This window comes from Monodelphis domestica, chromosome 1 (genome assembly GCF_027887165.1).
Source record: "Monodelphis domestica isolate mMonDom1 chromosome 1, mMonDom1.pri, whole genome shotgun sequence".
Taxonomy (NCBI): domain Eukaryota; kingdom Metazoa; phylum Chordata; class Mammalia; order Didelphimorphia; family Didelphidae; genus Monodelphis; species Monodelphis domestica.
In genome coordinates, this window is record NC_077227.1 from 269,575,532 (window position 1) to 269,711,949 (window position 136,418).

At 35.5% G+C, this 136,418-nt stretch overlaps 1 protein-coding gene across 2 annotated transcripts; it reads right to left on the reverse strand.

Annotated features, from left to right (window-relative positions):
* Positions 1–49,050: 49,050 nt before the first annotated feature.
* On the reverse strand, positions 49,051–107,072 carry C1H14orf39 (chromosome 1 C14orf39 homolog). Of its 2 annotated transcripts, none has more exons than XM_007472971.3 (18): positions 106,863–107,072; positions 104,820–104,873; positions 104,668–104,724; positions 102,210–102,336; positions 100,713–100,802; positions 94,857–95,044; positions 94,733–94,775; positions 87,649–87,769; positions 86,973–87,061; positions 83,510–83,646; positions 81,814–81,896; positions 81,309–81,385; positions 81,171–81,229; positions 80,164–80,225; positions 78,941–79,119; positions 77,130–77,265; positions 75,160–75,217; positions 49,051–50,528 (listed from the first exon to the last, which is right to left on the reverse strand). In XM_007472971.3, exons 2-18 carry the CDS (start codon positions 104,863–104,865, stop codon positions 50,329–50,331), a joined length of 1,752 nt encoding a protein of 583 aa, XP_007473033.3. In that variant the 5' UTR covers positions 104,866–104,873; positions 106,863–107,072; the 3' UTR covers positions 49,051–50,328. The 2 variants fall into 2 exon arrangements, with proteins under 2 accessions (XP_007473033.3, XP_007473034.2); XM_007472972.2 differs by having other exon boundaries at positions 49,052–50,528; positions 86,973–87,064.
* Between the last annotated feature and the right edge of the window lie 29,346 nt (positions 107,073–136,418).

A 136,418-nucleotide genomic window follows, 5' to 3' on the forward strand; every position in this document is an offset into this window, starting at 1 on the left:
TGTAATCATTGGCAATATCTAAATGCAATTCACACCAATCCAATTCAATTCACCAGCTACCCAGCATCAATTAATTATAAGGCTTTGTGCTTGGCTACTAAGTAGTAGGCACCTTGCCCAAGTACTGGTCAAAGAACACAAAGACTGATTTTGAATAGGCAGCTAGGTAGCATAGTGAATAGAATGCCATGCCTAGTCAGGAAGACCTGAGTTCAAGTTCAGCCTTAGACTCTTTACTAGCTTTGTGATACTGGGCAAATTATTTTGTCTCAGTTTTCTCATCTGTTAAGAAGAGGATAATAACAGAACTTACCTTATAGGTTGTTCTGAGACTCAAATGAGATCGTATTTATCAAGCACAGTGCTTGACAAATAGTAGGTTCTATATAAATAGCAATTCCGTCCCTCTCAAGGAGCTTACAACTAAATGAGGAGAAGGGGAAAGGTGTGAAAACCAATGGCAATGTTACAAGCAACAATGCAATCAAACATACACATTTATTAAACACTGGCTTCTTATAGATTAAAAAGATAAAATAAAACAGTCCCTGCCCTCAAGGAATATACATTTTTACCAGTGGAAAAAGACATGTACATATAACAGGTGTTAAACCTCTATGGAGCGTACACAAAGGTGGAACTTCAGGAGTCATCCTGTATACTCTGCGCCGGGGTCCTCTAGGCAATTTTTCAAGAAACATGCAGATCAGAGGTGGAAGAGCTTGGCCCTTTGGTATGAGGAAGCAAAACCTGGAATGGTTCCTTTGTCCTCCCTCCCTTCCCCACAAATGTAGGAGGGAGTTAAGGTGCTGAATCCATTGAAAAAGCTTCCTTTCTTCCTCCAGTTCTCCAGGTGGCTCCAGATAACTCCATTGCCTCTGCCACCCTTTCAGCATGGCCACTGCTCCCATGTGAGAGAGAGCTTGAGTGTGAGGTCAGCTAGGAGAGCTTAAGCCTGGACCCCTAGTTTTGTGTTTCTTTTCCTGATCCTACGTGCCTGAACAATGATCCTGAGTTGATTGTGTACAGCCTTAGTGGTAGTCTTTGGATGTTGGAGAAATTGGCAGATTCTGGGCAGTGAGTCAGTGATGGCTTCATTACAGGAGGGGTCCTCTCTACATCATTTGCAGATCTTTTGGGAAAGACCATCGCCATTAGCAACTGGAACTAGAAGGCTTAGCAATACAGAACCAAGGTTTAATAGAACGCCTATTTGGCAGTCTCACAAGTTGCATTGTGAAATGATGCTTTGAGTTTCTGCTTCCTAGGAGGATGTATTAGGTACTACTGCTTGTGTAAGTTTTTCTGTCAGTGGGTGGCTGTGGTTCTTTTGTGTGTTAAATATTTCTTTTGTGTAAAAGAAATAAATAGTTGCCCCATATCTGGTCTAAATTATACACTGAATGCTTTTCTTCTTTCTCCCCTATTTTGGGAAGATGGCAGACTTGAACCAAATCCTAAGCTTTAAGTAATTTTCCGTGGGGCTCTGAGGTGGTGACAGAAAGAACCAAAGTGTGAGAAAAGGGCCTAACCCTACTTTTAGATGAGCAGGTTCACTGGGGACTGAATCCAGTCTTGAGCCCAGAACTAATAGGCAAGGGAGAGGATACAGTACCCCAGCCCTCCAGCTAGATTCCTTATCAATGAAAATAGTAATGAAACATTAGTGAAAAACCCGAAGTGGTTGAAATATTTGAATTTGCCCTGCTTATTTCCATTGGCTTATAACCAACGATCATATTGTTATATATAAGTATATATAAAATAATATATTATAAAAATATGTATAAAATATATTATTAAAATTTCTATAAAAACAACATTTTATATGGTATATAATAAAATACACATAAAATTATAACTTTGAGTAGTGTGAATTCAATGCACATGATCACTTCAGAAGATTCATCATTTATACTAATAGGGACCCAGTTATATTGTTACATAGATATTGTGTCTTTTGGTCCCCCAGAGAATGTTCAATAATTGTTTGTCCAATGGCAACATCTACTGCTCCCTTCTGATTCACTAAAATAACTTATTCCCACATCATAAAGGATGGCAGTATTTACAGTGAGTTTAATACCTCATTATCAGGGCCAATTTCTGTGATTAGGTCTTGGGCTTTCACAAACCAATTCTTCTCCATAAAGAAGATAATAGATCATTTGAAGGAGTTGGTAGGGAAAATGCTAATACTTGGGGGTAGGGAGGAGTCAGAAAAGGTCTCTTTGGAGGTAGCATTTGGGCTGAATTTTGAAGTAAATTATAGACTGCAAACTATTTTAAGACATAGGAATGACAGGCTTGGAAATAGCCCATACAGAAGGCCAGATATGGCAGATGAGCTACAGAATACCATGTGCACAGAAAATCAAGCACAATTTGGCTGAACCATAGTTTATGAAGGTGATTAATACCTAATGGATCCAGGAAGGTATGTTGGACTCAGGTTGTGAAAGGACTTAAATTGCAGAAAAGTTTGGAATTGATCCTAAAGATAAAAGGGAGCCACTTGATTGCATTGAGCAGGAAAATGATATCATTGAGTCTATCCTGAAAGAATATCAGCTTGACAACCATGAAAAATATAAAGGAGAAGTGTGAATTAAATATGTATGGCCATTTCAAGAGATTCACCTAGTTGTATTGTTATACAAGTATCATATCTTGTCACCCAGAGAATTTCCAGTGATTATTTGTTTAATGGCAATGTCTTTTGCTCCCGTCTGTTTCACTAAAGGGATTTCTCCCCAATCATAAAGAATGCATAAAAGAGGATAAAATATAATGGGTGTGATCTACACAAAGAAATCTGAGAGAGAGAATATCACTTCAGAGAGTTCTAATAAAGCTTAATGGAAGGGCAGTAGGCAGTTCAGTGGATAGAGAGCTAAGCCTGGAGGTGGGAGGTCCTGGGTTCAAATTTGACCTTAGATTCATCCTGGCTGTATGACCCTGAACAAGTCACTTCCCCACCCTCCCATTGCCTAGCCTTTACTGCTCTTCTGCCTTGGAGCCAATACTAAGTATTAATTCTAAGACAGAAGGTAAGGTTTTGTTGTTTTTTTTTTTAAGTTTAATGGAGGCACAAATGTTGGTCCTTGAAGGGAAGAATTTCAATAGGCAGAGACAATGGAATGAGATCTGCTTCTAGCATTGGCAAAAGCATAAGGAAGGTATAGAGATGGGCCAGAAATGAGAACATGTGAAGCATGACTAGCATGAAATAAGGCTGGAAAAGCAGGACAGTCCCTGGTTGTTGTGGACCTTAACTATTATGATCTAAGAGGTCTAGGCAATAGGGAGTGGGGAGTCACCAAAGGTTTTGGAGGGCAGGAGTGATGTGATCAAAGTGATCTTTTAAGAAGATTACTTACATGGTGTTATGAAGGATGGATTGATGACAGCCTGAATTAGTGTTACTGAAGTGAGAGGAAAAGATGACTGATGTGAGAGATATTGTAGAGGGAGACTAGTCAGAACCAGAATGGAGGGGATGAGGGAGAAGGAAGAGGCAAGGATGATGATGGTCATAAACTGAACCATCCATTACAACATCCTATTCAACTTTTGAAAAAGATTGAAGAATGATACCAACCATTTGGCTGTTTTTTTTTCCTTATTCAGTTTTTTTTCTAAATAAAGAGAATGGCTAGACTATCTTAATACCATTTAGTCCAGAACGATGATTATCTTTGTGTGATAAAATCTGCACAATTTAAAAATCTATATTCATTCAGACCTAGACATGATATATATATAGTAGATATTTTTACTATATAAATACATATATATGTGTATGTATATATGTATATTTCAAAATTTAAAATTAGCAATGCTTCTGGGTGACCTGAAGACTTCACTGGTACCAGAAAGCTGAGGCTTTTACCCTATGGTAAAGTTCAGAAACCTGCCTTACCTCCAAATTTTCCATGCTTCCCAAAATACTATTTAATCCCCGGGCATTGCAAATTGAGCTGAAACAAAAATCAATCACCATACATATGGTAAGCTGTCAGTTTGGGTTCCAAGAACACAGCTTTTGGTGCTGTCTTTTACTTACCATATTTCCCTGTGCCCACATGCTATCTAAAGCCCCTAAATTGTTCATGCTCTCTGAAGTTAACAGGAACTCCACATTATCCAAACATATGTTTCACCCCTGAACACCTCCTGCTGCTAAGTGACATCTTAATTGTTTTTGGCACATTCTTCCACTGGATGGGGCTCGTTTCTCCCTTGTTTCTATGCTCTCTTCTTCTATCGTCTCTAATATCGTAAATAGAAGGCATCTGCTGTTTCGTACGGTGCACTATAAGAAGATAGAAGTACTTGGCAGAGAAGCAAATCACAGGATCATTGGGAAAGCCAGGAATAATCTGGCTTTAGCCATGCAGCCAAGGTTTCTTTCCCATCTAGTGCCTTTATGGGGGATGGAAGAAGGAAATATAAATCCATGTAGGGAAGTTACTTGACCAGCCTTTCAAGAAGATTCATTATATAGTTTATTGTCCCAGAAGCAATAAGGAACTATGGCATGATAGAATGTAAGATTTCTTTAGAAAAGACTGATTTTCGGTTTTGTCTTTGTATCTCCAGTGCATTTAACAGTGCCTAAATCAGAGCAAACACTTAGTAAATGCTTGTTGATCACATATGATCACAGTATTTTTCTGTTAGAGACTCCTGGGATATCCAATATTTATCCTTAAAGAAAGAGAAGGAAAAAAAAGGAAGAAGGAAAGAAGGAAGGGAGAAGGCAGAGAAGTAAGGCAGCTAAATATAAGGGAGAAACTTCCTATTAGCACTGGCCAAACTGGAATAGGTTGACTCCATGGTGGTGATTTCTCCATTGCAAGAGGTCTTTAATCAAGGCTGGATGACTATTTACTTGTTGAATATTCATGATGTGGGGAGAATCAACAGCCTATAATCTCTATTCAGAATCCTAAATTCACTAACCCTATGAACTTCAAGTCAGTCCTCCAAAGCAATAGAAAAATATACCTGAATATCGGAAGGGAAAAACCCTATTTCATTTTCAATTTAAATTAAGAATTTGTAGTGCTGGCCTATCATAAAGAAATCTGAGTTATTAAGCCTAGAGAAGAGAAGGCTGATAGGTGATTAAATAACATTCTTAAAATACATGAAACATATAATGAGAACTATTCAGATCCAATCCAATTTTTTCCTTTGTTTTTACATTACTTTTTATTTCTGAATCTCTCATTTGTTTTAAACAGTGAGTCATCCCTTGCTCTTGCTAGATAAAGAATATCTTATTCTTTTTTTTTTAATAAAGAAAATGACTAACCTGCCTTTGCATCATTTAGTTTGGGACCATGATTCTGTGATGTATAGTCTGCCGAATCGTCAAATCTTCCTTTTAACTAAATCTTTCAGTGATTTAATCAGTATTTTTCTGGAATCTACAGTGAACAAAAGCTGACTCATTTGTGACAGATTCTGATGAACCAGAGAACTTTGGAAGACTTTTAACACAGACAAAGCTGATGGTTTTTTATCCAAGTAGGAGCAGAACAAGAACAAAGCAAGCCATGAAGTTCCATGAAAGCAATTTTGTCTTTTGCTGTATTGACTGTCCTCTTGTAAGTGCTATCACCGCTTTTGCCACTTTTAGCTGGCCTTTGTCATGTCATAGATGCCAGTCCCTAAATACTTCATATGATAAAGCTAAGTGAACTGCCCTACTGTTGATTTTCCAACAAAGTCATTCTTTTACTGAATGCACAAATGATGAATGTTCTGAACATCTGATTAAATACATTGTGTGCAGTGTACTTTTAAGTTGAATATCAACATGTAGTTAATATTTGGAGGCCAGTCTCTGAGGACAGAGGAAAGTCTTCAGTGTCTAGCTATGTGGGTTTCTGGGAGATGTAGCTTCAAATATACAATGTTGCTTCCTCTTATATTGAATAAATTTAATAAACTGTGGTACAGAACCTGAGGGAAATCAGTTTATAAGCAGTGATGTGTATAACTGTTAACAAAATAGGTAAGACTGGCAACCTCAGTAAAGTCAGTGACCCCCAGTGAGAAGAAGAGAACCTCTTTATTGATGCACAACAAAAAGGGGTCTTGGTAGCTGTGGAGAAAAGGTGATTAGATACAGAATTGGGGAAGAAACAGAATGAATGGCTATGCTAAGAAAGATGGGCTGGCATTCAGGTGAGGCTAATCATATCCATTTCTCTAACTATTAAGGAATATTAATTGTTTTATGGGACCCATCTGTATCTTGTAATCTTTGCCAGGAGATTAAAACTACCAGACTTGCTGTCTCTTTGGAGGAGTTAAAAACTTCCCTAATTGCACAGAGAAGTAAGGATAGATGACATATCTTTTGGGGATGGTAAGAAGTTAATTAAAACATCAACATTTTAAGAGTTAGTGAATGTAAATGGATGGGAATTGGTGAAGTTAATTCAGGTGATCACTATGTATACTATGGGGGCAAGAATCCTTTAGAAGAAATTGAGTAGCCCTCATAGTCAATAAAAGATCAGAAAAACAATATTGGGCTATAATTACAAAAATGACAGAATGATGTGTTCAAATCCAAGGCAAATGATTCAGCATCACAGTAATACATGTCTATGTTCCAACCACTTCTGTCAAGAGGCTAAAATTGATCAGTTCTATGAAAACCTACAATATCTTTTACGAATAGCACCAATAACATCATTGGGGACTGGAATTTTAAAGCAGGAAATCAAAATATAATAGGAATAACAGGCAACTTTGACCTTTGAGTACAAAATGAAGTAGGGAAGAGACTTTTGTTAGGACAACTTACCTTTCATAGAAAACATTCTTTTTTCAACAAACCAAAAGGTAACTTTCTACACGGACATCCATACTGAAACCAGATTGATTACAGGTATCTCTTCCACATTGAGACTTTCCCCATCATGGCTTCTTATGTATTGTCGATCAGCATTAAGAAATTAAATGGAAACTTAGGGGGAATTTTGTGGAAGTGGCAGATAACAAGTGAAGGTCAGAAGATGAAACAGAAGAAATTTAATAACATAGAAATGCATATAATGTATGTATAGAAATGCATGATATCAACATATTTTATTTTTTTAACTTATAAATATAAACTCTTTTTAAGTAAGTAAAAAAGATAGTTTGGAAAATGCAAAAGCTAGCAGATAACACACAAATGTAGAAATGCAGAGATATTATTAAAACTTCAGTAACTCATGAATGAATAAAATATATGAATATTACTTATACAATATGCATTTTGCAATTTAATAACATAAATAAACAGCTACATAATGTTTTCCTTAAAATTAAATTTGTAGTAAAGGAACTATGGTTCTATGCACACTACAAGGTACTATAAATACCCAATAAAAGAAAAAGAAAAAATTCAGATTTCTTCTCTGCTACAAAGGGAGGACCAAAAATTTTACACAGGCTTTCCAGACTATGGGGGTACTGTGCTCCTAGACACTGCAATGTGGAAGAAATACTGTATATACTTTATAGCCAGAGAAGAAGAAATTCTATACAGTCAGTTAAAACAAGACCTAGAGTTGATTGTGGCTGAGATCATGAGCAAAATTGCAAAATTCAGACATATAGAAAAATCAGACCATAGAAGTGTGAACTAAAATAACATCCCTTATGAATATGAATTGGAAGTAATGAATAGATTTCAGGTATTAGATCAGTAGATAGAGTGCTTAAAGAACTACAGAGAGGTTCACAATATTGTACCAGAGGCAACAACAAAATACATCCCAAAGGGGAAAAAAAGCAAGAAAGCAAAATGACTGCCTGATGAGACTTTACAAATAGCTGAGGGAAGAAGGAATGGGAAAAGGAAAGGAGAAAGGGAAATATAACCAACTGAATAAAAAAAGAAAATCATAGAGTGGGAAAGACAAAAAATTTCTTCAAGAAAATTAGAGATATCAAAGAGATATTTCATGAGAAATGGGCATAAACAAGACAAAAATGGTAGGGACTTAACTGAAAAGGAAGAACTTAAGAAGTGGAAAGAATACACAGAACTCTACAAGAAAGATCTTAATATCATGATGTGTCAGACATCTTCTAGAGCCACACATCCTGGAGAAAGAAGTCATATGGACCTTAAGAAACATTGCTAACAATAAGACTAATGGAATTGATGGAATTCCAGTTGAGCTATTTAAAACACTAAAATGATGTTGTTAAAGTAGTGCACTCAATATGATGGCAAATTTGAAAAACTCAACAGTGGACACTGGGTTGGAAAAGATCAGTTTTTGTCCCAGTCCTAAAAGTGGCCAAAGAATTTCAAATTATGAACAACTGCACTCATTTCACAAACCAACAAGATTATGCTTAAGATTTTGCAAGCTAGGTTTCAGTAATATGTGAACTGAGAATTACTAGAAGACCAGTTGGTTTTGAAGAGGCAGAGGAATTAGAGACCAAATTACCAACATTTGTTGGATTATGGAGAAAGCAAGGGACTTTGGGAGGAGAAAGAATTTCCTTCTGTTTCATCAACTATTCTAAAGCCTTTGAATGTGTGGAACAAAATAAAATGTAGCAACTCCTCAAAGAGATGGGAGCACCAGATCACCTTACTTGTCTCTTGATGGGTAAGCATGTCATGAAGCAACAGTTAGAACCAAACATGGAACAACCGATTGGTTTAAGAGAGGGAAAACAGTATGACAAAGCTGTATGTCATCATCTTATTTATTTAACTTATATGCAAAGTATGACATGTGAAATGCCAGATTGAATGAATCAAAAGTCAGAATTAAGATTGCCAAGAGAAATGTGAATGATCTCAGATATGCAGATACTACCACTCTGAGGGCAAAAAGCAAAGAATAATTAAGCATCTTGATAAGGGTGTAAAGAGGAGAGTGTAAAAGTTGCCTTGAAGCTTAACATCAAAAAAAATTAAAATCTTGGCAACTGGTCCCATTACTTCCTGGCATGGAAGAATTGTCAAATTTTATATTTGGGGCTCAAAGATCACTGGAGATAGTGATTGCAGCAGAGATATAATCTTTCTGACAAAGGTCCATATTCAAAGCTACAGTTTTTCCAGTAACAATATACGGTTGTAAAAGTTGGACTCTAAGGAAAGCTGAACATGAAAGAATCAATGCCTTCAAAAAAGAGATATTTGAGAGTTCCTTAGATGGCAAGATAAAATGAGTGAATATTTAAAGAAATTAATTCAGACTATTCATTGGAAGGTCAAATACCTAATCTGAAAAGTAAATACTTTAATTTAAATAATTAATACATAATAATAATTTAAATATAATTAAATAATAAATAATCATTTATTTTAAATAAATAATGAGAAGAGAGAATTCTTTGGAAAAGACCCCAATGATGGGAAAAATTGGAGGCAAAAGGAAAAGGAGACAGTAAAGCTGAGATGGATAATTAGTGTCATGGAAACAATGAACATAATTTAGACTAGTGAACATAATGAATAAATGAACATAATTTAGATTAAGCAGGGCTTGGTGCATTTTAATCCATGGAGTCAGGAAGAGTCAGATAGGACCAAACAACAAATTGTCAATGGTCATTAGTAGGAACTAAGGGATGTTTATACATTTTTAAAAATAATTTGTTATTGTTATATATTGTTATATGCCCCTATTCCTCATCAAGATGGCCCAAAAGGAAAAAAAAAACTCCTACTTTATAAAATACATGAAATCAAAGGATAATAAAGCATGATATTGAACCTTTCAAGCTTTTGCCTCACTGTACCCTCAACTTATTTTTCAACTTCACATCTTTCAAATGAATGAATATTCTCTGAGAGAGAAGATTTATTATTCATTCCCACCCAAATATCAGTCTCAGAATGGTAAAATACACCCTGCATGACTTGTTGAATATTTTGCCAAAGAATTAAGGGTCAGGTTCTATCTTGCTCCTTTCCCAAGGGTGGTCATTTGCCATCCCCCCATCTCCATTTCAAGGAATCTCCTCTCAGCACCCTATTAATTTTTTTTTTTTTGCCAACACACTAGCAGGTTTCACTTAGTTTAGTACCTGGCACCTGGTAGGTATTTAATAAATGCTTATTGACTGCTGCCTCTAACACGTTCAGATACACCTGAGAGAGAAAGAGAGGGATAATTTCCAACTTGCCCTTTCAGTATGGCACATAGGCGTACATGATGTTATACACCAGTGCCTTGAGATTTTAGCTATTCTAATGTGAAAGTTTTATGATAGTCTCATCACTTTTCAATTCCAAGTACTTCCATTCAAACCCCTGTTTCCAAGTATCCCAAGTGCACTGCCTGAGGAGAAATCATGGGCAAACAAAGAAAGCCATCTTAGATAAGGAGAATCTTTACTCTAATGGATAGTATACAAGCTGGCCTTAAAATAAAAAGATTTGGTCTCCAAAATCTGCTTTATTAAATCTTTAATACTTCAATAGATCTGTCACTTTTCAATGTGGGAACTCCCTCTAGGGATGCTGTTGACACTTGATTTATACCTGTTCATCCTTTGTAATTATTGTCCAATGTGACTCTTTTAAATGCACTACTGAGGGTCTAACTGATATGCTAGGGGTCTTACTCTAGAGTTCTAGTATAGCACCTGGATTATCCTTTGGTTATCCTTCAGTCTTTCTACTTGACAATCTCATCTCCACTTCCAATTATATATTCCTTTGTCCACATTTTTTACATACCTGCTCCTCTGTAGGGACAGTTGGGTGATGCAGTGGAAGAGCACTGGACCTCAAATTCAATACCATAAGCATCTAAATCCAAACCATAAGCATCTGAAACTCATCATATCCAAATTCAACAATCGTTTTCCTTTCTTCTTAAATTTGTCCAACATCCAACTTTTCTGTTTCATTAATGAATATTACTGTATTCCTCATCTCCTAGGGTCATGATCTCAAAGTCCTAGACTCTTCTCTCTCACTCACCTTCCATATTCAATCAGTTCCCAGGGTCTGATTGAGTCTAGCTCTATAACATCACTTACAACTGTCTGCTTTTCTCTACTCATTTGATTGGTTAGGTTACCCTAACACCAATGTGGGTGGACCATTGTAATAGTCTCCTAAGTGCTCTCTCAGCTTCCAGGTTCTCTTTTCTCTAATCCACATTCCACATACCTACCAAGAGAATTATTGGAATTGAGTGAACCAAAGTGACTCCATCATATAAAATTGATTCCACTTTAGTTTTCTTTCCCTTTCACCTGCTCACTAATTGTGGGAATTGAGTGATAATTTTTCACACCTAGGAAAGTCCACTTACTCATTCATCCCTTTCCCAACTCAGAAAGTCTTTAATCTTTTCTGCAATTAGAAATCAAATGGCGTGATCTTGTATCCTGGTTCATATCCTATTAATTATTTGCTTTTAATGCATGAAACTCTGTCTCCTCCTGTATCCCCCAGGGCCAAGTTGAGGATGCTTGGTCCTGATTTTTTTTTTTATGGAACTGACATGCATTGTTTAATACATCAATATGCTTGAAAGCTCAAACCTTTATTTCCTCGTCTCTGACTTTCAAAATTATCAAGGATCAACTCAAGTGTCATCTCTTCCCTGATACCTTCTGTATTAGAAGGAATATATAGCAGCATCACATGCCATCATGTCAGATCAGTTTATTTTTTCATTTTCAATACTTAATTATATCAACTCAGACTTAGGATATTGATATCACTTTCTGGTCACTTAAGTAAAACAAACAAACAAAAAATATGAGAGTTCCAGCACATCTCATATGCCAAGCAAGAAGGTCAAAATAGGCAACTTTGGAAGGCAAGGAGCTGGGTTCAACTGAATCAACAAACATGTCCTCATTAGATATTCTTCTCTTATAATAACTAAGTAAATCTCCTTTTGTTGACTGTTGAATGACCTTTAAGTATATAATTTCATTCCAACATCAATTAAAAACTATTAGGGGATAAGCCTGCCAGACATAGCCCACAACAAACTTTCCCAGAATCTATCAGTTACTAATGTTCTCCCTCAGCAAAAATTACCCATAAATTTTCAGGGCAGGGACCATTTTGTTTTCATCTTTGCAATATCAAGTGCCTAATAAATGTTGTTGAATTGAATTGAATGGTAAGTTCTTCAAACAAGGAGGACAATGATTGTATAGGAACTTTAGTATATAGTATATAAAATGTAGGATAAATACTAGAAAATATTAAACGCTATTTTCCCATAATTGAGATCTTCAAAATAAAAGATGAAACATAAATTGAAGTAATTCCAGAAATCTCTGTGTTCTCTCTCTCCTATTGGCTCTACTGCTTCTTCCATTTGGGGAACATATACAAACAGCACTGGTAAGGCAATTCTAATTAAACTGGGCAGAAACAATGGATGAATGAAATACAGATCCAGAAAATGGAGCTTAATGTTTAAATGGCCGAGAAACACTACTGAATGATAGGATAATCTTGCATAAAAATCAGTAGGTCACTTAACCTTTTCACTAAATGGCACCAACATCTGATCACTCTCATGTTGAAATCTTGGTGTTTTCATTAACTTTTGAAACTCTTTTGTCTTCCATATCTAATCAGTTACTTCTTGGGTGCTCTGCCTCTACAGTTCTTGCATCTGTTTCCCTTTCTTTCTTCTATTATTGTTGTCAGTATTAAAAGGTCTTCATTATTTCCTAGACTGTAACCTCCAAATAAGTCTTCCTTTCTCTTTTTCATTCCATCTCCAATCCACTATTCATAGTCAAAATTCTTCAATGTTCCCCAGTTGCCTATAAAGTTTGAATTTCTTTGTCTGTCTTTCAAGGTCTTTTATAATCAGACACTACCCTACCTTTTAGAATAAGAATTATTCTCCCTTTGTACTCTTTCCTCCAAGAGACTGGATTCTTCACTGATCCTCACATATGACTCCTGCTTTCCAGCCTTTTTTTCTTGGTCCATAATGCCCACCATCCCTATCTGATGAATTCATCATATTTTAAGATCCAACTCAAAAGCCAACTCTATTCTACCCTCTCCATCTCCCGAAAGTTGAAAATGACTTTTCTTCCCATTGAAGGAGGATAGCACACTGTCCATCTCTGATGGACATGTCATCCATTATTTGATTGCTGTTTTAAAATTATTTGTTTTTACATAGATTTAGTCTGTCCCTTCCACTGTTCCACTTCCCAACTAAACAAAGACAAAAAATAATACAACCTCATAGTAAATATGCATGGTCCAGCAAAACAAATTTCTACATGAGTAATGATCCAAAATATGATGATGATGATAATAATAATTTATAAAGTGACTACTTTGTGCCAGAGAAAAGCACTTAAATATTATCTTATTTTGTCCTCACAGAGATCCTGGGAGGTAGAATACATTATTATCCTCATTTTACAGTTAAGGAAATGGAGGCAGATAGAGGTTAAATGACTTGCCCAAGATCATACAACTTGTAGATATCTGAGGCTCTCTCTGCATTTTAAGTTCATCACCTCTCTGGGAGGAGATGAATGACATGCTTCATCTCCAGTCTTCTGACTAGACTCATGGCTTGTCATTGCACTAATTAGAGGGATAAAGTCTTTATAATATTCTCATTGTACAAATTTTTCTCCTAGTCCTGCTCACTTTGCTCTGCCTCAGTCTTTTTTTGTGTGTGATTTTTAAAAAAATTTAAATTAATTTATTCAGTCAATTTAGAACATTATTCCTTGGTTACAAGAATCATATTATTTCCCTCCCCCCTCCACTCTTCCTGTAGCCAATGCACAATTTCACTGGGTATTACATGTGTCCTTGATCAAAACCCATTTCCATGTTGTTAGTGTTTGCCTTAGGATGTTCATTTAGAGTCTACATCCCCAGCCACATCCCCTCCACCCACGTATTCAAGCGGTTGTTTTTCTTTGGTGTTTCTACTCCTACAGTTTTTCCTCTGAATGTGGATAGTGCTCTTTCTCATAGATCCCTCCGAGTTCACTGCATTGCCATTAATGGAGAAGTCCATTACATTCAATTGTACCTCAATGTATCGGTCTCTGAATATAATGTTCTCCTGGTTCTGTTCCTCTCACTCTGCATCAATTCCTGGAGGTCATTACAGTTCCCATGGAATTCCTTCACTTTATTGTTCCTTTGAGCACAATAGTATTCCATCACCAACATATACCACAATTTGTTCAGCCTTTCCCCATTGAAGGGAACCCCCTCATTTTCCAATTTTTTGCCACCACAAAGAGCGCAGCTATGAATATTCTTGTACAAGTCTTTTCCCTTATTATCTCTTGGGGTACAAACCCAGCAGTGCTATGGCTGGATCAAAGGGCAGACAGTCCTTTAGTGCCCCTTGGGTATAGTTCCAAAATGTCCGCCAGGATGGTTGGATTAATTCACAACTACACCAGCAATGCATTAATGTCTCGACTTTGCCACAATCTCCCCAGTATTCATTGCTTTCCTTTGCTGACATGTTAGCCAATCTGCTAGGTGTGAGGTGATACCTCAGAGTTGTTTTGATTTGCATCTCTCTGATTATAAGAGATTTAGAGCACTTTTTCATGTGCTTAATAGTTTTGATTTCTTTGACTGAAAATTGCCTATTCATGTGCCTTGCCCATTTATCAATTGGAGAATGGCTTGATGTTTTGTATAATTGATTTAGCTCTTTATAAATTTGAGTAATTTGACCTTTGTCAGAGCTTTTGTAATGAAGATTGTTTCCCAATTTGTTACTTCCCTTCTAATTTGGTTGCATTGGTTTTGTTTGTACAAAACCTTTTTAATTTGATGTAATCAAAATTATTGATTTTACATTTTGTAATTTTTCTAGCTCTTGCTTGGTTTTAAAGTCTTTCCTTTCCCAAAGATATGACATGTATGCTATTCTGTGTTCACCTAATTTACTTATAGTTTTCTTCTTTATATTCAAGTCATATTTATTCTTTACATTCAAGCCATTTTGAGTTTATCTCAGTTTTAGGTGTGAGATGTTGATCCAAACCTAATCTCTTCCATACTGTCTTCCAATTTTCCCAGCAGTTTTTATCAAATAGTGGGTTTTGGTCCCCAAAACTGGAATCTTTGGGCTTATCATAGACTGTCTTGCTGAGGTCATTTACCCCTAGTCTATTCCACTGATCTTCCTTTCTATCTCTTAGCCAGTACCAAATTGTTTTGATGACCACAGCTTTGTAGTATAGTTTGAGATCTGGGACTGCAAAGCCTCCTTCCTTCCCATTGTTTTTTCATGATTTCCCTGGATATCCTTGATCTTTTGTTCTTCCAAATGAACTTTGTTATGGTTTTTTTCTAATTCCATAAAGAAGTTTTTTTGGTAGTTCAATGGGTATGGCACTAAAGAAGCAAATTAATTTGGGTAGGATTGTCATTTTTGTTGTGTTAGCTCATCCTACCCATGAGCAATCAATGTTTTTCCAATTATTTAGATCTAGTTTTAATTGTGTGAAGAGTGTTTTGTAGTTGTGTTTATATAGTTCCTGTGTTTGTCTGGGCAGATAGATTCCCAAGTATTTTATATTGTCTAGTGTGATTTTAAATGGAATTTCTCTTTCTAATTCTTGCTGCTGAATTGGGTTGGAGATATATAGAAATGCTGATGACTGATGCGTGTTTATTTTGTATCCTGCAACTTGCAAAAGTTGTTAATTATTTCCACTAGCTTTTTGGTTGATTCTCTAGGACTTGAAGTCTACTTAAGTAGATATTGCCAATTTTAATACCTTCAATTTCTTTTTCTTCTCTAATGGCTACTGCTAGTGTTTCTAGTACAATATTAAATAATAGAGTTGTTAATGGGCATCCTTGTTTCACTCCTGATCTTATTGGGAAGGCTTCTAGTTTATCCCCATTGCAGATGATGTTTGCTGATGGGTTTTAGATATATACTGTTTATTATTTTTAGGAAAGGCCCTTCTATTCCTATACTTTCTAGTGTTTTCAATAGGAATGGGTGTTGTATTTTATCAAAAGCTTTTTCTGCATCTATTGAGATACTCATGTGATTTTTGTTGGTTTGCTTGTTAATGTGGTCAATTATGTGGATGGTTTTCCTTATATTGAACCATCCTTGCATTCCTGGTATGAATCCTACCTGGTCATAGTGAATAACCTTTGTGATGACTTTCTGGAGTCTTTTTGCTAGTATCCTATTTAAGATTTTTGCATCTATATTCATTAAGGAGATTGGTCTATAGTTTTCTTTCTCTGTTTTTGACCTGCCTGGCTTTGGAATCAGTATCATATTTGTGTCATAAAAGGAATTTGGTAGAACTCCTTCTTTCCTTATCCTGTCAAATAGTTTGTATAATATTGGGAGTAGTTATTCTCCAGATGACTTATCTTAGTTTTTAAGTTCTTTTACCAGTTGTCTTTAGCCTCTCTTAATTGTGTTTTGAATTGTATTTTGAGTTCTTCCAGAGCCTGTATCTAATTCACTGGGGTTTCTGTTTGGTTTTGTTTGTTTGTTTGTTTGTTTGTTGCTTGGTGTCCCCTCATCCTTCTCTGTTCCATTTGCTCTTTGTTCATTGCCTGTATAGAAGATGTTGATTGTAATTTCTTTTTTCTTTTTCTGTTGTTTGCTCATATTTACCCCTTCTTTACTCTGTGCAGTTGCCTGAGCTCTTACTCCTCTCATTTTTTTGTGGTTTGGGGCTTTTCTTTCAGCCTTCACCCTTGGAGCTTTGTCAGCAAGTCTCTCAGTGCAATCTGTGGGGGAGGGGTGTTGGAGCTTGAGCTTCCCTGCCCTCTGAAGCCTTTGATGGTATTAAGTCCAGTTGGGTTGAGCTGGATGTGCCCTGAGGCCAAAACCTTGGGAAGGGGGGCAATATGGAGTGTCTCTACTGCTGCAACTAGGCTGCCCACTCTGTGCTCTGTGCTTCTTCTCTGCTTCCACATCAACTGTGTTTGACACTCTGAGTCTGGCACAGCTTTGCCCGCAAAATACTCCCTCCATACCAGCACCCTTGCCTGCCCAGAGGTTTTAGGTGCCGCTGGAAGCTTATTGCTCTAGGTGGGGGAGGGGTCCTGGGGCCTTCCTTCTTTCCCTTTAAACCAGAGTGTTCTTGAATTCCGGCTTTTGGGGGTGTACCTTTCAAGTTGAGTCCAGCAGGAGGGTTCCTTGGCTCTCTTTTGTTGTTAGGTTTGATTTTCAGGAGCATTTAGTTTGTATTCGGTAAGGAAGGGTTTTCAGAGGTCTGAACTTTCGCTGTCTCTATGCCACCATCTTGACCCTGCCTCCTCTGCCTCAGTCTTTATAGGTCTTCTCATTTTCCTAGGACAATAATAATCCATTACATTCATTTACCACAATTTGGTTAGCCATTTCCCAACAGAAAGATATTCTCTTAGTGTCAGGTTTTGGCTACTATAAAAAAATCTGTATCATCTTTGTTTTATGTATGCCATAACACATGATGTTAAAAATTCTGTTGGGCAAAGATGCTATTTCATCTAAACTTTGTATCTCACCCATCACCTAGCACAGCAGACTTGATAATAAGTATTTTGCACACAATAGGCACTTAATAAATGTTTGTTGACTTGAGTGAGATTGAATTTGAACAAAAATTTTAAATCAGACTATGAGATTCAAAAGTAGTCAAGCAAAGGCCTTGAAACTAGCAGTTGTTGCTACAAACTGAAAGGTAGGGGTTTTCAGCTTTGTTTCATTCTTTTCAAATGTAGCTTATTGTAATATGGACATGACTGGGTTTCTTGAAGTCTGCAAATAAGCTTTGGCAGGTTCTACCATGTTGGAAAGGCTCCAAGGTCATTCCAGGCAAGAGACTGAGTATTTTGAGGACCTAAGTTAAGAGCTATTTTTCATCAGTAAGTTGACTACTTAATTATGATTTCTGTGGCCTTGGCAACCCATCAAACATTTATGTTCTGTGATATTTATTGCTGGAGAATGAACCTACGTTGATTGGATCACAGATTCATGGGAAAACAAAGGTGTAGGAAAACTAGTAATGATCATGCCTCTGTCCATATCTTGTTTTATTAATTTCATTAATCACAAGAAATAATGAGTTATAAAGAGAGCAAAGGACAAACGCCAACCTTCAAGAATGTCATTAATTTAATCTTTTATAAGTCCCTCTGACTTCTATAATTTGTATTAAAGCAATTGCTGCACTACACTTGAATTGAGAGAATTCTATTCAATCTCCTTTAGAATCTAAAATATCTCTTCTATTTCAAATGAATATCAGCAGCTCTATGTGGGTTGTGATCACCATGGATATCTTCCTAGAAAGTGACTTAGCACATTAAACTGTTTCCTATGGCAACATCAGATGCTATATTGTAGGAAAATAAGAGGAAATGGATATAAGATTCACATGGCATTTGCTTGCCAACTTGTCAACTATTAATCTTCAGAGAGAAAAAAATCTTATTTCTCTTCATCAAAGTAATTATTGATTGGCTTAGCCATATGGAAAAGTCTCTTATCTTGGTGGATTAGTACTTAAATCCAACTCTCTTCCATTTGAGACTTAAGAGTAAATTCAAAATTGGGTGATAGAAGACAATCATTTTTGACTGGGACAATTCATCTGTTTTTAGAATTCTTCAAAGTAAAATAAAAACCAAACAAATGATTAATGAAGTTTGGAAAAATTTGCTAATGTTCTTTCCCCTTAGGGAAAAAGGGAGAAATTAATCAATAATTGCTCCACAGTGAATATAGTTGAAATTAATATTTCTCATTCAACCATTTCTATTCTGTTGTTAGAGTCTGTGAGTATATACTGTAAAAAGTAAACAAATCAAAAACATTATATAAAGTTCCCCAAACATTATCTCCAAATTAGTTGCTTCTTCTTCATCAATATGCATGAGTAAAGAATCTGTAAAGCAAGTCACTCACACTCAAACCCAGGAGAACATAGAATGGTAGAGACTCAACCTGAATAAACAATGCCATAAAGAAAGATTTTATTGTTTTGCTTAAGTAGTGGATATTTTATGACTTATTCTCCTAGAGCCAGGCAGCCACATCTCTACCTGGTGCTGGAGGAACCTTGAGAGCTTTAGGGGGAAGGAGGGGAAGTACTTCTCTTCACTACTAACATTGACTCAAGCTCTCTCAAACCATCTTTCCTCCCAATGTTAGCCACCAGTGATTAGCTATATTTAATATTAATTCACTTTTACACAATTATTTTTATTTACTTCAAAGATAGAAAGAGCAAATGTAGAGACATTTCCATCCAACGCCTAAGGAAAAACTCTCCCTATTTCACTTTGGTTTCTGGGAATTGTGAGTTCACTGTTCTACCATTCAATCCTGCATAATGTTTTACACATTGTTCAATGTTCTATACTACATTAGTCCCTCAAAGTTCATGTCCAAAGAAGACATTTCTTCAGAATAAGTCTCCAACTGAGCTACTGAAAGCCTGGGTCCCATGGGTCACTCCTGAAAGTCACTCTGCTCCTCAGAGCATCAATCTGCTAAATCTAAATTCTTGGATGTCGGTACAGTGAGACACTCAGAAGTTAATTCTCCATGATCTTTTGAAACTCACAAGGTGGAGCCTCCAAATCTTCTGCTTAAAATGAAAAAGAATAAATATGGAAGATAAGGACCGTTTCACAGGCTCACATGTCAGCCTCAAGATGCCTCATCTTCTTGGCAAAGGAGCCAACTGGAGGGCAGAGCAGCTGAAGAAAATGAGAATTCCCGAGGCTGTTTCCTTCACAACTTCAGTTCTGGCTATGAAATCAGTTGAAAATTCTTCTCCTAATCAAGAGGTTAGCAGATCAGAACTAGTTACACAATGTCTATATTTTTCAAGATCTGTACAAATCAATCCCGTTACATATCATCACAACTCTTCCTGAAGCAGGCTCTTTGGTCTCTTCCATGTAAGGAATTTGTATTAGCTGAGCACATTGATTCATTCTAGGCACCACTAGTCTCTTTTATATTTTACTATATTTTTCACAGGGGAGAACTTTTACTCTTTGGGGAGGGGGGAGAACAATTTTCAGGAAGAGGGCAGTGATAGATAAAAAAGAAAAGAAAGAAAGAACCATAAAAATAAACAGAAGAAAGAAGGAATGGAATACAGATACATAAGACAATTAACTACTCAGTTAAATTTAAGGTATACTTAAAAGAAAAGCCATATGTATTAGAGATTTATAGTTTCATAGGCAAAAGAAACTTTAAATATGATAATGTTGTGCAAAAGATAGACTTTCCTTCAAATAGAATAAGAATGTTAATACTAAGTCTTTAAAATGAATATCCCTAAAATTACTTAGAGTAACTCAATCCTATCACTGGGAGCAGATGTGGATTGTGCTACTAATCAAGGCAAATCATTAAGCATTAATTATACTTTGTAATAGAATAATTGCTTGGTTAACCTAAACTGTAATAAGAATTCTACCCCTTCTCTGATCAGGATCAGCTTACTGAAATTATTTCGCAACTTGTATTTATAGCCATTAAATGTATTAAGTGCTTAAAAGAACTCTATTTTCTTTTGCAAGAATAAAAAATCACTAATTATAAAAGAGAGAAACATCATGCTCATGACACTTCACAACTTCAACATATTTGTTGATAATTCAGCAAAGATGGTTGAAAAAATAAATAGCTGGAAAATAATCAGCATCACTATTTCATAGGTAAGGCCATATTATCTTTTTTAGCTATTTAAAGTTGGTATGTTTACAGTGCTGCAGTTTGCTAAATGTATTACATTCATTAGATTAAAAATTCAATTTTTATCCATTTTATCACTCAGTGACTGAAGCTGATAGTTTAATGACCTTTTAAGAGCTAATAACAGAGCTAAAAATAGGATCACATCTTACTTTTTTCCTTCTCTTCAATGTCATACTTTTCAGACATAGATTATATGCCAATGACTCCTTAAACTCTTATATTCTGTCCTCTCTCCTCAACAATCTTTGATGTCATTAGGTTTAGATCTTGTAGTAGTACTACTACGTCAAAAGATATGCACAGTGTAAGAATTTTTCCATGGCACAAGTCCAAATTGCTTTCTATTGGACCAGCTCACAATTTCACTAACAATGCCCAAATATACATTTGTTATTTTTTCTTTGTTGTCAAATTTGTCGGTCTGACAAAGGTGCACTGGAATCTTGGTATTTTAATTTGTATTCTAAATATTATTCATTTAGGTCATTTTATATGACTATTAATAGCTTGGATTTCTTGAAATATTATATTGAGGTGCTTTTGGTCATGGTTTTCAAGTAGTCCAATGATTCTCTAATTATTTTTTCATAATATGGTTTCCAGATAATTTCTTTTTGTTGTATCTTTTATTTTCTTTTATTTTTCAGTCTTTTGATTTTGTTCTTAACATGTCTATGCTGTCTGGTAGAATCATTTAATTCTATTTGGTTCATTTTCATTTTCAGGGAATCTGTTGCTTGGGTAATATTTTGCACCTCATTTCTCAAAATGTTCATTCTCTTTCCTTTATTTCTTCATTGCTGTTATTGTTTTTTCCCCATGGCTCTAGTTTGTTTTTTTTAATCATATTAAATACTTTTTAAACATTTTATGCATCTCTTCCAAGAATTTTAATTGAACTTGCTCAGAATCTGTTTTTCTTTAAACCCCAATATATCAGGATGGGACATAGCATCAGACCCCATTTTAAGTAGAGACAATTTGTATTTTGTATACATTTTAACCCTCACATCTTCAATCCTAAGTTTCCTCCACACCCTTTGACATATAAAATTAGAAAAATGTTTCTCATAATCCTTTCAAATCAGCAATGGCCTCAAATTATGGCTCTGCTACTAATTATGTAGATTGACGGAACAGTTTAGATATTTAGGACAAAGTCATTCTTATAGAATTCTGCTGATGAAACATATTGGGAAAGAAAATGGAAAGCATAATAGATATGGAATCAGAGAATCTGGGTTCAAATCCCACCTCTGGTACTTACTCCCTGTGTGATCATAGTTAAATCCCTTAACCTCTTTTGTCCATTCTTTCCTCGAAAATTGAACTAAGTGATTTCTAAGATCTTTTAAATCTCTCTCTACGTCTATGGCTTTGTGATCCTATTAACTGGCCAGTTGATTAATTTTTAAAGGGTTTATCATTCTATCATAACATACATACTATAATTGAAGATTTTGAGAAGTAAAAAATGCATCTGCCAAAAAAAAAAAGGAGCTCAGAACTTTGTGAAACATCAGTCACCTGAGATGAGAAGACAGTTCTATGGAACTTTGGGGAAAAGCAGTTAAGCAGCTTGAGCTGGCTGAAAGGGATTCCTTCTCTGGCTTTTGGACCAGAAGGTGAAAGAGAGACTATCTTTCTCTCTGGCTATTGCCTTATCCATAAGACTGTGTGCTGAGAAGACTTTTTTTTTAGGTTTTAGCCCAAAAGAAACCTGTCAGCATTGCTGTCAATATCTCCCCTTAGGAAGATAACTTTGTTTCCTGAAATTTGAATATATCTTGAAATCTTCAAACAACAGGATAACTTAGAAAATTTAGGGAGACCCATTTTCCTCTCACCCCTCCCCTCTCCTTACCTCCTCTGCCCAAAAGAATAAAAGATCTCTTAGTTAAAGGATTTGATTGTGGGATTTTGTTATTAGGGGAAATCTTCAAGCTTACCATCTCTGAGAAGAACATTTCTAAGACAGTTGAAGTAGTGTAAGGGGTGGGGCTCAAGTCCAGTCTTTTCCCTGGCTTGCTTCCTGGTATTATTGCTCTAACATTTCCCCATTACCATAATTCCCCTAGTATCAATATCTACTACAATACATACACACATTCAATTAATTTTTTAACACATTCAGTCCATGATTAGCAGCAACAATTAAAGCTGGCACATTCTAACAATATCATGAAGAAGCAAAGAATTTTTAGGGTACTTAGTTAAGTGCTCAGAAACTTTTCCTTTTTTATATAAAATATCAAGATCTTGATGCATATATCTTTTACATCATCCCTCTCTGTGGTCACTGAAGCTCACCCATTCTTTGTCTGACATTTCTATCGCTTCCTTTATTGGTGTAACATCAGGCAGGATTGGTCTTCTTACTTTGATGTTATAACATTTGGACATCTTTAAGATTCTTGACCTTCTTTTGACACTATTTCTATGTTTTTAGTCTAGGAAAGGGGTCTTTTTTTGGTTTTCTTATGTAGGTTTACACCTTTTTTTCAATCTTCACTATTTATCTCTCATTTTTTCTAAACTTAACAAATACAGGAAAAGAATGTTTCTTTATAAAAAATAAAACAGAAAAAAATATATGTGAAAATTAGAGTCTATTATATACAGGTTACTTGTTAAAAGTATATAAGACATTGAGGGGCAACTAAGTGGCTCAGTGGACTTCCTAACTGTGTGACCCTAGGTAAGTCACTTAACCCCCATTACCCAGTCTTTACCACTCTTCTGCCTTGGAATCAATATATAGCACTGTTTCTAAGAGGGAAGGGAAGGTTGTTTTTTTAAGTATGTAACATTATGAAAATTTACTTTTTAAAGCTGTTCTACTTGTTCATATTTCCTTTTGTTCTCTTCTATGCGTTTTTAAAAAAATGTTTCAATGACCCTCTTTTCTTTTTTTGGAAGAGCAACACTATTGCTGACTTTCATTTTATTGAGATTTATTAAATACACATATTTAGCATCCAGTTTCATTTCTTAGCTTACAATGATATGGTAAAAGCAGTGACCATCAACTGTCACCTTTCATATGTTGATGGCCAAAAAAAGTAACTATGTTTGAAGCCCTGGAAAAAAATTGCTAAGCCATCAGCACTCCCTTGTCAAAATGATCTGTGTAATTGACAATATAAGTAACAAAAGACACAAAGCAGAAATAGAAAACATTACTTTCCATTGTGCCAATATTTGTAAATGGTTCAATCAGTATGCTTAGTCTTTAACAATTTTGGATCAGGCACTGCCACACTTAACATAGCTTGAGAGCATAAGAAAAAAATTATATTCATATATATATATATATATATATATATATCCATGCATCAAATGGGTTCTTATATTCCTTCCCTCCTTGCAAATGAAATAGGTTTAATCTTGAAGAGTTCTTTCAGAATTTGCCCTTATCCAGAAAACTCTCTGGCAGCATTTGAATTTTGTTAATTACTAACTCTCCTTTAAAAACTACAAAACCCATGCAACATTAAATTCATGTTACTGCGATCTAAAGATGTATGGTTTAAGGCATCCTCAAAGTTCTCAAAATCCTTCATCCATTTCTATCTTTCTCTTAGAGATAGTACATTTTCAGTGTAATCACTCACTAATACACATTAAGCAATCATAAAGTCTAAAGCATACAAAGTCTAGAAAGAAGGATTCCTATCCAAGCCAGGTAGCAAGGCAATGCTTCTATTTCAGTTTTTGCTTACAACTTCAAGTTTTAAAGTTTTCCTTTTTATTTATGAACCTAACCCATTCACGTGAACCTACAAGAGCATTTCCCCATACAAAAAGAAAAGTGAAAGATGTTCGCATATAAACAAAATATACACAATTATTTTTTTTAAGACTCTTACTTTCTGTTCTAGTAACAGTTCTAGGACAGGAAGGTAAGGGCTAGGCAAAGTGGAGTTAAGTAACTTGCCCAAGGTCACACACAGAAAGTGTCTGAGGCCATATTTGAACCTTGGTCTTCCCAAACTCCAGGCCTGGTGCTCTATCCACTCTGCAATTTAGCTGCCCCCAATACAATTATTTTCAATCTAAGATATTGTTAAGAAAAATATATACAAAACTTTTTTGAACATTTCAAATTTAACATAGTAGTTTCAGTGTTATCTTGCTTGTCTTTACCCCACATTCTGAATTTTTTCTTTTCTATTTATTTTTTGATTCATTAATATTTACTATCCTCTTTTCCTCTCCTTACTTCCTCCCCTTCTTTCCTTTCTTCCTTTCTTTCTCTCTCTTTCTTCCTTCCTTCCTTCCTTTTTCTTTCTTTCTTTCTTTCTTTCTTCTTTCACTCTCTCTTTCTTTCTTCCCTACTATTATTTCCTCATTGCCTCCCAATCTTGCTCCCCACCCCCAACTAAAGCCCACCTTTATAACAAATAAGCATAGTAATGAAAAATAAGTATATTTCTGAAGAGGTATCTCATTTTGCATCTCTACTCTATCACCTCTCTGAATAGAGTGGAAAATGTATTTCATTTTAAGTCCCTTAGAGTTATGTTTTCTAGTTCTATAAAGCAAACACTTAGAAGTTTGATTGATATGGAACTAAATCTGTAAATTAATTTTCATAGTATTGGCATTTTTATTATCTGTCATTGCTGAACCATGAGCAATTACTCTCCAATTATTTAGGTTTGACTTTATTTCTGCAAATATAGCTACAAATATATTTTGTAGTTGAATTCATGTAATTCCTGATCTATGCGTGCCTTGCCATGTGAAGTCCCAGACGTTTAATACATTCTATAATAGTTTAGAAAAGGTTTTCTTCATCTACTTGTTCTAGCTAGGTATTGTATATAATATATAGGCTTTTGTTAATTTGTTTTATATCCTACTACTTTACTGAAGTTTTTTTTTCAATTAATTTTTTATTGATTCTCTAGGACTCTCTAAGTAAACCATTGTCATTTGCAAAATATGATGATTTTATTTCTCTTTATCTATGGTTATTTCATTCTTATTTCTAAAACTATACCTAGTAACAGTAGTTGACAATCCTTGCTTTACCACTAATTTTATTGGAAAGTCCTCTTTATTTTATATTCATGGCCTTATATAGATACCAGTTTCCATATCAAGGAAAAGTCCATTTATTTACATATCCCTAGTTTTATTTGCCAATTCAACTAGGGGAAGGATGTCTTCAGTTTCGTTTTTCTCTCCTTCAGAATCTATATTTTTGTTTGGGCAGGGTTTGTTTTGGTGTGATAATTGCTTTTCTCATTTTTAGTTGCATGTATAATTTATTGATTTATTCTTTTTCCTTTCGTTGGTTAAAGTATTTAGATATAAATTTCTCCCTAAATCTTTTGATGGCTACATTACAAAATATTTTGCATGTTTATCTCATTTATATAATTATCTTTAGTAAAATTATCTGTTATTTCTATTATTTTTTCTGTGCCTAACCAATTCTTTAGGATTAAGTTATTTAACCTCCATTTTAATTTGAATCCATTCTTTTATAAAATTCTGAAATTATCAAATGCCAAATAAAACGAATGTTTTTCCATAAAAATTAGAACAGAAAAAGAGCATTGTACATCAAACTATAAATATCAATTATATAGAGCTTTCTTTTCTCTTTAAGTAAATAGTGAATTCAACATTCTGTCATGCTTATTTCTATTTCTTCCTTGGCTTTCTTCTATTTCCTTCTATGTATTTAAAGGTGCTTTAATAGACATTTTGAAGGGATGGATCCACAAGAGCAGAGAAAGTATCCAAATCCTTCTTTTCTCTTCCAAATTATCCTCCAAACAACTTAAAAAAAACACCTTACTTTCTACCTTAGTAACAACTCTAAGGCAGAAGAGCAAGGACTCGGGAAATAAAGTTAAATGACTTCTCTAGGATCACATAGCTAGAAAGTATTTGTGGTACCATTTGAACCCAGGTCCTCTTCACTCCAGGCCTGGTTCTGTATCCATCATGCCACCTAGCTGCTCCCCTCAAAATAACTTTCATATAATGCTTGAAAACAAATTCTACAGTGGCAGAACCAACAAATAGATGGGGTGAAAGACAAATTAGAAGGCTGGCATGAAAGGTTTGTTGCATCAGTTCTTAGCCCACTGATGCTAAGGAGGTTGGACAACTGATCAGTAGGAGGTTATAGGCCTCCCTTTCCTGGATCTGGGTGCCAGACTGTTGCATTTCCCATATGCATATCCAGGTAGCAGTCTTGTATCATAGTCTTCGCTCAAGGTCCCAGGGTGAGGATGAGCACTAGCAAACCAGTGCTTGTGCCTCAGGGGTCCATAGTGCCAGGATGGAAAAGAGTAGTTGTGGCCCCTCACTGAGCAAAGCACAAAGCAGAAGAGTATTAAATATACCTCTCCTTAGATCATACCACTTTGGAAAAACCAAAAGCTAGCTCTGACAGCTGCTGCACAAGGAATCTGATGCTTTATCACAAAAAAAAACAGAGATTTAACAATTATTTTAAAGTTAAAAGGTTAAAAAAAGATGAGGAAAATGAGCAAACAACCAAAAAAGAAACTCAGCATAGAAAGTTAGTTTGTCAAGATGGAAAATCAAAACTCAAATTCAGAAGACAACAAAGTCAAAACTGCTGCCTCAAAGAAAAATGTGAACTGGACTCAAGCCCACAAAGAATTCATTGGGAAGCTCAAAAATGATTTAAAAAATCAAATAAAAAAGGTAGAATTAAAATTAAAAAAGAGACGAGTGGTGTAGGGAAATCATGAAAAAACAGTTGATACTTTGGTAAAGGGCACCAAAAATAACAAAGAAAATACCTTAAAAAACAGAATAGTCCAATTGGTATAAGAGGCATAAAAAATCCATTGAAGAAAATGTCTTCAAAAGAAGAATTGGCCACATGGAAAAAAAAGATACAAAAACCCACTGAAGAAAATTTCTTAAAAAGTAGAGTTGGACAAATGTAAAAAGAGGTACAGAAGCTCACTCAAGAAAATCATATCTTTTATTAATGCATTGCTGATAGATTTGTGAATTGATCCAACCATTCTGGAGGGCAATTTGGAACTAGTGCCAAAGGGCGCTAAAAGACTTCCTACCCTTTGATCCAGCCATAGCACTGCTGGGTTTGTACCCCAAAGAGATAATAAAGGAAAAGACTTGTACAAGAATATTCACAGCTGTGCCTTTTGTGGTGGCAAAAAAATGGAAAATGAGGGGAGGCCCTTAAGCTGGGGAATGGCTGAACAAATTGTGGTATATGTTGGTGATGGAATACTATTGTACTCAAAGCAATAATAAACTGGAGGAATTTCATGTGAACTTGAATGACCTCCAGGAATTGCTGCAGAGTGAGAAGAGAAGAACCAGGAGAACATTGTACACAGAGACTGATACAATGTGGTACAACCAAATGTAATGGACTTATCCATTAGTGGCAATGCAGTCATCCTGAACAACTCTGAGGGATCTACGAGAAAGAACACTATCCACATTCAGAAGAAAAACTGTGGGAGTAGAAACACAGAAGAAAAACAACTGCTTGAATACATGGGTCAAGGGGAAATGGCTGGGAATATAGACTCTAATGAACACCCTAGTGCAAACATCAACAACATGGAAAAAGGTTCTGATCAAGGACACATATAAAACCAAGTGGAATTGCATGTCGGTTACAGGAAGGGGGAAGGGGAAGGAGGGAAAGAAGATGATTCTTGTAACCAAGGAATAATGTTCTAAATTGACTAAATAAAATTTTAAAAATAAGTAAGTAAAATAAAGATGGTTAAAAAAAAGAAAATCATGTCTTTGGATAGGCAATTTTCAGATAAAGAAATCAAAACTGTCAATAAGCACAAGAAAAAGTATTCTAAATCTCTTATAATTAGAGAAATGCAAGTCAAAACAACTCTGAGGTACCACTTCACACCTAGCAGATTGGCTAAAATTACAGCAAAGCAAAGAAATAAATGTTGGAGGGGATGTGGCAAAATAGGGACATTAATGCATTGTTGGTGGAGTTGTGAATTGATCCAACCATTCTGGAGGGCAATTTGGAACTATGCCCAAAGAGCACTAAAAGACTGTCTGCCCTTTGATCCAGCCATACCACTGTTGCGTTCATACCTCAAAGAGATAATAAGGAAAAAGATTTGTACAAAAATATTAATAGCTGCACTTTGTGGTGGCAAAAAATTGGAAAATGAGGGGATGCCCTTCAATTGGGGAATGGCTAAACAAATTGTGGTATCTGTGGGTGATGGAATACTATTGTGCTAAAATGAATAATAAAGTGGAGGAATTCCATGTGAACTAGAATGACTTCCAGGAACTGATGCAGAGTGAAAGGAGCAGAACCAGGAGAACATTGTACACAGAGACTGATACACTGTGGCCCTATCATGTGTAAGGACTTCTCTACTAGGAGCAATGCAATGATCCATGACATTTCTGAGGGATTTGTGAGAAAGAACGTTATCCACATCCAGAGAAAGAACTGTGGGAGTAGAAATACAGAAGAAAAACAACTGCTTGATCACATGGGTTGATGGCGATTTGACTGGGGATGTAGACTCTAAATGATCACCCTAATGCAAATATCAATAATATGGAAATAGGTCTTGATCAGTGACACATGTAAAACCCAGTAGAATTGCTTGTTGGCTACAGGAGTGGGGAGGGTAAGAACATGAATCATGTAACCATGAGAAAATTTTTTTAATCAATAAAATTAAAAAAGAAAAAAATCATGTCTTAAAAATTAGATTTGAGCAAATGAAAGCTAATGACTCCATGAAATATTAAGAAGCCATCAATCAAAGTCAGAAGAATTTAAAAAATAGAATAGAATGTGAAATATCACATTGAAAAAAAAACCCACAAGAATAACCCAAGATTTGGCAGCTTCTACATTAAAGAATCAGAGCACCTGGAATGTGATATTCCAGAGAGCAAAGGAACTAGGATTACAACAAAGCACCACCTACCCAGGAAAACTGAATATAATCCTTTGTGGGGGAAATGAGTGCTCAATGACATAGAAGACTTTCAAGAATTCCTGAAGGAAAAACCCAGAGCCGAATAGACAATCTAACTCTCAAATATAAGACTCAAGAGAAGCATAAAAACATAAACAAGAAAGAGAAATCATAAAATTTAACTGTTTGGAAAGCTGATAATTTGAATGACTTAGTTGTTCTCTGCAATACAAGGATTCAAGATAATCCCAAAGAACTCATAATGAAAAATACCTTCTACCTCCAGAGAAAAACATGATGGAGCCTGAATCCAGACCAAAACATACTATATTTTACTTCAGTTTTGTTGCCTTCCATAAAAGGACTAATATAGAAAAGTATTTTACATGATTGCACATGTAAAATATATACCACATTGTTTTCTGTCTTATTATGGACTTTTGGGGAAGGACAGAGGCTGATAATTCAAGACAAAAATTAAAAAAAAAAACAAATGTTGTCTTCCGGGTTAACATGGCTGCAATCTAGACGCGTATCGCTTCCTCTCCCTGGCACCGAACAAAATAGACTACCTCAAAAGAGCATAAAAATCACCTTTGGAAGAACAGAGGGACTCTCCAGTACCCCACAGAAACGAAGGTATGTGGGGCTTGAACATTTCCACACTATAAGGAGGAGGAAAAGCTTGCACAAAAACATGAACTGAGCCGCCCTTCCCCCCCTCCACCTCCCCCACCAAACCAGAGTAAGGTATCAGAGCGCTCACTGAAACAGTGAGTGAGTGAGGAACGTCTCTGTCTGGGGGGGGGGGGGCACACTAGGGTCCTTGGATCTAAAGACTGCAAGGAAATTACCTCTCAGGGCAGTTTCACAGGAGAATCCTGTGCTGAGCAAAGGGGCGGCCGTGCTGAACACAGGGGCAGTTGTGCTGAGCAAAGGGGCGGCCGTGCTGAACACAGGAGAGGTTGCACTGAGCTAAGGGGCAGCCTCACTGAACACAGGAGAGGTTGTGCTGAGCAAAGGGAAAGCCGCGCTGAGCAAAGGGGCTGCTGCGATGAGAAAAGGGGTGGCCATGCTGAACACAGGAGAGGTTGCGCTGAGCAAAGGGGCAGCATCGCTGAACAGAGGAGAGGTTGCATGAGCAAAGGGGCAGCTGTGCTGAACACAGGGGCAGTTGCTCTGAGAACAGGGGCCTGCGCTCTAAGAAAACTCGGAGGCTGGGAAGAACTAGTCTGAGGCAATCTAAATTCACAGAAAACCCACCCATATCACCCAGACCCCAGACCAAAAAGGAAAGGGGAACAAAACCACCAAAGGGATGACTCACATGGCCCAAAATCAAGCCTCCAGGAAGAAAGGGAAAAAGGTGACTATTAAAAACTGTTATAGTGGGAATACCCAAGGAAAAGAAGAGAAAGAGGATGAAACCCAAACAAAATCAAAGCATGCCTCCTAAAATGGAAATTATCTACAAGCTCTGGAAGAACTCAAATTGGAGCTTACCCAAAAGATGGAAACCTTCTGGAAAGAAAAATGGGAGAAAGAGATCAGCAGGCTGATAGACAGGACTTCACAATTGGAGAAAGAGCTGGAAGTACCTAATAGAAGGGCAGACAAAGCTGAAAAGCAAAACCAGTCCCTAATGACCAGAATTAAGCAACTGGAAGACAGTGAGCATGCAAAACAGCAAGAATTAATAAAGCGAAGCCAAAAAAATATAGAATTAGAAGAAAACATAAAATATCTCACTGAAAAGGTCACAGACCTGGAAAACAGAGGAAGAAGAGACAATGGGAGAATTATTGGTCTGCCCAAAAAACCAGAGATAAACAAAAACCTCGATGGTATACTACAGGAGATTATAGAAGAAAATTGCACACATGTTCTGGAGCAAGGGGGCAAAATAGAAATAGAAAGGGTTCATAGAACACCATCTATACTAAATCCCCAAAAGAAAACTCCCAGGAATGTAATTGCCAAATTCAAGAGCTTCCAAGAAAAGGAGAAAATCCTACAAGAAGACAAGAAGAGGAGCTTCAGATATAGGGGGGCTCCCATAAGGATCACACATGACTTAGTGGCTAACACACTAAGAGACTGCAAAGCATGGAACATGATATTTAGAAAGGCAAGAGAGCTGGGTCTCCAACCAAGAATCAACTACCCAGCAAAACTGACTATATACTTCCAGGGGAAAGTATGGGCATTCAACAAAATAGATTTCCAAGCATTTGCTAAGAAAAGACCAGAACTCTGTGGAAAGTTCGATATCCAAGCACAGAAAGCAAGAGAAACATGAAAAGGTAAATATGAAAGAAAGGGAAAAGGAGATAAATCTTATCTTTTTCTTTAAGTCAAACTCTCTTCTATAAGGACTACATTTACATCAAATTATATATATATATATGTATATATATACATATATATATATTAATATGTGGGGGAAATGTACTGTGTAACTCTCAAAAATTGTATTCACCATAAGAGTAGTTAGAAGAATCATGCATAGGGAAAGATTAGGGCATCAAGAAGATTTGGTGAAAGGGGGGGCAAAGAAAGGAAAAGGGAGGGGGGAAGCATCGACAATACTAAGATTTACTTCAAGAAATAGGGGGGGACTAAATAGAATAATCTTTCCCTTACAAAGATACACATGGGAAGGGAAGGGGAAGATCTCACATATGAGAAGGAGAGGAAGAGAGCATGACGTGGTATTACTTAAACCTTACTCTCAGTGAAATCAACTCTGAGAGGGAAGAACACCTAGATCCAGTGGGATCCTGAATTCTATCTTATCCAACAGGGTAAGAAAGAAAGGAAAATTAAGGAGGGGGAGGGGAAGGGAGCATAAAAAGGGAGGGGCTAGAAAGGGAAGCATACCAAGGGGGGGACTAGGGGGACTGACCTAAAGTAAATCACTGGTTCAAAAGGATATAACTAAAAAAGAAAGGTCAGAACAAGGGGAAGATATCAAAATGCCAGGGAATCCACAAGTGACAATCATAACTTTTAACGTGAATGGGATGAACTCACCCATAAAACATAGACAAATAGCAGATTGGATTAGAACCCCAAACCCATATGTTGTCTTCAAGAAACACATCTGAGGTGGGTTGATACTCACAAGGTTAGAATTAAAGGTTGAAGTAAGACCTTTTGGGCCACAACTGATAGAAAGAAGGTAGGAGTTGCAATCATGATATCTGACAAAGCCAAAGCACAAATAGACCTGATCAAAAGGGATAGGGAAGGTAAATATATTCTGTTAAAAGGGAGGTAGACAATGAGGAAATATCACTAATCAACATGTATGCACCAAATGGTATAACATCCAAATTTCTAATGGAGAAACTAGGAGAATTGAAGGAGGAAATAGACAGTAAAACCATATTAGTGGGAGACTTGAAACAACCACTATCAAATTTAGATAAATCAAACCAAAAAATAAATAAGAAAGAGGTAAAAGAGGTGAATGAAATCTTGGAAAAATTAGAGTTAATAGACATATGGAGAAAAATAAATAGGGACAAAAAGGAATACACCTTCTTCTCAGCACCACATGGCGCATTCACAAAAATAGATCATACACTAGGTCACAGGAACATGGCACTTAAATGCAGAAAAGCAGAAATAATAAATGCAACCTTTTCAGATCATAAAGCAATAAAAATATTGATCAGAAGGGTACATGGAGAGCCAAATCAAAAATGAATTGGAAATTATATAATATGATACTCCAAAATTGGTTAGTTAGAGAAGAAATCATAGAAACAATTAATAAGTTCATTGAGGAAAATGACAATGGTGAGACAACCTTTCAAACCTTATGGGATGCAGCCAAAGCAGTACTTAGAGGAAAATTCATATCCCTGAGTGCATATATTAACAAATTAGGGAGGACAGAGATCAAGGAATTGGAAATGCAAATCAAAAAACTTGAGAACGAACAAATTAAAAACCCCCAGAAGAAAACCAAACTAGAGATCCTAAAAATTCAGGGAGAAATTAATAAAATCAAAAGTGATAGAATGATTGCAGTAATAAACAAGACTAGAAGCTGGTACTTTGAAAAAACAGACAAAATAGACAAAGTACTGGTCAATCTAATTAAAAAAGGAAAGAACAGCAAATTAACAGCATCAAGGATGAAAAGGGGGACCTCACCTCCAAAGAAGATGAAATTAAGGCAATCATTAAAAACTACTTTGCCCAACTATATGGCAATAAATATACCAACCTAGGTGATATGGATGAATATTTACAAAAATATAAATTGCCTAGACTAACAGAAGAAGAAATAGATTTCTTAAATAATCCTGTATCAGAAAAAGAAATCCAACAGGCCATCAAAGAACTTCCTAAGGAAAAATCCCCAGGGCCTGATGGACTCACCAGTGAATTCTATCAAACATTCAAAGAACAGCTAACCCCAATACTATACAAACTATTTGACATAATAAGCAAAGAGGGAGTTCTACCAAATCCTTTTATGACACAAACATGGTACTGATCCCAAAAGCCAGGCAGGCCAAAAACAGAGAAAGAAAATTATAGACCAATCTCCCTAATGAATATAGATGCAAAAATCTTAAATAGGATACTAGCAAAAAGACTCCAGCAAATGATCAGAAGAGTCATTCACCATGATCAAGTAGGATTTATACCAGGGATGCAGGGCAGGTTCAATATTAGGAAAACCATCCACATGATTGACCACATCAACAAGCAAACCAACAAAAATCACATGATTATTTCAATAGACACAGAAAAAGCCTTTGATAAAACACAACACCCATTCCTATTAAAAATACTGGAAAGCATAGGAATAGAAGGGTCGTTCCTAAAAATAATAAACAGTATATATCTAAAACCATCAACTAATATCATCTGCAATGGGGATAAACTAAATCCATTCCCATTAAGATCAGGAGTGAAACAAGGATGCCCATTATCGCCTTTATTATTTGACATTGTATTAGGAACACTAGCAGTAGCAATTAGAGAAGAAAAAGAAATTGAAGGCATTAAAATAGGCAAGGAGGAGACCAAGTTATCACTCTTTGCGGATGACATGATGGTCTACTTAAAGAATCCTAGAGATTCAACCAAAAAGCTAATTGAAATAATCAACAACTTTAGCAAAGTTGCAGGATACAAAATAAACCCACATAAGTCATCAGCATTTCTATATATTTCCAACACAGCTCAGCAGCAAGAACTAGAAAGAGAAATCCCATTCAAAATCCCCTTGGACAAAATAAAATACTTAGGAATCTATCTCCTGAAACAAACACAGGAACTATATGAACACAACTACAAAACACTCTCCATACAACTAAAACTAGACTTGAATAATTGGAAAAACATTAACTGCTTATGGGTAGAACAAGCCAATATAATAAAAATGACCATCCTACCCAAACTCATCTATCTATTTAGTGCCATATCCATTGAACTTCCAAAAAAAAATTACTGAATTAGAAAAAACCATAACAAAGTTTATTTGGAAGAACAAAGGATCAAGGATATCCAGGGAAACAATGAAAAAAAAATACAAAGGAAGGGGGCCTTGCAATCCCAGATCTCAGACTATATTATAAAGCAGTCATCAAAACAATTTGGTACTGGCTAAGAGACAGAAAGGGGGATCAGTGGAATAGACTCGGGGTAAGTGACCTCAGCAGGACAGTATATGACAAACCCAGAGAACCCAGCTTTTGAGATAAAAATACACTATTTCATAAAAACTTCTGGGAAAATTGGAGGACAGTGTGGGAGAGATTAGGATTAGATCAACACCTCACACCCTACACCAAGATAAATTCAAAATGGGTGAATGACTTGAACATAAAGATGGAAACTATAAGAAAATTAGGTGAACACAGAATAGTATACATGTCAGACCTTTGGGAAGGGAAAGACTTTAAAACCAAGCAAGACTTAGAGTCACAAAATACAAAGTAAATAATTTGGAATACATCAAATTAAAAAGGTTTTGTACAAACAAAACCAATGTAACTAAAATCAGAAGGAAAGCAACAAATTGGGAAGCAATCTTCATAAAAACCTCTGACATGGTTTAATTACTCAAATTTACAAAGAGCTAAATCAATTGTACAAAAAATCAAGCCATTCTCCAATTGATAAATGGGCAAGGGACATGAACAGGCAGTTCTCAGCCAAAGAAATCAAAACTATTAATAAGCACATGAAAAAATGCTCTACATCTCTTATAATCAGAGAGATGCAAATCAAAACAACTCTGAGGTATCACCTCACACCTAGCAGATTGGCTAACATGACAGCTATGGAAAGTAATGAATGCTGGAGGGGATGCAGCAAAGTAGGGATACTAATTCATTGCTGGTAGAGTTGTGAATTGATCCAACCATTCTGGAGGGCAATTTGGAACTATGCCCAAAGGGTGATAAAAGGTCTGCCCTTTGATCCAGCCATAGCACTGCTGGATTTGTACCCCAAAGAGATAATAAGGAAAAAGACTTGTACAAGAATATTCATAGCTGCACTCTTTGTGGTGGCCAAAAATTGGAAAATGAGGGGATGCCCTTCAATTGGGGAATGGCTGAACAAATTGTGGTATATGTTGGTCATGGAATACTATTGTGCTAAAAAGAATAATAAAGTGGAGGAATTCCATGGAGTCTGGAACAACCTCCAGGAAGTGATGCAGAGTGAAAGGAGCAGAACCAGGAAAACACTGTACACAGAGACTGTGGTACAATATTGTGGAACAATAGAAGGTAATGGACTTCTCCATTAGTGTCAATGCAATGTCCCTGAACAATCTGCAGGGATGTAAAAAACACTATCCACAAGCAGAGGATAAACTGTGAGAGTAAAAACACCGAAGAAAAGCAACTGCTTGACTACAGGGGTGGAGGGGATATGACTGAGGAGAGGCTCTAAATGAACACTCTAATGCAAACACCAACAACACGGAAATGGGTTCGAGTCAAGAACACATGTGATACCCAGTGGAATCATGCATCAGCTATGGGAGAGATGGGGGGGGGAGGAAAAGAAAATGATTTTTGTTTCCAATGAATAATGTTTGGAAATGACCAAATGAAATAATGTTTATTTAAAAAACCCAAATGTTAAAAATTGTTTTTATAATCAATTGAGAAAAAATAAAATAATTTAAAATAAAAATGCTTTAATGATCTTCTTTCTTTCCTTACTATTTTTCTTTGGATAATCCCAATGATATCTCTCCTCACCAACTCCTCTCCAAAAAATATTTTTAAAAAAAGGAGAAAATATTTATAACAAATATATTTACTAAAGCAAAGCATTCTCACCATTGTGTCATTCTGCCTTTTGAGTCCATTACTTCTGTCATGAGATAGAGAACATGCTTCATCATTGGTCTTCTGGAATTATAGTTGGTTATTACATTAAATGCAATGCTTTACTCTTTCAAAGTTTCTTTTTTCTTTATAATGTTTTAATTATATAAATTGTTCTTTTTGTTTTCCTTACTTCACCATGTATCAGTTCTTAAGTCTTACCAACTTTATCTGAAATCATTCCCTTATTCACTTTTTAAGGCACTTTATTACATTACATTCATATACTATAATTTGTTAATCGTTTCCCAATTGAATGATACTTTTTTAGATTCTAGTTCTTTGCTATAAGAAAAAGAGCTGCTATAAATGGTTTTATATCCATGGATTCCATTCCTCTCTCTTTGATCTTAATGAAATGAATCTTTATGAAATCTTAAATGAATATTAATAAAACTAGTTCCAAATTGTCTTAGAGTTATTATTTTTGTTGTCCATTTGTTTCAGTCATGTTTATGACAGCATTTGGGGTTTTCATGGCAAAGATATTGGAGCAGTTTGCCATGTCTCTCTCCAGTTCATCTTACAGATGAGGAAATTGAGGCAAATAGGGTTAAATGAGTTGCCCAGGATCAGACAGCTAGTGTCTGAGACCAGATTTGAACTTAGGAAGATGATTGTTTCTGATTTCGTACTCACACTATTCTATATCTATTGTACCATCTAGCTGCCCTTCTCTTCTCGTTAGCCAAAACCTTATTTTGATCACTGTGAGCTGTCTCCCAGTTTGAATTTATAAATTTCTACCTGTAGCAAAGAGGCAAAAAAGTGATGGATCAAATTGTATTATTATTATTACTGAAGTGACAAAAAATCTTATTTTGATAGACCTAAAAAGAAGAATTTTTAAAATTATGTTTGGATTATTGTAATGCTTCCTGCTTACTTACAAAGTTATTAGTTTTCTTTGAAAGATAGACCTTCATAGAATTGTAAATGTTCTTGTCAATAGAGAAGCAGATTTTTTTCCTGACTTCTGCAAAAGTTTTTGTTTAATAATATCCAGGTTGGGCTGACTGTTCACAACCACTACCTCCCAATGACACTAACTATATATCTCCTTTAAGTTAATTATTTTCCTTCAATTGCAATTTAAAAAATTAACTAGTATTTCTTTTCTTTTCCTCCCATGGCTCTTCCTCTCAACAGAAAAAGACAATCCCCACTTTTTAAAAAGCAGAGGTATTTATTTTTATATATAACAATATAATATAACATAATGATAATATAACATGTATTATTAATTATAAAATATGTAACAAATTATAATGCTCTTATCAGAGAGAACTCAATTCTTACAATAGCTATGTTCAAAAACTTTTTGTTTTATTCTTATTTTTTTTGTTTCCCCTTCCTCCCACCCCTCCTTCTTCAAGAAGGTAGGCAATATAATATAGGTTGTACATATATTATCATATAATACATATTACCTTGTTCATCATGTTGTAAAACAAGAGACACATTGCTTATCCTAGAGAAAAATTCCTGCAGAAAATAAAATGAAGAATGATATGTTTCAATCTTCATTCAGACTCTGTCTTTTCCTTCTATGGTGATAGATATCCTTTTTCATCTTGAGCCTCTTGGAGTCATCCTGGATTCTTTCCTTGTTGAAAATGGCTAAGTTATTTGAAGTTGATCATCCTACATTATTGTGACTATGTACAATGTTTTCCTGGTTCTGCTGCTTCACTTTGCATCACTTCATGCAAGTCCTTCCAGGTTTTTTTGTGATCATCTTGTCATTTCTTATGGCACACTAGTTTTCATTAAAATCATATACCACAACTTATTCAGCTATTCTCCAACTGATAGACATCCCTTTGGATTCCAGTTTGTTTGTTTTTTGCTACCACAAAGAAAGCTGCTATAAATATTTTAGAATAAATAGTTTCTTATCCTTTTTTCTTGGTCACCTTAGAAAATAAACCTAATAATTAATGGGTCAAAAGGTATACCCAGTTTTGTAACTCTTTGAATATAATTCTATATTGCTCTCTAAAATGGTTGGACCACCTCTTTTTCAGCAAAAATGGATAATCAAGCAGAATAGATCTCCACATTAGCCATGCCCCAAAATGTATACATCACTCTGTATCTTAAGGCCCTCCCTTTTCTGTCAGTAGATGGGTAGCATTCTTTGCTACCTTCCTTTGAAATCATGGTTGGTCACGGCATGGATCAGAATTCCCAAATCTTTTCAGTTTTTTGTCTTTACAATATTGTATAGATCACATTACATAACTTGTTCTAGTTCTATTCATTTGACTTTGCATCAATTCACACAAATTTTCCCACATTTAAAAAAAAATGTGACTCCTGTTGCATATCTGAAATATGTTATATAGTTTTGTAGTTTATCAAAGTAATTCGAAGTTATTGGCTCAAATAATATTTCATACCTGTATAATAGACCATTATACATAAGAATAAATATTATATTTTATTATTATTTATACAGAAAATTTGGATTCCAAATAGGAAAAAATACATCTTCATCATAATATCTGCCATGTAGTTTTTTTTTCTCTAAAAACATCTCTTTGTTACCCATTTGTCAAAAATTTGAGTTAAAGCCAATCACCATATTTTTTCATATAAGTGGAAAATTGTACATTCATGTTTTACTTAAATCAAATTTGACTCTCATGGACCTGAGCCACAAATGCTTTCTGAGGAAGGGGGAAAATATACAGAAAATTTCCTTTAAAAATTGTAAATAGAAACTTTTCACAAATTATCTTTCCAAAAGGTAAGATTATTTAGAGTGCTCAAAAGAGCATCATTCCTTACATCAAATAGAGCAAGTTCTTGGATAGAAAGAACATTGTGCCAAGAGGCAATTTCTCAGCAAGATGTTAACATCTGAACACAAAGTGATGTGTCTACAAGTAGAACTGCTGAGCTGAAAACAACCTGGGTGTGAGTCAGAGAATATTAGGACAGGCCCTGTCCACCAGAAATACAGACTTGATTGCATGTGACTTCTGTCATGTCTGGAGAAATCAAGAGCTAAACATAAAAGCAAGGCAACAGAAATGTTTCCAAATGAGCCATGCAACCTCTGAGGCAGGTCATCTGGCAGCCAGTCAGATTCAAAGGGAAAGCATCAACATGCCTCATTTTGAGTCTTCAGTCATAGGACTTCTTCATTAATCTTTCAGAAAGGAAAAAAGGGAAACTTCATTTTCCAAGTTGTGATCACATCCTCCGATATGGATCCGTCTCTCCTCTTTGGCTAACTGGTGTCTGTGAGCACTGGCTCAGGCTCATTAGCATCTTTAGGATCCTAATGACCCACTCAGTAGCAGTAAATGAAAAACTAATCCTTATTTCATACCATTGACCCAAAAGGATTTACTAACTCATGCTACCCTGCAATCAGGCTTGTAAGAGGGAGATTACTGCCAGTTAATACAGTAAATCTTCACATTCCAATCTGCTACAGTAAGGAGTATTTAAAGCTTATTTCCTTATTATGTCTAAGTGTCTTAATGCTCACTGTAGAGAAGTTTTGATAGGGTTCGTAGCTTTTTGAGTTAGGTAATACAGAAGATTTAGGCTGGTCATCAGCAGGAAGACAAGTTCAAATCCTTCTTCAGACACTTAATAGGTGTGTGACCCTGAGTGAGTTACTTAACCTGTTTGCCTCAGTTTCCTCATCTGTAAAATTAGAATGATAATAATAGTATTTACCTGCCAAGGTTGTTGTGAAAATCAAATGAGACAATAATTGTAAAGTACTTAGAACTGTGCCTCTGAACCAGGTGAACATTATACATAATAACTGAAATATTAATGATCAAATGCAATAGACTTTACTACTAATAGCAATACAATGATCCAGGACAATTCTGAGGGACTTAAGAAAAAGAATGCTATCCACCATTAGCCTGTTGGAGTCAGAATGCAGATGGAAGCATATGATTTATTACTTGTTTATCTGGGTTTATATTGGGGGGTTTTGGTTTCATAAGATTATTTACTTATAAAAATTAATAATATTGGAATAGGTTGTGAGTGATAATACATGTATAACCCAGATTGAATTGCTTGTCAACTCTGGAAGTAGGGAGGGACACAACATGAATCACATAAATTTGGAAAACTTATGTGGAAATTTGTTATTAAAATAAAATAAATAAAAAACTAAAAATAAGTAAATAAATGCAATCTATTATTATTCTTTTTCAAATCCCATATTACAAGGTTGCTGTGAGGATTCAGTGAGATAATAATTGTCAAATACTTATAACAGTGACTCATACATTTTAAATGCAATATAAATGTAAACTATTATTATTATTATTTTTAAATTCTATATTATAAGGTTGTTGTGAGGATCAAATGAGATAATTATAAAACACTTTCCAAAGTACCTAGCACATAGCAAGCAGTATATAAATATTATTAGTCATTATTATTATCTGTAAAATGAAAATAATAATAGAGCCTACCTCACAACTTGTTGAAAGGCTCAAAATGAATAACGTTTCCAAAGTGCTTGCAAACCTCAGAGAACTATAAATAATGCTAGCTATTAAAATTATTTTGCCCTTTAAATTACTTGTGTCGAATAATAATAATAATAATAGTAGTAGTAAGGACTTATATAATGCTTTATAAGCTTTGCTAAATGCTTTACAAATATGATTTCATTTTATACTAATGACAACCCTGAGAAGTAGGTACTATTATTATTTCCATTTTGCAGTTGAGGAAACCAAGGCAGGCAAAAGTTAAATGACTTGCCCAAAGTCACACAGCTAATGTGTCTGAGGCTGGATTTAAGCTCAAGTCTTCCAGTTCTCAGGGCCATTGCTAAATCCACTGTGCCATCTACCTGCTTTCAGTCAAGTTATATTTACCGGAAAAATGAAACTTAGACATATCAGATGAACAGTGGGTCGCTTTTCTAACCACATTAAGCATTCAACTGAAAGAAATGTTCTTGTTTTTTTTCATTCCTAGAGGATGATTTGACTCAATCAATTCTAAAGACATTAATATCCTTACTCAAGGACTCATGAAAGGGTGCCTCATTATCTTTTCTGGAACCGAGGTCATCTTTTCCTCTTTTCTGAAAGTTGCCTTTCCTTAGACTTGCTAACCCCTCTTTTAGGTGCTTATGTAAACAGATGTTTGATTCATTTATTTCTCTAAATTAAATGTTCATTTTCTGAAATAGAATGTTACTCCTTTGGGAGTCTTTCTTTGGGAAGATAAAAGTCCAAAAAGCCTTAGCTAACTCCCAGATGTCTGCCAACCCAAGAGGCTTTCATTTGAGAGAAATCATCTTGTGGAATACAAAGAACTCAGACCCTCCACCTTAAGGGGAAACTAATATTTGTGCATAGAGATAAAGTAGGAAGAATATTAGTCTGGGAGTCAGGAGACTTGGCTTTGATTCTAGACCCAGAAATTTACTATAATTATTAGTAACAATAATGATATTATTCTATCACTCTCTAGAGTTATGAAATTTTGAAGCCTTAAACTGCTCTTATCTGTAATATATGCACTCTTACAAGGAAGTCTCACATATGAAGTAAAATTAACACTCATTCACTAATTCATTAGTTAATTAATCAAATGGAGGTGGCTAGGTGACAAAAGTGCCAGATCTGAGTTAAAATCACGCCTGTGCCTGTGTGAGGCTGTTTGCCTCAGTTGCCTCCTCTATAAAATAAGGATAAAAACAGCACCTTCCAGAGTCTTATGAAGATGAAATGAGATTATTGTAAAACGTTTGGCACACAATGTATGCTGCATAAATGTTAACTATTACCATTCTTAATATTACTAAGCATCTACATTGTGCCTGGCACTGTAGAATACAAAGGCAAAAAATAGTTCTTGCCATCAAAGAGCTCACAGTTTAATTTGGGGGTATTGTAGGGGCGGGAGAAAACATTTAAGAACTATGTTCAAACAAGATCCCTACAAAATTGGGAATCATCTCAGAGATTGGTACTTAAGTGATATAGGCCAAATGTGTGGGTCACTCTGTGTGGGGACCCCCAACTCTCCTGTGGGAAGACTAGAGCTAGAAATCCCCCCAACACTTGTCAGGGCAGGAAGTAGCTCTCCTACCTCAGGCTAATGTGGTAGAAAGTCTTCAGCTTCAATGGCTCTGGGAAGACTCTGCCTCATCCACCAACTACTGTACATCATTACCAAGCCTAGTTGTCCAAGCTGTCTCAGTACCAATTCCCTACCAGCCTGAGCTTTTCTTTGGCTCCATTTTCTCCATAGCTCTCTGTAACCATATTTATGGGTCTTTGGGATAATCCAGATTCACATACTCTTTTTCTCTTTGCACATAGTTATCACTTAATGAATACTAGTTGATTTGACTTCTCCCTTCCATCTCACATTCTGCTGAAGAGGAAACTGTCTTCTATTTTTTAAGAGATAGCATTTAGAAAGGGGGAGCTGAGTGCAAATTGAAGCATTCTTTCTTCACTTTATTTTCTTTTGCTTTTTCCCAAGGTTAATGTGAAAATATTTTGTCTGCCTTCTCAATGGGGGGGGGGTTGGAGAAAGGGAGAGAATTTGGAACTCAAATTTTTAAAAAATGAATGTTAAAATAAAAGCATATTTTTTTTTAAAAGAGAGAACAAAGTATAACCCAGATCAAATTGCCTGTCAGCACCAGGATAGGGAAGGGAGGGAGGGAAGGAGGGAGATGAATTCAATCATATAACCTAGGAAAACTTATGTGGAAATTTGTCATAACATGTAATAATAAATAATTACCAATTGGTAATAAATACATTTTTTAAAAAGAGAACTAAAGATAAGCACTCCCCATGGGTAATGACTTAGGGTGAAGTAGGCAGAGTCTATGTAAGTAGAGCACAGAACTAAGCTATAGACTTGCATAAGTCCTGGGAGAACTCTTAGCTGATGACCAGCAATAGTAAATTGCAGCCAAAAAGCCTGAGGGAAAGCTGAAAGTAACACCCTGACTCAGTAGCTCCAGTGCCCCCAAATTCACAGCTCTCACTCAACACAGAGCTTATCCTTTACAAGCATGTGTTTGCCTCAAAGGCTTCTCCATGTTTAGTCAAGGAGATAATTATGGTTTGGTTTTATATGCTCTCCTGTTGATGGGAATCTAAATGGGATCCTTCTTGATTCCATTTCCACTCCTCATCTCACACTGAAAAGCAATGCTATCCATCTCTTTTTTTTATTCTAGAATGAAACACCCCAAAATGAGAATTTCCACAACATAAAAGTTCTGCTATAAATGAAATCATGAATCTATTTCAGGCCACTTGCTTTTCTTAAAGTATAAGATAATTTCCACAAGTTACTATACTTATATCTGAACTTTCTCTACGGTGCATTACAAAACATTTTTTCATAGGTTCTTATTTTGGACATCATTATTGCTAACTCCAACTTTTCCCTCCAACTTGTCAACCCAACCTCAGGGTGGCCAATTAAAGACAACTTTGTAATAAATCCAAGTCCCAGCCTTGGATTACTCCTACTGTTTGTTGCCTTTACTTCTATCCAAGAGCTTCTAAACAAAGCTGGTGAAAATCACAATTATAATGCTGACTATGTCTATGATAAATTTGTTAAATAATCTCATCTGGGTCTTCATTGCAGCAAGGCAGTCTTGTTATAACTCCCTAATTGATTCACTGTCTCATTCATCTTTTTGGCTTTTCCAAACCCATCCATCCAGAGTCAAATCTCTTATAGCTGCCCTCCCCTGTACTGATCAGTTGAGAACACTGTCTCATATTTCACTGAAAAAAATGAGGTCATTTGCCTAGAGCTGCCTCTTCTTCTCTTATCTCATCTCACATCACCCCAAAGCTTTTCCTTATTATGTCTGGTGACATATGGTGAGATATCACCCTTGTCTCACATAATGGATGGACCTTTTTGCCAAGACAAGCCCCTCTACATCACCACTTTATCACTAATCTTAAATCCTCTACTCATAAAAAACCCTCAAATATCCATCTTTCACCTGTATCTCCACAACCTAGCATCCTCTACATCCTTGTTTCTTTCAGCTCAGTTCTGACTTTTGAACCCATCATTCAACTGAAATTACTAATGGTCTCTAGATTGTCAAATCTAAGAGCCTTTTCTCAATCCTCATCTTTCTTGACCTCTCTTTGGCCTTTAACACTACTGAAAACACTCTTCTCCTTACTCTCTCTTCTCTAGATTTTATATTACAGTTCTCTTCTAGTTTTCCTCTCCTGGTTTACCTATTCGTCCAGGTCACAAACAGAAACTTTGAGTGCTCCAAAGAAAGGAAGAAAGAGAAAATTTACATATATATGTGTGTGTGTGTGTGTGTGTGTGTGTGTGTGTGACACAAATGCTAGATACTATAGAGAGTAGCTGCAATGAAGAAATAAAAATATCAGGTAAGAAACACATAACAAGACAACAGAAAACAGCTGAGAAAGAAGACAGTGGTGAAAGCCAGGGCTTCAAATATCTATACACAAATGATCAAAATTTAGTCAATGAACAAACATGCAATGTAAGAAGGCAAAAATGACCTAATTGTTGAATGTTTATGATGTGAAACTGAATGAAATATCAAGCAAGCAAACAACTAAACAAACAATTTCTTACTGCAATGTCAAGAACCATGCTAGTCACTGTCTATAGAAAGGCAAAAGTAAAACAATTCTCACTCTCCAAGCACTTACATTCTAGCAGAGAAAACAAGATGTACATATATGAGGATATACAAAGTGCATACAAAACAGATACAGGGTAACCTTGAAAGGAAAGATACCAGCTTCTGAGGGACCTAATGGTTCTAGATGGGCATAACTTGGTTTAAGAAAAGATTATAAGTAAAAGGGAGAGGAGTGGTATGCTATTATGTAATAATTAGGTATATTCAGAGGAAATCTAGGAACCAGAACAAGTTTCCTCATTCACGAGTTCCATATCCTAGTGAAATTACAGGTCTAGTCCTCATCCCTATAAAAGAAGATGGAAACAAAGACACAAAACAGAGAATGAATACAAGAGCAAGGAACAATTCTGTAAAAATAGTGTCAGGAAGGCTAACTTTAATAATGAATGGTGATGAGGAAAGCCAAGGTTGTTCTTTGGTTGTTGTTGGGGTTTTTTTTTTTTAAGTTAAAGTGGGAGAAGGAAGAAGATTAAAGAACAGGACCACAGCTTGGGGTAATGGTAACTGACAAAAGAAAGAAAAGCATAGGTGCTCAATTCTCATTTTGCTTCTATTTTCACTGCCAAGAAGAATGACTTTTGCACTAGAAATGATGGAATGAAAATGGCTAAAAGGGAATTGTTATCCAAGACAAGTAAGGAGACAGTTAGAAAGCACCTTCTTGCCCTTGACAAGTTATCAGCTTCTCCTGTACAATAATCAAAATAGGAAACTCTTTGTTAACTCCCATTACAAGCCTCTGAGTTATTTATGGTCTGATGCAGGCAGAGGATACCTTAGGTTGTACTCTATACAAACCTCCATTATTACACGAGAATGTCCAGGTCCCTGGCTACTTATCCAGCCATTTTATTTTAGTTGTTCTCCTGTGTTTTCTTAATGTTTCCTTCATGGAGGCTGTTTTAATTTGTCTTACTTTTAAAGATAATTCATTATATTTAATATCTTGAATTTACATTAAGAAACAATAGCTAATACTTATCTTACTTTGTGCCAGGCACTATGCGAAGTACTTCACAATTATTAACTCATTTGATATTCACAAGCCTGGAAGGCAGTTGCTATTATTATCCCCATTTTACATATGGGAAAACCAAGGCAAGCAGAGGTTAAATGACTTGTTCAGAGCCACACAAATGTAAGTTCTTGGAGTTGAATTTGAAATCTGATCTTCTTGAATACCAGCCTAGTGCTTTATCAATAGTACCACCTAGCTGTCTCTGGTTCCTATTGCTCCTTTTTGGTTTATTTATTAGGTACTATTTATTTTTCTGAAAACTAAATCAAGGATAAGATTCAATTTTTTCAGATGTAGATAGGTGTTATTGTAATAACAAAAAATATTCAGTTCAGGAATGAAGGAAATTATTTCAGAGGAACCTGGGAAGGCTTGTATGAACTGATGCAGAGTGAAGTGAATAGCATCAGGATAACACTTTATACAATGAAAACAATATAGTAAAGGCAAATAACTTTGAAAGAATCAGGGAACTCTTATCAGTGTAATGACCAATCAAAATTCTAGTTTCCTTTTAAGATTTCTTGAAATATAATGCATTTTTTTGGCATGATGCTCAGATAGTCCAATGAGACTTAATTTTTTCTTCTTCACTTTTTACAGATCAGTTGCTTTTAGTATGAGATCATCATCATCATCATCATCTTCCTTTTTTTCTTCTTTCTTCTTCATATTTTTCATTACTTCATGGAGTCATTGACTTCTATTTGGGTTCATTTTAATTTTCAGATAATTTTTGTCTGGGAAAGATTTTATACCTCTTGTTAATTCCTGTTTTAATTCTTCCTTAGTTCTCATTATTTTCCAGTTTTTTTTCCTTTATGCACTCTCATTTTATTCCTAAAAATATTATTTAATTCTTTTTAAAACTATTTCTTCATCTCTTCTAAGAATTCTGGCTGAGTTTGTGCTCTAGCTGTGTTTTTCTTCTGAGACTTTTGTTTGTAGATGTTTTGGAGGTCTTTTTCTTCTGTGTTTTTGTCTTGAGAAATCAAGAATATCAAGGGAAATAATAAAAAAATGTGAAGGATGGGGGCCTAGCAGTACCAGTTCTTAAACTATGCTATAAAGCAGTGGTCATCAAAACAATATGGTACTGGCTAAGAGACAGAAGGGTGGATCAATGGAATAGACTTGGGGTAAATGACCTCGGCAAGCTGGTGTTCAATAAACCCAAAAATCCCAGCTTTGGGGATAAAAATCCACTATTTGACAAAAACTGCTGGGAAAATTGGAAAATAGTAGGGGAGAAAATAGGTTTAGATCAACATCTTACATCCTAAACCAAGATAAATTCAAAATGGGTAATTGAATTAAATATAAAGAGAGAAATCATAAATAAATAAGGTTAACATAGATTAGAATACCTGTTAGATCTGTGGGAAAGCGAAGAATTTAAGACCAAACAAGAAATAGAGAACATTGCAAAATGCAAAATGAACAACTTTGATTATTATGTCAATTTTAAAAGGTTTTGTACAAACAAAACCAATGCAGCCAAAATTAGAAGGAAAGCAATAAACTGGGAGAACATTTTTATAACAAAACTCTCTGACAAAAGTTTAGTTTCCCAAATATATAAGGAACTAAGTCAGATTTACAAAAAATCAAGCCATTCTGCAATTGACACATGTTCTAGGGACATGAACAGGCAGTTTTCACATGAAGAAATCAAAACTAACAATAAGCACTTGAAAAAATATTCTAAATCCTTCCTGATTAGAGGAATGCAAATTGAAACAATTCTAAGGTACTACCTCATACCTAGCAGCATACCTAGCATACCTACCTCCAATCTGACAGCAAAGGAAACCAACAATTGTTAGAGGGGACATGGCAAAAATTGGGACACTAATACACTGCTGGTAGAGTTGTGAATTGGTTCAACCATTCTGGAGGGCAATTTGGAGATTATGGACAAAGGCAAAGAATGCCTGCCCTTTGATCCAGCCATACCACTGCTGGGTTTGTACCCAAAAGAGATAATAAGGAAAAGACTTGTACAAAAATATTTATAGTCACACTCTGTGTGGTAGCAAAAAATTGGAAAATGATGGGGTGTCCATCAATTGGGGAATGGCTGAACAAATTGAAGTATCCAATGGTTATGCAATATTATTGTGCTGAAAGGAATAATGAACTAGAGGAATTCCATGTGAACTGGAAAGACCTCCAGGAATTGATGCAGAGCAAAAGGAGCAGAACCAGGAGAACATTGTACACAGAGACTGACACATGGTGGCACAATCAAATGTAATGGACTTCTCTACTAGCAGCAATGCAATGACCCAGGACAATCCAGAGGAACTTATGAGAAAGAATGCTATCCATATCCAGAAAAAGAACTGTGGGAGTAGAAATGCAGAAGAAAAACATATGATCGATCTTATGTTTGATGGGGATATGATTCTGGTTTTGATGTTAAAAGATCGCTCTATTGCAAATATGAATAACATGGAAATAGGTTTTGAACAATGATACATGTATAACCAAGTGAAATTGCTTGTCAGCTTCAGGAATGAGGAGGGAAGAGGAGTGTAAAAAATCATGAATCATGTAATCATGCAAAAATATTCTAAATAAGAACCCAACCATAAAAAATGTAAGTTAACTGGCTGAATTTCTCACTTTTCAAAATTCATATTGCTGGTATTTGTTAATAGCATCCCATTTTCCTAAAGGCTATTCATCACTAACTAAGTCATCCATAAGTTCTCATATGATTTAGTTAATGATTTCTGAAAGAATTACACACAAACCAAAGGTGTAAATGATATATTACATTTATTAAGAAAATTGATAGTCCCAAGTATTACAATTTAAATCACACATAACAAATATTTGTAAATTTCATGTACGGCATAAAGAATATTCAGCCTTTGGTAAAGTAACAAAGGTAATCTAATTTTTGCAAGATGTCCATATAGAATATAGTAAATATAAGATATTGACAATATCACTACAAGCCCGGTAATACAATTCCCTGAATTTGTACCAATTATGTTGTTTCATTTAATTCTATCTTATATAAAAATAATATTGAAATAATTATTCTCCCTTCTTCCATTTTCTACTCAAAAAATTACATAAGCTTTTTTCTCTGTACTTTAATCACTTCTTGGTAACAAGTCAGATGATTGGAGACATATTCGTTTTTGGATAACATTAAGGTACCACTTGACAGCACTTAGAAGCAGATATGCCCCCAGTTCACTCATGCTTAAGTGCCTGACAACACTGAATAACACCATGCAAGGATGCACTAAGAAGTACAAGGTGGCCTTGAAAGAATTATGCTGCTTCTAAAGCACCTAATATGGTTACACAGTGCGATGAGTCCAATCAAGCTCAATATTTATCACTGATATCTGTTGAAGTGAGTATAATTCTAGCCTTAATAAGCATCATGGAATCACCTTTAATATAAATAAAAACTCCCCAAATTTAAGTCACTATAATCTCATAAAACATCAGTAATGCATAATATCAACTGAAAGGCAAGAAAATAGACAATATTTATATTTTCCAGTAACAATGTAAAATAAAATCATACTACAAATTTTTTGGTAACAAAGTTATGTATTCAAAAAAAAGTGAACTGTTTTGTATTTTGTGAAGATGGAAAACCTTTTGAAGAGGAAGAATGTGATGAATGTTGATCTTGTTCAAATGAAAATGAAAAAGTAAAATCATCTTTTCCATCTTCAAATGGTTGAGTTGAAGCTTCTGATGAAAATGGGAATGGAAAAGTATCTTCTCCTTCCAATTTTCCAAATAAGCCTCCTGAGAAAAATAAATATGAAATGTATAATAGCCATAGAAAATATATAAAATGTGATATATCATATGCAATTAACTAGCATTCCAATTAAATAATTATAAAAATTTAAAGGTAATAATTTAGAGTAAACTTTAAAGATTATTTGATTCTTATTTCCTTAAATTGTTTTAAAGGAAAACAAATTTTTAAAAATAACTATCATTATGGGAAACTATTAATAAAACATGAAAATACATTTGACCATAAATTGCTAATAATTCCTTCTATTTAATAGAAATGAAGTTATCTATCCACCAAGTACAAAAAGGTGCTCATCTTTAATGTGCTTTCTGAGTTTCTCTCCCCCTCAAACTTCCCCTCTCCCCTAGAGCACACTAACCAACACATAAGCTTGTAAGAGCTTTCCCTTCTATTGCAAGATTTTGCCAGCATACTCATACCTTCTCCTCATTCCATTCTAATAAGCAATAGACATCAATTCTGCCCTACCATAGGAGGAAGTAGGGGAAAATAGGAGGGAAAGAATCAGGCTTCCCATTACCTGGGATGACACTAAGATATGAAACCCCAAGGTAAATGAGAAGCTGCTTTGGAACACATACCTGTTCTCCCTGTAAAAAAAGTAAAAAAGTTATCTGTAAAAAAATGGCAGATGCTGATTCAGATCATCCAAAGAATGAAAAGACAAATGGAACTCTGAGGTATGAAAGCACCATATATAGTTATACTGGTCCTGAAGGAAAGGGGATTGGAATCCACCTGAGCTACTTGGGGCAGGGACTATAGATGGTAAAAATTAAATTCTTCAACATAGAAGGAGTTTAAGGCAGCAGTGTGGTGCATTCTAGGTGGGAAGTATATCCACCATTAAAGGGGGAGGAGTCATAAAGTGAGTGACAGAAAACAAAGAAAAAAGGGCTAAAAACAACAAAGATTTCAAGAGGAAGAAAATTCAGTTAAAAACCTAGAATATAAGCAAAGAATTCAACAGAAATAAAACAAAAATTAAAAAGGAAAGATGAATACTAAAATACTTAAGAGATTTTAACTTTCTCTAAATAAATATTATGATACAAAAGGAATTGAACTAATACCTTATGAAACACAGAAACTCATACTCCAAGAGAGCATGGAACACAATCAAGATTTTCCAGAATTACTCAAAAAGGAAATTTAAAACTTAAAAGAAATTAGAAGGGAACAAACAGAAGAAATAATTAGCAGAATAGAAATCTATGAATCATCATGGCAAGTCTCTCTAAAGATGCAAAAGAGAGAGAACAAGAGAGTTGGAATACAACTATACTTAAGTGAAAAGCAATCTTGTAAAAAAAACACATAACACTAACAGCAATAAACTTAAAGAACACATGATTTCAATACAATCAAAATGTTTAAAATAACATTTGATTTCTAAACAGAAAAAAGCCATATTTTAGACAAACTATGTAGAGGCAACTTAAGAATGGATCATAGATCTCCCAAAGAAAAATTTTAAATCAGAATAATACAATTCAGAAAACAATATGAGCAAACTTCCTAGAAATCCTAAATAAATGAAACAAATTACCAAATGAAAGACACATATCACCTCCAGGGAAACAAAAACCAAAACCCTATGTATGCTTCAATCTTCAAGGCATTCATCTGTTAAATTTAACAATTCCAATGTCCCCCTCCAAATATTCTGCAAGTGATCAAGAGACAGACTCTCAACTTCAGATGAATGGAAATTCAAATAACACAATACTATTCTTTAACCACCTTAAACCATAGAAAAGAATGGAATTACATATTCTAAAAGTTTAATTATAAAAAGAGAGACTAAATTTAAAAAAATTTTAAGCACCTAAAGATAAGAACTCAAGAAAATGGAAAAATAAAAGTTAATTGGCAAGATAGGGTTAATTTTTTAAAAAATCAATAAAATAAATTGATAAGTAAAACAAGCTGGTGAAACACCAAGAGCTAATGAGAGCTAGGAAAATAAACTGGGTATCTGTGTCAAGAAACTCAGAGTTGAAAAAGGGATTAATGAGGTACTTAGGAGTGTGTGTGTGTGTGTGTGTGTGTGTGTGTGTGTGTGTGTGTGTGTGTAATTTAAGTATAGACTGGTCTCCCTGCTAGAACAAAAGATAAAGGAATTTTAGGGATACCACTCCACACTCCATGTTTACAAGTTCAATAAGGTGTTCCATTTTTTTAAAAAGGAAGTGGGCTTCAGTGAATGAAAATAATCTGAATTGGACAAAGGAAAATTTGTTACATAGTAGGAAAGGAATGAAAAGGACAAATGAAAAGGAGCCAAAAAAACAAATTTGAGGCTCTGCCAGAATATAGATGTGTTAGATACTCTGTAGAGGATAAAGCTGCTTCTAAGGAATGATAAAGTACAGACTCAGAAACTGTCAAATGAGAGAAGAAAAGGAGTGATATTGGTTATTAACTCAGAAGTACTATGCAATTATTTGTTGACCTAATAATAAAAATAGAGAAGTAGCTTATCTGTCTTCCTGGGGCATGTACTCAAGACATAATAGATTGTCCTAAAATTTGTCCAAAAATTATTACTACTCAATTTTTTTTATTTACATGGGCACAAACTACAATGCAGAAAAAAACTAAAAAGTATTGATGAAGATTTCAAAGTTTAGGAAAAGAAACTGAAGGATATAGTGACAGGTTGTGTTTTCTTCCCTAAAGCAAGAGATATAGAAAAGGAAAAAAAAACAATCAAGAAATAAACTGCTGGCTAATAGTGATCCTTGAGAATGGAATTTAGATTCATAGACCATGACACAAAATATAAACATGACAGCACCAAATCATGGATGAAGTACTAATAATATTCATTTGAGAATTTTGCTGGTGTCTTTGTAAATCTATCTCACCTCATAAATATGTTAGCTTGTGTGACCCTAGGCAAGTGAAAAGTGAAACTTAAGTTTCAGAGAAGGTGCTATATTGTCCAAAGGAGTATTCTCATTCAGGTATTCCTTATCTCAATGAAATTGTCAGTAAATCTAATTTTTAAAATCTTTAAAATAAAAAAGATGAAAAGAAAACTACATATAATAATAATATGATAAATAATAATAAAAGGAATAAGAAATAGGAAATAATAAAAGGCAGAATAGTAACTGAGAAACCCACAAAAACCAAAGGAGAAAAATACAATGAATGAATCATTAATTCCTATGGCTTCAAAGATCTACACATGAATGCCTAAAGTTTGGACAACAAGCAAGAACTAGAGATCTTAATACAAGAAAAAAAATTTTACCTAATTGGTTATAACTGAAACTTGAGGCTATGAAACCTATGATTGCAATATGGTTCTTGAGAGGGAATTTTTATTTAAATGAATCTGGATAGGCAAGAGAGGTGGGGTAGGTAGAATTATATATTAATTATATATTAAGAAGGTTATATTGATATGAGAAAATCCAGGAACAAGAGTGGGTTAGCATGGTAGAAAGTATTTGGGAGAAGAACAATGGAGGGAAAACAAGAAATTTTGTTATCATTGCATACTACAGACCATTTGGACAGAAAGAGGTAACAAATGAGGAGTTTTTAGGTAAGAGATCACAAGTCTATAATCAAAAAGACTTGATATATTGTAATCATAATGGACTTCAATTATCAAAATAACAAAAACAGCTGAAGTTCTCTGTCAAGAGTAGGAAATGTGTATAGCTTTTTGACTTAAAATTAAGATTTCACCTTTCAAGAGATGAAGGAACAGAAGATAGTGGCATAGAAACAGCAAAAGTTCAGACCTCTGAATACCCTTCCTTACCAATTACAAACTAAATGCTCCTAGGGGACTGAAAATCAAACCTAACAACAAGACAGAGCCAAGGAACCCTCCTTCTGGACTCAATTCAAAAGCTATGGCCCCCAAAAGCTGGAATTCGAGAACACTCAGGTTTAAGGGGAAGGCAGGAGGAAGGTGCCAGGACTGCTCCACCCCACCTAGAGTGCTAAGCCTCCAGCAGCAACCACTGGGTGGGCAAAGGCGCTGGTCTGGAGGGTGTACCTTGTGGGCAGGGCTGTACCAGGCTCAGAGCATCGAACACAGGCGGTGGGGAAGGAGCTGGAGAGGGAGAGTAGAGTGGGCAGCCTGGTCATAGCAGTGGAGACCCTCCATATTGCTCCAGTCTTCCAGGAGGTTTTGGCCTCAGAGCACATCCATCCCAACCCAGCTGAACTTAATCCCATCAAAAGTCTTCAGAGGTCAGGGAAGCCCAAGCTCCAACACCCCTCCCTCACAGACTGCTGGACTTTAATCTAAACAAAAGCCTCCAGAGGACAGAGAAGCTCAAACTCCAACACCCCTTTCCCACAGACTGCACTGAGAGATCTCCTGGCAAGCTCCATGAGGGGTGTAGCAGACCGCTTCCTGGATATGGGCAAGGGGAAAACAGTATGTGCAGATTGCTCAGTCTTGGGCATGCTCAGTAGTGCTCATGGCTAGGAAGGCCTCTGACCCTTGACCCCAGCTTCTCCCAGGTTAGGCGGGAAAACAGGTTTCTTTGTTCTCACCTGGTTAAGAGAAACCACACCTATGCCTTGTCATTAACCAATGAGAATCATCCCTATGTACTGTGTATATTTGCATATCAAAAACTATATCTAGCCCAGCAGGCTCCGCCTTCCTTCTCTCTGCTCTCTGCCCTCTGCCCTCTGCGCTCCTTCTCTTTCAGGCTACCTGATGGCTGTCCTTGCAGGAGCTTGGCCTCTGGCCCAGCTCCATCTTTAATCTTTCTCTATTCACCTCTCTGACCTGCGTGGAATGGATCTCAGGACTGGAATAGCCTACTGAATTGGTCCTTTGATCAGAGCTTAGCTGTGGCTCATTGATAATTAATAAAGACTCATTCTGAACACCTCATATCTCTACTAGGACTCCGTCACTTCCCTCGTGGTATCAAAACTTCTATCCTGTCTCTATCTTCCTACCTTGTGGCTTCTCTCACCTCTGAGAGAGCTACAAATGGCGCCCAACTTTCTCGTGGCATTCCACTCTTTTATTTCACACAGCGAATGGGAGAACGCGTTCGAGGACACGAGGCTAATAGTAGGCGGGTGCCGGAAGTCCAGGAAGGTTGCCGATCCTCTGGCCAAGGACGGTAAGTCCTCCTCTGCTTGAGGTGGGTCTCCCCTCTGAACCCTGCTCGACTCTTAATGTCGTAGCTTGATGGGGGAGAAATGGAAGTCTCAAGAGCTTAATTGCCTGAGACGGAATCAGGATGAGGGAAGCACACGATCGGTCAGAGAGGGATTCTTAAACTATCTCTGTCAGGGAGGTGCAGTTTCCCTCCCCCACCTGGGTCTGCTAGTCGGAGGCCTCCTCTCTCGGACCTGGATCTCCGGAGGTTAAGAAACACCTGAGGAGTGGTCTGAGGGGGAGGGGAAGAAAAAGGACATTTGACCCAGGGAAACCCTCACTAGGGGCGATTGAGAACTTGAGAACTCTCAGTCTGAAACAAACAGTTGCTAGAGCCTAGTGAATTTCAAAAGGAGCAACTGGGAAAAGAAAAAGCAGGAGTTAAAATTTCATCAGGAAAGCAAAGTCAAATTTACCTGCTATTCATACGCAAAAGCGGAAAAGCCTAGTGAAGACTCAAGGCAGAAACTGCTGCAGAATGCTAAGGAGTTCTTTCTTAAGCACTTCTTATTTCAAAAGTTCTGCAAGCTAATCTTTACAAGAAACTCCCTGTGCCTTTTCAGGAGAGGTCGGACTCAGATGCATTTGAAAGGCCTATCAGGAAGTGGTTGCTTTCAGGGCATTTAAAGGATCTTGCAATTACTTGGAAAAAGGGATAAGAAACAAAAAATTTTTTCTAATAAAACCGTAGGTCTCAGCACAATTAAGGAATCAAGGTAATAATCCTGAATTAGGTTAAATTCGGAACAGCCTAAGTTGTAAAAAGATATTGCCATTCTGTAACCAAAGGCAGAAGATTTTTTTTTTAAAGGGGCGAGCCTCCAAACTCATTTAGCATGTGAAAAAGCTCCTAGGAACTCTTTTGTTTGAGGTCCAGCCAGGTAAAGGCAGGCTTTACCTGGGCGATTGCAAATACAGTAAAGTAAGATTTGGGAATTTGAATTTTAGTTTAGGTTGGATAGGCAAAATTATAAAGGAATGTCTGCTTATATTTTTTGATAAAGGAAGTTAAAAAAGGAGAATTAAAAAATCTTTCTCTGACTTTTGTTATATGCCACAGAATATCAGGACTAGAAATGTTTTATCTGTAGAGAAATTTTGGTATGAATCACAAGGTAATTAAAGTGCAAACGGAAAATTTTTAAGGTTTGAGTTTAAATCTGAAGCAGCTTGAAATGTTTTCTCTCTACCAGCCACATGGCTTGAGCCACGTGGAAGATAGCATCAGAGCAACTGAGGTTGCAAGTTGTATCACTAAGGCTGTAATTGGCTAGAAGAAGAAATTTAATACTAAGATATAATAAGCATGAATTGGAATATGATTTAAAGGAATTTATAAGGCTTTCTAACTTTAACTATGGAGGAATTATTAACACTTTTCTAAGCAGGACATAAAGCAACAGGATGAATCTTGAGCAGAGCTTATTCAAACAGCCTGTATGCAGTTCAGAAACTTTTTACTGGGCATATTAACATACCTGTATCCAGAAAGCAAATAATTTATAATTAGAATAGCTTTTACTATGGAAAATTAAGACACATGCTCAGCAGAGTAAAAGCATGGTTAGAAGGATTCAATCTGTTTACCAGTGGTTAATTATTAAGGTTATCAAGGAATTGGTTACTCAGTACAGTGATTTATTAAGGATTTGAAAGAGGCAATACTATCATGTATTAAACTTGCAGATATTGAAGCTGATCATGATATTGAAAAGAGACCTATGATAATAAGGCAAATTCAAAGGTTACTGGCATAATTTGAATTACTTCTGCAGTGAAGATTTGCAGAATTAGCAGATGGAAGTAATGATTTTGTTCACAGTATTAAGATCTTTTCAGTTATGAAGCTAAGGGCAGTAGTGCGGAAACGACTTCTGTGCAATTGTTTGATAATTCTGTGCACATTTTTCCAGCATAGGACAATGCTATAATTTTAATAACTGCACAAGGTGAAATTTTTCAAAAAGCAAAAATTGTGTGCAGGCAGACAAAGGCTTAAGATCCCAGCACACATGGGTCAATTCATAAGTGATTTATAGAATGATATTTGTATGTTTATGGATTTGAAAAAGCATATATTTAAGCATCTATACATGCTGCTTTGCAAAATCTATTGTACATCTATATCCTGAACAAGCAGGTGATATGGCTTATCAATGCAAACTGTTGTGGATTAATTTCACCTCTGATAGATATCCACTGCATATTTTGGAGCAAAGGTATATTTCAGTATGCTCCTGGCACAAAGGGTGAACTGTGAAAAATGATGGGAGATACTTACTCTCCTGGTTTATGGGTTCAAGCTCAAATGAAGAAGTGAGCAAAGTGATTGCAGATTTTATAAATAACTGTGCACAACTGTCTATTCCAAACAGCTTGGAATGGCAGGGCTTTTAACAGCAATGCAAAGGCTAAATTACATAGCTCATGGCTCACATGCAAGCTATGGTAAATAGAGCTCAGAAGAATTCATGAGCCCCAAGGTTCAAAAACTGAAGGTATATATGTTCTGTCACTTTCTAACTTTCTAAGACCCAATGAGGCTTTCATTTGGGGTCGAGGTTTTCTGTTCTATTTTCTCAGATACATGGAGTCCATGGAAGATGATTAAGACCATCTGATGACAAGAAAATCTGCCCGGAAGAAGGACAGAAGGCAGAGGTGTCTGGCACAGGACACCAGAAAAGCAGCACATGGACTGTAAAGACTGCCCTATAGGCAGGTTTAACACACTATACACACACACACATGTAATTGTATGAGAAACAATGTACATGCAGAAGAGTATCATTGAGTCACTAACAGATATTCTGTTCTAGGAATATATGGGTATTTGGTAAAAGATCTAACTTTATTACATGCCTGACAATTTTGAATGGTATTGGTACAATGTGTAACTTGAAATGATATTATTGGAATTGTTCCATGTTAGCCAAATTTGATCAAATATCAAAAGGGTATAATTGGGAATATTATGACAGTATAAGGAATGCTGTCCACTTGCAGCACAAAAGGGTAATACTATCCAAAATGTACTGATGATTATTGTCTTAAAGGGTACATTATATTTGCAAACAATATGTTTTTGCTAGAATCAGACTTATTTAGAAGTCAATTTTGTTAAGCTATGACTGTTCCACTTTCATAAGGAAAGAGGTGGATATGGTATCACTAATCATCTATCTCTTCTACACCCCAGAAAGAATATAAGTTAAAGCTTTGTAACAATCAATATTGAATTTAATGATAAAGATCACATTGTGTGAGATACCTGAATTGGGTTAAATATCATCAAGATATTAAGACTGTAAGGGACCCAAGGGGATGATAATGTTGGGTCGAGGTTTTGTTTATATGTTCACAGATAATGAAAACATCTGGTCTCCCACGTCATGCTTCATGCCAGCTGATACAGACCAGGAAGAGAAGCAGACGGAAGGTGATGGCATCAGCTACCTACATGCCAGCCACAATCCAGACTCGCTGGAAGGACACTTCTTTGGTGACTAATATCACTCTAGAACAATGACATTACACTATTAGAGACATTGGCTATTAGGCCACTGAAGGACACTTGTCATGCTGACATCCATTGAGATGGGGTACCCAGAGCAACATCAAGTATGCTAATTCAGAAGGACTAAATCACACTTGTGTCTGTACAAGACACCAGATACATCCCACATTCCAAAGACTTTGCGATGGGATTGAGATGAAATAGCTACAAATTGTCTAGCTACTAAAGTATACCTTGTATTTTATATATGATACTGTCAAAAGAAATGTGTATTGTATGCATTGTAAAGCTACCACTTGTATTGTAAGAAATGCTGTTATCAACAAGGGTATAGACCTTGGTATGACTCTCCAAAGAGCAGGAGATAGAAAACTTTCATTCATAGCATAGATCTGATACCTCTGACATCAAAAATGAGGTGCTAAGCAGAAAATGCTGCACAGACAGGTCTAATGGACAGGTGACACTGATGTTACTCTCAAGAAAGAATGAGAGATCAAGGAAAAGACACTAGGAAATCTTTAATCAGGAACTTGAGTTATTGTAAGAGATCATTGACATCCAGGCAAAGATTATGTTCCTGACATTACATTAAGGGCTGACTACCATAGCAGTAGTTAAGTGTTAATACCATTGTTAACCATTACTCCTGATACCCTGTCTTTGTGGGTAATATTTTGATAGGAAAAATGTCTTGCTCTCCTCCAACAGTCCCAGAATTCAGACGGCCGCTGGATTCGGGATCTATTGGCTTCCCTTTCATATACTGGAAGACGTTCTGGTATATGGAAGTAAGACCTCATGAAAAACTGAGGGCTCTAGGTTTGACAATTTCTGTGGACGCGCAGTCATTGTCTCTCCTAGGTGGAAAAAATTATTATTGCACAAAAACATGGAGCAAAGGCAAAGTATAATCTAAGTTTTACTGTTTTGGAGTATGGATTAAACACATGACACAATAGGCACAGATAAGCGTGTAGAAAAAGCACATTGAATATTATTCACTGACAATTAGGAATGAAAAAGCTATGTCAAATGCTGTAGGTACAAGAAACTGTAGAAATTGTTTCTACATGGGAAACAACTTAAGCTTCTATTTACCCAAACATTGGTTTGGTGGAATGAATTTTGCTAATATTGGTAATGGTATAGGCTTGGTTACCATATTGATGGGTTTATTTATACAAGCAGAGATTTAAAATAAGGAAGACATTAGGACTATGCAGTCAGAACTTGAAATATTACTTCATTATCACCATCATGGTTATTTAAGTTACAATTGAGAATGTAAAATGGATGGGAATATTGGTATTTGTTAAAAATTGCACTGTGATTGATGTATTGATGTTTTTGCACAGCCTGTAATGGTGCAAAATTATGTTCATATACAAGGCGAATTTTGATCTATTTAGATCAGGAATTAGAAATCATTGGGAAAATAAGTTCTGATATTTCACATTGGCTCAGTTTCAAAGATACCACATAGACTGTGAGCCAAGAGCCAAGAGAATCTTGTATTAATTTTGGGATCAGGTTCCCAGGATCAATTTTCTGAGATCATTTGACATGTGATAACATGATCCTCCAGAATTGTTAAGAGAGGATGTTTTTCTTTGAAGGGATCTCTCCCAACACACAAACAACAAGAAAAGGGAGAGGAATCTTATAGAGATCAGTATTTATATTTTTAGAGGAAACTTTTAAGGTCACTCTTGATTGATCAACCTTGATTTTTTTCTTTTACACTATTAAGGCCAGAATTTTTAAGTACAAGGAAAGTACTGTTAATGCTCTGATCCAGAATTATGAAGGTGCAAAGATTTCTAGAATTACAGTCACCTAACAGTCGGTGAACATGAGAACATGACAGCAATTGTTAATTTTCAGATGACCATACTGGAGAGTGATGTCTGATTGCATGTAAGGGGAATCATAATGAATCTTTCATTATGGACCAGACAGCCTCAGCCACGGTTACATTTTCCATGTGAAATGGATGTTTGAGGTTGGGAAATGCAGAGACATGGCGTACTGACACCCTCAGTCGCTGGATGTTCTGGCATCGAGCTACCAACCAGTTTCTTAATGTGGCAGGCATCTGGCAGTGAGCACGGAAAGATCCCCAAGATGCAGTATCAGGACGAGAGAAAGGAAGGACTTATCCTTCATCTCCAGGGATAGTATTTTGCTAACTGTTGAAAAGGCTGACAACTTCTGATAGTCCAGACTGTGAAAGGTGGCATGTTTGGTTATTGCACCTGTCATGTGAACCATGGAGTTCTACCTCATTAGACCAGGATCAGTAGCGTGGAAATTATTTTCTTAACATTTTTATATCTACTAAGACTGTTGCATTGATCTTGAAATGCAGACAGGCAGATAGAAAGATCAGTTTGGGAATTTTTAAGATTGATCACTGAATCAGTTTATGCTGATGTTCATTCTTGATTGGGATATCTAAGTCATACAATCAGGACAGGTTTTTCATCTCTGTATCAGAATATGATTATGCACCAGAGTGTTTGTATTTGTTAATGCTGTAATGTTGCTACATTTTGATATTACACTATTCATTTGTGTGTAAAACAAAAAGGGGGAGATGTAGCAGACCGCTTCCTGGATATGGGCAAGGGGAAAACAGTATGTGCAGATTGCTCAGTCTTGGGCATGCTCAGTAGTGCTCATGGCTAGGAAGGCCTCTGACCCTTGACCCCAGCTTCTCCCAGGTTAGGCGGGAAAACAGGTTTCTTTGTTCTCACCTGGTTAAGAGAAACCACACCTATGCCTTGTCATTAACCAATGAGAATCATCCCTATGTACTGTGTATATTTGCATATCAAAAACTATATCTAGCCCAGCAGGCTCCGCCTTCCTTCTCTCTGCTCTCTGCCCTCTGCCCTCTGCGCTCCTTCTCTTTCAGGCTACCTGATGGCTGTCCTTGCAGGAGCTTGGCCTCTGGCCAAGCTCCATCTTTAATCTTTCTCTATTCACCTCTCTGACCTGCGTGGAATGGATCTCAGGACTGGAATAGCCTACTGAATTGGTCCTTTGATCAGAGCTTAGCTGTGGCTCATTGATAATTAATAAAGACTCATTCTGAACACCTCATATCTCTACTAGGACTCCGTCACTTCCCTCGTGGTATCAAAACTTCTATCCTGTCTCTATCTTCCTACCTTGTGGCTTCTCTCACCTCTGAGAGAGCTACAAGGGGAGACTGTCAGAAAACCCCAAAATGAAAAAAACGAGAGGAGAAAGAGCACAGACAAATACAGGGAGTAAAGAAGGGGTAAAAGAAAAAGTAAAAAGAAATTAAAATCGACAGCTTCTACACAGGCAACAAAGAGCAAAAAGAAGAGAGGAGGAGGGATCATCAAACAATAAATCAGAAATCCCAGTGAATTGGATACAGGCTTTGGAAGAACTCAAAATTCAATTCAAAACACAATTAAGAGAGGCTGAAGACAATTGGGAAAAGAACTTAAAAACTAAGATAAGTCATCTGGAAACAGAAAATAGTGTCTTGAAAGCCAAAATCAACCAGCTTGAAAATGAGGCAAAGGAGATGAGAGATGAGGTAAAGAGAATGAAAGATGACCTCCAAAGAAAATCAGACCAGAAGGAGAAGAATGACCAAAAAGCCAGTGATGAAATCCAGTCTTTAAGAACCAGAATACAACAACTGGAATTAAGTGACCTCACAAGGCAGCAGGACACTATAAAACAAAACAAAAAGAATTTAAAATTTTAGGAAAATATGAAGCATCTCATTCACAAAACAGAAGATTTAGAAAATCATTTGAGGAGAGACAATTTAAGAATCATTTGTCTACCAGAAGACCATGACAAAAGAAAAAGCCTGGACATAATACTAGAGGAAATTATCCAAGAAAACTGCCCCAATATTCTAGAACAAGAGGGAAAAGTGGAGATTGAAAGAATTCACGGATCACCTCCTGTATTTAATCCCCAACTGACAACACCCAGGAATGTTATAGCCAAATTCAAGAACTATCAGACCAAAAAAAAATTTTACAAGCTGCCAAGAAGAAGTCATTCAGATACATTGGAATCACAGTGAGGATAAAACAGGATCTGGCTGCATCTATATTGAAGGACCAAAAGGCATGGAATATGATATTCCAGAAAGCAAGGGAACTAGGTCTACAACCAAGAATCAACTACCCAGCAAAACTGACTATATTCTTACAGGGGAAAGTATGGTCATTCAACAAAATAGAAGAATTCCAAGAATTTGTAAAGAAAAGACCAGACCTGAACAGAAAATTTGATGCCCAAGCACAGAACTCAAGAGAATCATCAAAATGTAATTTTAAAAGAGGGAAAAAAGAAAAGCAAAACAAAACAAAAAAAGAACTTTTTAAAGAGACTCAATAAGTTAAAATGATATGTATCCCTATCAGAAAAGAGGTCATTGGTAACTCTTAAAAATTGTTATTATCACCTGGGCAGCTAAAAGAATTACACTTAGAGGGAACAGTGGCAAACTGTATAGGAAGAAATGACAAGACATAAATAGGTATACAGATATATGTATGCATAAATACATATACATGTATATGTATACATACATATACATATACAACTAGAGCTAAAAAAAGAGGTTAATACTAAAAGAAATGGGAAAAGAAACAAAAGGGGGTAAATTTATATGTCACAAAGAAGCTCATGGTGGGAGTGGAGGGGAACATCAATACAATGGAAGGGTAAAGAGGTTGGAGATAGGAAATACTCAACTCTTACGTGCATTGAAATTGACCCAAAGAGGGAAGAACAATCCAATCCATTGGGGCAGAGAACAGATTTGCACCCCATAGGGGTGTAGAAGGGTAACAAACAGACTGGTGGGGAGGGAAGCAGTATAAGGGAGGGAGAGGGTGGGGAGGTAGTTTTAAAAAGACTGCAAAGAAAATAAGGGGGGAATAGAAAGGGTGGGGGGTAGAAAGGGAAGTAAAATAAGGGTGGGAACTAGGGGGATTGATTATAAACAAACATTGGTATAGAAGGAAATAGTGAAAGAAGAAAAGGCAGGACTAGGAGTAGAAATCAAAATGCTGGGAAATACACAGCTGGTAATCATAACTCTGAATGTGAATGGAATGAACTCACCCATAAAACACAAGTAAATAGCAGAGTAGATTAGAATCCGAAACCCTACCATATGCTGTCTACAAGAAACACAAATGAGGAAGGTAGATACACATAGGGTGAAAGTAAGAGGATGGATGCCCAAATCTATTGGGCATGAACTGATAAAAAAGAAGGCAGGAGTCACAATCATGATAGCTGACAAAGCCAAAATAAAAATAAATCTAGTTTAAAAAGACAGGGAAGGTAATTACATCCTGATAAAAGGCAGTATAGACAATGAGGAAATATCAGTACTCAACATGTATGCAACAAATGGCATAGCATCCAAATTTCTAAAGGAGAAACTAGTGGAGCTCAAGGATGAAACAGATAAAAAAAACTATACTAGTGGGAGACCTGAACCTTCCTCTATCCAAACTAGATGAATCAAACCAAAATATAAATAAGAAAGAGATAAGAGAAGTGAATGAAATCTTGGAAAAATTAGAGTTAGTAGGTAAGTGGAGAAAAATAAATAAGGACAAAAAGGAATACATCTTTCCAGCAGCACATGGTACATTCACAAAAATTGACCATGTATTAGGGCAAAAAAACATCGCAAACAAGTGCAAAAGAGCAGAAATAATCAATGCAACCTTCTCAAATCACAATGCAATGAAAATAATAATTAGTAAGGGTGCATGGAGATGTAAATCAAAAATTAATTGGAAATTAAACAATACAATTCTCCAAAACTGGTTAAAGAACAGATCATAGAAACAATTAATAATTTCATTGAAGAAAATGACAATGATGAGACATCCTTTCAAAACCTATGGGATGCAGCCAAAGCAGTAATCAGGGGGAAATTTATATCCTTGAGTTCATATATTAACAAATTAGGGAGGGCAGATCTGGGTCAATGAATAGGGCATGCAAATTAAAAAACTAGAAAGTGAACAAATTAAAAATCCTCAGATGGGGGACAGCTGGGTAGCTGAGTGGATTGAGAGCCAGGCCTAGAGACAGGAGGCCCTAGGCTCAATTTTGGCCTCAGACACATCCCAGCTGTGTGACCCTGGGCAAGTCACTTGACCCCCATTGCCTAGCCCACTCTTCTGCCTTGGAACCAATACATAGTATTGACTCCAAGACAGAAGGTAAGGGTTAAACATTTTTTAAAAAATCCTCAGATGAAGACTAAATTAGAGATCCTAAAAATCAAAGGAGAAATTAATAAAATTAAAAGTCAAAGAACTATTGATTTAATAAATAAAACTAGAAGCTGATATTTTGAAAAAACAAATAAAATAGACAAAGTGCTGGTCAGTCTAATTTAAAAAAGAAAAGAATAAAACCAAATTGACAGTATCCAAGATGAAAAGGGAGACCTCACCTCTAATGAAGAGGAAATTAAGGCAATCATTAAAAAATATTATGCCTAATTACATGGCAACAAATATGGCAATCTAGGTGATATGGATGAATACTTACAAAAAATATAAATTGCCTAGACTAACAGAGGAAGAAATTGATTTCCTAAACAATCCCATATCAGAAAAAAAAATTGAACAAGCCATCAAAGAACTCCCTAAGAAAAAAATCCCCAGGTCCAGAGGGATTCACAAATGAATTCTATCAAACATTCAAAGAACAACTAATCCCAATATTATACAAACTATTTGACAGAATAAGCAAAGAAGGAGTTCTACCAAATTCCTTTTATGACACAAATATGGTACTGATTCCAAAACCAGGCAGGTCAAAAACGGAGAAAGAAAACTATAGACCAATCTCCTTAATGACTATAGATACAAAAATCTTAAATAGGATACTAGCAAAAAGACTCCAGCAAGTGATCAGGAGGGGTATTCACTATGACCAGGTAGGAGGATTCATACCAGGAATGGAAGGATGGTTCAATATTAGGAAAACCATCCACATAATTGACCATATTAACAAGCAAACTGACAAAAATCACATGATTATCTTAATAGATGCAGAAAAAGCCTTTGATAAAATACAACACTCATTCCTATTGAAAACACTAGAAAGTATAGGAATAGAAGGGCCTTTCCTAAAAAGAATAAACAGTATTTATCTAAAACTATCAGAAAACATCATCTGCAATGGGGATAAACTAGAAGCCTTCCCAATAAGATCAGGAGTGAAACAAGGATGCCCATTATCACCTCTATTATTTAACATTGAACTAGAAACACTAGCAGTAGCACTTAGAGAAGAAAAAGAAATTGAAGGTATTAAAATTGGCAATGAGGAGACCAAGCTATCTTTGCAGATGATATGATGGTCTATTTAAAGAATCCTAGAGAATCAACCAAAAAGCCAGTCAAAATAATCAACAACTTTAGCAAAGTTGCAGAATACAAAATAAACCCACATAAGTCATCAACATTTCTATATATCTCCAACCAGTTTCAGCAGCAACAATTAGAAAGAGAAATTCCATTTAAAATCACCCTAGACAATATAAAATACTTAGGAATCTATCTGCCGAGACAAACACAGGAACTATATGAACACAACTACAAAACACTCTTCACACAATTAAAACTAGGTCTAAACAATTGGAAAAACATTGATTGCTCATGGGTAGACGAGCTAACATAATAAAAATTACAATCCTGCCCAAATTAATTTACTGATTTAATGCCATACCCATTGAACTACCAAAAAACTTTTTTACTGAATTAGAAAAAAAAAACATAACAAAGTTCATTTGGAAGAACAAAAGATCAAGGATATCCATGGAAATCATGAAAAAGAAATATGCAAAGTAAGGAGGACTTGCAGTATCAGATCTCAAACTATACTACGAAGCTGTGGTCATCAAAACAATTTGGTACTGGCTAAGAGACAGAAAGAAGGAGCAGTGGAATAGACTAGGGGTAAATGACCTCAGCAAGACAGTCTATGATAAGCCCAAAGATCCCAGTTTTGGGGACTAAAACCCACTATTTGATAAAAACTGCTGGGAAAATTGGAAGACAGTCTGGGACAAATTAGGTTTGGATCAACATCTCACACCCTACACCAAGATAAACTCAGAATGGGTGAATGACCTGAATATAAAGAAGGAAAGTATAAGCAAATTAGGTGAACACAGAATAGTATACTTGTCAGATCTTTGGAAAAGGAGAGACTTTAAAACCAAGCAAGAGCTAGAAAAAATCACAAAATGTAAAATCAATAATTTTGATTACATCAAATTAAAAAGTTTTTGTACAAACAAAACGAATGCATCCAAAATTAGAAAGGAAGCAACAAAGTGGGAAACAATCTTCCTTACAAAAACCTCTAACAAAGGTCTAATTTACTCAAATTTATAAAGAGATCAACTAATTATACAAATAATCAAGTCATTCTCCAATTGATAAATGGGCAAGGGACATGAATAGGCAATTTTCAGTTAAAGAAATGAAAACTATTAATAAGCACATGAAAAAGTGCTCTAAATCTCTTATAATCAGAGAGATGCAAATCAAAACAACTCTGAGGTATCACCTCACACCTAGCAGAATGGCTAACAGGTCATTAAAGGAAAGTAGGGGATGTGGCAAAGTTGGGACATTAATGCATTGCTGGTGTAGTTGTGAATTGATCCAACCATTCTGGAGGGCAATTTGGAACTATGCCCAAAGAGCTAAAAGACTGTTTGCCTTTTGATCCAGCCATAGCACTGCTGGGTTTGTACCCCAAAGAGATAATAAGGAAAAAGGCATACAAAAATATTCATAGCTGCGTTTTTTGTTGTGGCAAAAAAATTGGAAAATGAGGGATGCCCTTCAATTGGGGAATGGCTGAACAAATTGTGGTATATGTTGGTGATGGAATACTATTGTGCTCAAAGGAATAATAAAGTGAAGGAATTCCATGGGAACTGGAACAACCTCCAGGAATTGATGCAGAGTGAGAGGAGCAGAACCAGGAAAACATTGTACACAGAGACTGATTGATACACTGTAGTACAACTGAATGTAATGGACTTCTCCATTAGTGGCAATGCAGCGATCCTGAACAAGTTGGAGGAATCTATGAGAAAAACCAGTATCCACATGCAGAGGAAACACTGTGGGAGTAAAAACACCGAAGAAAAACAACTGCTTGATTACATGGGTTGAAGGGATATGGTTGGGGATGTAGACTCTAGATGAACATCCTAGTGCAAACATCAACAACATGGAAATAGGTTCTCATCAAGGACCCAAGTTAATACCCAATGAAATTGGGTGTCGGCTGTGGGAAAAGTGGGTAGAGGGGAGGGAGTGAAATAATGTGATTATTGTAACCAAGGAATAATGTTCTAAAATGACTAAATAAACTAATTCAAATGGAAAGAAAAGAGAGATGAAGGAACAGGGAATAGCTTAGAAGACTGTTAGCCAGGCCTGGAGACGGAGGTCCTGGTTTCAAATCTGATTTCAAGATATTTCCTAGCTGTATGACCCTAGGCAGTCACTTAAATCTCATTATCCAGCCCTTACCACTCTTCTGTGTTGGAACCAATAAACAATATTAGTCCAAGAGAGAAGAAAAAGGTTGGGGTGAGGAAGATGAAAGAAACAACAAAGGGAAACTCTATTATGGATTCCACAAACATGAAGAACAGGTTTCAGGGAGAGAAATAATGGGAACTTTGAGAGAATTGCTAATTCTCTCCTAGAGTTTGTAATAGAAAGAGAGAAGTCTGGTATGGTCTGATGTGCATCCTCGATTTTAAGAGCACAAATTTGAGCTGAGAGGTTGAGAAGACAGTTTTCTTGGATTCCACGTACTACAATTCTAGAGGTGCGGTTAGGCCAGGAATCATTGCAAATTCTTAATAATTATATTCCGAAGACACACAGAAATAAAAACATGGGCATTATCTGAAAAAAACTGATGTGGATTTTCCAAGCCCTTCACCAGTCGATTTAGATTTTAAATCTATATAGAAGAAAGGTATATAGACAGATAACAGAGGAAATACAAAATTGTGGCATGGTCCCACAAAAGAAATGTCAAGAATGCTAAAGTTCAGAATGAGTAGATATAGGTAAAAAATGCTAATTATAAAAAAAGTGGTTTTTGTTTTGTTTCACATTGGCTATATTGTGACAAAGAAGTGGATTAAACAGGAATAGAGTCACTGGAGTTCGTGAAGCAATGATTACTGACAATGGAGAGTAGGCTACTCGATTCTTATTTTGCTTATTTTTCTGCTAACAATGACTTGTAGACTAGAATTTACAGAATTTTAAAATGTGCTAACAGAGAATTAATATATAAGTTAAGTGATGAGGCAGGAATTGAGTAGCTATTTGCTTTTGATAAATTCAAGACACCTGGCATAGATGAACAATATTATCAAGTATGAAAAAATGGCAGCTGTGACTGCTGATCCCTAATATTTGAATGTTTAATTGCTAAGAAATTACAGAAACAATTTTAAGAGATGGTTAGTGAACATCTGGAAAAGTAAATGGCAATGTCAGACCTAGAATGGCTTCATCAAGAATAGGTCATGCCAAAATAACTTTATTTTCTTTTTTGCAGGGCAACTAAACTGGTATATTTAGGGAATGCTATTTACCTAGATTTTAGCAAAGCAATCAATTAAATACTTTAAAATGGACAGATGATAGTAAAACTAGGTGAACAAGCTACTCAAGGATTGGCCACTAATTAATTGTTCAACATCAACTTGGTATTCAGGTGACACAGTGGATAGAGTGTGTGGCCTTAAGTCAGGAAGATGCATCTTCCTGAGTTGAAATCTAGCTTCTCTTGCTAGCTGTGTAACATTGGGCAAGTCACTTAACACTGTTTGCCTTGATTTCTTCATCTGTAAAATGAATTGAAGGAGTAAACGGCAAACTACTCTAGCATCTTTACCAAGAAAATCCCACTGAGTCATGAAGAGTCAGACATGACTGAAATGACTGAATAACAACATCCAATTGGTAGGAAGCCTCCAACAAAAGTGTCTAAGGCATCTATTTTTGGACCCGTGCTGTTTAATATTTTTAGAAAAGAATTGGATAAAAGCATAAGCAATATACTTATCAAATTTATGAATGACATGAAATTGAGAGGAATAATCAAGATACTGAATAATAAAGGCAAGATTCTGAAAAGTGGTCATCTCTTATTTAACTCATGTATACTATAAAGAAATCTGGCTCCAGAGTCAGAAGCTCTGGGTTCAAATCCTTCCTCTTCTGCCTGTGTGATATTGGACAAGTCACTTAACCTCTCTGAGTCTCAATTTCATCAACTTAAAAATGAGGGCATTGAGCATTGATTATGTGGTTCCTTCAGCTTGATTTCTATGATTCGATTTGATTCTATTCTTGTCCCCCTGTCCTAACACATCAAAATCTCAAACTACCGTCATGATTTTGAACTCTGAAATTTTCTTCTCTGATCATAACTTCCCGTCCTTCCTTGATCTTTGACATGGCCTCCAAGACCTTCATATTTTTCCAGTCCATATTCAATGACCTGACTTTACTCCTCTCCCTTCAGTCTTGAGCCAAGAGTTGACCAATTTAACTATATCACATTCTCTACCCTTTATTCCCTTTCTTCTTGTCTCCTCCATTCACACCTTATCAGCACCCTAGATTTACTCACAGCATCTGCCTTTTCTATTTTCACTTATGCACCTCAGAATGCCAATGGAGAAAGTCATACAACCATGACAACTAGGTTCACAACAGACCTATGTAATCTAATCTCAGCTTGGCCTTCACAGATGCTTAGAAATAATTTTATTCTTCCCTGACTGTTTTTATTTAATTTCCCCCCAATAACATGTAAAAACAGTTTACAACATTTTTCAAAGAATATTTTTTGAATTCTCTCCTCTCTCCTCAACCCCCACCACCCCTTGAGATGGAAAGCAAACTCATATAGATTTTACATATACAAGCTTTTAAACTTTTTCCTTATTAATCCTTTTGTGGAAGGAAACAACTAGAAAAAAATTTAAGTGAAAAAAGTTTGCTTTGGTCTAGATTCAGATTTAGTTCTTTTTCTTTTAAAAGCACATGGCATTTTTAGATTATTAGATCAATGTATTGCTGAGAACAGTCATTATTCACAGTTGTTCACTGTAAAGTATTCCTGTATGATATTCTGCTTATTTCATTCTGCTTCAGTTCATATAAGTCTTTCCAGGTTCTTCTGAGCTCCTCCTGCTTGTCAATTCTTATGGCATAATAGAATTCCATTTTATCATATACTTACTCAGCCATTCACCAATTGATGGGTATCCCCTCCTTTTCCACATCTTTCCCCCCTAAAAAGAGCTGCTTTAAATGTTTTTGGGCAAATAGGTCCTTCCCTTTTAAAAAAAATCTCTTTGGGATACAACCTAGCAACAGTATTATTGCTGGGTCAAATGGTAAGTATTGTTTATAGCCCTTTGGACATAGGTCCAATTTGCTCTCCTGAGTGACTAAATCAATTAACTCCCCCATCAATGCATTCAAGTCCCAGATTTCCTATTTCCCCTTCAAGTTTTGTCATTTTCCTTTTCTTTCATAATAGCTAATCTGATAGGCATGGTGTGGTACCTTAGAGTTCTTTTAATTTGTATTTTCTAATTAATAGTGATTTAGAGTATTTTCTGCATGACTCTAGAGAGCTTTCATTACTTCATCTACCTGTTCATATCCTTTGGCCATTTATTAATTGGGGATATAGAATAATAATACAATCAATTTGGATTCTTATATATTCAACTCATTTCTCTATGTATTTGAGAAATTAGGCCTTTATTAGATACTTATGAAAAAATTTTGCACCATAATGATTACTGTGTATTACTTTCCATCCTATTTACCCAGATTTAGTTTCTGACCCCCCACCTCCCCCAATTTGCCCTCCTTTCTATTAGCCCCTTCTCTTAGCCCCTTTCTTTCCGACTTTCATCACTCATCATAAGTAGCAAAAGTAGCTCTTCCAAACCTTTTCATCTCTCCTCATGGCTTCCCTTCCCTCCACCATCTCAGCTAAGAACCCTACCTTGTAGTTTACTAAAAAAAAAAAATCAAGGACATTCACTGAGAGTTCCCTCTTCTCCATTTCATTTCACTCAGATGCCTATTTCCTCCTCACCCTTTCTCCTTGTTGAAGCAATCCCCTATACATGTACAAATGATCCCTTTTCAACTTGTCTACTCCAGCAGATTGCTCCCATTATCATACCAACTCATTCACTTATCTTCGACCTCTCCCTGTCTACTAGCTGCTTTCCTACTATCTACAAATATGTCCACATCTCCCCATCCTCAAAAAATCATCATTTGTTCCTTCTATCCTACTTAACTGTCATTCCATATCTCTCCTGCCTTTTGTGGCTAATCTTCTTTAGAAGACTTGCTAAAGTAGGTACCTCTACTCTTCTTTATTCTCTACAGTTTGGCTTCTTTTTCATTCACCAAAACTTCTCACGTCAAATTTAGTAACAATTTTATAATTGCCAAATTTAATGGTCTTTTCTCAGCCTTCAGCCTTCATGACCAGGTTCTGACACTGTTAATCACACATTTCTCCTTGATACTCTCTTTTCTCTAGGTTTTTGGTATAATACTTTCTCCTGGTTCTTCTAACTACCTCAATTTCTGCTAACAATGAGTGTTCCACATGGAGTAAGGGGAAGGGAATAAACATTTATATACTGCCAGGCACTGTGTTAAATGTTTTAAAAATAGTATCTCATTTGCTCTTCACAGCAACTCTGTGAGGTAGGTGCCATTATCATCCCCATTTTGCAGTTGAGAAAACTGAGATAAACAGAAGTTGACTTGTCCAAGGTCCCATAGCTAGTAAATATCACCCTGAGTATTCTGTTTTCCCTTTATACTATTTCACTTGGTGATTTCATTAATTCCCATGGATTCAATTACTATCTCTCTGCTGATGTTTCTCAAATTTATGTATCCAGCCTCAATTTCTCAGCTGACCTCCAGTTTCCCATCTTGAGCCACCTATTACACATTTTGAAGTAGGTGTTCTGTAGAAACCTTACAATCATGTTCAGAACTGTACTCATTATTACTCCTCCCCCCTTGAATCTTTCCTTGTTACTAAACTTCCTAAACTTTCCTGTTACTGTTGAGGGCACCATCATTCTTCTAGTCACCCAGACTTGCAACTGAAGTGTAATCTTTGACTCCTCACTCCCTCTCATTCCCTATATTCAATCTGTTGCCAAGGTCTATTGATTTTACCTTTATGATATCTCTTACATACATCTCCCTTCCCTCCTATGACACTGCTGCTGTGGTGTGGACCCTCACCACTCACATCTGGACTATAATAGCCTGATGATTGATTGGTCTACCTGCCACAAATTTTTCCCATTCCAGTCTAATTTCCACTCAACTGTCAAAGTGATCTTCCTAAAATGAAAGTCTGACCATGTTGCTCCTCTACTTCATAAGTTGCAGCAGCTCCCAATTACTTCCAAGATCAAATATAAAATCCTCCATTCAAAATTCTTCATATCCTGCTCTATTTTCTTCTGTCAAGTCTCCTTACACTTTACACCAAACCTTCCATACTCTGATACAATGTCTTTGATCTCCTTGCTGTTCCTTGAAAAAGATACTTCATAGCTTACTCCAAGTATTTTCACTGGTTGCCCTGCACACCTGGAATGTTCCCCCTGTTTATCTCCAACAAAATCTATATATGTCCAGCCCCAATACTCTTCTTGAACTCTAATCCTATATCGATAGCTTCTTAGTGCTACCTACACCTGGTTTTCCTATGAGCATTCAAACTCAACATATATAATACAGTATTCATTATCTTCTCCTGTAAGCTAACTTCTCCAAACTTTCAGTAAGGTCACCACCATCCTTCAAATTCCAGGTTTAAAACTTTAGTTGAGCTTAACTCTTCTTTCTCTTTAAACACTCACATCTAATCAGTAGACAAATCTTATTAGTCCTGCCTTAATATTTCTTGTATCAGTCTCCATCTCTCCAAACACAGACTCTAATTTCAGCACCTCTTTCCTAGATTTTTGAAGTAACTTTTGAAGTAACTTTGTTTTCTTTTATCCAATGAGACAACATGTAAAGCAGTTTGCAAAATTTAAAGGGTTATCATATTGAAGAAGATGTGATTCCATTGTTAGCAATATGAGTAAGCACATTGTAAGTGCTTAGACAACTTCCTAAGCTTACTCCTTACTGCCTTAGAAAGTTGTCAGAAGTGCTGACAGGGTCAGTGACTTGCACAAGGTCACAGAGCCAGTATGTGTCAGGGATGGAACTTTTCTGAACCCAGATCTTCTCAACTCTGAAACTACCTCTCCACTATGCTAGGTAGTTTTTTTTTAATGTAAAAATGTCAGCTATGATTATTTGCTATTATTATTGTTATCATTCTCTCTGCTTCTAATCTCTCACCTATCTTTCTAAGACCCAGGCCTGCCTATGTCACTCCCTTGCTTAAAAGCCTTAAGAAGCACCCTAATGACTCTAGGATGAAGTACAAATTGCTCAGCCTACCATTCAATGCCTTTTATCACCTGGCTCTTGCCTACCTTTTCTACCTTATTTCTTCCTACTCCCCTACATAGACTATGTTCTAGCCAAACTAGCTTTTCAAGAATTCAAAACTACAACTTCTGCCTCTGGAGTATTGCCTTCCTTCTTTCTCTTCTCCTCAATTTGCCTTGTATTATATTCATTTACATGTTGTATCCCTATCAGTTATCCCTTCAAGAGAAAGAACTATTTTACTTTTGTTTCTGTATTTCTAGGGATTAGCTAATGAATTTTAATAGATAACAAACTTGAGTCAAGGCTGTTATATTTAATAAAATACTTACCAATATCTTTTTGTGAGGAGACAGGATTTAAATTTTCTGAAGAATAATTTTCATCAAACTGAAAAATAATTTCCATTAAATTTAACAGTGAGAGCAACATAAAATAATTATAAAACACATATTTGAAACTAAATACAAGTATAAGGCAGTCCTTTGTGGTTTTTCACATTGGTCTTAATCCTTATAAGGATTAGGTAAGGAGTAAAAAAAAACACAATAATTAATTGGCCTTAAAACTACCTCAGAGGTAACATGATACATACTCATTTTTATGTTGATCCTATTAAAAATGGTAAGTATTCTATAATAAGTTTAGCAATAACAAGTGCTAGTGAAGTAATGACAACAATTATATTCACTTATACTATTCTGAAGGAATGCTTTTAGATGTAGCACTTGAGATAGAATGATACCCAATAAAATTATAATCTAGAAGCAATTTATAATGCTTTTGCCCTATATGTAATTCCATAAAGTTGAATTTATATATACATATATGTACATATATAATTTCAAAATTGATAATTTAAGTGATTGATAAATACTTGCAAAATTAAAAAAAAACATAAACTGTGAAGCAAGATGGAAAAAAGTCACAAAATTTTTAAATGATAATGCCACTACTCAAAATGTTTTTGGATCTATCTCTTTAGAATTGTCTCCAGACTTTTTATTTGTTTGACTATTCTGTATGATAACAAAATTTTAAGAGTATATTTGCTTTTCTGAACATCTAAAATTAATTAAGAGCTAAATACTCTGAATAATAAAATAAGTGATCAATCTACGTAAAATACTTTGCTAAACTATTCTCTGAGAGATAAGGAGGCAAAAGATATATACAGGCAGTGTTTGAAAGAAAAATGCAAACTATCAATAACTATATGGAAGAATTTTCTAAATCACTAATAATAATAGAAAGGTATACTAAATTTCAACTCCCACAATATAGACTGAAAACTAAAACAAAGGATAAATTTTGGAGGAATTGTGGAAGGATAAGTGGAACTATAAATTGGTCCATACTATGTATTCTAGAAAAGCAATTTAGAATTAGACTAGAAAACTACAAAGACTAGAAAAGTCACTAGCATATATATATATATATATATATATAATTCCAAAGAGGTCAGAAAAAAAGTGAAAGGTCTTACATATCCATAAATATTTGTAGTAGCACTTTAAAAAAATCTTTTCCCACGGTTACATGATTCTTGCTGTCTCCCTGCCCTCCTCATTCACCCCCTCCCAGAGTTGATAAGCAATTTTGCTAGGTTATACATATATTATCAATCAATTCCCATTTCCATATTATTCATTTTTATAAAAGAATAATCTTTTAAAACCCAAATTCCAAATCATATATCCATATAAACAAGTGATAAATCATGTTTTCTTCTGAATTTCTATTCCCATTCTTTCTCTAAATGTGGACAGCATTCTTTTTCATAAGATCCTCAGTGTTGTCCTGGATCATTTCATTGCTTTTAGTAGCAAAGTCAATCACATTTGATTGTCCCACAATGTTTCAGTTATGTATATAACGTTCTCCTGGTTGTGCTTATTTCACTCTGCATCAGTTCATGTAGGTCTTTCCAGTTCTTATAGAAATCAAGCAGCTCATTATTCCTTACAGTACAATAGTATTCCAACACCATCATATACCACAATTTGTTCAGCCATTCCCCAATTGAGGGCCATTCCCTACCTCATTTTCCATTTTTTTTTGCCACCACAAAAAGTGCAGCTATAAATATTTTTGGACAAACAGAACCTTTCCCATTTTTTTTATCTCTTTGGGATGCAAACCTAGTAGTGGTATTGCTTGATCAAAGGACATGCATTCTTTTAAAGCCCTTTAGGGCTTTAAGTAGCAGCACTTTTTGTGTTAAAGACCTGGAAACAAAAAGGTATCTATCAATTAAGACAACATAGAATTTAAAAAACAAAATATTGGTTTCTGATCTTACCTGATCTGGTAAGTTTTCATTTCCAAAATCAGAAGACTCAAATAAATTAAATCCAGGTGATACAGAAGAGCCCATGAGAAAAGAAAATGCAGGTGGTGTCTTTTGTGATTTGCCTTCAAGTCCTATATTTCTGAGCCTATTATATAAACAGATAAGTTACTGTAATAGTCTTATAAACAAATTTTAAAGTAAGATTTATCTCAAACATGTCTGGACATACTCATCTTTTATTTAATTGTGAATAAACCATTAGGAAAACTTTCTGATTAATCAATCAGAAAGCATTTATTGAGCACTTATGTGCCTAGCACTATTCTAAGTACCTGGGAAACACAGAACACAGTCTTAGTTTCAGTCAATTTACTACAAGAATAAAACCAATTAAAAATTAGAAAACAATAGTAGAATGTAAGAGTTAAGAGAAGGGAAAAATCAGGGAGAGTATGAGCAAGTAGGTCTTGATCTGGGCCTTCAAGGATGAATAACATTTAAATAAATAGGAAAGATATTAGGAAGAACATATCATGCTGTGGGAGCAACATAAGCAAATACATGGTAAACAAAGAACAACATGGTATAAAGGGAAAATATTGAGGGGATTAAACATAGAATCAGTGAATCTGAGAATTAGAGAGGGAATATAGTAGTTGTCCTCTAGTCTATTCCGAACATGAAGGAATCTCCACTATCACATATCCCCCAAGTGTATGGGTATTCAGAGCAAATAATGTGTTATGGAGTGATGAAAAATAAAGCTCTTTACTTTGGGTGGGATCTATCACTGAGGTCCTTAAAAATCAGTCAAAAAAGTTTGGTTCAAATGACATATAGATTCTTAAGAGAGAATATAACAAAAATTATGTTTTAGAATGATTAGAGTCATAGTTTCCTCCACTAAAGTTCTACTCTGATGCCTTATGACAATCATCTTGGGTTTTCAAAAGCTTATGCCAACTTAAGAGAAAATTATGATAGATCCCACCAAATTGGAAAGGCTTCATGAAAAAGGATATATGACATGTATAGTCATGACAAAGAGGGATCTCTCATCCAGATTAGCCTAGCGAAATTCAGAGAAATTCATTACTAGGTATTTTCAGTGGGGTGTTTGATAGATTGCAACTGTAGTTTCATGTTCTATAACATGAACAAAGCAGCTGGGTGTGGGACTTGTCAGTGGGCTAAACAATAATGCATGTGATGGTATCTTTTGTTTATTCTGTATGAAATCACTAATCTATAATAGCATAGAGGCTATAATTAGTCTCCTTTGATATAAGGAAGGCTCAGATGAGGTAATTCTGTCTACTAATGCAATCATCACTTTGGCTGCAAATTATAGTCAAAAAATGTATCCCAAGGCACTGAGAGGTTCAGTGACTTGCCCGGGGTCCCACAACCAGTCTATGTCTGAGGCAGAATTTGAATCCAAAACTTCATGGCTTCAAAATCAGCTCTCCTTTCACAGTTGTTTCCTCAGGATAATTAAATCTAATAGTGAGGAAATGTAATGCTAAACATGTTAAATCAGTAGCTAGAAGAACACAACTTCTTAATTCTAATATTGTCTTTCTCTTTGATCTTGATTCAGTAACTTGTTTGCATTTGTTAATGCAAACAAGTATAAAGTATACTTTTATACTTTATACTAAGTATAAAAGAGAAAACAATTCACCTCTGTTGAGTTCTTTGGAATTTTTATATAAATATCTATAAGCCCTAAGGTGTATTGTTTTTATATTAATTATACTTATAAACTAAAGCATATATTTAATACAAATAATGAAACATAATGGGAAACAAAATCCTACAGTTCAGATGAAGGACTTTTAGAAAACTCTAATTTCTCCCCATGTTCAGGTGTTTTCAAAAAATCAGGAGTTCTTAAAAACTGAGGCATTTCAGGAGTGCTTGTTAATTTTTCAGGGCTTCCTTCAGTTTTGTCATGATTATCCTCCACTGATTTTCCCAGGTATTCTGTGTGGCCACCCTGTCAATTCACAATGCATAGAAAACTATCAGATAAATTTTATAGCATAAATGAAATTACATGAAAATATTTTGAGTCCTTATGAATAAATAAGTTATAGTAATTCACAATGAAGACAAAGGAACCCCCAAACCAATTCAACTAGCAAACATTTGATCTCATCAACACCATATGGTAGACAGAGGTAAGACTACTAATGTAAATGTAAATGTAAATGTAAACTCATTAGTGAGGCTGAGACAAGCAGAACAGTGAACAAACCCCCCAAACTATTCCATATAGATCTAGAAATTGCACTAAGCTAATCTGGATGGACAAAGTCACAGTGAATCATTTTTCCAGTCTAGGTCATAGATGTCTAGGGAGATAGAGAGGTCTATGGATATTGGGGATAGGAACTGGCCAGGAGCCCCATGGAACACTGCAGAGCATAGGGAGAAACCCCAAGGCAAGAGGAGGTCTAAGCCCTCTACTGGGACATCATGATAGAAGACAGGTGGCAGCTTTGTTATCCACTGCCTAGTTCCAGGTTGAAGATTTTAGAGCAGACCGAATGATGAGAGGACTTACATTCATAGGTGGCATTCCTGGGTAGAGAGGCCCTGAACTATGTATGAAGAAATAGATAAAACTTCAGAGAAATAACTCCAGGGCAGCAATCCCAGACCCAAGGGGATTTGCAGTACTTACATTGCTATCACTCTGAACCAGCAGATGCACTCTAGCACCCAGGGAGAGGGGACTTCAATGGGACCAGCTGCCACCTGACAGCTTTTTCCATATAATTCTGCTCTTAAGAACAAAAGCTCCTGAAGTTCATAGCAACCTAGGCAGCTACCTCAGTAGTTTGAGAATAATTTCCAGATCATATATGGATGATCAACACTATAATTATTCCACATATATAATCAGGAGCTGATGATTTAAACTAAATATTCAAAATTGAATTATGCTATTTTTTCTCAAACTTAATTTGATAGTTTATATGTTTAAAGTTTTTTAATAGATTTGAAGAAATCTGAATGAAATAATTAAGTTACTTACTTGTAGGGTATCTGTGGAATCTTTTAATTTTTTTTCTGTTTCCTTTATGCCACCCTCAGAATCTGTGTTTGTTAAACAAGAACATACAACTATTGTTTGCATAATATAGCAACTTCTTAAAAAGAAGAGTTTGTCAGGAAATGAAAGTTAAAGGTTCTACTCTCTAAGATTTATAGAATTCTTTTTTCTTTCCAATCTAAGTTACTTGTATGCCTTGCAAGATGTAAGACATTCTGCCATCTTTCTAGTCTGTGTAAGAATTAAAACTCATGCAACTGCCATCCTTTAACTGCTCCAGAGGCTTCTACTCTTTGCTTCCAACCTATTTCTACCTAGTCTCATTCTGCCACTGAATGAAGATTACATAAGGGTAGAACAAAATGTATATAAGAGAAAGATTTTTGTCCTCTCTGTATGCAGCATAAGTGACACCATTTCACTGCTGTATGACAAATTAATCTTCTGCACACTGTTGGAAGGAGAGATAAACTAATAATAGTGTGGCAAATTATTTAACTGAATTTAATAACAATAATAAAACACTTATTAAATCATCAGTATAAATCTTGCTATCTGGATTTTTCTAATGTTTTTACAATACAAAGAATGTGGCATTTTTAATGACACCAATATCAAGACCTATTTAACCTTCAAATAAGACGATGTTAGGCAATTGAAAAAACTGACGCTATTATCTTTTATATTATTGAACTAATTTTAATAACTATGGAAGCTCAATCAAATAGAGGGACCAAAAGCTAAATATATCTGCCTATGCTCAAAAATCAAAGAGAAATTCAGCTATGATAGAAAAAGAAATCAATGAGCAATGAGCAAGGAAGAATGTCATACAAATAGAAAAAATTGTCATATAAGCAAATAGCATTTCTTTGACGTTTCCTGTCAAATGTACCACAACATATTTATTTACTTTTAAAAGTCAATATTAGTTGTAGAGAATAATTTGTCCTCATTAATACATAGGAAAAAATATGAACAGCAGATACCTGTACTTCCTTTGTCAAACATTAGCTTATAGTCTGATTGCTTCTGAAGAGTCAATAGTCTAAAATGTACAAATAAAAGTTTCTGTTAACTTATTGTTGATTTAAATAATCAAAGCATTTCTGATTTTAGAAAATTACCTTAATTGTAGCAAGTTTTGAGTACTTTTAAGAGATGAAACTTGAGAATATTTATTCATCATGGATTCATCAAATTCCTGCACAAAATGAATACAACATCTGAAGTGTCTATATGATTATTATTTAAAAATCTGAGGTTTTTTTAAAGGGGAGGTCGTGCTTTTCATATGGCATTGCCACTGGAATACCCTACATTTAGGCAAGGTCATCACAATTTAATTAGATGCTAAATACAAAATGCTGTGTAAGGTGCCAAATTTCATCATCTTTGTTCTAAAGGACATTACATACAATCTTACTCAAGGAGACAAGGCATTGTTATTTACAATAGCTCACATGTACCTAGAGCTAGTGATACATATTCTAATTGTCATGCCTAGTTTAGACTACAAAACAAACACACAAAAATGTACACTATTTTGGCATTTACACTCTCATTGTTTTTTAGGCAATGCTTAATTCTTACTCTCTTTATATATATATAAAAAAAAAAAAGATGAGATACCGGTGTTGGTGTTGCCTTTCTCTCTGGTCTGAAGTCAATCTTGGCAAGTGTTGAATAGCTCAATGAACTTTCTTCTTTTTTATCTAAGTAATACATAATTAAATTTAGATTATTTTCAAAAAAGATTTTCCTATACCATGTCTTATAACCCTGTGAATTAATAATTTAAGAAAAAAGAGGCTTGCATATGGCAGTGAATTAAAAGTGAAGATGTTATATAACCCTAAGTAATTATTCAACCTTTTACTCTCTAAATTTAACTAGGCATAGGGTCCAGACCTATTTTTTCATTTCATTGTAATTTCATTGCTATAGGGAATTCTCAGATGAGGAAATGCCCTCTACCAATGCAAGTCAGCATCTTCTCTACAACTCAGAGTCTTAGGATAGGGTCTTAACTTGAGGTCAGTGAATTTGTAGCAGTTTAAAAAATATTTTTATAAATATATGTCAGTATAAATGGTTTTCTTTGTAATCCTTTGTATTTTATTTTACACATCTAAAAACTTTATTTTGAGAAAAATTCCATATCCCACACTGGAGTGCCAAAAGGTCTGTGAAACATAAAAGGTTAAGAAGCCCTGTCTTAGAGAGGTTAAGGGACCTATCTAGAGTCACAAAACCTGTATGAGGCAGAAGCAAGTCATAATCTGAGGACTTTCTTTTCAAGTCAGTTTACTATACATGATGCCATGCTATCTCTATAACACTTATCTTTATTTATGAATGATAATTAACATGATTACAGTTCCTGATGAAATACAAATAGGCTGGCAAAAATTCAATTTTCAAGGTAAGCAATGTAAGAGATTGTGAGGAAAATCAATATCCCTATTCACAGATGCCAGTGATGCTATGGATGAATTGATCTTCAGACACATTAAAAGGAGCCAGCCTAAGAAGTATTAAGGACCAAGTCCTTAGCAGTCTGGACACTGCACTTCTGCTTTCCAATTTAATTCAATTCAATAACCACTTAATATGAGCCTATTATACTCAAGGCATTGTGATGTATACTGAAAATACAAAGACAAAAATATAGTTCCTGCCCCTGAAAAGCTTACATTCTGATATAATTTACATAGAAGTTTATAATTTGTTCACAGGACTCCAAAAGAAAAAAAAAATACTTCTAGTAGATAAAATGATTTCCCCTTTCCTGGCACTTATACAAGCAGAGCACAATTCCTGGTATGTGACTGTACTAGTCTCTCTCAAAAAAAAACATACAGGCAGGGGCAGCTGGGTAGCTCAGTGGATTGAGAGTCAGGCCTAGAGACAGGAGGTCCCATATTCAAAGCTGGCCTCAGACGCTTCCCAGCTGTGTGACTCTGGGCAAGTCACTTGACCCCCATTGCCTAGCCCTTACCACTCTTCTGCCTTGGAACCAATACATAGTATTGATTCCAAGATGGAATGTAAGGGTTTAAAAAAAATACAGGCACTTAAAACAAGAGGCTCATTTGCTTTTTACCTTCCCAACCTAGAGGACAAAAATGGGCTCAATATACTATTTAAAAGATATCTCACACTGAAATCTATCAAAAGGGTTCCTTATTTATTTCTTTATATTAAATATTCTGACTTTTAAATTATATAATGCTTTATTCTGTGAGAAGCAGTATGGTATGGTGGACAGAGAGTCAGTCTTTGATAAAAGAAAGGAAGAAACATAATTGAATTAGTCAAACTTTACCTGTTCCTCTTGGTTCTGGGAAATGTCTTTCATTCCCTACAGGTTTAACTAATTTCTGAGAATTATAAGGAAGAAATAGTTTACTATTTTGAAGATCCTCATTTAATTCACAAATACGTCCATGTTCTTCAAAAATTCTAAAAGAAAAAATTCAGTTAAAATGTTAAAAATTACTCAGTATAAAAGGATTTAGAATAGAATCTTAGAGAAAAAGCACTGGCTATGGCATCAGAGAACCTGGGTTCAAATCACAGATTTCCTCCACTGTGGGCCTCAATTTTCTCATCTGTAAAATAAGGTAGCTAGATGAAAAAATATTTTTCCAGTTCTACATCCTATGACTATGACCATATGGTCTGATCCTTTCGTTTTACATATACAGATAAATGAAGTAGAAGAACAATTAAGTAGCTTGCCCACAGTCACACAGTCAATGGAAAAACTAGGACTACATTCCAAGACTTCTTACTGGCTTCTGTGCCATTTCCATAACATTATAATTTCCTTATTTCTTTGTAATTCAATTCAATAGACATTTATTAAGCACCTACTCTATGTCAGACACTGTGCCAAGCACTGTGGATAAAAAAAGAAACAGTTACTACCCTCAAGGAACTTACAATCTAATGTGGGAGACAATATGCAAACAAATACATACACAGCAAGCTATATACAGAATAAATAGGAAATAATTAACAGAGGGAAAGCACTGGAACAGAGGGATTCAGAAAGGCTTCCTGTAGAAGGTGAGATTTTAATTGAGATTTAAAGAAAGCCAGGAAGTAATTAATCAGAGAAAATAGGGAACAGCACAATAGGCTTTCAAATGAATTTATTTTTAAAGCCTACAATTTATACACACACACACACACACACACACACACACACACACACACACACACACACACACAAAACAAAAAACCCTGTGTGCCAGAGTTTCAAGGAAGTTAAAAGTTAAAAGGAAAGAATTTTAGAAATAGCACAATGAAGGAAATTACTATTAAACTACTAGGGATGAAGATAGCAAATGGACTTATAATTTCATTAGTACTACCAGATGGGGAAAATCCCTCTATTAATATAGATTGGTATTTTTCTCTCCAACTTGGTCTTAGAGAGTTGGGGGTGGGCAAAAAGAAGAAAAGTGATTTGCCCAGGGTAACATAGCCACTTTGTGTCAAAGATTAAGAGTTACACATACTAGTCCACTAGTCTTCCTGATATTGAAGCCAGTTTTCTATTAGGCCATGCCTTGCCTATTAAAATTATTATTGAACAATAGAAATTTTTAAGGATCAAGATGAAATGATCACCTTCATTTTTTTTAAACTGAGAAACAAGATATCTGTCAATCAAAAAATCTGTGAATAAAAATAACATTGCCAGAGCAAGTCTACTAATTATAAAGCATTTATGCATGCCTGAAAAGTCATTTGTAAATTGATATTCTCTATATTATTAGCTATTTCCAACATTAAAATTCTTTATGAAATTGAAGAGGGAAAGTGATGAGTCCTGGTGTAAGGAAGTAGCAAAGATTTGAACTTGTAAAAGCAGTACTGAAACAGCAAGGAAGGTCATGAGAGAGGAACCCAAGGATGTGGAAGGAGGGGATGCATTAGAGGAGAATTTGGAGGTTCTCCAGAAACTTGAGCAGTAATATTTGTGCTGTCTCTGGCAAAACTATTTCTTTTTTTAGTTTCCTGGAACCCCTCTACCTCCAGCATCTCTTCTGTCTTCCATTCAATTCCAGAAAAACAAAAACATATCATAGCTATCACTTTTTGTTACTCTTTCACTCAACTGGCTACTGTCAAGAGAGGAAAAACCAGTTGTTTTGTTGAAGTGTCAAAGAAAAGTAGATACACTACTTTCTTTCACCAGGGTTCTTCTTGCAGGACCCTTACTTTCAGTAAGTATTTGATAAATTTATATTTGATAAAATGTATGTATGAATGTATACAGAATTGGAATTGAAAGCTTTTGACATAAAAAAACATCAGGGGAGTAATAGTGGGGAAGAACTCATTATGGCAGATGAGATAGAGGTAGATAAACTTATCACTATGTCTCTGCTGCTATACTATTTCTGTGTCTCCACACAATCCTTACTTCCCCCTAATCTCTTAACCTATGAAACACTGGTCAATTTAATTTGTAACATGCATAAGTTAGTTTCTTAATTATGAAAATTGCTTTTCAATCAAATGAAATATAATCTTTGTGGTATAAAATACAAGAACCCATAGAAAAATAGACCCAATGACTATAACAATGTAAATGAAAAGATAAAAGTCAAATTCTGAGTAATTTAAAAATTTAAGCAAATCCCTGAGAACAGAAAAAGAAACATACACACCTTCCCTCCATCAGAGAAGTGAGGTACTACCATTAAAAAGCTATGAAACTCTAAGTGAGTATATTTGTATATAAAAAGGAATAAGGTAGAACAATTGATAAAGACAATGAATCTCCCCCCCCCTCCATAAATCTCTTTTGCCACCCATTCATTTATAAGGAAGATTAGGAAAGACATACAGTTTAAAAACTGGAACCCTAAGTCACAAAATTGTTTGGTGACTACTGGGTATATGGCCATTTCCTGATTTATGGTCCAAATTGTAGAGCTACACATTTTAAAAAATGTATTGGTTACCATAAGTTAGGGAGAAATCTCTCATGAAGGGGACCTGGTCCTATACCAAGAAATCAAAAGTAATAACTATGAGAGCATCTGTTTGTTGGAATAACTCTTTGTTCTATAAGAACTCTTGCTCTTTGTTACACAGGAAAACTGTCTCCTTTTGAACTTTCTGGGTGTCCACCCCGCTGACTGATGTTAGATATATTTTTGAGAAATTGTTTATAAGATGTATTTACTTAGCTATTTCAGTATATGCTTTTCCTTTGACTTAAGTACGTCCTTTCAGGAGACCTGCAGAATACTTTGAGCCAGGAATAAGTGTCCTCTAAGGACATCTCTGTGAAGTAACTGATACAGAAAAGTCACAGACACACCGAGAAAAAGCAACTGCCTGAATACAGAGGTTGAGGGGACATGACAGAGGAGAGACTCTAAATGAACACTCTAATGCAAATACTATCAACAAAGCAATGGGTTCAAATCAAGAAAACATCTAATGCCCAGTGGACTTACGCGTCGGCTATGGGGGGTGGGGGGGGGGAGGAAAAGAAAATGATCTATGTCTTTAACGAATAATGCTTGGAAATGATCAAATAAAATATATTTAAAAAAAAAAGAAAAGTCACAGATGAGGAAAATCCTTCCATCACTGAAGATAAGCACCTTCACTGCAAGAGCAGTATGTGACACGGGGAACTTAAACTCCCTTTAAGTTCATTTTATGTCTCCCTACAAGGCTGCACTGACTTTACAAAAGAGCATTATATAATTTAACAGTCAGAATATTTTGTTCACATAAAATAAAATTAAACATTTTACCTCTCTTTAAATTCTTTTGTTTTTTCTATTTTGTCACTTTTATCTTCTAGGACTTTTGAAAGGTTCTTAGTTTCAGAAATTCTGGCAGCCTGCTGAAAATTAAAAAACACTACAGAATCAAAATAATTATTTCTGGGAAGATGCTGAATCTATATCAAATTTGTGGTAATTTACAATAATGGTTAAAATCCTGCACATAATGACATTACTATTCTATGTTCTTCCTTCCAATCTATAGAAGTTGCCAAAACTGAATTTAAATTAGGAAGCTGAAAAAGTTTCCTAATTTTGCTCTTTACAATTCCACTGGCAAATTCAGCTTTTGAAAAACTTCTGAACTAGCTTTCCTATTAACAGGAGGTTAGAGGCAAAAGGTTATTGGTTTCTCCCATTTGTTTAAAAGAAAATGGCAGGCAAGTGGTAAACACCTATAAATTTTGTTATTGTGGAAGCTGAGACTAAAGGAGTTCTTGAACCAGGGGTTAAAAAATGATATTGCTTCTGATTTCAATAAAGTGATTTATTCTAAACTCTAATCTCTATTAAACCCTTTATAAAGCATTTCTCCATTTTAGCTTACTTTAAAATGGAACCCTTAAAAATAGAGATTATACTTTATATACCAATTTACTTAAATATATTAGTAGATATTAATCATATACATTAAAACATGTACCTGATTTAAATAATTAATTTTTCTTTCTATTTCATCTGCTTCTTTCTTCAGTGTAGATGATTTGCAAATCAAAGTTGAAGCATATTTAAGAATATCTTCAGTTTTAGATCTCAAATGAACACTTTTATGTTAAGAAATCATTACTATGGCAGTACATTTAACTCTATAATTTATATAACATATCTTATTTTGCATAAGATTATTTGTGAAAATCTAACATTTTACAGCTATAAAACATTTACAGCTATAAAGCCATTAATTTAATCCTTTACTATATTATACTCTTAAATTGGGAAAAAATCTTTATAACAAAAACCTCTGACAAAGGTCTAATTTCTCAAATTTATAAAGAGCTAAATCAATTGTACAAAAAAGCAAGCCATTCCCCAACTGATAAATGGGCAAGGGACATGAATAGGCAGTTTTCAGATAAAGAAATCAAAACTATCAATAAGCACATGAAAAGGTGTTCTAAATCTCTCATAATTAGAGAAATGCAAATCAAAACAACTTTGAGGTACTACCTCACACCTAGCAGATTGGCTAACATGACAGCAAAGGAAAGTAATAAATGTTGGAGGGGGATGTGGCAAAACTGGGACATTAATACATTGCTGCTGTATTTGTGAATTGATTCAACCATTCTGGAAGGCAATCTGGAATTATGCCCAAAGGGCTTTAAAAGACTGCCTGTCCTTTGATACAGCCATACCACTGCTGGGTTTGTACCCTAAAAGGATAATAGGGAAATAAGGGTACAAAAATATTCATAGCCACACTCTTTGTGGTGGCAAAAAACTGGAAAATGAGGGGGTATCCATCAATTGGGGAATGGCTAAACAAATTGTGGTATCTGATGGTGATGAAATACTATTGTGCTGAAAGGGATAATAAAGTTGAGGAATTCCATGAGGACTGGAATAACTTCCAGGAATTGATGCAAAGCAAAAGGAGGAGAACCAAGAGAACACTGTACACAGAGACTGATACACTGTGGCACAACTGAACGTAATTGACTTCTCTACTGGCATCAATGGCAAACCCAGGACAATTCTGAGGGACTTTTGAGAAATAATACTATCCACATGCAAAGAAAAAACTGTGGGAGTAGAAACACAGAAGAAAAAAAAACACATGATTGATCACGTGGTTCAATGGGGATGTTGACTTCAAATGATCACTCTATTTCAAATATTAATAATATGGAAATAGGTTCTGAACATACATATAAAACCCAGTAGAATTTTTTGTTGGCTTGGGGGTGGGGGGGAGAGATGAGGGAGGGAAAGAACATGAATCATGTAGCCATGGAAAAATATTCTAAATTAAGTAAATTTTTAAAAAAAGAATAATGCCAATATTAAAAAATATACCATACTCTTATAAATAATTTTATTCTCATATATAGAGTTTCAGCTCATAACTGTATTATTAATTTCACTCATTTAAGAAACTGAATTTAGCTGATGGCCATGTAGAATGTCTACTAATAGCTAAGTAATTCTCTACTTGAAAATAGGCTTAAGTCCAGTTCAAGCAAAAAATCAGAAAAGAGCATATAAAAAGAATTTAATCTTATGAAAGATCCTGTAATGTGTACTATTGTGTCATATAGAGGAGGAGAATGGTAAATTATAAAGTTAGACTAGGAGTAAAATATTTACAGATGAACAAAAGAAATACAAAAATAAATAGCTTGAATTTATTCCTACCTTATAAATCAAGTATATAATCAATTTGATACATCCTATTTACATATCTAGTTGACAGAAGTACTCAGAACAGAAAAGAAACAACTTGTTACCAATATGTGAGTCATTTCTGAATTGTTTTTGTAACTAATATAAAAAATATTACAAAATTAGAAGAACAAAAGCTATGAGAAGCAGTTAAAAATAACTTCAATCTGACCTATTTGAACAAGATACTGAAGCTTTAAATTAGGGAAATAGATAAAAGGACCAACATTAATGCAGACTAACACTATCTCCCAAAGAAGCTTAATTACTATGAAGTAGTTCCTACAGTGAGCACAAAACAGCCAAAAAGTTGTTTGTTCAACCAGAAAAATGCATAATCACTTTGCTAAATAGCTGAGGGAAATACATTTGTATTAGAATACAAATTTATTTTTAATATCTCATGCATGGTAGTGAAGGATTATAAATGGTATTATTTCATAAACTCAGCAATTGAAGCAACAGAAGGAAGAATGACTTTGCAGCAGAATGGCCTAAACCTTGGCTTTGGACACTATGCTGCAATTCTGAGGGTGATTAGTGATCAATTCTCAAGATATCTGAAAGATAAAATTATATTGAATGACTGGAAAACTCATAAATATTATTATTATCAGAAAAAAAGCTATCAAGATATCTATGACAGCTAGTCCACAAACACAACTTATCATCTCATAAAATCTTTGTGAGAATAAATATTAAGAGCATCATTGACAAAAAAAAAACCATCAGAAGGAAACAGCCAGTCTTTTTCATATTAGAAGACTACATTTTACAGTCATTCAACTAATTGAAAAGTACAGAAGATCTCACTAATGGATAAGATGCAATTTTTCATAGAGAAAAATGCCACCTTAAAGGCTCTCCTACATCAAGTTATCTCCCATGCATATGTTAAGATCAAATAAGATACCTTGATTTTTGTAACATCAGAGATCATTTTATTTGATGATTCTCTGATTATTACTATCAAGACATAAAACATGAAGAAGAATGATCAAAGGTGTTCACCATTGTCAAAGAGGTTGCACAGTGTCCTAATCAAGAAGAATTTCTATAGATGGTAAAGTCCTAGAGATGTTCTTATTTGTGTCTGATTTTGTACTAATTGCATTAAATCCTGGAATCCAACAGAACCTTCTAAAAGAGATCTAAAACTATTCAAAAGAGTTCAATGTAACAAAGTAAAACAGAGTGGATAAAGAATGCCTATGATTTGCAGTTGCATAGACAGCCCATTGAGTTGATCCTTTGGCACATATATCTTGGACCACTATCAATGGATAATAAACTGGGTTCTTAATTGAAAAGAGGAAGATAGGAAGCTGTAATGCATTTGGAAAATTGGGTAATGTTTTCAATGGTCCTATGATTTTCCCTGAAACAAAGACTAATCTGTAAATGCAGTGTTTTTTAGGGGATGCTGTGAATCCTGCATCTTTGAAAAACAACTAATTATGTGACCAAAAGTATTATAAAAGACATCATCAAAGAGTTTTTAGGTGGTAACATAGTAAGAGATGAAGCCCTACATCATAAAGCATAGGGGAAGAATCCTAAGTATAATTTGTGAGAAGACACATAAAAGATTTGAACAAGATGAGGTGAGAACATATTTTGATCTGCTTTAAGGAGAGTATCCAAGTCAACGAGACCATAAATATGTTTAAGTTTGTTATTATTTACAACCATATTACTTTGGAAGAATTTTGCTTTTCTAAGAGGATTTCTGTAGCATATACTAAATGCATCCACAGGAAACAAATCATGGCCTGCATGAATGTCTATATATTCAAGCTAATTTAACTTTTGCTCCTACCTTAGAAGCCATGATTCAAACCATCTAGGTGGTTTTCTTCTCCTTAGTCACTTTTTTTCTGGTCTTCTGTCTCCTTTTTACTATTGTACCTAAACCTTCTTCTTCATCCTGCCCTTCCTCAACCCTTCACCTACCCAATCCTAATCCAATCTAATCTTATCTGCCACTCTCATTCCATTCCCTAATGCTTGCTTTTATTATTTCACCTTTCTTCCCATACTGTTATATTCCTACATCCATAATATATCTTTGCTCCCCACTTCTCACTACAAGAAGCCTCTATCATCTTCCCCGATGAAGTAAAAGAATGAATAGATAGCAGAGATTATAAAGCAAGTAGACAGTGGGGAACTAAGCCAACAAGGGTAGAAGACAGAGTAGGGCAACTCTAGAGGTCAGCAGGTGAAAAGGAAAAGCAACAGAAGAGCTGGGGAAAACTGGCAAGATTTGGAAGAGGTGGGTAACAAGCGAAAGTACAAAAGACTGGACAATGGAGTGGGTAATAATGGAGTATTTTAAGGAAAGCAGAAAGAGATTCAAAGGAATATGTCCTTCTAGTGGGAGGAGATCAAGCAAATGTTTATTAATTTAGGAAGGGAATAAAAGTTCACTGTCAGGGATGACCACACTCTTGCTAATCAGGCAAATGTTAGGCCAATCAGGAAGCACATAATAAAGTGAGAGTGAGAGACAGTTTCTACTACTCTAGAAAGCAATTATCAATCAATATAGCTGAAAGTTTTCCCTCAATATGACTTAACATATAAGAAACAGAGTCATTGGAAACATTCTAGAATATATAATTCTTTCTTGAGTTGGCTTCTCCTGATTATACTATACATTCACACATATATTTATCTATGTATCTATAACTTATAGGAATGGGATTATAGAAAGCTAAATTTTGGTAGGATTAAGTTTAAGAATATTGGATCCTGTCTCCAGAGTTACTAGCAGGAGCTCAGTCCAAGAATTCTGGAAAGGATCTTGGAATGTATAAGGAGCTGGAGGAAGGTAGTTGAGTAAGCAACTGCGACTTCCTGTCCTGAGCTGGGAGAGGAAGGCTGCTGCACTCTTCTGAGTGTTTCCTACCTCAACCTTTTTTGGAAGAAGGGAAACCTTTAAATTGCATTTGGAGGTTTCTTTTTCTTTGGAGAGAAAATCTTAACTAAGATATATCTATACCTGCTATTTTACCAACACTGCCTGAGAGAAAGTTTACTTGAAGATCCTGTTTGTGGGGCTCTGAGGTTTCCATCTCAGACCCATACTCAGCTCTGAGTGAACTCGGCCATCTTGGGTTCATTCTTAATAAATTTGGAGACAACTCCTGAGATAACTAACTAAACCAGCAACAGAGGACTGTAGTAGGGTAGATTAGAAAGGTTTTTGGGGGAAAATTAACTAGAGTCAGGGAGAAATAGTGTAGCCAGAAGAACTGAAGGCTCCATTGTGAGATGGACGTATATTAAAGGGTGGATTATTAAGACTTAGAGTTAGGGCATCCTTGTGTTTTAATCCTCATATTTTACCCTTGATTTATCAATAAACGTAGATACATTTTTATACAAATCTCCTAGGCTTGTGTGCACTGGCCTACTGAAGGAAGGTTCACTTTGCCTTCCCTTCACAATAGGGAACTGAGATACTTACAGTCAATTAAGTATCTAATCCAGTGTCCTATGGTAGATATCACCATCTATCCACATTATTTTTTCAGTTGGCAAGCTTAATAGGACTTTTGGACCTATAATCTCCATTTTTGAGCAGTTTAGAATTCTCATTCACAGCAGGGGGTCCAGGCAGCCATAGAACTCCAGCACTGACAGGCTGTAATTCCTGTGGGAGAAACAGCAGGGGGCTCCAAAACCCTTCTCCCAGTCAGTTACAACTTCCTAATCAAGGAAGCTTTTTGAAATGTACTGATTGTTTCATTGTAGCAATGTGGAATTACATTGTCCAACTAATGTATTTCCCTACCAATTTTTACATAACCTTACCTATGATACAAGATTGGATAGGTTATGAATGTTTGAAGCCTGTACTAAAAATGACTGTACAACAACTTATATATGTCCCTGTACTGGCTTGGTTATACACAATGGTTAAAGCAATACTGGTTGTAGTTAAGAGATGCAATAGGTTTACAGGAATGGATATAAAAAATCAACTACATTACCTGGCAATGAAATTAGAAAATGTGGAGGCACAATGCAGAGAGCTAGCTAATGCAAAAGGATCAGTGCAGGGTGCAGAGAAATCTGATGCACCTACAAAGCTAGAGTTGGAAAATGAGGCATTCAAATCAAACCCTGCTACCGTGTTTTCCTTAAGAGAAATTCCTATGGTGTCTCTGGAGGATTCATAAGAATTTCACTCAGGCAGAGTTGGATGACAATAAAAAGAGATTTCCTAAGTATGAAGAAGAACCAATGCAGGCTGTCCGAGACATTAAGAGGATCATCAAAATTTCTGATCCTTCCTGGAAGAATTGTGAAGTGTTACTAGATAAAGTTCTTATAAAAAGGGAGAAACAAAGGATTATAGGGCAAACTAATAATAATCCAGAATTGGCCAACTGGCTGACCAAGGAGCCAAATTGGGAATATTCATCAATTTCAGCACATAGAGAATTGGGAAGAGCAAGAGAAGCACTCCTAGAAACTATGAAGGCCAATTCCAAGTGCCCACTTATTCTAAATTCTAAGACAAGAGGAGGGGGAGACTCCAGCTAGTTTTCTAGACAGGATAATTGATTGCAGTGAGAAATGGCTTCCATATGATTTGCTATCAGAAGAACATGTTAAACACATATGTCACCAATTCATGAAGAATGCCTCTCCTATAGTAAAAAAACTTTTCAGAAATAGCTGCCCAGACTGGTTTAAAATGGGACTTGAAAAACTGAAGAAAGTAGCTACTTATGTTCAGCAGGGCAAATGTGATAGATAGGCTGAGGGAAAAAAACAGAGGTCATTGACAATTTGCAAAACGAAATCAGAGACCTTAAGCAAAAACTGACAGACAATAACATGCAACAAGTAAAGGCAATGGCTGCAATGAGATCTTACAAATCTCAAAGAAATAACTTTAGCCACAGGAAATTTAGATCAACATGATGAGAGAATGTAGATTCAGGGAATAGTTCTCTTCCCAAGGATTTAGGGGAAACCAAGGCACCCCATTCAACAATTATAATGGGTTTAGGCAGAACAACTATGCCTACTAAAATAACAGATTCCAGAATGGTTACAACATGTACCAAAACCAAAATTACAACTGCAAAGCAGGGTGCTGTCATAGTTCTCAGCAAGTCCCAGATTTAAGCTCAATGTACAAATATATACTTATATACACATTAAATATACATATGTATATTATCTGAGAGCTTTAAAATAATTAACTTGAAAAATTCTACCTATTAATTTTTAATGAAATGATAATTACTTGTGGTTCTTAGTGAAACATTAAAAATTAAAATTCAGAAATCACATATTTTAAAAATTGTAAATAAAAGTGTGGATACATTTGTAACGCCCAGTCAGGAAGTGATTTAAAGGGAGCTGGCACTGAAAAACAAAGTTATATTTTATATTAACTCATGGTATTTTTTGCAAGGACAATGTATTAATAATAAAACTTTTCTGTACCTATAAGTTCCATAAGAATAGTTTCCTTAATTTTACATTGCTCAGAACATGTTATTATTCGGCTTTTTATTTCTTCTACTTCTGTTTTATTCTTATAATACTCTTGAGCAAAAGAAGATTCTGAGTAATGTAGCTGGTATTGTTTCAAGGTATCATTACACTGTCTCATATAATCATGATACATTTTTCTGTTAAAACAAAAAGGGGAAATTGATAATCATATGGCAGACATATGAATAAACTCATAAATAATTGTATTGCCTTTAAATGTAATGAGATAAAATACTATAGATGCAAAAACAATAAGAACATTATTCAATTAAGGCAAATACATTCTAATTATGTTCATAAATAATCATAACACTAGATAATTATTCCATATTACTTTGGAAGTATTACTGAATGATTCATAAATTTATACTTATAAAATATCAGCAAGATGTACTCTCATAATACACATACTAACAATTCCTTCTCCATTATTAATACTATCAAACCCCAGTTCTAAAGATTTGTCATTCTCTCTCCCTCAAATGATGAGCTAAATATTCTCATCTACTCAGAGGTGGTCCAGAACTTATATCATATTTTCCAATCCATCGCAAAAAGCATATTTTAGATAACAAAAGGAGACATATATAATCTGCATGAGAAAGAAAAGGGGACTCCCAATAAAAATGAAATATTATCTCCAAAGTCTTAGTGCAATTTTAAGCTACTAATTGTGTCCCAAAAGTCTAAAACTTTGGGTACAATGTGTATAGTCAGAAAGTTAACAAACATTTACAAAACACTTACTATGTGCCAATAAGCACCAGAGAGACAAAGGAAGGTCTAAAGTAAAGCCCTTGCCCTCAAGAAGTGTGCATGAAGGAATCTGAAAGAGAAAAGCAATAGAAGCTGCAGGGAACAAGGCGAGCTTTCTTTTGAAGTAGGTCTTGAGAGAGTTAAGGGAAATGAAGAGGCCCAAGAGAGGAGGCTGAGCATTCTAGACATGCAAGATGGCTAGAAAATGCATGTCATGTTCAAGGCCACTGTATCTAGATTGTGGAGTATGTAGAAGAGAAAAAGAATAAAAACTCTGAAAAGGTAGAAAAGACACAGGATATTTAGGACTTTAAATAACAGAAGACTTTTTCTTTGATCCCAAAAGCAATAGGGAGCCAATGGAGCTCAGGGACAACATAGTCAGATTTCCCTCCACTTTAGAAAAATCTCCTTGGTAGACGAATGACAGTGGGAAAGACTTCAACCTTGGAGATCAACTATAAAGCAACTACAGTAGTCCAGAAGAGAGGGGATGAGTTGTGGCTCTAAGAGCATACAAAAGGGTGTATACATGAAAGATGATATAAAGGTAGAAATGTTAGGATTTGGCAATGGATTGTACATGTAGGGTGAATGAGAGTCTAAGTCAATGATGACACCAATGCTATAAACATAAGAGACTTGAAAGAAACTCAGATTTTAAAAAGATAGGCACAGAAGATGAAAATATGGTCAAAAATGAGAAAGATTAATTACAAAAAAAAAAGGCAGGTCTTGTAAGTTTTTAAGATGTTGTGCTCAAAAGCTTAGAGTAAATTGAGGCTGGTAATAAATACCAAAGATAACAAAAATTGGGGTATGTTTGGAGAAATAGAAATATTGAAGAAGGAATAGCAGCACCACCACCCTGGCATAAGATTATGACAATGGACAAGGAAAACAGACCTACTCTGTTGTTTTTTTTTTTTAATGGTTTTTGGACTGGTAACAGAGGGAAAATAAGTATATCCTACTCTGAGCCCTCATTGGAAATTCTGGGAATTATAGTTTCTCTTTTCTGGAAGGGATTGTGGAATCTATCAAAGACTGTAGGCTGAAATGCAGGGTTTATCTCAAAGAGGAACTTCTGAACTGTTATGTATAAGAGAGTATAAGAAGATAAAAGGTATCTCTAGGTGTGTGACCCTGAGCAAGTCACTTAACCCCAACTACCTAGCCCTTACCACTCTTCTGCCTTGGAATTCACTTAGTATAAATTCTAAGACAGAAGGCAAGGCTTAAAAAAAAAGAAGATACAGATGCACAGCTGGGCAGGTGGTTAAGAAAAGAAGCTAAGGATGGTTTCAAGTGTCCAGGCTGTCCAAAGGAGCTAGAATCTTCTTCCACAGAGAGCAGATGGAACATGATACATTCCCAATAGTGATCTTGCCCTTGCTAAAAAATCCAGGCCTCTTTTTCCTTTCTTTGTTTTTCCTTCCCATTCTGACCAAAAAGATAGATGTTTAAATCCAGAGTTTTCATGAATTTTAGTTGTTTAATTTGCTAATTTAAATAATATTTTAAGGCAATTTTCAATAAATAAGGAAAACATCAATCTTAATTGCTTTTGACTTCTGTATGTCATTAATTACAAATAGAACATAATGGAAGTGATAACTAGAGATTGCCTTGGTTTACAAAAGAATATAACTCAGAACAGAAGGGCTATACCTCTGTCCAGAAGTTAAGAAAAATCTCTGAATTGAGAGCTCTGAGCTTATTACTTTATTTGTAACCTGCATTAATCAGATACCCCAAAGAGCAAAGAAAAGAATCCATATTCAGTCTTGGTACTCATACTTCATCACTGCTCTCTTCCCTGCCAACTAGAACTCCAAAACCTCCATTTAATAAGGGAACTCCAGACAAACATCTTATTTTCTACCTGGCTTCATTTCTCCGTCATGCTTAGGTAATCTTATTGCCCCCATTCTGACCCACGAATTTTTCAGATTTCTTTTGTGTGTTGTCTTCCTCTTCTAGATTCTAAGTTCTTTGATGGTAGAGACTGTCTTTCTTTTTTGTATGTATTTGTATACTTGGGGATCAGCAATGTGCCTGGCGCATATTAGGCCCTTAGTGTTTATTTACAACCTACTGAACAAAATATATTTGGTCTTTTCATTCATACAAGTTATTCAAAATAAAATTGTTAGTTTTCCTCCTCTAATGTCTTAATATGAAACCTCCTATGGAGATGATGAGTTCTTCAAAGCTATTCCTGAAGAATTTGGGCTCTCAGAGGTCTTTCAAGCTAGAAAGTCTTTGAGTATAGGCTACCATCCAACAACCCAAATTTAGAAAAACCAAGTTAGCCACAGGGTAACTCTCAAAGGTCTTCTACTAAGTTATAAAGGGTTGTAGATTTCCAGTGAGTAGTCATATTAATAAAATTACAGGTTCTTGGAAGTACAAAAATATTATCCATTCATTTGAGTAATCCAAAAGACAATAAGTAATGATTAATTTTATATATTTTGTTTTAACTTTATATATACTAACATTTCTGCTGTGAACATTAAGAATGCTTCTAGTAGCAACAGAAAAGGCACTTTTAGGTAATATATATGTGTGTATGTGTGCATATATATATATAAATAAAAGCTTTTATTGGCATAATTATTTTCCTATCTGGGATTGTTAACTCAGTAGATTAGAACAGGAATGAATAATTGAATAATGGGAAAAATTATTAATGGCCTACTTATGGGGCTAAGCACTGTCCAAGGTCCTGGACATACAAATACAAAAGTGATATAATCCCCATCCCTGCTTTCAAAGAACGTAAGTTCTAATGAAAGGAGATATTATGGAGGGAAGTGGTAGAAAGGGAAAGGACTTTTGTCCCAGAGAATCCTAAGGATAGTGGATAAGACAGTCAGCTATCACACACTTTCCAGAAGAATGGTAGAGCTGAGTACTGATTTGATTATCGATCATTCCTCAAGCACTAGGTAGGAGGATTGGGGGGGAGCACTGTGACCAGGCAAAAGTCAAGATGCCCAAGGTAGTGTAAGGATGAGAGTCTAAGACCTGCTAGATATTATGGATTAGGTGAGTTTATACTCACAACAATCACTTAGCACAACTCAGAATGAAGTTCCAAAGCTTCCATCAGGGGAAGTGGGTAAGGTCTCCTGAGGCCTGGATAAGGGGATCTGTTCCAAATGAGGAAAAGTAAAAATAGTGACAGGGCAGAAAGCAAGATATCCAGAGTATGTGAAATATCACAATACTTGTGAAGATAAAAGTATATATGAGTTGCATAAATAGAAAAATTAGCAGATTAACTGTATAGGAATATTGAGTTAGAGAATGTGAATGACTTAGAGCAACAAACTAATCAAAAGAAAAGATAAAGGTTACACTAGTGAGATTTATATATATTAAGGCCAAGGAGCAAAGAAAAGGTATATAAAAATCAAAATATAAGTAAGATCTGTTCCTAAGGGCTGTTCAAGTTGCTTTAATAAGAATTTTCTAAGTCCATTACTGTCTTCATATTTGGCTCCTCAGAAGAAACAAAAAGTTTCTAATAGGGAACAGAAAAGAGTAGGCACTATCTGGGAAGAAAAGGAGTAGCACACTTTTAAACTGATTTATCTAGAGGTGATAATAGCAAGATCCAGGCCTCTGAAGTTGAATGAAGCAGTAGCCAGCCAGGCAATTCTGAACCAGGGAATTTTATCACTTAGATATAAATTGGAAAGTAATATGGGGGCAACAGTGAACACTAGGGAAACTCTGAAATTTCATGTAATGCTGATCATAGAGTGATAACATTTGAAAAATAATATATTTCATGTTATATGTTAATTACATAATAGGAAAGAAAGGAATGAACATACACCTTAGCCTTTTCAGCATACTGGCACAGGAATCATTGGACCAAAGGTTTATTTTGATGTCCCAAAGTGTCCCATAAGGACTAATAACTGTTCTCAGGCCATACCAAAGAACAAGTCCTTCAGTGCTAAGCCAGTGTACATGTGGCTCACTAGAAGGGGGTGGTAAGGCACATGCTCACCCCCTTCATCCTTGTTACACAATTAACATATAAAATATTCTCTTTTAGTTGTGTTTAAAGCATAGTTAATGTTCACTCCTAAAATAGTATTTTATATGTGAAGATTATAATATTCAACATCATCATCATTATTTTGTTTTATCATCTAGGAACCATATCCAACCTTTTTCTTCTTTTTAACAATACACAACTCATCAGCTAAGTAAAGAATCTATAAAAAGAAGAATCTATGTTGCAAAACAACAATTATCACTGTTCAAAGTTTTTTTTTGTAAAATAATTAATTCCACAAAATTAATTCCACAAATGGGTGGAAATAAAAAAATGTCATTTCTAGTCCTATAGAGTTTAAGTGTAAAGATCATTATCGAAGCATTCTTGCACATTGAGAGCTCTTAGTTCATAAACAAGAGCCATAACTGTGTATCTAAAAGGTTTGGCAACATGAAAGCTGAAGCACACTTCCACACAGAGTCCCAGAGAACAATCACAATTCCCAGACTAACTATGAAAAACACCCCTGGACCAAAGAGTCCACTTTATTTACTGACCTGTGAGTCAATTCATATATGTTAAGATCTGTGAATGAAAGGAGATGTACATGGTTTGAAAACTACATGCATGTGTTTGTTCCATGTTGATGCACTTATCTTCTGACAATGTACATGTGCTCTTATTCCACCTATTTTCATGTGTGCTTGGCTTTGCTCCAAGGACATGTGTACAAAAACCCTAAGGAGACCTTGGGTACAGAGATCCCAACAGTGATGCCAGCTGTCATTTTCCTCTCACACTTACACAGCTTTTGTAGCACACCCTTTGGAGATCATTGATCTATAGCCTTAGGATTCAGTTGCTAAACATCAGAAGCAATATAATTCACAAAGAAGTACTAATACACTTATTTTTTAAAATTCCTTGAACACAAAATTTTTCCATTTCAATTAGCATTCTTACAATGTCCCATTTCTTATTATTAACAATTATATTGTGTATCAATTTGAATTAGCACTGTACAATACTTGTCTTTTTCGGTAGTTTCCTGGTGATTCTGAAATTGTTCCTGCAAATAATCTTCATGTTTATGAAGGACATCATTTGTTGGCATCCAGCTGTGGAATAATTTTATATGCATTAAGAGCATATCAGATGATAACAAAGGTAAGTTTTAACAAATAAATGTATCCAATGAAAGACACCAGTTTTTTCTCCTTGGGATGACTTTTACAGACTTTCACTGAAGAAAAATAATTTATCATCCCCTTTTCATGCATCTATACACAGAAGTGGGGTTCTTAAAAATATTTTTTCTTATGCAAAATGATTTGAAATGTGGATGGAAAGAGGAAAATATGAACAGAGCTGCTTGCAGAAGGTATTGCTATGCTATTTCTGCTCCAGCATATCTTGGTTCCTTTTAACACTACAAAGCCAGTTTTTCTTGGGCACCACATAGCTGAGAGATTAACTCAACATTTCTTTTGGGGTAGCCACTTCAGAAAACTAGGAGAGGGAATAAAGAGATATTTTCTACCCTGATGAAACTTAGAAAAAGGCTTATTATTCAGTCTTCCTGAATTAAAAGAAGAAAACCAAACCCAATGCTACTTTCAGACAATCAAAGAATGAAATGCCTATCAATTTAAGCATAAATTTTTTTTCTTTTATATGGCTTTGTAATTATGGGGGGGGGACCCTACTAATGTGACAACCTCAAAATGGTTTTTATCATATAGCAGTTTCCATTTTAAGTATTAAATAGATTCTTTCCATTGCTTCTTCCAAATACTGTTTCACCTCATTGCTATATTGTAGTGCCCTGAAACTCTCATAAATCTTGCTTTATCTTATGCTGATATTCATATTTTCTTTCATTTCCCCAATATTCCTTATCTAAACCTTGCAAAATACTTCGCATTTATATTTTTCTAGTCTGGAATGTCTAACCTATAGCAATCCATAGTCATGATGAAACACTGAATGTTTTCAAAGAAATAACCATTTTCAAGCACAGAATATAATAAAGACTCTACAGTGATGTGTATATAATAGGCACTCAATATCTTGAAATAAAAATAGGTATTAGTAAACAGAAGCAAGTTAAAAAAAACCCTAGTATTGACAATTTGACATAATATCTGACATAATACATAGAAATATTTTAACCTAGAATAATTAACCATAGAAATTAAATGTTGAAGAAGTAAGTACTAATTTTAAATGGATTCTCTTCATTTATAAAGAAGATCCAGAAAATGCAGGGAGGTAGAAGTTATTTCTAACATGTTACTCAAAAATAATCTTGTATCCACTAAATTATTTCAAATTTTGGGTTAATGGGGTTTGGTTTAGTGGATTCTGAGTAACAAAATGTTTCTGCATATCTTTTTCATTGTAGAATACTTCCTTATGACCTTAAAACTTTGAGAAACATACTTTTAGCTATGACTCTCATTTAGAAATACTAAATTAAAGAACTTAATACCAAAGATAAAATTTTGTCTCTATAAAGTACTTACTTAATACAATCTTTCTTCATATATTTGTTATGTTTATGGTAATGATCAATTTCATCATCACTTGTGTTTATTTTGTCTCGTAGAGTAAAAATATTCCTCTTTTTTTCTTTTATATTTGTACAGAATACTGAAAAGAAATGTATTTTATTGAAATGTACTTATCACAGAGCCAAAATAAACTTATATGGTAACTGATCCCATACAAAAAGATCTTATTTAATGATATAAAATATAAGGCATTCAAAGATAATACACAATTTCTATTAATTCATTTTAAATTCAAAATGAATATTATATATACCATTAAAATATATAGTTACTATCCACAAAGTTCCCACTCATTCCAAATAGAATAATACAAGTGAAAATATTAAAGGCAAGCCAAAAATTCTTAATACTCTGCAATTTTAGACTTCCTAAAAAGTCAAGAACAAACTATACTATAAAGCAGTGGTCATCAAAACAATTTGGTACTGGCTAAGAGACAGAAAGGAGGATTAGTAGGAATAAACTTGGAGTAAGTGACCTCAGCAAGACAATCTATGATAAGCCCAAAGATCCCAGTTTTGGGGACCAAAACCCACTACTTGATAAAAACTGCTGGAAAAATTAGAAGACAGTATGGGAGAGATTAGGTTTGGATCAACATCTCACACCCTAAACCAAGATAAACTCAGAATGGGTGAATGACCTGAATATAAAGAAGGAAACTATAAGCAAATTAGGTGAACACAGAATAGTATACGTGTCAGATCTTTGGGAAAGGAAAGACTTTAAAACCAAGCAAGAGCTAGAAAAAAAATCACAAAATATAAAATCAATAATTTTGATTACATCAAATTGAAAAGGTTTTGTACAAACAAAACTAATGCATCCAGAATTAGAAGGGAAGCAACAAATTGGGAAACAATCTTCATTACAAAAGCCTCTGACAATACACAGAGACTGATACACTGTGGTACAATCGAATGTAATGGACTTCTCCATTAGTGGCAATTCAGTGACCCTGAACAACTAGGAGGAATCTATGAGAAAAACCACTATCCACATTCAGAGGAAACACTATAGGAGTAAAAACACCAATGAAAAACAACTGCTTGAATACATGGATCGAAGGGATATGGTTGGGGATGTAGACTAAATGAACATCCTAGTGCAAACATCAGCAACATGGAAATAGGTTCTGATCAAGGACACAAGTAATACCCAATGAAATTGCGTGTTGGCTGTGGGAAGGGTAGGTGGAGGGGAGGGAGGGAAATAATGTGATTATTGTAACCAAGGAATAATGTTCTAAATTGGCTAAATAAACTAATTCAAATGGGGGGGGGGGCAGAGTCAAGAACAACGGATTTTTTTCTTTTGTCAGTCTTAGATCAAAATTTTGGTTTTTTATTGATCTTTTTTTTTTTACTTTGCCTTCATTTATAAATACAGTATATCCCTACCCTCTCTTTTAAGCCATCAGTGTAACAAAAATTTGAATAGGAAAAAAAAGTATTTCAGAAAAATCAACCAAGACTGACAGTGAATGCAATATTCCATACTCATAATCTCCTCTCTACTTCCCAAAGAGGGGAGGATACTCCTTTTCTCAGCTCTTGTCCCAAACTAACCTTGGTAATTATAACATAACCTTCAGTTTATGCTTTTTGTTCCTTCTGGTTATATAATACATTAAGTATAACATTTTACTCAATTTGTTTATAGCTAATAAACATTACCTGTAAATAAAATATAATTTTATAGTTTAGAAAATTTACAAATTTTTTTCTTTGATCCTCATGATATGTGAGATAGATAGAATAAACAATATTCCCATTTTACAGAGAAAGAGGGGTTAAATTAACTTATCCAATGTCATAGAGCTAGGAACTGGCAGTCAAAACTAAAATCTAATCTTCTCAGTCCACATATAATACTCCTTCTGTTACATTACTGCCTAGCCTTCCCATTCATAAAATTATGTTTAGAACAATTTTACTGGAAATGTGGAATTTTTCAAGTCTAATAGTATTTTTTTTTAATTCTAATGACTGAAAAAGGAACACCATGGTGTAGAGGTTAGAAAACCAACCTTAGAATCAGGAAGACATGATCTTGTGTCTTGACTGACATATACATAGAAGTTATATGACCATGAGTAAATCAAGGGACTCTAGGGACTCTGTCCTCAAGGGACTCTAAAAGACTAAGGGGCAGAAAAGTTGCCAATTTACATTGATGGAGAGTGTTTCTATACTGAGAGTTCCCTGCAACCAACAAAATCATGGGTCTAGACAAAAAAAAAAGGAAAATCAATAAAAAAATGGCTTCATCTGAAATACAGCCATGTTTTTGCCTACTTCAGGATAGCACTAAATCTCTGAGTAATATTGACATAAGCATTATAATAATATGTACCACAAACTTAAGTATTAACACAAATAAAAAATATGTATGATATAAAACTACTTACAAGCAATCTGTTGCTCTGCAGCTTCTTTGGCATTTGAATCTTGCTCAGACTGGAAAACTAAAACAGACAATTTTTTGGTTTTGCTTCATTGGTAAAATGTTTTAAAGGATAAAACAAAAGGCTACCAATTTAACTTTCACCATGTAACTTACCCAGTTCTAGCAAAAATTTGTCCAAAGTGGTAAATAAGTCAGTCATTTTGGATACTTTAAGGGAATGAAAAGAGGGAAACATCCATTACTAACAATTATGAGATAATTTTCTGAAAAGTAATATAGAAAACATATATAGCCTTACACTCTGCTTTTTTAAAGTTACTTTCTCTTGTCCCTGAACAACAAACTTATTTCTAAAAGGGCAAGTTTTGAAAGCTGTTAACATGGGGCAGCTAGGTGGTTTAGTGGACTGAGAGCTAGGTCTAGAGATGGGAGGTCTTAGGTTCAAATCTGACCTCAGACATTTCCTAGCTGTGTGAACCTGAGCAAGTTATTTAACCCCCATTGCCTAGCCCTTACCTCTTGTATGCCTTAGAACCAGTACAGGGTATTGATTCTAAGACAGAAAGAAAGGGTTTAAAAAAAAATAGAGAGAGGTCTCATTGGTATAGAAAATGTTTCAGTAGTTCAATTGACAAGTATCTATGTGCCAAACAATGTACTAGGTGCTGAAAATACAAAGATAAAATGAAAAAGTCACTACCAGTGAGCCATCTTGCAAATCAGATGAAAAGTCACAAGGTCCTTAGAGAAGAGCAACAAAGCAAATAGGAATAACTCCGGTCATTCCCACTGATTAAAAAAATCTTCGTTTCTGAAGCTGAATCATTGGACAATGCCAAATTCCTTTTCCAGGTTTTCAGTAGCCCTAGTTGTAGCATCAGCAGTAGTGGCCAGGCTATATCTCCACAGGGTATTGCTTCCCAGGATGATGACTAAGGGCACTAGGCTAGAAAAATTGCTATTTCAAAGGCCAGTGGGTTCAGGGTCATGGGCTATAGCCATCGGTGTTTATTAGTTGTTGATTTTCATTAGACAGGTTTAAAATAGATGTCTAGGAGTCAGAGTGTTAACCTTGAGAAACCATGCCCTGAAAAGTTTGTTCTACTTTAATATTACAATAAAACCACTGAATAAAGTTACTGTTCTTTAAGATTTCACATAAACAAAAAGCAATGACTCACACTAACACTAACTGATCTGGGTAAATATATTTCACATGCATAGAGTATATGTCCCACTTATCCCATCTGTTTTAGGAAGCCTTTTCCAACCTTCTTGCCTTTCTTCTGTTATTTACTATTTATCTCATATATATATACACATACACCTACATATGCATTTACACGCATATACACATATGCATATCACCCCTGATTCAAAAAATTCCAGTGACATCTTATTCCCTCTAGGAATAAAAGCAAACATTTGGCATTCATAGTCTGTCATAACCTAGTCCCCTCCTACCTTTTCAGTCTTCTTACACCTTACTTTCTGACATGTACTCTTCCATCAAATGGCACTGCCTTCCCACTATACCCTATACCCGGAACTTTCTTTCCTCCACTCTATGGAACGCCTCAGCTTCCTATAAAGCCCAACTAAAATCCTACCTTTCTATAAGAAGCCTTCCTTAACCCTTCTTAATTACAGTGCCTTTCCTCTCTTATTTCCCACTTATCCTATATATAGTTTGCTTGTATATGTTTACATGTTGCATTCCTCATTAGATTTTAAGCAGGAATTGTCTTTTGCTACTTCTTGTATCTGTAGCACTTAGCACATTGTCTGGCACATAGCAGGTATTTAATAAGTACTAATTGGTTGCTCAGTTTGGTGCTAAAGCAGGTAAGGGGGTAAAGACATATCATTCAGAAATTAAGTATCTGCTCATCCTATCTTTTACAGGAAGCTTTTCCCAACCTCTCAATTCTCGTGCCTCCACTCTGCTAACGAATTCCTAAAATATAGATGGCTTGCTTTGTATATATGTTGTTGCATGCTGTTTCTCCCTTTGGATTGTAAACTCCTCCCAATCCCGCCAGATTTCTGCCCACTTGGGTTTGGTCCCTCCCCTCCCGCACAACACCCCTCTCCCCCAACCCCACCGTTCCCTATCCCGAGACACTCCCCCAGCTGCCCTTCCCACGGCCCCGCCCCCCTTCCTTGACTCTAAACCCCTCAAAAAGATGGCAGAACTTTTCCTGCGGAAGCCTCAGGTGGAAGTTCCTGGTGAGGGTCACTCTGGGCATTGGGGTCCCAGCCCAGGAGCTCCCCGGCCCAATTCCCGGATCCCGTACTCTTCTCCTCCAAAAGTGCACGTGAAAGCCACGGGGCCTTAAACTTTTCCCGCCACTTCTAACGCCCTGTCCTTCCACAGGTTGTGATGACACTGGCCTTCCGGTGATTTCCCAGAGCGCATGCGTGCCCACGTGGGTACGTGGGTACGTATATGCGTATATACGTACATAAGTAGGTACTGACCTGAGGGTGGCTACAGACAGAGCCTCCTCCCGGGCCTTGGTAAACTCTTGTTGGAGGCCAGGTCAAATTAATCCATTGGCTAGTATAGAATGAGAAACTATGAAGGATACAGGTTTAGCACAGTCCTTTGAATATAATAACTGTCTAATAATAATATATTATATTATGTGTAATAAATATATCAAACTATAAATAATAAATGCTTATGGAGTCACTAAGCAATACAAATTCAAAGAATAAAACAAAATAAATTTTTTTGGGGAAATTATGCAGATGCGTTGATTAGCAATCATATATACTGTAGGGCAGAAAAAGTTGGGGTCTATCAAAGAAGCCCCTTTTTAGTGCATAAAATTTAGTTACAAAGGACCTTAGCGAAAGCTCATTTTATAGTAGAAGACACTAAGGTTTGACTTGCCCAGGTTCACACAGAAAGCAAAAAGCAGAACCAAGATTCAAACCTACAATTTTTGTCTCCAAATCTATTTTAAACATTGCACTAACTCTTCTAATTCCTATTTTTAATAATACATATGAATAATATAATATCAATTTTAAAAAAAATCTTTTCCATAGCATGCGTGCAACTTAGAAAATGTAGATGTCTGGGTTGTGTTTGTTTTCACATGTTGTTAGTGAATGTTTGGGTTCATATGTATTTCTTACATGAACACTGAATGACAGCAATCAAAATTCACAATATTAAAAAATAATAAAGCATTTTAAGATTCTTTGCCATGATTTAAAAAAAAAAAGTTAGTTCAAGTACTTTATTTAAAGTCTGTTTCAGTTGGTTAGTGACAAGCAAAGCTGTACAATGTGCCCAGCAAAGACTAGTACCTCTGATATGAGGGCTCATTGAGCTTTCCTCCTTTGGCATTCACTTGCCACCCAGCTCTCACTTGCGACTGCAAGACACAGGTATGCATGCTGAGTGGCCCCATCTCCAGTAAACCATCTTGGCAGGCAAGCTAAAACAGACTGAGGATAATGGACAGACCTAAAACCTGTCAGTGAGTTAGTAATGTATACCCCAAGCATGTGAAGACGTCTCCCAGGGGAAAGAATGGATGAGAACAATTTGTTCCAATAGCTATAAAGGCTTGGTTAGACAATGAAGATGCTAAGGCCATCCATTCTACCCCAAGCCATCAACAGTCATCTTCACTTTTGTTCTGCCATTGGACCTTGATGACTCTGGAAGAGAAGTGAGACTGAAGACTTTGTACAATTGCCTCCCTTAACCCAATTTAAGCTTGAGTCTTGGTGGAAGCCCTAGCTACTTTGCCCTCTGGAATATCATATTCTAGGCCCTCCAATCCTTTAATAAAACTGCAAAATCTCTCATCATCCTGACTGTGGCTCCACAATATTTGAATTGTTTCTTTTTGGCTACTTGCTATATTATCTTCTTGCCCTAGCAGTTCTGAAATTTTGCTACAATATTCCTAGGAAGTATCCTTTTGGGAATCTCTTTCAGAAGGTGATTGGTGGATTCTTTAGATTTCTATTTTACTCTCTGGTTCTAGAATATCAGGGCCATATTATCTTGAAAGATGATGGGTAAACTCTTTTTTAAATCATGTATTTCAGGTAATACAATAATTCTTGGATTATCTCTCTAGGTTTATTTTCCACGTCAATTGTTCTTCAAGTGAAATATTTCACATTTTCTTCTATTTTTTTCATTCTTTTGATTTTGGTTGCTTCTTGATGTCTCCTGGAATCATAAGCTTCTGCTTTTCCAAATCTAATTTTAAGGCATGATTTCTTGAATGAGCTTTTGTACCTCCTTTTCCATTTAGCAAATTCTACTTTTAAAAGAGTTTTCTTCAGTGAATTTTTGTCTATCTTTTCCCACATAGCCAATTCTGCTTTTTAAGAAGTTCCCTTCAGTGGAGTTAGATGCAGCAATATTGACGTTGTTATCTTCTTCTGAGTTTGTGCTTTGGTCTTCCCTATCTCTAAAATAACTTTAAATGTTTAGTTTTTTTTATTGTTGTTTGCTTTTTTCCCAGTCTTTTTCTTTTCTTTTAATTAAAAAAAACTGTTAATGTTTGGCTCTGTACCCATGTTGAAGTGAACAGTGTTCAAGGTTCAAGTTCTTTGTGTAGCTGCTTTCAGAGTTAGCACTGGCGATCTATAACTTTTCAGTTCTCCCAAAGTGGTATGTATCCAAGGAGAAGCTTGTTTAATACTCTTCTGTCCTGTTCTCTGATCTGTGAATAACCACAAGTACTCTTTTTTGCCTTTGAAATACGTCCAGGGTCCCCTGCTCTCCTGTGGCTGCAAACACTGGTATGTATTAGTGCACCTCCTTACTTTGGAGATTGTGTCTTTAGACTGCAACCTAGTTCTGCGTATAGGCATTGTGACAAGAGACTTACACCTAGAATCAGCAAAGTTGGGACCCCTATAATAACCCTCTGAGCAGTTGTCTTACTGTCTGTGGATTGAGAATTCCAGAAGCCTTTGCTGCTGATTCACCTAACCTCAAGCTTGTGGAACTGCCTAGGTGATCTTGAGAACTTTGAAAGGTCTGAAGGTCTATGGCTACAGCACAGAAGCAATGTTTACTACCATAGTGGCAACAATAGCTTGTACCAGAGGTGATGGATCACTGCAGGGAAAGCTTGGCCACTATCAAGATACTACTCTTAAGGGGACTTCACTGAGGCAAATGTTTTTAATGAAGGCTGGACATCCTGAGAAGAACTTTCCTTTACTCCCTAATAGCCCATTTATAAAACAGAGGAAACAGTTCGTGGGATTTGGAATTGAGGATATGAGATCTGGTAGCTTAGAAAGGCTCTGGTTGAGAGACAATTAGAGAGAAGAGATGTGAGAATTTATTCCACAGAGTTGAGGAAGCAAGGCAAGACTATCTCTAAGTCAACCAGAATCATGTCTAACAGAAGTACCTGCAGCAATCTGATTGAAGGAAGGACCTAAGTTGTAGTCAACTGTCCTCACTATATCTTCTTTTTCTTCTTTTCTCTTCTATCCATGTGTTTAGACAGCTGGAGAAACCCAACATGTTCTATTTTGCTAGGTTCTGTTGCTGATGGAAATTTACAAGCTTGATTCCCTTTTTAAATGAATGTTCTCATTGTCCTTACTTAAGATCAGAGTATGACCCTGAGGAGTTTTATATTTCACAGGCTATGTAAAAACCAGAAGTTCTAGCTATAGAGATTAAAATATTTCCCCCAGATATAAGAAATGATAAGCAAGATGATTTCAGAAAAAGCAGGAAAGATCTGCATGAAATGATGGAGAATGAAATTAGTAGAACAAGGAAAATGTTGTACAGAGTAAAAGCAATATTATAAGACTGAAAACTTGGCTACTCAGCAATGCAATGATCTGGGACAATCCTGAAAGACTTATGGCAGGGAATGTTATCTACCTCCAGAGAAAGAACGGTTGGAATCAGATGGATGCAGATCAAAGTATACTGTCTTTCACGCCACTGTATTTATGGTTTAATTTTGGGGTTTTGGTTTTAGTTTTGATTTTGTATGAGTGTGCTCTTACAATAATGATTGATATGGAAATGTGTTTTGCATGGTAATAAAAATTTTTTTTATCCTAAAAAAAATACTTCCTCCAGGACTATCAAGCCATTGCATCATTTTATGAATGGTGTTATAAATAGCATAAACTTAAAACTTCAACACTTAGACTTCCCCTAGAAGAATGAGCCAGTTGGAGTAAGAGTGCTACTGAGGGAGTAAGAGAAAATCCTTTATCCAAGGAAAGGAGGATCAGTACTAATGGTGGAAGAGGAGAAAGCCCCCACCTCAAAAACAGCCCAATCTATGAAGATTTTTTTATTCCACCTGTTTCTGGTTGGGAGGAGATGGTGAGGAAAGCACAGACTCCTTGTACTCCATTTACATCTAATATTATACACATAAAGAAAACTGAGGCCCAGAATGGTTATAGATCTTCCAGAAAAAATTCACTTCAGTAACTAGGAGGTAGGATTTGAACCCAGAACCCAAATCTAGAACTTTTTCTACTTCATCACCATAGTTCCTTATTCATTCATTTGTTTAACAACATATGATACTATTGCATTTTGCAATGGCACTAATAGAGATAGTACAAGCTAAATGCGTATAGTAGAGCAAGAGCAGTTATGCTTTGTTTAAATAAAACAAATCCTTTACTCTCATGGAACTTTTGGTCTAGTAAGAGGATGATGTCAACACGTTGAGCTATAATATATTATACTGGATTTTAAGCACATCACAAAGTCATAAAGAACAAAATGTTATATGAAATACCAGGGGGAAAGTTGTTACTGATGAGGGGGACCCAAAAAAAGGCTTGGTAAAAAAAGGATGGTATTTATATTTTTCAAAGAGAGGAAACGTTTTATTCAAATCCTCTAGCATGCAGAAAATAAAAAGAAGTTGTAAAAAGTATTCTTTTATCTCCAAAGTCAACAAAATAATAATAATGCTCTTTTCATTCTTAGCAGCTCAGTGTTAAAGTGACAGGCCTGAAGTCAGGAATACCCATCTTCCTGAGTTCAAATCTAGCCTCATAATCTTACTAACTTGTACGATTCTGGGCAAGTCACTTCATCCTTTTTGCCTCCGTTTTCTAATCCGTAAAATGAGCTTCAGGAGGAAATGAGAGTATCTTTGCTAAGAAAACCCTAAATGGGGCCACAAAGAGTCAGACACAACTGAAACAACTACACAAAATTACTCTCAGTGACAAGAACAGAACGTTCTCAGAAATATTCTATGGAAAAGGATTTTCAAAACAGATGTCTTCCATTCTTATTATTCATTTTAGTCATTATCTTTAGGAGAGCTCTAATGCCAGTGCATAATTCAGACCAAGTGATAGAAATTATTAATGAAATTTATTTTTTATCCTTCCAGATCTGAAGCCAAGCCAACAAGCAAAAATTGTATAATTGGCAACAAGTCAAAGCCAAAATTATTCTTTTTCAATTTAGAAACATTGAAAATGATTTTATTCTTCAAGTCTGTCTCCAAAACATACTTGAAACCAGTAGAAAGTGCATTTATCTAATAAAAGAAGCCAGCCATTAGGAGTTTATCTATTCAAGTTAATGATTTCTTCAGTCTGATTACAATAGCAATCAGATGAGATAGAATTACAGAATAGGAAAATCCCCTTCCCAAAGACCACCTTGCAAGTTTTAAGGACTTGCTTATAGACTCATAATAGAAAATCAAAGGGCCAAAAGCATGAATTAATACAGAGCATAAGAGAACATAAGGAGATAAGACTGATCTTATTTGTAAATCATCTGAATTGAGAGATACTGTTACTATAAAGATATTAGAAGCTCTGAATTTATACCATCAATGACTCTTTATGCAACAGTCATGAAGCCTGCTTTTTTTCTGATTTGCCCTTCCTAAAGGGCTATAGATATCACTCACAGATATTCTCTGCTTGCTTCCATTTGACTTCACAAGAACTTAAGGGAACTCATTCAGGGCCAAAGGTGGCTCAAGGACTTATAATGTCCTTGATCTAATCCAAATTGGCCGCTGATTAGAAAGAATCAATGACTCAGGGAAACATTTTAAAAGTGTTATTTATTTATTTTTAAATGTTTTATTAATTGAATGTATTTCCAAGTATTTCAGCTCCTCTCTCCCCTCCCCACATAAAAGGCATCACTAAACAAACAGATATGTATACATAATGACTTTTGTGTTTCCATTTTTTAGTGCGTTCTCTAGAAGTGAACATTCAAAAGGGCAACTATGTGGCTCAGTGAATTGAGAGCCACGCCTAGAGATGGGATGTTCTGGACTTAGATCTGGTCTCAGACACTTCCTAGCTATGTGATCCTGGGCAAGTCACAAAACTCCAATTGCCTGGCCCTTTTCTCTCTTCTACGTTGGAACTAATACATAGTATTGGTTCTAAGACAGAAAGAAGTTAAGGATTTAAAAAAAAGAAATGAACATTCCTAAGTTATTCTTCAAATATTAAATCTATAGCTGTACATAATGTTCTCTTGGTTCTACTCATTACACTTTTCTTTCTCATGTAATTCTTTCCAAGTTTTTAAAAATGAGCCTGCTCATCATTTCTTATGGCACAGTAGTATTCCATTACCATCAGACACCACAATTTGTCTAGCCATTCCCCAATTGATGGAAATCCCTTCAATTTCTAGTTCTTTGCCACCACAAAGAGAGTTGCTATAAACATTTTGGAGCACAGAGGTTTGGTTTGGTTTTCTTTTGCTTTGCCTTTTCCCTAATCTCCTTGGGAAACAGGTCCAACAATGGTATACACAGTTTTATAGTTCTCTGGGTATAATTCTAATTGGCTCTCCAAAATGGTTAGATCAGTTCACAGTTCCAACAACAGTGTATTCCTCTCCAACATTTGTCATTATACCCTTTTGCCATTTTAGTCAATCTAATGGGTGTGAGATGACACCTCAAAATTACTTTGGTTTGCATTTCCCTACTCAATAGTGATTTATAGCATTTTTATGTACCTATATATGATTTCAGTTTCGTCATCTGAAAAATGTCTGTTTATAGCTTTTGTCCATTTATAAATTGGAGGATGGGGGGCAGCTGGGTGACTCAGTGGATTGAGAGCCAGGCCTAGAGATGGGAAGTCCTAGGTTCAAATCTGACCTCAGACACTTCCCAGCTGTGTGACCCTGGGCAAGTCACTTAACCCCCATTACCTAGCCCTTACCATTCTTCTGCCTTGGACCCAATACACAGTATTGACTCCAAGACAGAAGGTAAGAGTTTAAAAAAAATTGGGAGATGACTCTTATTTCCAGAAAATTTGACACAGTTCTCTTTATATCTTTATATTTTATCTGATAGTCTATAGTTTATAGTCTATCTATAGTCTATAGTGCATAGACTATAGATAGACTCTAGTCTATAGTTTATAGTCTATCTGATAGACTGTTTATGAAAATTTTCCCCAATTTTCTGCTTTTCTTCTAAACTTGGCAACATTTGTTTTATTTGTAAAAAGTTTTCAATTTAGTGTACTCAAAATTATCTATTTTATATCTCACAATGCTCTTTATCTCTTCTTTACTCATAAATTCCTCTCCTATGCATAAATCTGATAGGTAATATGTTTGCTGTCCTTCTAAATTGCTTATGATATCTACTCTTATGTCTAGATCATGTATCCATGTTTCTGCTAAACCACTTTACAATTCTCCCAGCAATTTCTACCAAATAGTAATTTTTTTTATCCCAAAAGCCTAGATCTATACTTTTGTCAAATATAAGGCAACTATAATATTTTACTACTATTTGTTGTATGTCTGTTCTATTCCACTTAGCCAGTGCCAGATAGTTTTGATAATTACTACTTTATAATGGAGTTTTAAAATCTGATACTGCTAGATCTCCTTCTTTTACATTTTCTTTTACTAATTCTTTTGCTATTTCTCATTGTTTATTCTTCCAAATTAATTTTGCTATTTTTTCTAGCTCATTAAGATAATTTTTGGTAATTTGATTGGGATGGAATTGAGTAAGTTGATTAGTTTAAGTAGGATTGTCATTTTTAGTGACTCTGTCTATCCATGAACAATTAATATTTCTCCAGTTATTTAGATCTGACTTTATTTGTATAAAAAGTGTCTTCTAATTATGTAGTTTCTGGGGTTTTTTTGGTCGACATATTCCCAGGTGTTTTAATCTATCTGTGGTTATTTTAAATAAAATATCTCTTTCTATCTCTTCCTGTAGGACTTTGTTAGCAATATATAAACATACTGATAATATGTGGTTTATCTTATGTCCTGCTACTTTACTAAATTTACTTACAATCTCATCTATTGTTGATTCTCTAGGATTTTCCACATGTGCCATATATGTACCATATACAAATCTATGCTATATACCAATCATATCATCTGCAAGATAATTTTATTACCTCTTTGCTGATTCCTTTAGTTTCTTTTTCTTCTCTTATTGTTATTGCTAACATTTCTAACACTATATTAAATAATATTGGTAATAATGGGCATCCTTGCTTCACTCTTGCACTAACTGGGAAGGCTTCTAACTTATTCTCATTACAAATAACACTTGCTTATGGTTTCAGGTAGATGTTTCATATCATTTTAAGAAAAACTCCATTTATACCTATACTTTCCACTGTTTTTTAAAAACACTTACCTTCCATCTTAGAATCAATACTTTTGAATTGGTTCCAAAGCAGAAGAGCTATAAGGGCTAGGCAGTGAAGGGTTAAGTGACTTGCCCAGAGTCACACAGCAAGAAAGTATCTGAAGTCATATTTGAACCCAGGACTTCCCACCTCCAGGCTTGACTCTCAATACACTAAGCCATACATAGCTGCCACCTTCCACTATTTTTTAAGAGAATGAGTGCTGGGGGCAGCTGGGTAGCTCAGTGGATTGAGAGTCAGGCTTAGAGACGGGAGGTCCTAGGTTCAAATCTGGCCTCAGACACTTCCCAGCTGTGTGACCTTGGGCAAGTCACTTAACACCCATTACCTAGCCCTTACCACTCTTCTGCCTTGGACCCAATACACAGTATTGACTCCAAGATGGAAGGTAAGGGTTTAAAAAAAAAGAATGAGTGCTGTATTTTATCAAAGGCATTTTCTGTATCTATTGATATAATTGTATGATTTTTATTACTTTTGTTATTAATATAATCAATTATGTTGATAGCTTTCCTTATATTAAACCATTCCCGCACTCCTGATGTAAATCCTATCTTGTCATAGTGTATAATCTTTATGATGTGTTGTTTTAATCTCTTAGCTAGCATTTTAGTTAGGATTTTTTGTATCCATATTCATTAGTAAAATTGGTCTCTAATTTTCTTCCTGTTTTTACTCTTCTTGGTATAAGGATAAGTACCATATTTGTTTCATAAAAAGAATTTTATAAAACTACTTTTTTATTTATTATTTTAAACAGTTTGTTTAATACTGGAATTAATCGATTCCAGTAGTAAAAAACATTCCAGTGTAAAACCCAATTCCACTGGGTTTTACAAGGTTTTACATGTGTCATTGATCAAGACCTAGTTCCATATTATTATTTGAACTAGAGCGATTGCTTAGAGTCTACATCCCCAGTCATATCCCCATCGACCCATGTGATCCCAGGAATTCTCATGGTTACCAGGAAGGATACCTTCATCAGGCATACCCCAAAATATGCTATACTCCTTTCTCTCCTGAAAACATTTCCTGTCTTCAACAAGCCTATAGACTCTATAGCATAGAGTATATCTAGCAGTTTTATTTTACCAATCTATAATGGACCTCTAGGAACAGAAGGGGGTTCAGAAATGTCCTTCTCCATTGCATCTAATCAAAGAAAATAACTCATGTAGCATAAATGGTATGCAGTCCCAAATTTAAAGGCAGAAATTTCTATTATCCATCAATGCAGAGTGATGTAGATTCAATTAACAAATTATGTTTTGCATAGCAATGAGATTCTCTTATGCTTTAATACATAACAAGGGCCTGTTCCAACACAAGCAAATCAAAAAGTGAGATTAAAAAATGAAAATGGAGAAGGGGAGAGCCAAACAACTAACAAAAAAGGAGGAAATGAAAATCCAGTATTTCTCTCATGGAGAAACATGAATTCTACCCTAGCTCCCAAAACTGGTGGAGATTTATTCACAGGGATCTAGAACCTGGGGTCAACTAAAAGTCATTCTTTTGCCTTCAGTGAAAATGTCCAAAATTCCCTCAATGTATAGTTTAATCTGACTAGAATCCAGAGAAAATTTCTTAGTGTTTTTAGGCCCATCAAAATTTCCACAGGGCTCCCTTTCTCTATACTAACAGGTGATCCTTGTGGAAGCCCATACAAGTTCCCTTTGGATCTCTATACCAAAAGAAACCCCAAAATTCTCTCAGTGGATCTCTATTGCAGAAGTAATCCTAATTCCAATCTCATCTATAAAAAAAAAAAACAACTGGGAGGGGGCAGCTGAGTGGCTCAGTGGATTGAGAGCCAAGCCTTGAGATAGGACTTCCTAGGTTCAAATCCGGCTTCAGCTATGTGATCCTGGGCAAGTCACTTAACCCCCAATGCCTAGCCCTTACCACTCTTCTGCCTTAGAACCAATACTCAGTACTGATTCCAAGATGGAAAGTAAGGGTTTAAAAAAAAGACTGGGAGAATCAATTCTAAAGAAGAGTGGGGGAAAGAAAGTTCCCCAAAAGAATTAAGCATTCAAAGTTAACTTGAATCAATCGCTCAAAATGGAAAAGATCTCCCACATCTAGTTCTAAGAGGCTGTTTCATTTTCTCAACTTCCCTCTTAGGCTCTTCAGTATCTCTGAAGGTCTAGATTAATTTTTGTAATGCTATCATTAATTCTATCACTAAATCTTCATTCTTATTTGTTCCCGTCAAAAATCAGTACCAATGATTACTGCTCCAATGATTATTTCTCCAACATAATTTGCTAGTACCAGCTAGTATTTCCCTAGTGTCATTTGAGTTGATGTCTCCCCAATGTCATCAATTAGCAATTAATATTAAATTAGTTTTCACACAAAGATATAATAATAATTATAAAATAATACTCAAAGTACAAAATCATCCCCCCAAGTCAGGGAACATTCTTCTCAACTAAACCCAGGGGGAATAGCTTATAATAAAATTGGTAACTACAAATATTCTTCCCAAGTTCATTTCTGAATTGTTGTTGCCCATGAAATAGATTTAATTGAGTCAGAGTTGCACAAAGTTGTCAGCCTCATCCTCTCTTCCAAAATCATTGAAGTTCAATTGCTAGTCAGAACAACTGGCAATGACCTAGGGTGCAGTGGTAGTAGATAACCTTAACTTTTTTGATGTCTGATTTCAAGCTCTAAGTTATCCAAAGTGCCTTCCTCAGCTTTCTTCATGGTCTTTGGCTTGAGAGAATTCTCCAGCTTTCTCTGTTACTAAGCCATCATCTTGGCTCTACCCCTTCTTTATCCTCATCCACCCATTCCAGGGAGAAGTCTTCACATGCTTGGGGGAGACATCTCCTTAATTCACCAATGGTTTTGAAGTCTGATGCTTACTCTCAAGCTTGTTTAGCCCATCTACTGAAATGGTTTTCCTGGGATGTAGTCCCTGAACATACTTCTTGGAACCACAGGTGAGAGTTGGGTGACAGGTGGACACCAAAAGTAGATGACAAGCCCTAAAAAGGACTCAGTAAGCTCTCACACCAGAGGTGCTAGTCCCCCCTGAAGACCCTATACACTCCAGAATAATTGATAGAAGAGTCATTCTTATTTCCTGGACACAGTGTCTTGGCTACTAGGTTATTTCATTGTTGGTCAGGGTCAAATTTCCTTAATACACTTAGCTGCTGCTCTATCAACTTTAAACTGAGATATAGTCTCCAGTTGCTAGGTTTCCTCTTATCTTTCAAACTTCATTAGGACTTGACTGAGTCCACTCGGTCAGGAAAGAAAAACTACAATGAGTTAAAGAAACAGAGTTATCATTTTTAATTCCACATGATGGAAAAGATAACAGTTGAAGTAGTTGTCTCCCTTCTAGCCAAAGACTTACAACAGTAAGATATCATATTATCTGCAAAAAAAGTCTCTTCTTTGTTTCTTCTTTGCCTGTACTTTTTATCAAATTTCTTCCCTGAAGTTTCTAGTTTAGCAAGCTAGAAATAGGGACATGATTCTATTGCCAGTTCATGTCTATCAATTAGGTGGGAAGCTCATGCAATTGGCCCTTTGAGCCAAGGATTATGTAAACAATACCTGACCACTAATTACCTCCAATTCACAGGCTAATTCAGATCCATTCCATACCCTAGCTAATATCCATTTAGAGAAGTGGTTGATTTAAGAGGATCTTTAAGGGCTTCATATATATTCCCCTGAAATCCAAAGTTCCCAGAGAAAGCTAGAGAAATTTCAGGGACCCTTATAATTAGGATACATTTCCCCTTCAAGGTGACTTCATAAGTGTAATATCAGGCTCTGACCATCTAATAACAAAATAGATGTCTTTCACAGTTGATTATCATTACAATATTGCTATTGTTTAGATTTGCTCACTTAGCTTTATATGAACTCATATGTTTCCCCAAGTTTTTCTGAAACCATTCTCTTTATCATTTCTTACATCAGAATAGTATTCCATCACCATCAAATACCATAATCTGTTTACCAATTGATAGGCATCCTATCAATTTCCAATTCTTTGCCACAACAAAAAGAGCTACTATAGTTTTTTTTTACATTTATGTCCTTTTCCCTTTTCTTTGATCTCTTTCAATATGATTGAGCCATATTTTTTCACTCTCTTGGTTTTTCTTGCTTTCCCCCCCAATATGGTTAATGTTGAAATATGTTTTGCATGTGTCTATCTTTCTGTAGATCTTTAATATAGATTTAGTCGTAGTATTGCTGAGTCAAAGAGTATGCACTGTTTTCTAGTCCTTTGGACATAATTCTAAATTGTTCCCAAGAATAGTCTGACTAGTTCATAACAGCACCAATAGTGCATCTGTTTTTCTATACCCCTTCTGTTTATCATTTTCTTTTTCTGTCATGTTAGCCAATCTGATGGGCATGAGATGTGACCTCAGAATTGTTTTAATTTGAATTTATCTAAATTTAGACTTAGATTTAGAGCATTTTTATATGAGTATTGATGAATTTGAGTAATTTTTCTGAAAACTACTTATTCATATCCTTTGACTTCAGTTGGAATTAAAAGGGTCACAGTTAAGTGGGAAGAATCATTGAAGTAAATTTCTCAAATAAAGGTCTTCTATTCAAGATAAATAAAGAATATATAAGAACAAGAGCCATTCACCAATAGATATATGGTGAAAAGCAATGAATAGTTAATTCTGGGTAGAAGAAATTTAGGCCATCAACATCTATGTGAAAAAAAGTTCAAAATCACTCATGATGAGGGTAATAATGCAAATTAAAACAACTCTGAAATTTCATCTCACACCCATCAGACTGGTAAAAAAAACCAAAAAGATGACAAAGATGATCAGAATCATTGGAAGAAGATTGGAAGGATAGGAAAATTGATTCACTTTTGGTGGAGCTAAGGATTGGTCCAGTCATTCTGAAAAGCAATTTGGAATTATGCCATTAAAAATCACTTAAACTTTGCATACCCTTTTACCCAGCAATCACATTATTAGAACTATATCCTAAGGCCCTGATGGCAAACCTATGACACGTGTTTCAGCACTGACACGTGTAGCCTTTTTCAATGACATGTGGCCACATGGCTGCATACAGAGAAGTATAGGGCCACATGCCAAGAAGGACTTTCATCCTCAGCTCCTGCATGACCAGGTGCAGTAGCCAAGGATAAAATATTTGCTGTAGTGTAATGTAGATACTCTCTGTCAGAGGTCTGCAGGCCAAAACAACAGAGCTCTGGCACAGAGCATCTAGATGTGGGACTTCCAGTTAAGCCATTAGGAGATCTTTGACCTCACTTCCAACCAGCGGAACAGGGAGCAGTGGAATGCTTTGGGGGATGCATGCATCTCTGGGGACCCCGTGATCGCCATTACCAGCAACCACATAAACACAGCAACCATCTGGGCTCAGGTGTTTGTCGATTTGAGGTCAAAGCTTGAGAATCTGGAAAGGTGCTGCTTGGAGAATCAAGAGGAGTGACATTACAAACAGGAAATTTGGAGTGCTTGGAACCGATTACCAGACACTTTTAGCACCTGAAAAAATACAGCAATGGCTTTACTCACAATTTTCCCCTTTATGTACTTTTGCGAGACCTTATTCTCACCATTAAATAATATCAAAATCAACAGATGAAGTTAGTTGAGCTTGCTTGAGCTTGAAGTGTACAAAATATCAACCTTCAATTGAAGATTTAGCCAATGAAATTGAGCAATAAAAAAGTCACTAATAGGCAAGTTAGTTAAAGAATCCCCCTCCCCCTCACTTATCTTAGTTAACGGCACCCCACACAAGTTAAATAATATCAAGACCAACAAAAGAAACTGACTGACAGATGAACAAAGAAGTCACTAAAAAGACAAGTTAAATAATTAGTTTTTGGTTTATTAAATGCAGTTATATATTATAATTATACATTTTTGTTATTTAAACTATAAATATCGCAAAATTATGGGTTATTTTTTTCTCAAAGTGACACACCACCAGAGTTATGCTTGGTTTTTGGCGAATTTTGACACACCACGCTCAGAGGTTGCCCATCACTGTCCCAAAGAGATTAAAGAATAAGGAAAAGGATCCCTATACACAAAAATATTCATAGTAGCACTTTTTGTTGTAGTAAAGAACCAAGAAGTTAGTACATGACTAATGATGTATTATTGTGATGGAAGAGCAGCTTGGTGGCACAGTGGGTAAAGGGCCTGGCCTGAAATGAGAAAGACTCATCTTTCTGAATCCAAATCTGGCCTCAGATGCTTTCTAGCTGTATGACCCTGGGCAAGTCCATTGACTCTTTTAGTCTCAGTTTCCTCAACTATATAATGAACTGGAGAAAGAAATGGCAAATCACTATGGTATCTTTGCCAAGAAAATCTCAAATGGGGTCATAAAGAGTTGGAAATAGCTGAAATGACTGATAAAAAAAGATAAAATGTATTGTAAGAACTCACAAAAGTGATAGATTCATAGAAACCTTTGAAATTTATTAATAGATGCAGTGTGACATGAGCAAAAACAAAAGATAGCCATTTATGCAATGACTAAAGAATTGTATAGGATAACAATTTTTAAAGACAAGAATTTTGATTACTGGATTGTGAATAATTTACCTATTCTCAGAAATACACGGATCCAAGATAGTTCTGAAGGATATATTATGAAAAATGCTATTCAATTCCAGAAAAAACTGATGCAGATAAAAGCATACTATTTTTCACTTTATTTTCTTTGTGTGTTTTTTTGTTATGTGCCTTCTTCCACACCCATGACCAATATGGAAATGTGTTTTGCATAATATAATATGTATAACTTGTATCAAATTGCTTAATGTCTTAGGGAGGGGGAAGAGAAGGGAGGGAAGGAGAGAATTCAGAACTGCAAATTTTAGAAAATGAAAGTTAAACATTGCTTTTACATGTAATTGGGAAAATATTGAAAAATAATAACAAAAAAGTGAAAGAAAGAAAAAAAAAGAATTTAGATCAATGCACCATTCAGAACTCCATTGTCTGATGATGCAACATGCCTACCTACCTCTGGACAGGTGATAGACTAAAGTTGTAAAATGACACATACATTATAAAACATGGCCAATTTGTAGATTCATTTTGTTTGACTATGCTTATTTGTCACAAGGATTTTTATTGGAAATGGAGAATATAAGTGAATACAAGCTGAAGTTACTTGTTATGAAGCTAAAAAATATTTTGATGAACTATCCTGTTTATGCTGGCTTGACTTTCTAGTCTGCATTATATATTTTTGGTAAAGCAGAAAGGTAAAGCATAAAATGTAAATAGTTTTATTTTCTTTCTTAACCGATTGAATTTAGTCATATATCTGAGAAATGGGGAGGAGTATATGTGACTGAACAAATTTCACTTTTTTTCAGTTTTCTCATCAAAAAATAGAGATATGGGGACTTCCGGGTGAACATGGCTGCAATCTAGACACCACACACTTCCTCTCCCTGGCACCGAACAAAATAGACTACATCAAAGGAGCATAAAAATCACCTTTGGAGGAACAGAAGGACTCCCTAGTACCCCAAAGAGGTGAAGGTACATGGGGTTTGAACATTTCCACATTATAATAAGGAGGAAAAGCTTGCACAGAAACGTGAACTGAGGCACCCTTATCCCCCCCCCCCCCAACCTCCCCCACCAAACCAGAGTGAGCTACCAGAGCGCTCACTGGGACAGCGAGTGAGTGGGGAACATCTCTGTCTGGAAGGGCACTCCAGGGTCCTTGGGATCTGGGTGCTGCCAGGAAACAACATCTCAGGGCTTTTTCACAGGAGAATCCTGCGCTGATCACAGGGGCCACGGAACTGTACTCGGGGTGGTTGCGCTGAGTATCTGGGCAGAACTAAATACCAGGGGCAGACCACACGCTGATTATCTGGGCGGAGCTGAACACCTAGGCAGTTTGGCTGTGATCAGGGCCCCAGCTCTCTAAGAAACTTCAGAGGCTGGGAAAAACTAATCTGAGGCAACCTAAATTCACAGAAAACCTGCCCACATCACCCAGACCCCAGACCAAAAAGGAAAGGGGAATAAAATCACCAAAGGGATGGCTCACATGGCCCAAAATCAAGCCTCCAGGAAGAAAGGGAAAAAGGTGACTATTGAAAACTTTTATGGTGGGAGTACCCAAGAAAAAGAAGAGAATGAGGATGAAATAAAAAAAAAAAATAAATCAGAACATGCCTCCCAAAAAGGAAACTATCAACAAGCTCTGGAAGATCTCAAACTGGAGCTTACCCAAAAGATGGAAACCTTCTGGAAAGAAAAATGGGAGAAAGAGATCAGCAGTCTGATAGATTAGACTGCACAATTGGAGAAAGAGCAGGAAGCATCCAAAAGAAGGGCAGACAAAGCTGAAAAGCAAAACCAGTCCCTAACGACCAGAATTAAGCAACTCGAAGAAAGCGAGATCATAAAACAGCAAGAATCAATAAAGCAAACCCAAAAAATTAATGAATTAGAAGAAAACATAAAATATCTCACTGAAAAGGTCACAGACTTGGAAAATAGAGGAAGAAGAGACAACCTCCGAATTATCGGTCTCCCAGAAAAAACAGATAAACAATAACCTCGATGTTATTCTACAGGAGATTATTGAAGAAAATTGCCCACATGTTCTGGAGCAAGGGGGCAAAATAGAAATAGAAAGGGTTCATAGAACACCATCTATACTAAATCCCCAAAAGACAACCCCTAGGAATGTAATTGCCAAATTCAAGAGCTTCCAAGTAAAGGAGAAAATCCTACAAGAAGCCAAGAAGAGGAGCTCCAGATATAGGGGGGCTCCCATAAGGATCACACACGACTTAGCGGCTAACACACTAAGAGACCGCAAAGCATGGAACATGATATTTAGAAAGGCAAGAGAGCTGGGTCTCCAACCAAGAATCAACTATCCAGAAAAACTGACTATATACTTCCAGGGAAAAGTGTGGGCATTCAACAAAATAGAAGACTTCCAAGCATTTGCTAAGAAAAGACCAGAACTTAGTGGAAAATTTGATATCCAAGCACAGAAATCAAGAGAAACATGAAAAGGTAAATATGAAAGAAAGGGAAAAGGAGATAAATCTTATCTTTTTCTTTAAGTCTCTTCTATAAGGACTACATTTACATCAAATTATATATATTAATATGTGGGGAAAATGTTTTGTGTAACTCTCATAAATTGTATCATCTTAAGAGTAGTTAGAAGAAACATGCATAGGGAAAGATTGGGGCATTAAGAAGATTTGGGGAAAGTTGGGGCAAAGAAAGGAAAAGGGAGGGGGGAACCGCGATAATACTAAGATTAACTTCAAGAAATAGGGGGGGAATCAATAGAATAATCTTTCCCATATAAAGATACACATGGGAAGGGGAGGGGAAGAACTCTCATATGAGAAGGAGAGGAAGAGAGCGTGAAGTGGAATTACTTAAACCTTACTCTCAGTGAAATCAAATCTGAGAGGGAAGAACATCTAGATCCAGTAGGATCCTGAATTCTATCTTATCCAACAGGGCAAGAAAGAAAGGAAAATTAAGGAGGGGGAGGAGGGAGGGAGTTTAAAAGGGGAGGGAAGGAGAGGGGGGAGGGGAAGGGAGCATAAAAATGGAGGGGCTAGAAAGGGAAGCATATCAAGGGAGGGGAATAGGGGGACTGACCCAAAGTAAATCACTGGTTCAAAAGGATATAGCCAAAGAAGAAAGGTCAGAACTAGGGGAAAATATCAAAATGCCAGCGAATCCACAAGTGACAATCATAACTTTGAATGTGAATGGGATGAACTCACCAATAAAACGTAGACAAATAGCAGATTGGATTAGAACCCCAAACCCTACCATCTGTTGTCTTAAAGAAACACATATGAGGCGGGTTGATACTCACAAGGTTAAAATTAAAGGTTGGAGTAAGACCTTTTGGGCCTCAACTGATAGAAAGAATGCAGGAGTTGCAATCATGATATGTGACAAAGCCAAAGCAAAAATAGACCTGATCAAAAGGGATAGGGAAGGTAAATATATTCTGTTAAAAGGGAGTATAGACAATGAGGAAATATCACTAATCAACATGTATGCACCAAATGGTATAGCATCCAAATTTTTAATGGAGAAACTAGGAGACTTGAAGGAGGAAATAGACAGTAAAACCAAATTAGTGGGAGACTTGAAACAACCACTATCAAATTTAGATAAATCAAACCAAAAAATAAACAAGAAAGAGGTGAATGAAATCTTAGAAAAATTAGAGTTAATAGACATATGGAGAAAAATAAATAGGGACAAAAAGGAATACACCTTCTTTTCAGCACCACATGGCACATTCACAAAAATAGATCATACACTAGGTCACAGAAACATGGCACTCAAATGCAAAAAAGCAGAAATAATAAATGCAGCCTTTTCAGATCACAAGGCAATAAAAATATTGATTGGTAAGGGTACATGGAGAGCCAAATCAAAAATTAATTGGAAATTCAATAATATGATACTCCAAAATCGGTTAGTTAGAGAAGAAATCATAGAAACAATTAATAATTTCGTTGAAGAAAATGACAATGGCCAGACATCCTTTCAAACCTTATGGGATGCAGCCAAGGCAGTACTTAGAGGAAAATTCATATCCCTGAGTGCATATATTAACAAATTAGGGTGGACAGAGATCAAGGAATTGGAAATGCAAATCAAAAAACTTGAGAACTAACAAATTAAAAACTCCCAGAAGAAAACCAAACTAGAGATCCTAAAAATTAAGGGAGAAATTAATAAAATCAAAAGTGATAGAACTATTGAGCTAATAAAGAAGGCTAGAAGCTGGTACTTTGAAAAAACAGACAAAATAGACAAAGTACTGGTCAATCTAATTAAAAAAGGAAAGAACAGCAAATTAACAGCATCAAGGACGAAAGGGGGACCTCACCTCCAAAGAAGATGAAATTAAGGCAATCATTAAAAACTACTTTGCCCAACTATATGGCAATAAATATACCAACCTAGGTGATATGGATGAATATTTACAAAAATATAAATTGCCTAGACTAACAGAAGAAGAAATAGATTTCTAAAATAATCCTGTATCAGAAAAAGAAATCCAACAGGCCATCAAAGAACTTCCTAAGAAAAAATCCCCAGGGCCTGATGGATTCACCAGTGAATTCTATCAAACATTCAAAGAACAGCTAACCCCAATACTATACAAACTATTTGACATAATAAGCAAAGAGGGAGTTCTACCAAATTCCTTTTATGACACAAACATGGCACTAATTCCAAAGCCAGGCCGGCCAAAAACAGAGAAAGAAAATTCTAAACCAATCTCCCTAATGAATACAGATGCAAAAATCTTAAATAGGATACTAGCAAAAAGACTCCAGCAAGTGATCAGAAGAATCATTCACCATGATCAAGTAGGATTCATACCAGGGATGCAGGGCAGGTTCAATATTAGGAAAACCATCCACATGATTGACCACATCAACAAGCAAACCAACAAAAATCACATGATTATTTCAATAGATACAGAAAAAGCCTTTGATAAAATACAACACCCATTCCTACTAAAAACACTGGAAAGCATAGGAATAGAAGGGCCATTCCTAAAAATAATAAACAGTATATATCTAAAACCATCAACTAATATCATCTGTAATGAGGATAAACTAAATCCATTCCCATTAAGATCAGGAGTGAAACAAGGATGCCCATTATCGCCTTTATTATTTGACATTGTATTAGGAACACTAGCAGTAGCAATTAGAGAAGAAAAAGAAATTGAAGGCATTAAAATAGGCAAGGAGGAGACCAAATTATCGCTCTTTGCAGATGACATGATGGTCTACCTAAGGAATCCTAGAGATTCAACCAGAAAGTTAATCGAAATAATCAACAACTTTAGCAAAGTTGCAGGATACAAAATAAACCCACATAAGTCATCAGCATTTCTATATAATTCCAACACAGCTCAGCAGCAAGAACTAGAAAGAGAAATGTCATTCAAAATTACCTTAGACAAAATAAAATACTTAGGAATCTATCTCCCAAGACAAACACAGGAACTATATGAACACAACTACAAAACACTCTCCACACAACTAAAACTAGATATAAACAATTGGAAAAACATTGACTGCTCATGGGTAGGACAAGCCAATATAATAAAAATGACCATCCTACCCAAACTCATCTATCTATTTAGTGCCATACCAATGGAACTTCCAAAAATTTTTTTTACTAATTTAGAAAAAACCATAACAAAGTTCATTTGGAAGAACAAAAGATCAAGGATATCCAGGGAAATAATGAAAAAAAAAATACAAAGGAAGGGTGCCTTGCAGTCCCAGATCTCAGACTATATTATAAAGCAGGGGTCACCAAAACAATCTGGTACTGGCTAAGAGACAGAAAGGAGGATCAGTGGCATAGACTCGGGATAAGTGACCTCAGCAAGACAGTATATGACAAACCCAAAGATCCCAGCTTTTGGGACAAAAATCCACTATTTCATAAAAACTTCTGGGAAAATTGGAGGACAGTGTGGGAAAGATTAGGTTTAGATCAACACCTCACACCCTACACCAAGATAAATTCAAAATGGGTGAATGACTTGAACATAAAGAAGGAAACTATAAGAAAATTAGGCGAACACAGAATAGAACAGATGTCAGACCTTTGGGAAGGGAAAGACTTCAAAACCAAGCAAGACTTAGAAAGAGTTACAAAATGCAAAATAAATAATTTGGAATACATCAAATTAAAAAGTTTTTGTACAAACAAAACCAATTTAACTAAAATCAGAAGGGAAGCAACAAATTGGGAAACAATCTTCATAAAAACCTCTGACAAAGGTTTAATTACTCAAATATACAAAGAACTAAACCCATTGTACAAAAAAATCAAGCCATTCTCCAATTGATAAATGGGCAAGGGACATGAACAGGCAGTTCTCAGCCAAAGAAATCAAAACTATTAATAAGCACATGAAAAAGTGCTCTACATCTCTTATAATCAGAGAGATGCAAATCAAAACAACTCTGAGGTATCACCTCACACCTAGCAGATTGGCTAACATGACAGCTATGGAATGTAATGAATGCTGGAGGGGATGTGGCAAAGTAGCGACATTAATTCATTGCTGGTGGAGTTGTGAATCGATCCAACCATTCTGGAGGGCAATTTGGAACTATGCCCAAAGGGTGATAAAAGACTGTCTGCCCTTTGATCCAGCTATAGCACTGCTGGGTTTGTACCCCAAAGAGATAATAAGGAAAAAGACTTGTACAAGAATATTCATTGCTGCACTCTTTGTGGTGGCCAAAAATTGGAAAACGAGGGGATGCTCATCAATTGGGGAATGGCTGAACAAATTGTGGTATATGTTGGTGATGGAATACTATTGTGCTAAAAGGAATAATAAAGTGGAGGAATTCCATGGAGACTGGAACAACTCCTCCAAGAAGTGATGCAGAGCGAAAGGAGCATAACCAGGAAATCATTATACACAGAGACTGATACACTGTGGTACAATCTAAGGTAGTGGACTTCTCCATTGGTGTCAATGCAATGTCCCTGAACAATCTGCAGGGATCTAAAAAATACGATCCACAAGCAGAGGATAAACTGTGGGAGTAAAAACAACAAGGAAAAGCAACTGCCTGACTACAGGGGTGGAGGTGATAGGACTGAGGAGAGACTCTAAATGAACACTCTAATGCAAATACCAACAACATGGAAATGGGTTAGAAACAGGAACACATGTGATAACCAGTGGAATCGTGCGTTGGCTATGGGAGAGGGAAGGGTGGTGGGAGAAGGGGGGAGGAAAAGAAAATGATCTTTGTTTCCAGTGAATAATGTTTGGAAATGACCAAATAAAATAGTGATAAGTATTTTTTAAAAATAGAGATATGGGTTAGATTATATCCAAGGGTCCTCATGGCTCTCACATTTATGGATAGCCACAAACTTTAAGTCAAATAAAAATTTATAGTAACCTATCATTATAAAGTACTACAAACAAAATTTTATTTCCAGCAAGTGAATTTTTATATAAAAATGGATGTTTTGATCATTGCTTCTATTAAACAACAGAAATTTAAGGTTATTTTAAAATCATTTTTCTTGAATAGCTTCAGAACTCTACAGAGTAGGGAACTAAAATATAAACAATTTTCATTACAATCATTGGAAAAAATAAAATAAAATGCTTCATTTTAATCCTTTCTTTACCCATAAGATTTAATGTTAATTTCATAGTCCCAGCTATGAAACCACCAGAATCCTGAAGGCAACATTATTCCAAATAATATTTATTCAAGGAAAGCATAAGAAAGAGAATTTTCATTTTTCTGTTACACTTCGTATACTTTCTGAATCAGGAAAAAAAAATTGAAATCAAAGCACCTAATTCTGGATCTTAGACAGCTAGTATTTTACAAAGTTGCATACTCTGCACAAATAAAACCAATTCACCTGGAACTAGAAGGAAAACAAGTAACTATAGAAAAATCTTTGCAGCCAATTTCTCTGATAAAGAGCTTATTTTAAAGATATTTAAGGAAAGGATTTAAATGTATAAGAATAACAGCTATTCTCCCATTGATACACAGTCAATGTATATGAACAATTTTTGAAGAAAGAAATCTAAGCCATATAATAATGCTCCAAATCATTAGTAATTAAATAAATGCAAACTAAAGCAATCCTACAATTCCTCCCCAGGCCTATTAGATTGGCAAAGATGACCCAAAAAATGAAACTTATAAATGTTGGAGTGGTTATGGGGAAATAGATGCATTCATGTACTATTAGAGAAGGTGTGAATTGTACCTGGAATTCTGGAAAGCAATTTATAAATTATTACCAAAAAGTTCTAAATTGTGCACATCTTGACCTAATAATACTGCTACTAGACTATATTCTCAAAGATATTTTTAAAAAGAAAAAATGCATCCACATATACAATTTATAGCTATTCTTTTGATAGTGCAAAGAATTAGATACTACACAGGTATTTATCAACAGAGGGACAATTGTACAAATCATAGTATTTGGATGTGAATGTGAATAAATATTATTGTAACAGCTTAAAAAATAACAAAGAGATTATTTCAAATAAACCTGGGAAGTCATATCAATCTAAGCAAAGTTAATTGAACAGAATTAAGAGAAAAATTTATACAATAGCAATATCATAAAGATAAACAACTTTGAAAAACTTTAGAATGCTAATTAATTCAATGACCAATGTCAAAGGACAATTCCAGAGAAAAGATAATAAAGTATGGTATCCACTTCCTGACAGAGTACAAATATATGCATATATACATGAATACATATGCAAATATCTGTATATGTATATTATTATAGTATATACCATATTATATTTTATTATAATGTATGTGTTATAATATGTAATATTATGTATGAATAAAAACAGATATATACATCAGTATGTATACATATTCATAATAATGGCTAGCATTTATAGTGTTTTTAATATTTATAAAATACTATACAAATGTTTCATTTTATCCTGACAGTAGTTCTGGGAGGTAATGCTATTATTATACCCATTTTACAGATGAGGAGACTGGAGCAGTCAATTTAAGTGACTTACCCAGGATCACATAGCTGGTAAATGTCTGAAACTAGATTTGAACTCAGGTTTTCCTATTTCCAGTGCCAACACTTTCCACCACTGTCTAGCTGCCCACATACATAAATATGTATGTATTCATATGTATATATATATATATATATATATATATATATATATATAACTAGACATGGCCAATGCAGGAATTTGTTTTGTTTTATTTTGTATATTTAATAAAGGGTTTTTTGTTTTCCCTTTTCCAATGTGGGAAGGTAGGAGGGATAGAAAAAATGCTTGCTAATAAGAAATTTTGAAATATTAAGATTGAATATTCAATTAATTTGATGTGCTTCAAACTGGCTATGGAAAGAACAAACAAAAATGGGGGAACTATCTTCACAAGGCACCATTCTGAAAATTAGAATAATAAATTCTTTAATGATACATTATATGATAACTTACTTTTAATTTAAAATAATAAGTAAAGTGCTTAAAAATTTTAATGTAATGATTATTGCTTTTGTTGAGTTGTTTCAATCAATTCTAACTTTTAATGATACCACTTGGGGTTTTCTTGGCAAAGATACTGAGTAGTTTGGCATTTCCTCCTCCATTTCATTTTACAGATGAGGAAACAGAGGCAAAAAGCATTAAGTAACTTGCCCATGATCATATAGCTGTAAAGTGTCTGAGACCAGTTTTGAACTCAGGACTTCCTGACTTCTCTATTCAAAGCACCACCTACCTTCACCTATGGTGATTAGTGGTGTGTTTTTAAATAGCTTTTTTAAAAGTACAATTAATTTGTGAAAATAAAACCCAGTCTCTGGGGGAAACACATGACTGTAGCCCACAAAAATGTGACTAGAATCACCAAAAGTAAGAACCTCTGGAGTCATCATCTTCCAGTTAAGTGCCTCTGAGAACTAATATTCATTTTAGTACATGATTATCAAATAAGTAATTGAAGTAAGCTAATTACCACAGGAAGAAATGATTCCTAGCTTACTAGGAATTCCTAGAAATATTCCATATTTTCATCTCCAATAAAACATGGAACAACAGCAAACAGAATCTTATGCTTAGTGTCATTTAATTTACTTTATGATCATAGCAATCAAGCCTCAGAATTGTGATGCTGTTTACATCATACTTCCATGACTCATAGGTTGTGGCTCATTCAGGATGCTATTTGGAAAATATCTAACTTGTAACTAAGGAGTAGGCAGCTAGATTGCTTAATGGTTACAGAGCTGGGCCTGAAGTCAGAAAAGACCTGAGTCCAAATCTGGTCTCAGATATTTACTAGGTGTCTGACCTTGGGAAAGTTACGCAATCTCTGTTTGCCTCCATTCACTGAAGGGAAATGGCAAACCACTCCAGTGTCTTTGCCAAAAACAAAAACAAAAACACCTATGAACAATATTGGTGTGCTGTGATCTACAGGGTCACAAAGAGTCAGACACAACTGAAAAAAGAACAACCAAATTAGAGAATGTCCTTACTCTCCTATAAAAGAAAAGAAAATGTGACAGAAAGTAGAAAACTTTCCAATACTTCTAAAAATCACTATGAGCCACCTAGTATTTTTTTTTAAAAACCCTTACCTTCTGTCTTAGAATTAATACTGATGGTCCAACCATTCTAGAGGGCAATTTAGAACTATGTGCAAAGGGCTTTAAAAGAATGCCTACTCTTTAACCCAGACATACCATTGATAGGTTTATATCCCAAATAGATAATAAGTAAAAAGACTTATACAAAGATATTTATAGCCACACTCTCTGTGGTGGCAAAAAATTGGAAAATTAGGGAATGCCCTTCAATTAGGGAATGGCTGAACAACTTGTGGTATCTGATGGTTATGGAATACTATTGTGCTGAAAAGAAAATTGAACTGGAGGAATTCCATATGAATTGGAAAGACCTCCAGGAATTGATGCAGAACAAAAGGAGAACATTGTTCACAGAGATGGATATACTGTGGTACAATTGAATGTGATGGACTTCTCTACTAGCAGCAATGCAATGCAATGATCTAGGACAATTTGGAGTAATTTATGAAAAAGAATGCTATCCACATCCAAAGAAAGAATTATGGGAACAGAAACATAGAAGAAAAACATGATTGATCACATAGTTCAATAGGGATGTTATTGGGGTTTTGATGTTAAAAGACCATTCTACTGTAGATAAGAATAATATGAACATAGGTTTTGAACAATGATACATGTATAATCCAGTGAAAATGCTTGTCATCTTTGAAAGGGGGTAGGGAAAAGGGGATGGAGGAAGAATCATGAATCATGTAACCATGGAAAAAGATTCTAAATTAAAAAAAAGAATTAATACTGAGTGTTAGTTTAAAGGCAGAAGAGTATTGATAGGCAATAAACATTAAGTAGTGTAAAAACAAAATTGGCAAGTTGTAAAAATAAAATATTTAGATGGAAAAACTGTTCAATATAGGTTCAAAACTGTTTGGATACTTTTGATAGAGGTAATCAAAAATATCTTCAGTGATGAAGTGAAGCTCAAATGTGAACTTCCTTTCAGGGCCAGGTTCAAGGATGCTAAAGAAACTCTTATTATAAAAATAACATATTTATTGAAATATATAAGGATAAATAAAGGATTTCTAATTCTAAGGGATTATAAATCCACCCAAATAAATTCCCTGGTTCCACAAGGAACCAGGGCTTCTCCTGTGATTCACAGACTACACTAATTCTCCCTGATCTGACTAACACAAATTTATACTATCTAAATAAAAACTACCACTATTATCCTTATACTTCTTAACTTCGTCTTCAAATTATAAAATAGCAAAAGCTAGCTGGTTGAGTCTCAACAAGAATCTAGTTAGGACTCTTGAGTCTGTTAACAGATTCAGAGTTCAAACCAAAGACCAGGTTTTTCTTTGGTCTTCTCAGAGTTAAACAATCTATAAAACCCACAATAGATAGTCAATAGTGTTTCCCAAGTTGGGAAAGAAAACACTGAGCTCCTTCAGATAAAGATCTGAAGACCCTCAGATAGAGAGAGGCGCAAAGATGTGACCTCCTCCAATCTTGAGAGAGAGTCTCTGAGAGTGTTTCTCTGCCAATTGCCAGATACCAACTCCCAACTACCAAAGAGAGTAATTAACACAGAAAAACGGTTATAACTGTCACATCTGAAATTAACATGCTTTCTCAGCTCTGCTTTAAACTCCAGTTCTTTTCTCAAGCCAGCCACTTTACTTCTTATCCCTAAACTAATAAAACAATACTTATTTTCTAATATCATCCTTACAGTAGCTTGACCAGGGTCATATAGCTAGGAAGTGTCTAAGGCCATATTTGAACTCAGGAGCACACATCTTTAAATCTGGCTCTCAATCTGCTGAGCCACCTAGTTATCCCATCCTGGTATTGATTTTTAACATGAAGGTATTCAAAGAGATTGTATAACTGAAAACCTATAATAAAAGAATATATAGGTACTATACAGAATGAACTCTACACATACTAAATAGCTTTCTTCTTTCTCTTCCTCTTCTTCTTCTTCCTCTTCTTCTTCTTCTTCTTCTTCTTCTTCTTCTTCTTCTTCTTCTTCTTCTTCTTCTTCTTCTTCTTCTTCTTCTTCTTCTTCTTCTTCTTCTTCTTCTTCTTCTTCTTCTTCTTCTTCTTCTTCTTCTTCTTCTTCTTCTTCTTCTTCTTCTTCTTCTTCTTCTTCTTCTCCTCCTCCTCCTCCTCCTCCTCCTCCTCCTCCTCCTCCTCCTCCTCCTTCTCCTTTTTCTCCTCCTCCTCCTCCTCCTCCTCCTCCTCCTTCTCCTTTTTCTCCTCCTCCTCTTCTTCTATCCCTCCTCCTCCTCCTCTTTTTTGGTTAACCAAAACTCTTGCCCTCCACCCCACCTTTATAGATTAGATATTCCCAAGCAAAATTTGCATGGTTCATACCTACCCTAGATTTCAGATTTAAAACTTCAAGTTAGCAAGGAAAAAAATGTAAAATTCCTCAAGACTTTAAATGGAGGAATTACATAGAACAGGGTACAACCTCTGAAGAATGGCTCTGTTTAACTGAGAGTAAGGGATGGAGAGAATGTGAGGATAAAGAAGAATGAGGAATGAGAAGTGTTCATTTATGACAATGTAACAAAATATATGAGACCAAAATATATCTCCATAAAAAACTGAGAATTATCAAACCACAGTTCACTCTCAGTCCCTTCTATATTGATGTTTATAAATAGATGAAAGGCAAGAACTAAGCTCTAATGTTATGCCAGTACTGGTTTGCTTAATTTTATATGCCCACCTATGTTAGGAGTTCCCTAAAAGTTCATTTATTTCTCCCTATTTCTTGATTCCTCAAGGCAAAAAAAGAGGAAGAGTAGACAATGACTTATTAAAAACAAAATTCCTCTATAGGGCTACTTAGTAGAAATCTTTCATTCCCCTTCCCCCCAATGTAATAAAAAAATTTTTAAGCTCTTATACTGGGAGATTGATGATTTAGAGTCTGAAATTTGACTAGTCGAAAGAGATTACCATATTAACCTTTCATCCAAATCTTCTGTCCAACCTTTTTTAGACCCCCTTTCTCAGGATACTCTCACAGATGTCTTTATTATGCAACCCACCAGCTTTCTGAATGTTTTCAAAAATATGAAATTGAAGTTTTCTCATCTTAAAAAAATTCTCTACCCATTACCTTTAGGAGACAGGGACAAGTGTCTTTATCTTCTTATGCAAGTGGGCATTTAAGACCCAAATAGTTCCTAGAAAACTCTCAGCTTAATTGTGCATTCAGAACAAACCCGGTGATGATGGTATGCTTCCAAACCTCAAGTTTCACCTTTCATGTATTTAAGACAGAGAGAACTTCAAAGGGATCTTGGTTTTAGTAGTTCTCAATTTTATATAGGGCTAAATTTTACCCACTTGATTTTTAGATTATCTTTCCATAAATGAACATATTAATTCTCTTATTCTTCAATTCTAAACTTTTTAATCTTTTCCCTTTTCCCTTTCCCCAGCTATGTTAAACAGCACCAGAAAGCAGATCCTTTCCTCGGGGGACCCTTCCAGGTTCAAATTATCCCACATTTTAAGTGTTTTTACACATATAAGATTGCCAAAAAAAATCCAGATCTCTTCAAATGCATTTGTTTAGACCACCCTTCTCAATTCTATGTAGGAAAGGAAAGGAAAAAATACACAATTTTCAGCACACAGACCTATTCTTTCTCCAAGAGAGGAGAAACAGAGAGTTGGACTTGAGGTATCCACTGGGACATTTATTCTGAAGGATCATGGAAGATATAGGCAGCTGCAGAAGCCATAGTTTTCTTTTCTGTTCCCAAGATCCCTTTAGGCTAGCCGTGGAAAGGCGTGAAAAGGATCTGAGTGTGTGATTCAAAGTGGAAAGAAAGAGAGATGAAAAAAGTCTGTGGCTCTGGGAAGTGGAGGTAGAAAACATGCAATTGACAGAAATGTA

What these genes read in the sequence shown, in the direction of transcription:
- C1H14orf39 (XM_007472972.2), bottom strand. Translation starts at nt 104,865, where the DNA reads ATGACTGACTTATTTACCACTTTGGACAAATTTTTGCTAGAACTGG. An exon ending in CAAATTTTTGCTAGAACTGG is followed by an intron (nt 104,725 to 104,819) that starts GTAAGTTACATG and finishes TGTCTGTTTTAG; the next exon opens with TTTTCCAGTCTGAGCAAGAT. An exon ending in CCTGACTGGGCGTTACAAAT is followed by an intron (nt 87,770 to 94,732) that starts GTATCCACACTT and finishes TTAACATAAAAG; the next exon opens with TGTTCATTTGAGATCTAAAA.